At 44.5% G+C, this 144,179-nt stretch overlaps 1 protein-coding gene across 2 annotated transcripts; it reads left to right on the plus strand.

Annotated features, from left to right (window-relative positions):
- The first annotated feature begins 1,423 nt into the window (after positions 1-1,423).
- cops8 (COP9 signalosome subunit 8) lies at positions 1,424-70,004 on the plus strand. 2 transcript variants are annotated; one of them, XM_078228682.1, is made up of 7 exons: positions 1,424-1,546; positions 8,161-8,231; positions 42,610-42,658; positions 46,263-46,395; positions 60,159-60,266; positions 69,000-69,062; positions 69,732-70,004. In XM_078228682.1, the coding sequence occupies exons 1-7, from the start codon at positions 1,469-1,471 to the stop codon at positions 69,809-69,811; spliced, it is 582 nt and encodes a 193-aa protein (XP_078084808.1). In that variant the 5' UTR covers positions 1,424-1,468; the 3' UTR covers positions 69,812-70,004. The 2 variants fall into 2 exon arrangements, with proteins under 2 accessions (XP_078084808.1, XP_078084809.1); XM_078228683.1 differs by having other exon boundaries at positions 1,450-1,646.
- The last annotated feature ends 74,175 nt before the right edge of the window (positions 70,005-144,179 follow it).

Genomic DNA, 144,179 nt, shown 5'->3' on the forward strand with positions numbered 1-144,179 from the left:
TATGAACATCAATCCCATCCAGTCCAACAGCCTGCATCTCAGTACTCCCCTCGACAACACTGTCCCTCTCCAGTGTGAATACCGATGAAAAATATTCATTTAGTGCCTCTCCTATCTCTTCAGACTCCACGCACAACTTCCCACTACTGTCCTTGACTGGCCCTAACCTTACCCTAGTCATTCTTTTACTCCTGACATACCTATAGAAAGCTTTAAGGTTTTCCTTGATCCTACCTGCCAAAGACTTCTCATGTCCCCTCCTGGCTCTTCTTAACTCTTTCTTTAGGTCCTTCCTGGCTAACTTGTAACTCTCAAGTGCCCTAACTGAGCCTTCACGTCTCATCTTAACATAAGTCTCCTTCTTCCTCTTCACAAGAGATTCAACCTCTTGTATTGTTGAAGTTGTACAAGACATTGGTAAGGCCACACTTGGAATACTATGTACAGTTCTGGTCACCCTATTTTTGAAAGGATATTATTAAACTAGAAAGAGTGCATAAGAGGATGCTACTGGGATTTGATGGTTTGAGTGATAAGGCTGGATAGACTGGGACTTTTTGTGTGGAGTGTAGGAGTCTTAGGGATGATCTTATCGAGGTACATAAAATAATGAAGGGCATAGATCAGCCAGATAGTCAACATCTTTTCCCAAAGGTAAGGGAGTCTAAAATTAGAGGGCATAAGTTTATTCAGATATTGAACAATTAAAAACCGTTAGCCGACGAGGAAAATTATAAGTTTAAGGCAGAGGGGCAATTTTTTCCACATGGAGAGTGGTGTCTGGAACGTGGTGCCAGAGGTAGTAGTAGAGGCGGGTACAATTTTGTCTTTTACAAAGCATCTAGACAGTTACATGGGTAAGATGGGTATAGAGGGATATGGGCCAAACACGGGCAATTGGGACCAGCTTAGCGGTTAAAAAAAAGGCGGCCTGGACAAGTTGGACTGAAGGGTCTGTTTCCTCTCTGTAAACCTCTATGACTTTAGAAGATGCTGCATTACTGATAGGCTGCTGGTGCTCTCATGCATTTCAGCACCATTTCCACAGTGAAAAGGATTAGTTCTAAGTGTTTTGTAATGTCTTCTTCCACATGGAGATAAACATCGCCTTTGACTGGCATCACATCCATCAACTTAAACATTTACTCAACTGCTTAAACTGACAGCAGTGTGTAGTATTTGGAAGATGCACTCGGACTCCTTCAACATGTTTAATTGCCTGACAATGGCAAAAAATTAAGGCTGTTCAAGATATTTAAATACATTGTAATGATACCAACTGTCGCTCCTCAGATTGCTTCGTATCAAATTGCAGAGCCTGCGCTGAACCAGCAGCTGCAATGTTTCGGTGCACAAACTCCTCCGGCCACAGGGGCGCTGCCAACGAGCTGGAGCCCGGAGTCATGCTTTCTGACCTCTGGCCTATAGCCCGGAAGCGGAAGTGCGAGAGGGGCGTGAGGTTGGGAAGATGCCCACTGCGGTGATGGCGGAAAACTCGCTGGGATTCAGCAAACTGTTGGAGCAGTGTGAGATCCAGGAGCTGGAGGTAGGGCAAAGGGAGCGGGCTCTGCGAGATGGTGGGGGAACACGGCCCGAATATAGACTGACTGGTACAGCCAGAGCGGAGTCGACAGCCGGAGCCCTAGGTGCCTGTCCACATATTACACACACATACATATTATACACAGATATTTCACGAATAGATATATGCAAAATCCTATTGTATTTATCTGTCACTGACAGGCTGGGGCGGGGGGTGGTTGAGGAAAATGAAGCATGAAAAAATGAACCATGCTAGATAAGTGGAGGAACTTATGCAAACACATTGCAAGACATCTGCAGAGACCATGGAAATAAGACTCAGAAAGTTACCTCAGACATACAAGTGTGATACACGTAGGAAACTGAGGCATTAACCAATTTCACTGCCGAGAGACAGGATGGTTATTGAGAGATATGAAATAGCACAGATATGGGGAGGGGAAGTGATATGTAAACAGATTTAACACAGAAATTGGGGTGTAATTATTAATCAGTTTGACTGTGTTGAACATTATTAATTTCCTAGACAATTGCAGATGAATTCCTGAAGTAATTTTCCTCGTCGGCTAACGGTTTTTAATTGTTCAATATCTGAATAAACATTAGAGAATTATTTTCAAAAGCTTTATTTAGGTAAAGTTTATTTTGAGTTCATTTGAAACAAGCTGAGAGAGTGAGGAAAAATAAGATTACACTGATTATATGCTTACTGTAACTATTCTATAATTTTTAAGGTTTCAAAATTATTTAGATTCTAGAATGGTCTCAGCATATTGGAAGTTGGCAAATGTAACATTGCTGTTCAAGAAAGGGAGGGAGAAAACAATGACCCATAGCTTCGATGGCCTGACATCAATTACTGAGAAAATGCTTAAATTCTTAAAACCTTACTGCTCTTAGAAAAACATAGTGTGATCAAAGTCATAGTTTTATGAAAGAGAAATCATGTTTGACAAATTTATTACAGCATTATGAAGATGTATCTAGTAGGGTAGATAAAGCCTGAAGCTTTCAAGAAGATGCCAGGGAAACCATGGATATCACTGCCTATTGAAGTCCAGGTCTGAGGCGTTCAAGCCGGGTTATGCCGACCTATACAAGAAATCCAGATACGATCTACGGAGAGCCATGAGAGATGCCAAGAGACAATACTGTCCCAGGCTAGCCACACGAACAGCCATCGACTGTGGCAAGGTCTACATGACTATTTGCGACTCCTCAGATACTGAAGCAGTCCATGTTCAAATGCAACAAAATCTGGGTGATATCCAGATTTGGGCTGACAAGTGTCAGACAATGACCATCACCAATAAGAGACAATTCTTGACATCACTGAATCCCCCACTGTTTGACTGTATCACAGCTTGGTATGGCTCCTGCTCTGCCCAAGACCACAAGGAACTACAAAAGGTCGCGAATGTAGCCCGATCCATCACGCAAACCAGCCTCCCATCCATTGACTCTGTCTACACTTCCCGCTGCCTCGGCAAAGCAGCCAGCATAATTAAGGACTCCAGGCATCCCAGACGTACTCTCTTCCACCTCTCATGCACCCCAGACATTCTCTATTCCACCTTCTTCCGTCGGGGAAAAAGATACAAAAGTCTGAGGTCAGGTACCAGTCGACTCAAGAACAGCTTCTTCCCTGCTGCTGTCAGACTTTTGAATGGACTTACCTTGCATTAGTTGATCTTTCTCTACACCCTAGCTATGACTGTAACACTACATTCTGCACTCTCGTTTCCTTCTCTATGAACAGTATGTTTTGTCTGTATAGCGCGCAAGAAACAATACTTTTCACTATGTTAATACATGTGACAATAATAAATCAAATCAAATGTCAACATCCTTGGGTTACCATTAACCAGAAACTCAACTGGACTCGCCACAGAAACACATTGGCTACAAGAGCAAGTCCGAGGCTAGGAGTACTGTGGTGAGTAACTCACTTCCTGACTCACCAAAGCCAGTCCACCATTTGCAAGGCACAAGTCAGGAGGGTGATGGAATATTTCCCACTTGCCTGGATGGGTGCAGCTCTAACTATACTCAAGAAGCTTGACACCATCCAGGACAAAGCAGCCCACTTGATTGGCACCACATCCACTCCCTCCACCGTCAAAGATCCTTATACAGCACATTCCAAACCCACGACCACTTCCATCTAAAGGGACAAGGGCAGCAGATGACCATCACCAATAAGAGACAATCCTTGACACCTGCGAGTTCCCCACTCACCATTCTAACTTGGAAATATATCGCTGTTCCTTCACAGTCACTGGGTTGAAATCCTGGAATTCCCTCCTTAATGGCATTGTGGGTCAACCCACAGCACGTGGACTGCAGCGATTCAAGAAGGCAGCTCACCACTACCTTCTCATGAGCAACTAGGGAATGGGGAATAAATTCTGCCCAGCCAGCGACGCTCATGTTCCACAAATGAATAAAAAAATTATTCCAAATGTGGTCTAACTTAAGTTCTATACAGCTGCAGCATGACTTGTCAATTTTTATACTCTATGCCCCGACCAATGAAGGCAAGCATGCCAAACGCCTTCTTGACCACCTGATCCATTTGTGTTGGATTGTGACTTTGAGGCGTTCAGTCATAATCTCACAGATGGTAGCTTCTTACCATTGGCTCCTCAGCCAAGCACATACACCGAATGTCTGAACCTGTGGTTTCACTCGTACTGAGCATACAGGTTACTATGAACCTGTATGCCCAGATCCCCCTGTATATTAAAACTACTAAAGGTTCTGCCATTTACTGTATACTTCCCTCCTGCATTAGACCTTCCAAAATGCATCACCTCACATTTTTCCGGATTAAATTTCATCTGCCATTTCTCTGTCCAAGTTTCCACCCTATCGACGTCCTGCTGTATCCTCTGGCAATCATCCTCGCTATCTGTGGCTCCCCCAATCTTTGTGTTGTCCACAAATTTACTAATCAGACCATCTACACTCCAAGTCATTTACATGTATTACAATTTACATAAGTTCCAGCACTGATCCCTGTGGAACACCACTGGCCACAGACCTCCAGTCAGAAAAACACTCTTCCATTGCTAATCTGTCTTCTATGACCAATCCAGTTCTATATCCATTTTACCAGCTCACCGCGAATCCCATGCAACTTCACCACCTGTATCAACCTACTATAAGAGACCTTGTCAAAGGCCTTGCTGAAGACAATATTCACCGCCCTGACTTCATCAATCATCTTTGTCATTTCCTCAAAAAAACTCAATCAAGTTAGTGAGACACAACCTCCCCCTGCACAAAACCATTCTGCCGATTGCTAATAAGTCCATATTTTTCCAAATGTAAGTAAATCCTGTCTCTAAGAATCTTTTCCAATTTCCCTACCAATGAAGGTAATCAGTATTAATAGGGAAATGGTGTTGGTGAAATTGATGGGTTTGAAGGTCGCAATATCCCCAGGGCCTGATGATCTAAATCCCTGAGTGCTTAAGGAAGTGGCCCGACAAATAGTGGACTCATTGGTCACATTCCAAGATTCTGTAGACTCTGGAACAGTTCCTACCAGGGTAGCTAATGTAACCCCCACTATTTAAAAAGGGAGGCAGAGAGAAAACAGGAAATTATAGACCAGTCAGCCTGAGGTCAGTATTGCGGAAAATGCTAGAGTCCATTATCGAAGATTTAATAGCAGAGCATTTGGGAAACAGTGGCAGGATCGGACAGAGTCGGGATGGATTTACGAAAAAGAAAAGATGCTTGAGAAATCTATTGGAATTCTTTGAGGATGTAACCAGTAGAGTTGATGAGAGACAAACCAGTGGATTGTGGTTTGTTTGGACTTTCAGAAGGCTTTTGGCAATGTTCCACATAGATTAGCATGTACAATTAAGGCACATGGAATTAGGGGTAATGTATTGAGATGGATACAAATGGTAGGCAGACTGGAAACAGAGTATGAATAAAGGGATCTTTTTCCAAATGCCAGGCAGTGACTCATGGGGTACCGCAGGAATCAGTGCTAGGACCCCAACTATTCACAATATATATTAATTATTCAGCTGTAATATTCATGATCATGAATTTTGTATTTTCATGTAACTTGCCAATGGGAATTCTCCATCACCAATCAGAAACTTTGCTGGTGTCTGGTCCCTGTTTATTGGTCCATGATTTTGGTCTTTGGCCTATGTATTATTGTAAAAAGATTACAGTTGATTGCTAGGTCTACAAAATGTAGAGTCAATATATTTCTTTCTTTGCCACAGAACTAAGGTATGGGACAATCATCTTGTTAATGACACATGTCAGTGGAAAGCTTACAACAGGGCACAGCAGCATCTGATCACTTTTACTGATTTCACATGGCCTTTTCACCAATCTCTTCTGTTAGCCTCATACATTCTTCATCAAACACTTTCATCTTTGATTAGTAGGGTGAGCATATTTTCTATGTACCTGATGCCATTATTATTTGTCTAACAATGAGAAACATTTCGTTAACGTGTCCTGACCAGATAAATTGCAGACCCACTGACTGTCCAAAAATAATGACCTTATTATACTTCACGTTTAAGATTCATTTGTACCTTTTTCATAGTTTTTGTGAGATTACAAAGAAACTAGAAGCAGGAGTAGGTCCTTCGAGCTTGTTGCGCCATTCATTTTTGTCATGGCTGATCATCAAATTCACACTCCACTTTGGGCAGTTCAAAGAACAAAGAAAATTACAGCACAGGAACAGCCTCTTTGGCCGTCCAAGCCTGCACTGATCATGCTGCCCGACTGAACTAAAACCCCCAACTCTTCCAGGGGCCATATCCCTCTGTTCCCATCCTATTCATGTATTTGTCAAGACGCCCCTCAAAAGTCACTCATCGTATCTGTTTCCACTACCTCCCCCAGCAGCGAGTTCCAGGCACCCACCACTCTTGTTGTTAAAAAAAAACTTGCCTCATACATCTCCTTTAAACCTTGGCCCTCGCACCTTAAACCTATGCCCCCTGGTAATTGCCATTTCCACCCTGGGGAAAAGCTTCTGACTATCCACTCTGTCCATGTCTCTCATAATCTTGTAGACTTCGATCAGGTCACCCCTCAACCTCCGTCGCTCCAGTGAGAACAAACTAAGTTTCTCCAACCTCTCCTCGAGGTCATGTCCTCCATTCCAGGCAACATCTTGGTAAATCTTTTCTGTACCCTCTCCAAAGCCTCCACATCCTTCTGGTAGCGTGGCGACCAGAATTGAACACTATATTCCAAGTACGGCCGAACTAAGGTTCTATAAAACTGCAACGTGACTTGCCAATTTTTAAACTCAATGCCCCGGTCGATGAAGGCAAGCATGCCGTATGCCTTCTTGATCATCACCTCCACCTGTGTTGCCACTTTCAGTGACTTGTGTACCTATACACCCAGATCCTTCTGCCTATCAAGGTTCTGCCATTTACTGTATATTTACCATCTGTACAACCTTCCAAAATGCATTACCTCACATCTGTTCGGATTAAACTCCATCTGCCATCTCTCCACCCAGGTCTCCAACCAATCTATATCCTGTTGTATCCTCTGATGGTCCTCATCACTATCCACAATTCCACCAATCTTTGTGTCAGCCGCAAACTTACTAATCAAACCAGTTACGTTTTCCTCCAAATCATACAATTCATATAGTTTATTTAATGATACTTCAAAACATTTATTAGCTATTTTTTGAACTTCATAATTTCCTGCATTAAATTTAATCTGCCATGGTTTGCCCATTTCAACAGCTTGTGCCTATCTTCCTGATTGATGCCTGTCACTATTCTCCCTGCTTACTTTATTTCCAAGCTCCAGGATATAAGAACTGTTCCAATATTGAACCATGTGGACAGCATTGTATATTTTTCACTATTCTGGTAACCATTCAACACTCCCTCTCTCCCTGTCTTCGAGCCAGTTTCATATTCCCAACTGCTATGGGCCTCAATTTTACTTACAAATTTATAATGTGGCGTTTTAGCAAACATCCCCTAAAAGCTTTGTATCAACCCTTGTCATTATTTAATTGAAGAACTCAATCGAGCCTTCCAGACTAGTTTATTTGCATTCAGCACATAAATGGTTAAGCACAGACATTGAGAAAATATCACAAACCTTACTAAATGCACAAAAAAACAGTCAGACTTGGAGTGGTTTAGCGGGGGAGTTATTTTTATTCTTCCTCGTGGACCAGAATGCAGACTTGAAAATTGATACTCTGCAGCTTGCAGAACTGCTGGAACTGGCTCAGAATATTAGTGGAACGAATGAAGGGACAATTGTCCTGATAGCAGAGGACAAAATCCATTTTTTAAAAAAGTGTCTAGCTTAAAATGGGCATTAGCCATCAAATAAGGCAAGTGCAAATAGGATATAGAATAAGTAAAATCTTTTTGCTTTGAATAGTCAGTAAATTACTAGTTAATTACATTCTTGGGGAAACCAACTTGGAGGAATTTGAGAAGCTTGATGAATTTGCACAGTAGAAACGGTAGCACCTTGGAGCTGATGACTCTTTAATGAGATTCATGTTAACATTTGTGACTCCTTACTAGATTTGATTTTGTTTTATTTTGAGTGGTGCTAACACATTTTACGTTGAATTTGCAGGCACCTGGTGGAATAGCAACACCGCAAGTTTATGGTCAACTGCTTGCTTTATATCTCCTACACAATGACATGTGAGTAATAAGGTGAAGGGCTAATGCCACACGAAAATCTATTATTTCAACACATATATAATTTCTAATGTCCATCAGGACAAAACAAATGAGAAATTCAGTTTCATTAAGATTTCAGTAAAACATCATGATGGCTAGTGAAAATACTTTGCCTTGTATCTAATTGTATAATAGTCCAAACTTTGTCTTATAAATTTGGGCTCTATAATTTTAGGTTGTGTGTGCCTAATTTTTTGAGCCATATTGGTGGCAATAATTTGAAGTGCAACTAGTATATTGGTAAACATTTATTGACCTAATTGGAGTATTTTCTCCATACCATATTCATGCTGATAATTAAAATAAACCTTGTCAGTAGTATAAATTGTTTTTTAACTTTCACAGGATGTGAACGTCACTGGCTAGACCAGTTGTTGCCCATCCCTAATTGCCCTTGAGAAGGTGATGGCACTATTTAAGACTGCCCTTAACACCCATTATTTTAACTATCCCTCCTGTATCTCTGAACTGATGTCCATTTTTTCTTCATGTCTCCATTTTACCATATTAAAGGTACCCTATAAATGGAAGTAGATACCCTCCCGAAGTCTGCAAACATTTATTTTTTTGTAGTTGTTAATGCATCATTCATAATTGTGCAAATGCATAATTGGTGTCCAACCGCCAAAAGTCGGATTGGAATTTTCAGGTTTGTTGCATGTATGTCTGACCTCAGTCAGCTCCTTATTTTGATGTAGGCAGAACAACTACACCTTAAGTGTTTGAATATTGCAGTATTTCTATGACTCAATTTTTCTGCAGAAGCTTGTAACCTTATCAATTGCTGATGACTGCAACAGTCATTGGTGTCGGATATGAAGCGAGTCAAACATGTGATTTACATGTATATGTAGTTCGTTAAATATAGAAACTAGAAGCAGGAATAGGCCAATCGGACAAACAGAACAAAAAAAATTACAGCACAGGAACAGGCCCTTCGGCCCTCCAAGCCTGCACCAACCATGCTGCCCGACTTAACTAAAACCCCCTACTCTTCCGGGGACCATATCCCTCTATTCCCATCCTATTCATGTACTTGTCAAGACTTAAAAGTCACTACCGTATCCACTTCCACTACCTCCCCCGGCAACGAGTTCCAGGCACCCACTACTCCCTGTGTAAAAAATCTGCCTCGTACATCTCCTTTAAACCTTTCCCCATGCACCTTAAACCTATGCCCCCTAGTAATTGACTCTTGCACCCTGGGAAAAAGCTTCTGACTATCCACTCTGTCCATGCCTCTCATAATCTTGTAGACTTCTATCAGGTCTCCCTTCAACCTCCGTCGCTCCAGTGAGAACAAACCAAGTTTCTCCAACCCCTCCTCATAGCTAATGCCCTCCATACCAGGCAACATCCTGGTAAATCTTTTCTGTACCCTCTCCAAAGCCTCCACATCCTTCTGGTAGTGTGGCGACCAGAATTGAACATTATATTCCAAGTGCGGCCTAACTAAGGTTTTATAAAGCTGCAACATAACTTGCCAATTTTTAAATTCAGTGCCCTGGCCGATGAAGGCAAGCATGCCGTATGCCGCCTTGACTGTCTTCTCCACCTGCATTGCCACTTTCAGTGACCTGTGTACCTGTACATCCAGATCCCTTTGCCTATCAATACTCCTCAGGGTTCTGCCATTTACTGTATATTTCCTATCTGTATTAGACCTTCCAAAATGCACAACCTCACATTTGTCCGGATTAAACTCCATCTGCCATCTCTCTGCCCCAGTCTCCAACTGATCTATATCCTCTGATGGTCCTCATCGCTATCTGCAAATCCACCAACCTTTGTGTCGTCTGCAAACTTACTAATCAATCCAGTTACATTTTCCTCCAAATCATTTATATATATATTATATATCACAAACAGCAAAGGTCCCAGCACTGATCCCTGAGGAACACCACTTGTCACAGCCCTCCATTCAGAAACACACCTTTCCACTGCTACCGTCTGTCTTCTTTGACAAAGCTAGTTTTGTATCCACCTTGCTCGCTCACCTCTGATCCCATGCGACCTCACCTTCTGCACCAGTCTACCATGAGGCACCTTGTCAAAGGCCTTACTGAAGTCATGTCGACAACATCCACTCCCTACCCTCATCAATCATGTTCGTCACTCCCTCGAAAAACTTGATCAAGTTCGTAAGACACGTCCTCCCCTTCACAAAACCATGTTGCCTCTCACTAATACGTCCACTTATTTCCAAGTGGGAATAAATCCTATCTCGAAGAATCCTGTCCAATAATTTCCCTACCACTGATGTAAGGCTCACCGGCCTGTAATTACCTGGATTATTCTTGCTACCCTTCTTAAACAAAGGAACAACATTGGCTATTCTCCAATCCTCTGGGACCTCCCCTGTAGTCATGATGTGGAGATGTCGGCATTGGACTGGGGTAAACACAGTAAGAAGTTTAACAACACCAGGTTAAAGTCCAACAGGTTTATTTGGTAGCAAAAGCCACACAAGCTTTCGGAGCCTAAGCCCCTTCTTCAGGTGAGTGGGAATTCTGTTCACAAACAGGGCATATAAAGACACAAACTCAATTTACATGAATAATGGTTGGAATGCGAATACTTACAGCTAATCAAGTCTTTAAGATACAAAGAACGTGAGTGGAGAGAGCATCAAGACAGGCGAATCATCGACACAGATGCCATCATCTCATGTGAGAACACCATCCACCAGGTACACAATACATACTCTTGCAACTCGGCCAACGTTGTCTACCTGATACGCTGCAGGAAAGGATGTCCCGAGGCATGGTACATTGGGGAAACCATGCAGACGCTACGACAACAGATGAATGAACACCGCTCGACAATCACCAGGCAAGACTGTTCTCTTCCTGTTGGGGAGCACTTCAGCGGTGACGGGCATTCGGCCTCTGATCTTCGCGTAAGCGTTCTCCAAGGCGGCCTTCACGACACACGACAGCGCAGTCGCTGAGCAGAAGCTGATAGCCAAGTTCCGCACACATGAGGACGGCCTCAACCGGGATCTTGGGTTCATGTCACACTATCTGTAACCCCCACAGCTTGTCTGGACTTGCAGAATCTCACTGGCTGTTCTCTCTGGAGACAATACACATCTCTTTAACCTGTGCTTAATGCTCCCTCCATTCACATTGTTTGTACCTTTAAGACTTGATTATCTGTAAAGGCTGCATTCCAATCATTATTCTGTAAATTGAGTTTGTGTCTCTGTATGCCCTGTTTGTGAGCATTTCTCCACTTCACCTGACAAAGGGGCAGCGCTCCGAAAGCTCGTGGCATTTGCTACCAAATAAACCTGTTGGACTTTAACCTAGTGTTGTTAAACTTCTTACTATGTTTATCCCAGTCCAACGCTGGCATCTCCACATCATTAAGTGTTAACCCATGACTTCCCTTCACTGATGGGAAGGCAGAATTGATGCAGCTGTGTACCCTTCACGATAGCCTTCACTCCCCAAGGCTGCCTTACTATCTCCCACTGTGTAGCGTTTCCAATTTGACATGAGCCTATTGCGTTTCAAAATGCTAAATTAGAAATCTGGCTTTCCCTTGCTTTCTGGGTAATAGCCTCTGAGTCCTGTGTAATTGACCTGGACCCTGTCCATTGTAGCAGCACCAACAAGTGAGTATGTGTTGCAGGAAGGAGTCTCAGGGGCCAGTTTCACAGTCCTCCCACACTTCACCATAGCCCCCCCCAGACAGAACTTATCTTACTTCTGATTTTGGAAGATGACATTTTACCCGAGTGTTGAGATGGTGTTGCTGCATCTTTATTACAGGCTGGAGTTTGATCCTCCCTCCCTCAATGAGTCATTCTCCAGCCTGTCATTATGGTCATGGATATTGACACACTCCCCACCAAGCCCATGTCTCACATGGACCTGTACACACCTCATTTTGAGGTTGTGTGCACCATCACTTCCATGCCCCCCCCCCGCCCCAATCATGAGACCTTCATGTACACCACCCCCGCGATATCTGTAGGCTGCAGATACTCCTGTGATCATCATCATGGCCTCTGCAACCTAAGACAGAGCATGTCACATCCAAGGGACATCGATTGTAAGACAGCCTTGGACACCAAGCTATGCTTCTTTCCTGTGGATCCCACAGCCAGGGTACAGCATTCTCCCAATGATTACTCCTGCTCTTCTGCATTGTCTCTTATCTCAGACTTCAGATAGAGATCCATATAGCTCTGGACTGCCTGTTGCCTGTGACTCCTTTCCATTTTGCAACAGAAATGTCTGCACTTTGTAATTCCTGTCTGCCAATCCCTGAACTTAAACAGGAGCCTTGACATAGTTCCCAGTTCCAAAGACAACTACAAACAATAGTGACCTTCACAAAGCACTACAGTCCTGATCTGTTACGTTTTCATGTGAACTATCCCTAAGTTGCCACACTAACACCATCCACTTTATAATGTACAATCTGTGTGCACTTCCAATAATACATGTACTAGCGCTTAGATCCCCTTTGTTTGTGTGACATTCAGACTTGTCCGTCCCCAGCTTCCCTCCCCCTGGTCTTCCCTTTTTGGTCTACCATTCTTTATCCTGTTCGTATACCTCCCTGCCCTTCTGCCTGCCATTATCTCTTGCCCTCCCCCACGCCAATCCTTGCACAGCCCTCCTTCCACATTGCCCCCCTTGTCTTTGTCTGCCCGCCCCCACCCGCCGCCCTTGCCTTATAACCCAATCCTGGGTCAAACTTCAACCTTTGTTGCAGTGATGCATTTGCTATCCACATAGACATTGGTGTGTGGAACCGGGAGGGAAGGAGACCCCTGTATTCCCCAACTCCAGGCACTGTACTGATCGGAGTCAGTGACACAGGAGGGTCCATGGGTTCAGCAATACACTGCTGTCCATGAAGACCAGCTCAACATGGAGATGGGGGGCAGGAACCAGTAACTTTGGCAGAGTGGTGTACAGTTCATTAGGAGCACCACAATGGCAGGAAGACTTTGCAGGTTGTACTCACCTCGAAGTCGCTGAGGAACTGAGGGCCGTCCAATGCACACCAGCCATAATCAATCAGGTTTGATGCTGATGTGATTTTCAGCTGGTGTGACACAAGATTGGAAAGTTTGATGAGGTTCTTGGGGGGGTGGGGGGGGGAAGAGATCTGTTTTAACGAGATGTAAATGAATGCAATTAGCATTTGTACCACCTCCCTGCAGGAAGCACGACTCACATTAACCTGCTACTAAGAGAATTTCAAAGTTATTTCATGCTGGCGAGTTTCCAACTTTTTGGCTCCCACCAGATTCTCCACACCCACCCACCAAACCCACCATGGGAGAATTCTGCCCCCAAAAATGGTGGGAAACTTTAAAAGAGTAGCCAATAGAGTTCAAGAAAAATGTATCCAGTTGAAAGCTAATAACATGCAAACTAATTATGGGTCACCATGGATGATTAAAGAACTGGAAGGAAATTTTGATCAGAAATTACAGATCAGACATATTTGGTTAAATAGATAGAGGACAAAAAGAATTTAGGAGAACAATTTAAAAAAAACATGGAAACAAACGGAAATAATGAAATCAAAAGAATCTGAAAAGAAATTTTAAAAGTTCTACAAATACACAAATAACAAGAATAAAATTAAATAGAGATGTGGCAACTGAAGAATGAGCAAAAAGGATGCACAGGTAATGGAAGAAAACTGACAGAACTATGGAATAACTATTTATTGAAGAAGATAAAACAGATACAGCCAAGAGGATGAGCTGAAAAGAATATCAAATATTTAGGATGAAAAAAGGAGAAAATAATTCATGAACCAACAAAGCTAAAGAGATTAAATGCCAGGACCAGATGGTACAGGAAGGAGATACCAGAGACATTCATTCCTATCGATAAAAGTTCTACAGAAAAGGGGTAGTTTCAAAAGGACTGATGGACAATAAATAAGCAAAACAAAATGAATAAATCCTGGGATTTGTAGGCCAATCAATTCAATATCAATGATAGGAAAGACACATTAAAGATATATTAAATAAAGATTTGTTAAATAAAGCTATAGACAGGGACTTGGAGATTGAAAACATAATTAAAGATAGCATAGATTTCAAAAAGGCCAAATCATGCTAATTAGGTATTACACGGTAGCTTCATGACAAAAGTTGTGACATTTCAAGATAAGATACTAAATAGCTGCTTGGATAGAGAATTGGACAAAAATAGAACATTTAGTTAAAGTGCAGTTATTCAGAGGTGAGGAAGGTAGAAAGTGATGTTTTAGCAAGGGTCAGTCATTAATGATTTGGATTTAGGAATAACTTACTGAGTTACACCTAGCACTGGGGAAGAATGCAACAATACAAGAAGACATTACAAAACTTGCAGACTGGGCAGCCAAGCAGTGAATTAACTTTAACATAGCTTATGTGAATTAATGCACTTTGGTAGGAAAAACAGAAAAAACACCTACACCTTAGAATAGGTGTTACTTGTGTATTTGAAGACAGAGAGCAAGAGAAGTCCAGATTAAACTGCATTTATTTCAATGCAAGAGGCCTGACGGGCAAGGCAAATGAACTCAGGGCATGGATGGGTACCTGGGACTGGAATATTATAGCAATTACTGAAACATGGCTAAGGGAGGGACAGGACTGGCAGCTCAATGTTCCAGGGTACAGATGCTATAGGAAAGATAGAACAAGAGGTAAGAGAGGAGGGGGAGTTGCACTTTTGATTAGGGAAAGCATCTCGGCCGTACTGAGAGGGGGATATGTCCGAGGGTTCGGCCACTGAATCTATATGGGTAGAACTGAGAACTAAGAAGGGGGAAATCACTTTGATAGGGTTGTACTATAGGCTTCCAAATAGTCGACGGGAAATTGAGGAGCAAATATGTAAGGAGAATACAGATAGCTCCAAGAAAAATAGGGTGGTAATAGTCGGAGATTTTAACTTTCCCAACATTGACTGGGACAGCCATAGTATTAGAAGGTTGGATGGAGAGAAATTTGTTGAGTGTATTCAGGAGGAATTTCTCATTCAGTATGTGGATGGTCCAACTAGAGAGGGGGCAAAACTTGACCTGCTCTTGGGAAATAAAGAAGGGCAGGTGACAGAAGTGTTAGTGAGGGACCACTTTGAGACCAGTGACCATAATCCTATTGGTTTTAAGATAGCTATGGAGAAGAATAGGTCTGGCCCAAAAGTTAAAATTTTAAATTGGGGCAAGGCCAATTTTGATGGTATCAGGCAGGAACGTTCAAAGGTTAATTGGGGGAGTCTGTGGGAAGACAAAGGGACGTCTAGTAAGTGGCACGCTTTCAAAACTGTGTTAACCAGGGTTCAGGATAAACACATTCCTCTTAGAGTTAAGGGCAAGGCTGGCAGAAGTGGGGAACCTTGGATGACTCGGGATATTGAGGCCCTGGTCAAGAAGAAGAAAGAGGCACATGACATGCATAGGCAGCTGGGATCAAGTGAATCCCTTGAGCATAGGGAGTGTAGGAGTAGAGTTAAGAGCGAAATCAGGAGGGCAAAAAGGGGACATGAGATTGTTTTGGCAGATAAGGCAAAGGAGAATCCAAAGAGCTTCTACAAATACATAAAGGGCAAAAGAGTAAGAAGGGAGAGAGTAGGGCCTCTTAAGGATCAACAAGGTCATCTATGTGCGGATCCACAAGGAATGGGTGCGATCCTAAATGAATATTTCTCATCAGTATTTACTGTTGAGAAAAGCATGGATGTTAGGGAACTTGGGGAAATAAATAGCGATGTTTTGAGGAGTATACATATTACAGAGGAGGTGGTGCTGGAAGTCTTAAAGAGCATCAAGGTAGATAAATCCCTGGGACCTGATGGTGTATCCCAGGACATTGTGGGAGGCTAGGGAGGAAATTGCGGGTCCCCGAGCCGAGATATTTGAATCATCGATTGTCACGGGTGAGGTGCCTGAAGATTGGAGAGTGGCAAATGTTGTGCCTTTGTTTAAAAAGGGCTGCAGGGAAAAGCCTGGGAATTACAAGCCAGTGAGCCTCAATCTGTGGTGGGTAAATTGTTGGAAGGTATTTTGAGAGACAGGATCTACAGGCATTTAGAGTCGCAAGGACTGATTAGGGAAAGTCAGCATGGCTTTGTGAGTGGAAAATCATGTCTCACAAATTTTGATTAAGTTTTTTGAAGGGGTAACCAAGCAGGTAGATGAGGGCAGTGCAGTTGATGTTGTCTACATGGACTTTAGCAAGGCCTTTGACAAGGTACCGCATGGTAGGTTGTTGCATAAGGTTAAATCTCATGGGATCCAGGGTGAGGTATCTAAATGGATACAAAATTGTCTTCTTGACAGAAGCCAGAGGGTGGTTTTAGAGAATTGTTTTTCAAACTGGAGGCCTGTGACCAGCGGTGTGCCTCAGGGATCAGTGCTGGGTCCACTGTTATTTGTCATTTATATTAATGATTTGGATGAGAATATAGGAGGCATGGTTAGTAAGTTTGCAGATGACACTAAGATTGGTGGCATAGTGGACAGTGAAGAAAGTTATTTTCAATTGCAACGGGATCTTGATCAATTGGGCCAGTGGGCTGACGAATGGCAGATGGAGTTTAGAATCATAGAAACCCTACAGTGCAGAAAGAGGCCATTTGGCCCATCGAGTCTGCACCGACCACAATCCCATCCAGGCCTTACCCCCTTATCCCTACATATTTACCCACTAATCTCCTAACCTACGCATCTCAGGACACTAAGGGACAATTTTAGCATGGACAATTAACCTAACCGGCACATCTTTGGAGTGTGGGAGGAAACCGGAGCAGCCGGAGGAAACCCACGCAGACACGAGGAGAATGTGCAAACTCTACACAGACAGTGACCCAAGCCGGGAATCGAAACCAGGTCCTTGGAGCTATGAAGCAGCAGTGCTAACCACTGTGCTACCGTGCCGCCGTACCGTTTAATGTAGACAAATGAGAGGTGATGCATTTTCATAGATTGAAGCAGGGCAGGACTTATTCAGTTAATGGTAGGGCGTTGGGGAGAGTTACAGAACAAAGAGATCTAGGGGTACATGTTCATAGCTCCTTGAAAGTGGAGTCACAGGTGTACAGAGTGGCGAAGAAGGCCTTCAGCATGCTTGGTTTCATCAGTCAGAACATTGAATACAGGAGTTGGAATGTCTTGTTGAATTTGTACAAGACATTGGTAGGGCCACACTTGGAATACTGTGTGCAATTCTGGTCACCCCATTATAGAAAGGATATTATTGAACTAGAAAGAGTGCAGAAAAGATTTACTAGGATGCTACCAGGACTTGATGGATTGAGTTATAAGGAGAGGCTGGATAGACTGGGACGTTTTTCTCTGGAGCATAGGAGGCTGAGGGGTGATTTTATAGCGGTCTATAAAATAATGAGGGGCACAGATCAGCTAGATAGTCAATATCTTTTCCCAAAGTTCGGGGAGTCTAAAACTAGAGGGCATAGGTTTAAGGTGAGAGATACAAAAGTGTCCAGAGGGGCAATTTTTTCACACACAGGGTGGTGAATGTCTGGAACAAGCTGCCAGAGGCAGTAGTAGAGGCGGGTACAATTTTGACTTTTAAAAAGCGTTTAGATAGTTACATGGGTACGATGGGTATAGAGGGATATGGGCCAAATGCGGGCAATTGGGATTAGCTTAGGGGTTTTAAAACAAAAAATGTCGACATGGAGAAGTTGGGCCGAAGGGCCTGTTTCCATGCTGTAAACCTCTATGACTCTATAATAGTATAAACTGAATGGGATAGAAGAGCAATAGGATCGAGGGGCACGGGGGGAACAAATCAATAAAAACAACATTGCAAGCCAGCAAAGCAATGAGACTTACCTCTATAGGTATAGAATTCAAAAGTAGTGAAGTTATGCTAAAGATTCTTCCAACCTTGGTCAGACCACAATTGGAATATTGTGCACAATTCAGGGATGCAGACATCTAAAAAGAGATGGAAACATTGGAAAGGAGCAAAAAAAATTTGTAAGGACAATATCAGAACTAAAGGATTACAGCTTTGGGAAAGACGGAATAGATTTCCATGGAATCCCTACATTGCAGAAGGAGGCCATTTGGCCCATCGAGTCTGCACTGACCACAATCCCATATGGGCTGTATTCCCATAACCCCACATATTTACGCTGCTAATCCCCTGACACTGGGGTCAATTTAGCATGACCAATCAACCTAACCAGCACATCTTTGGACTGAGAGGAAACTGGAGCACTCAGGAAACCCGCGCAGACACAGGGAGATTGTGTAAGCTCCACACAGACAGTGACCCGAGGCTGGAATTGAACCCGGGTCCCTTGTGAGGCAGCAGTGCTAACCACTGTGCCACCATGCCACCCACTAATATCTATGGTGCTATATCATGTATGAATTTCAGTGCCGGTGTTGTAATGTGTAGAACATGGTGATTGGCTGATAAAATCAGAGTACAAACCCTACTCAGCTCATCCACAGTTGTGAAACCCAAAACAAAACTTCTGCTGCTGAATGTGTTTCTGCATTTGGACAGCACTTGCTGAGCAATCCTGAATGTACACTAACATCCAATTTAAGATAATCAATCTAGCTGAAAATGTGGTTCATTATTCTTGCCAGAAGCAACATACTTTCATACAGAGAACTGTTCTTTGCAGACAAAAGGAATATGTTCAAGCCTTATGCATTGTTTGAAGTACCTGGGAACTTGGGCATCCTATGGTTTCTTATTGGTTTCTTGTTGCTTTCTCTATGGCAATGCATTGGCCAACCAGAGTCGACTTGCCAACTATCAGTACCCTTTCCTCCTGCAGTTGAAATTAGTACGGTTGTTTGAAATTTTGCATTCTTGTTTGTCCTTTTTGCAAGGCAAAAGTTTTGGCACCATGTTTCTTTTTTTCAATGGTCTTTTAATGTTTGTGCTGCATGTACTTTTCCCCACCACCATGCAGTACGACCCCCATTTGATCCAAATTTGTGGTGAATTGCTATTTTTGCACATATGCAAGCTTAAATTCTCCTGAAGGACTGTAGGTTTCTCCCCAGTGTCCTGTTATCAATTGTGAAAAAGCTGTTCCTTCCCTGATCTTTCTGGACTGTTTATTTGAAAGGAAATCCAAATCCTAACGTTGTATCAGTTAGGAAATTTCCTAGGATTGACTTACTTTATTTTAGATGTCCACTAACAATTTTTGCTTAATTATTTTGAGTAGATGTTGAACCCCTTTCAGACTTCCATTATGCAACCTGGCCAACAGGCATGAGATTATGTTTTATCAGCAATAAAAGTAACACTGGTTCTCGCAATACTTTGGAAAAAATGTCCATGCCTGTAACTTTTAAAAAGATAGTACAATTATGAACTGGCATTAAAAAATGGGAATGTGAAACATGTAACCTCCAGTGCAAATAGTCAAGATTTAAGGTGGAATTCTCCCATTTTATGATCTAGTGGGTGGGACCGGGGCAGCTCTGGCAGCGCCAGTTCTGCTAACCAGTATTGTGGCAAGAGATTCAGTGCTTGGAAGCTCATTAATTAAGCACAGGTGAGCTGCTCTCTGATACTCCAGGCAGGTTGGCTGCTGATTCGTCCGTCCGCCCTCAGCTGACAGGTTCGAAGATCTCGGCACCATATTAAAATACCAGGCAACACACTCGTATCACACACTCCAGCCCAATTGTCTTCGCCAGACACTCCCAACATGTCCGGAACCCAGAGGGAAAAGGCTAGCTCAAGAAGGCAGCACCGAGCCCTTGAGGTCCTTATTTGGGGACACAAATATTTAGAAGAAACTGACATGTCCTCTACTCCAAGGATGGCTCAAAGAAGTACAGCAGCCTCACCGCTCTGGCTTGGGAGGTCCCAGGAGGCCAGCGTAGCTGTCACCTGCCCACAAAGCATTGGCCAGTGCAGGAAACAAATGAGTGATCTCATCCACACTACCTGGGTAAGTCCTCTCTCAGCTCCCTCCACTATCAAACTCTCAGCATGGCACCATGGCCTCAAACAACTACTCTCTTCATGACTCTCACACATCCATTAAGGGGGACATATATCAACTCTCACCTCTCTCAGCAAGACTTTCACAACACGACCATACCACCTGTCTTGTTAGAACTCTAATCTTTCTCCCTTCTGGGTAAGGCACGCCACACATGGGGGACATGCTTCTCACCCAACCTCTGCCCCATCCCCTCACCTCACATCTTTCATTTATCCCCATACAGGTCAAACTTGTGCACAACAAGCGAGAGCGAACCCAGACCAGGGGAAGGGATGACAGAGATAATCGGCCTCATCAGGTTCGAGGGGGCTGCTACAAAGCTCGCCTCTTGTTTTTTGCAGGTACAAGCAGATCGTGGACAACTAGCCAGACGAGCAGCTTTCCAAGCCCTGAAGCACATGTGAGGATGATGGAGGGGTCAGGAAGAACGGTCAGAGCACTCACCCAGATCTTCTGCAGTGCAGATAGACACAGCTCTGTGGGATGTAGTTCAAGGTTAGATTTAGGGTCACCTTTTGGAGAACATCTTACTGACACACCCCTGCAGCAGTCAGAGGCACGTATGACAGCCCAGGACTCCAGCACTCTGAGGACTGCTGGAGATGAGCCACCTGCTCTGGAAATGGCAGTCAGCTCACTGGTGAAGATGCAAATGGATGTAGTGGAGCATCAGGCACTGCTTCTTGAGTCACTTGTCAGAGTAGGGCACAGGATGGAGGAGTCCCTCCATGTTCTGTCTGATGATGTGACTCTGATATGTAAGCGCCTCAAGGCCACCATGGGAAGTTTGGCAACCAGACACTTTGACCTCCTTGAAGGTTGGTCCAGTGGATCCTGCTGGATTTGTGCTCGGTCATGCACTCCATGGCCACACACACTTACGGGCACCATCAAGGTGTAGGCCACATGGGGACAAGACATTTTGACCTCCCTCCAGGTGCCCCATCTCCTACAAGGTCATATCAGAGCCCTCTGTCACGCACAGGGAGGCTCAACGTCAGCTCGACACCCTGGGGGCTTCCACTCAGGTCATGCACAGTGCCCTTTGCCTGTGCCCAAATAAACACCATCAGTGCAAGTCACCTGAGCAGGAGAGCATTATGAGGCTAGGCCCCTCCTGGGCTCAGGCCTCCAGAAGACATTGCTAAGATCATCACAGGCATTCGGACATAACAGTCATCAGGCTGTCTCTGCCCCTGCTGCGGATGTTGGGGCTGCACCAAGGCATAGTAATAGGGTAAGGAAAGTTAAAAAGTTTTGACGTTACCTCAGGGTTACTGCTGCTCTATCACTGAATAAATTGTACTTTTTGAAAACGGTTCCATGGGTCTGGAATGGTCAGATGAAAGCACTTTGGTTTGGATCTTTGCTTTCCTCTTCCGAGGTTCAACCTTTCTCTAAGAGTAACATTCATGTGATGCCAGCCCCAGTGCCACTTCGTACCATACCCCTGTGTGTTGTCAGGGAGATGTGTGTAATTCTTTATTCAAAGTGTATGATGGGTGAGTTCCCAATTATTACTCCTCAAGGATAGCAGTGGCAAATGAGGGCTCATCAGATATGTGACTCTCTACATATCTGGGTTTCGTAACTGATGGTGTCCCAAATCATGACATGCACTTTAGGATGAGAGCTATACACTGCTCTGGATTTCCTTTACAGCACTGTTTACATCCTAACATGGTGTGGGAAATTTTCAGTCTCAACTCACATCGCTGTTCTTCCTTGTTGTACTTTATGTTCACAGAGTGAGCACATTACCAGGAAAACAATGACCACAGTTAAGATCTGACCCGAGAGCACCTAAGGCCCAAGTGCAGAACCCGCCCTCAGCAATGGTTCAGCTATTCCTCCAGAAGTCATGAAATGGCTTGGAGGGCTAGAGGAGATGTCTCCCTGTGTATGGACTTAACAATTCCCTCCTCTTGGAACCATTATCACAGGCATGCTTCCCAGGTGTCCCTTCCTCCATGACATCATGGCGCTCATGTTATCCGTCACTGTCTCCCTGGGCTTCCTGCACCTCTTCATTTTCATCTTAGGAGAAGAGCGCCTCCTCCAGTTCACCCTCTGACAGGGCCAGAGTGGCTGCAGGATATTCTAAAGGAGGAAGGCTGAACAGCCAGAGGTCATGGTACACATTGGTACCAATGACATGGGTAGAAAAAGGGATGAGGTCCTGCAACAGGAAGTTAGGGAGTATATTAAAGAGCATCACTTCTAAGGTTGTAACCTCTGGTGCCACGAGCTACTGAGTATAGGAATAGGAAGATAGGTCAGCTGACTGCGTGGCTAAAGGGATGTTGTACGAGGGAGGGCTTTAGATTTTTGGATCACTGGACAGTTTCTGGGGTAGGTGGGACTTGTACAAGCTGAACGGGTTGCATCTGAACCAGAACGGGTCTAATGTCTTTGCTGGAATGTTTGCTTGTGCTGTTGGGGAGGTTTTAAACTAATTTGATAGAGGGATAGGACACGGAGTAGATGCGCAGTTCAGTCAAATATAGAAGGAAAACTAGGTTAGTCCAGTAGGCAGAGAAGACATGGGCATGATAAGGCACATGGAAGCATTGGCAAACTAAATTGCATCTATTATAATGCAAGAAGCCTGTCTGGTAAGGCAGATGAACTTGGAGCATTGATCAGCACATGGAAATATGATATTATTACAATCACTGAGACATGGTTGAAAGAAGGGCAGAACTGGCAACTCAGCATTCCAGGGTATAGAAGTTTCAGGTGTGATGGGGGGAGGGGGATGTAAGAGAAGAGAGGGCTTTGGATTATTAATAAAAGAGACCATCACTGCATAATGACAGAGGATGTCTTTGAAGACTCTTCAAATAAAGTCATATGGGAGGAGTTTAGAAATAAAAAAGGGCCATCACTTTACTGAGCTTATACTATAGACCTCCCAATAGTCAGAGGGAGCTAGAGGAGCAGATATGTTGGCAAATCACACAGAGGGGATTTCAAATTTGTCAATGTTAACTGGAATTGTCTTAGTGTGAAAAGATTAGAGGGGGTAGAATTTTTAAAGTGCATCCAGGAGAGCTTTTTGTACCAGTCCTACTGGGTTGGGGCAGTGCTAATTCTAGGGAATGAAGCCGGGCAAGTTATGAAATGATACAAGTGTCAGTGCGTGAGCATTTTGGGGATGGTGACCATAACTCTTAAGTTTCAACATCATTATAGAAAGGGATAAGGATAGTCCACAAATCAAGTGTCTGAATTGGGGGAAAGGCCGATTTCAATATCATTAGACACGATCTGACAAATGTAGACGAGGAGCAGCTACTTGCAAGTAAATCTACATTTGGAAAGCGGGGAGTCTTTTAAAAGTGAAATAGTGAAAATTCAGGGCCAACATGTTCCTCTAAGACTGAAGGGCAAGGGTGGCAAGTCCATGGAACCCTGGGTGTCAAGGGATATCATAAGACCATAAGACATAGGAGCGGAAGTAAGGCCATTCGGCCCATCAAGTCCACTCCACCATTCAATCATGGTTGATTTCAACTCCATTTACCCGCTCTCTCCCCATAGCCCTTAATTCCTCGAGAAATCAAGAATTTATCAATTTCTGTCTTGAAGACGCTCAACGTCTCGGCCTCCACAGCCCTCTGTGGCAATGAATTCCACAGACCCACCACTCTCTGGCTGAAGAAATTTCTCCTCATCTCTGTTCTAAAGTGACTCCCTTTTATTCTAAGGCTGTGCCCCCGCGTCCTAGTCTCCCCTGTTAATGGAAACAACTTCCCTACGTCCATCCTATCTAAGCCGTTCATTATCTTGTAAGTTTCTATCAGATCTCCCCTCAACCTCCTAAACTCCAATGAATATAATCCCACGATCCTCAGACGTTCATCGTATGTCAGGCCTACCATTCCTGGGATCATCCGTGTGAATCTCCGCTGGACCCGCTCCAGTGCCAGTATGTCCTTCCTGAGGTGTGGGGCCCAAAATTGCTCACAGTACTCCAAATGGGGCCTAACCAGTGCTTTATAAAGCCTCAGAAGTACATCCCTGCTTTTGTATTCCAAGCCTCTTGAGATAAATGACAACATTACATTTGCTTTCTTAATTACGGACTCAACCTGCAAGTTTACCTTTAGAGAATCCTGGACTAGGACTCCCAAGTCCCTTTGCACTTTAGCATTATGAATTTTGTCACCGTTTAGAAAATAGTCCATGCCTCTATTCTTTTTTCCAAAGTGTACGACCTCGCACTTGCCCACGTTGAATTTCATCAGCCACTTCTTGGACCACTCTCCTAAACTGTCTAAATCTTTCTGCAGCCTCCCCACCTCCTCAATACTACCTGCCCCTCCACCTATCTTTGTATCATCGGCAAACTTGGCCAGAATGCTCCCAGTCCCGTCATCTAGATCGTTAATATATAAAGAGAACAGCTGTGGCCCCAACACTGAACCCTGCGGGACACCACTTGTCACCGGTTGCCATTCTGAGAAAGAACCTTTTATCCCAACTCTCTGCCTTCTGTCTGACAGCCAATCGTCAATCCATGTTAGTACCTTGCCTCGAATACCATGGGCCCTTATTTTACTCAGCAGTCTCCCGTGAGGCACCTTGTCAAAGGCCTTTTGGAAGTCAAGATAGATAACATCCATTGGCTCTCCTTGGTCTAACCTATTTGTTATCTCTTCAAAGAACTCTAACAGGTTTGTCAGGCACGACCTCCCCTTACTAAATCCATGCTGACTTGTCTTAATCCGACCCTGCACTTCCAAGAATTTAGAAATCTCATCCTTAACGATGGATTCTAGAATTTTGCCAACAACTGAGGTTAGGCTAATTGGCCTATAATTTTCCATCTTTTTTCTTGTTCCCTTCTTGAACAGTGGGGTTACAACAGCGATTTTCCAATCCTCTGGGACTTTCCCTGACTCCAGTGACTTTTGAAAGATCATAACTAACGCCTCCACTATTTCTTCAGCTATCTCCTTTAGAACTCTAGGATGTAGCCCATCTGGGCCCGGAGATTTATCAATTTTCAGACCTTTTAGTTTCTCTAGCACTTTCTCCTTTGTGATGGCAACCATATTCAACTCTGCCCCCTGACTTTCCTGAATTGTTGGGATATTACTCATGTCTTCTACTGTGAAGACTGACGCAAAGTACTTATTAAGTTCCTCAGCTATTTCCTTGTCTCCCATCACTAGATTACCAGCGTCATTTTGGAGCGGCCCAATGTCTACTTTTGCCTCCCGTTTGTTTTTAATGTATTTAAAGAAACTTTTACTATCATTCCTAATGTTACTGGCTAGCCTACCTTCATATTTGATCCTCTCCTTCCTTATTTCTCTCTTTGTTATCCTCTGTTTGTTTTTATAGCCTTCCCAATCTTCTGACTTCCCACTACTCTTTGCCACATTATAGGCTCTCTCTTTTGCCTTGATGCATTCCCTGACTTCCTTTGTCAGCCATGGCTGCCTAATCCCCCCTCTGATAACCTTTCTTTTGTTTGGGATGAACCTCTGCACTGTGTCCTCAATTACTCCCAGAAACTCCTGCCATTGCTGTTCTACTGTCTTTCCCATTAGGCTCTGCTTCCAGTCGATTTTTGTCAGTTCCTCCCTCATGCGCCTGTAATTACCTTTATTTAACTGTAGAACCTTCACATCTGATTCTGCCTTCCTTCTTTCAAATTGCAGACTGAATTCTACCATATTATGATCACTGCTTCCTAAGTGTTCCCTTACTTTAAGATCTTTTATCACGTCTGGCTCATTACATAACACTAAGTCCAGAATAGCCTGTTCCCTCGTGGGCTCCATCACAAGCTGTTCCAAAAAGCCATCCTGTAAACATTCAATGAATTCCCTTTCTTTGGGTCCACTGGCAACATTATTTACCCAGTCCACCTGCATATTGAAATCCCCCATGATCACTGTGACCTTGCCTTTCTGACATGCCCTTTCTATTTCGTGGTGCATTTTGTGCCCCTGGTCCTGACCACTGTCAGGAGGCCTGTACATAACTCCCATTATGGTTTTTTTGCCTTTGTGGTTCCTCAACTCTACCCACACAGACTCCACATCGTCTGACCCTATGTCGTTTAGTGCTATTGATTTAATTTCATTTCTAATTAACAAGGCAACCCCGCCCCCTCTACCCACCCCTCTGTCTTTTCGATAGGTTGTGAATCCCTGGATGTTTAACTGCCAGTCCTGAACCCCCTGCAACCACGTCTCTGTGATGCCTACCACATCATACCTGCCAGTCACAATCTGGGCCACAAGCTCATCTATCTTGTTCCGGACACTGCGGGCATTTAAATATATATCGAAGGTTTGATAAAGAAAGAAACAAAAGCATATGATAGGTATAGAGCGCTAAAAATGGGTGAGGCCCTTCAGAAGCATAGAGAGTGTAGGGGGATGCTTTAAAAAGAAATTAGGAGGACAGAGGGGTCACAAAATATCATTGGCAGATAAGATTAATGAGAATCCCAAGGCATTTTAAAAGTATATTAAGGGCAAGAGGGTGACCAGGGAAAGAGTGGGACCTATTAGAGACCAAAGGAGCAATCTGTGTATGGAGCCAGAGGATGTGGGTGAGGTCTTAAATGAGTATTTTTCATCTGTATTCACCATGGAGAAAAACACTGTAGCTGGAGACTTCAGTTGAGACAGTGAAATTCTAGAGCACGTTAAAATTAATAAGGAAGAGGTATAAGATATTTTAGTGGGTGTAAAGGTGCATAAATCTCCAGGGCCTAATGAGATGTATCCCAGGCTGCTATGGGAGGCAAGGGAGGAGATTGCAGGGGCCCTGACGGACATATTTAAGTCTTCGCTGGCCACAGGTGAAGTCATGATGTGGAGATACCGGTGTTGGACTGGGGTAAACACAGTAAGAGTTTTAACAACACCAGGTTAAAATCCAACAGGTTTATTTGGTAGCAAATGCGAATCTCTCTACTGCCAACCAGGTCTAAATTTGGTTTCATAAGAAGGAAACGGTGACCTGGTTGGCTGTAGAGATTCGCATTCTAATCAGTATTCTGTAACTTGATTTTGTGTCTCAGTGCCCTGTTTGAGAGCAGATATCCACTCCATCTGACGAAGGAGCAACGTTCCGAAAGCTAATGGCATTTGCTACCAAATAAACCTGTTGTTAAAACTCTCACACGTGAAGTGCCAGATGACTGGAGAATAGTTAATGTGCTACCTTTATTCTGGAAGGGCAGCAGGGGTAAACCAGGTTAATACAGGCCAGTTAGTCTAATGTCAGTGGCAGGGAAATTATTGCAAAAAATTCTGAGGGACAGGATTAATCAACACTTGGAAAGGCAGGGAATGATCAGAAGTAGTCAGAACAGATTCATTGGCGGGAGATTTTGTCTAACTAATTTAATTGAGTTTTTTGAAAAAGTAACTAAATATATTGGTGAGGGGTAGTGCAGATGATGTGGTTTGCATGGATTTCAGTAAAGTATTTGACATGGAAGGCTGGTTCAAAATGTTAGAGGCCTATAGGGTTCAAGGCAAATTGGATCCAAATTTGGTTTCATAAGAAGGAAACGGTGATGGTGGAGGGTTGCTTTTGTGATTGGAAACTTGTCAGTGGTGTATCACAGGGATTGGTGCTGGGACCCTTGCTGTTTGCTATATGCATCAACAACTTGGATATGAATGTAGGAGATAAGTTTGCAGATGCCACAAAAATTTGTGGCGGTGTTGATTGTGAGGATTGTTTTCGGCTACAGACTGATAGTGATCAGCTGGTGAGTTGGGCAGAGCAATGACAGATGGAATTTAATCCTGATAAATGTGAGGTGATGCATTTTGGGAGATCGAATAAGGGTAGGATACACACAATAAATAGTATGTCCCTATGAAGTATTGAAGAACCAAGAGACTTTGTTGTACAAGTCTGTAGGGCGGCACGGTAGCACAGTGGGGGCGGCACGGTAGCACAGTGGTTAGCACTGCTGCTTCACAGCTCCAGGGTCCCGGGTTCGATTCCCGGCTCGGGTCACTGTCTGTGTGGAGTTTGCACATTCTCCTCGTGTCTGCGTGGGTTTCCTCCGGGCGCTCCGGTTTCCTCCCACAGTCCAAAGATGTGCGGGTTAGGTTGATTGGCCAGGTTAAAAATTGTCCCTTAGAGTCCTGGGATGCGTAGGTTAGAGGGATTAGCGGGTAAAATATGTGGGGGTAGGGCCTGGGTGGGATTGTGGTCGGTGCAGACTCGATGGGCCGAATGGCCTCCTCCTGCACTGTAGGGTTTCTATGTTTCTATCCCTGAAAGTACCAGTGCAGGTAGATAGGGTGGTGAAGAAGGGATATGGAATGCTTATCTTCATGAGTCAGGGCATCGAATATAGAAGCAGAGCGGTCTTGTAGCAACTTTATAAAACATCGGTTGGGTCAAAGAGGGAATATTGTGTGCAGTTCTGGTTGCCACACCTTTGAAAGGACATAATTGCACTGGAGAGGGTGCAGAGGAGATTCACCAGGATGTTGCCTGGGATAGGAAGTTTCAGCTATGAGGAGAGACTGGGTTTGTTTTCCCTGGACCAGAGGAGGCTGAGGGGTGATCTGATAGAGGTATACAAAATTATGAGAGGCATAGATAGGGTAGATTGTAAGAATCCTTTCCCCATGGCAGAGATGTCCAAGCTTTGCACAACTCTCCTTCCACATTACCACCCTCCCCGCCCCTTGTCTTTGTCTGTCCATCCCCACCCACCACCCTTGCCTCACAACCCGTCCCTGGGTTGAAGTTCGACCTTTGTTGTAGTGGCTGCATGTGCTATCCACATGGACACTGGTGTGTGGAACTGGGGGCGAAGGAGATCCCTGTACTCCCCCAACTCCAGGCACTGAACTGATCTGAGTCAGTGACACAGGAGGGTCCAGAAGCACAGTGCTGTCCATGAAGACCAGCTCAGCATGGAGATAGAAGGCAGGAGCTATTAGCCTCGGCAGAGTGGCATCAGGAGCACCACTGTGACAGGTAGGCTTTGCATGTTGCACTCACCTCGAAGTCTCTGGTGACCTGAGGGACATCTTGTGCACGCCATGGCAATGTGATTTTTAACATTGGCGTGTTTCTGACTTTTTGGCTCTGACCAAATTCACTGATCTCGCCCCAAACCTGAAATGGGTGGATTGGGAGAATTCTACCTTTAGAATCTGATAGTTAATGGGCCTTGTGTTGTTGCAAAGTAATAAATCCTTGATTCGTTCGTATGGGACATGGGCTTCGTTGGCTGGCCAGCATTTATTGTGTGGAGATGCCGGCGTTGGACTGGGGTGAACACGATAAGAAGTCTCACAACACCAGGTTAAAGTCCAACAGGTTTATTTGGTAGCAAATACCATAAGCTTTCGGAGCACTGCTCCTTCGTCAGATGGAGTGGAAATGTGCTCTCAAACAGTTTGAGAGCACATTTCCACTCCATCTGACGAAGGAGCAGTGCTCCGAAAGCTTATGATAATTGCTACCAAATAAACCTGTTGGACTTTAACCTGGTGTTGTGAGACTTCTTACAGCATTTATTGCCCATACCTAGTTGCCCTAGAGAAGCTGGTGGTGAGCTGTCGTTTTGAATCGCTGCAGTCCATGTTCTGTGGGTTGACCCACAATGCCGTTAGGGAGGCGATTTTGACCCAGCGACTGAAGGAACAGCGATATATTTCCAAGTCAGGATAGTGAACGACGAGGAGGGGAACTTGCAGGTGGTGGTATTCCCATTATCAGCTGCCTTTGTCCTTTTTAGATGGAAGTGGTTGTGGGTTTGGAAGTTGCTGTCTAAGGATCTTTGGTGAATTGCTGCAGTGCATCTTGTTGATAGTACACACTGCTGCTACTGAGCGTCGGTGGTGGAGGGATTGAATGTTTGTGGTGCCAATCAAGTGGGCTGCTTTGCCCTGGATGGTGTCAAGCTTTCTCAGTGTTGTTGGAGCTGCACCCATCCAGGCAAGTGGGGAGTATTCCATCGCACTCCAGACTTGTGCCTTGTAGATGGTGGATAGACTCTAGGGAGTCAGGAGGTGAGTTACATGCCACAGTATTCCTAGCCTCTGACCTGCTCTTGAAGTCACTGTGTTTATGTGGTGAGTCCAGTTGAGTTTCTGATCAATGGTAACCCCAAGGAAGTTGACAGTGGGGGATTCAGTGATGGTTACACCATTGAATGTCAAGGGGCATTGGTGAAGGCCATTGCCTGGCATTTGTGTGGCGCAGATGTTACTTGCCACTTGTCAGCCCAAGCCTGGATATTGTCCAGTTCTTGTTGCATTTGAACATGGACTACTTCAGTATCTGAGGAGCCGCGAATGGTGCTGACCATTGTGCAATCATCAGCGTACATCCCCACTTCTGACCTTATGGTGGAGGGAAGGTCATTGATGAAGCAGCTGAAGATTGTTGGGCCTAGGACACTACCCTGAGGGACTCCTGCAGAGATGTCCTGGAGCTGAGATGAGTGACTCTCCACAACCACAACCATCTTCCTATGTGCCAGTTATGACTCCAACCAGCGAAGATTTTGCCCCCGATACCCATTGATTCCAGTTTTTGCCAAGGCTCCTTAATGCCACACACGGTCGAATGCGGCTTTGATGTCAAGGGCAGTCACTTCCACCTTGCCTCTGGAATTCAGCTCTTTTGTCCATGTTTGAACCAAGGCTGTAATGAGGTCAGGAGCTGAGTGACCCTGGTGAAACCCAAACTGGGAGTCACCGAGCAGGTGCTGCTTGATAGCACTATCGATGACCCCTTCCATCACTTTACTGATGATTGAGAGTAGACTGATTAGCCGGGTTGGATTTGTCCTGCTTTTTGTGTACAGGATATACCTGGGCAATTTTCCACATTGTTGGGTAGATGCCAGTGTTGTAACTGTACTGGAAGAGCTTGGCTAGGGGAGTGGCAAGTTCTGGAGCACAAGTCTTCAGTACTATTGTTGGAATGTTATCAGGATCCATTGCCTTTGCAGTATCCAGTACCTCCAACCGTTACTTGATATCACGTGGAGTGAATCAAATTGGCTGGAGACTGACATCTGAGATGCTGGGGACCAATGGAGGAGGCCGAGATGGATCATCTACTTGGCACTTCTGGCTGAAGATTGCTGCGAATACCTTATCTTTTGTACTGATGTGCTGGGTTCCTCCATCATTGAGATGGGGATATTTGTGGAGCCTCCTCCTCCAGTGAGTTGTTTAATTGTCCACCACCATTCCCGACTGGATATGGAAGAACTGGAGAGCTTAGATCTGATCCGTTGGTTGTGGGATCGCTTAGCTCTGTCTATCACTTGCTGTTTTTGCCATCTGGCATGCAAGTAGTCCTGTTTTGTAGCTTCACCAAGTTGACCCCTTATTTTTACGTATGCCTGTGCTGCTCCTGGCATGCCCTCCTGCACTCTCCATTGAACCAGGGTTGATCCCCTGGCTTGATGGTAATGGCTGAGTGCAGGATATGCCAGGCCATGACGTTGCAGATTGTGTTGGAGTACAATTCCGCTGCTGTTGATGGCCCACAGTGCTTCATGGATGCCCAGTCTTGAGTTGCCAGATCAGTTCGACGTCTGTCCCATTTAGCACGCTGATAGTGCCACACCACATGATGGAGGTTATTCTCAATGTGAAGGCGGGACTTCGTCTCCACAAGGACTGTGCAGTGGTCACTCTTACTGATACAGTCATGGACAGATGCATCTGCAGCCGGCAGATTGGTAAGGATGAGGTCAAGAATGTTATTTCCTCTTGTTGATTCCTTCACCACCTGCTGCTGACCCAGTCTAACAGTTATATCCTTTAGGACCCAACCAGCTCGATTAGTAGTGCTGTCTAATCTTTTTTTTCCCACTCTGTTTCATTGTGATTATACATCATTACATGGTTGCCAATTTAAACACTCATGGAGAAATATGTTTATATTCCTCTTGCATGTTAGAATATGGAGACACAAAGAATAATACAGCACAGGAACAGGCCCTTCGGCCCTCCAAGCCCGCGCCGCTCCCTGGTCCCAACTAGACCATTCTTTTGTATCCCTCCATTCCCACTCCGTTCATGTGGCTATCTAGATAAGTCTTAAACGTTCCCAGTGTGTCTGCCTCCACCACCTTGCCCGGCAGCGCATTCCAGGCCCCCACCACCCTCTGTGTAAAATACGTCCTTCTGATATCCGTGTTAAACCTCCCCCCCCCCCCCCCCTCCCCCCTTGAACCTATGACCCCTCGTGAACGTCACCACCGACCTGGGAAAAAGCTTCCCACCGTTCATCCTATCTATGCCTTTCATAATTTTATACACCTCTATTAGGTCACCCCTCATCCTCCGTCTTTCCAGTGAGAACAACCCTAGTTTACCCAATCTCTCCTCATAACTCAGCCCTTCCATACCAGGCAACATCCTGGTAAACCTCCTCTGCACTCTCTCTCTAAAGCCTCCACGTCCTTCTGGTAGTGTGGCGACCAGAACTGGGCGCAGTATTCCAAATGCGGCCGAACCAACGTTCTATACAACTGCAACATCAGACCCCAACTTTTATACTCTATGCCCCGTCCTATAAAGGCAAGCGTGCCATATGCCTTATTCACTACCTTCTCCACCTGTGACGTCACCTTCAAGGATCTGTGGACTTGCACACCCAGGTCCCTCTGCGTATCTACACCCTTTATGGTTCTGCCATTTATCGTATAGCTCCCCCCTACGTTAGTTCTACCAAAATGCATCACGTCGCATTTATCTGGATTGAACTCCATCTGCCATTTCTTTGCCCAAATTTCCAGCCTATCTATATCCTTCTGTAGCCTCTGACAATGTTCCTCATGTGCAGTAACATTTTCCCTGGACGCAATCCTAATGAGGGTCTCTGATGATTGAGAGTAGACTGATTAGCCGGGTTGGATTTGTCCTGCTTTTTGTGTACAGGATATACCTGGGCAATTTTCCACAGGGCTCCTTAATGCCACACCCGGTCGAATGAGGCTTTGATGTCAAGGGCAGTCACTCCCACCTCAATGTATATTTTGTGCCATATTCTGGAAAGTATGTCTTTCTTGGTGCAGAGAAATCTGTTAAAAGTAAATATTTACAGATGATGGTGATGTCATTGTTTGAAACGTTTGGGAATTTATGTTTCTACCCCCCATTGCATCTGACTAGCAGACACCACTTGTATTTTGGATTGAAACCAATTAACCAATTAAAATAATCAAATAAACTGGGGAACAAATTAAAAGGGCAGCCCCTTAAAGAGATACTGCCTTAAAAACAAATCCCAAATGAAACATCAAATTAAAATGTGATTAAGAAGGTGTCGATAAGGCACCCAAGTCTCTGCAGTGCCCACCCTGACATGGAAGACTGTGATGGTGCCAGTAGACACCATGTGTTCCCTCACCAAGAACACCCGCCCGTGAATATAACTGCGCTAGAGGGGCAGACAGTTAGGTCAGACAAGCCCCTTGGTCGCCCGCTGCCTGACCTGTTCGTGGTAAGTTTGGTCAGGCCCAGGAACAAGTTCACGAGGAAGTCTTCCTCCTTCCCTGCTGTAGTGCAAACAAAGCTACCAATAAGTTTTTAAAAATAACTGAAAAGGGAGTGCAGCCTAAATAGAAGTCCACAGATTCCACAAGGTTGCAAAATGGGCAGGTATCTTGAGAGTCTGTGAACCAAAGCAACCTAAGGTTGTATGGGACTGCTGCTTGCAACACCCCCCACCCTAGGTCCCAGATATTAAGAGGGAGCTCTCCTCCATAGAGGGACCTCCACGGGGACCTTCACTACTGGACGTCAACAAGACACCCAAGGCGTGTCCAGGCGAGGGCAAGGAAATGAAGTGTGTGCAGTAGCCACCCATACAGGAAACCCCTCTGTGCAGTGCACAAGGATACAGAGGGTATTTCCGTGAGGTAGCTCAGGCTTTGGGGCATCAGCTCCCAGAGAGTGGTTTGGGAGACAATGGGACATTAGTGTGCTCAGATGAGAGTTCACCACAAACCTGGGTCTCCTTGAGATCACAAGTACCATTGAATCCAAGTGCGATCACTTTGCAGTCATGGGTGGCATTTGCCGCGAGCTGGACATCCACGCCGTGTGATGCGCCAACTTGATGGGGCGTCTCACCCACTCCCCTGCCACACAGCACCTCCCAATGGACCCAATGGTACTTGTGTACTCAAGGAGGCGCAGGTTTGTGGTGAACTCCCATCTGAGCACACCAACTTCCCATTGTCCCCAAGCTCCCCTCTGAGAGCTGATGCCCCACAGCCCGAGCTACCCTTGTGCACTGCGCAGAGGGGTTTCCTGTATGGGTGGCTACTGCACACCCTTCACTTCGTTGTCCTCACCTGGACACGCCTTGGATGCCTTGTTGATGTCCAGCAGTGAAGATCCCCAGTGGAGGACCCTCTATGAAGGAGAGCTCCCTCTTAATATCTGGGACCTGGGGTGGAGGGTGTTGCACGCAGCAGTGCCATACAACCTTAGGTTCATAGAAATCATAGAAACCCTACAGTGCAGAAAGAGGCCATTTGGCCCATTGAGTTTGCACCGACCACAATCCCACCCAGGCCCTACTCCCATATCCCTACACATTTACCTGCTAATCCCTCTAACCTGCGCACCTCAGGACACTAAGGGGCAATTTTAGCATAGCCAATCAACCTAACCCGCACATCTTTGGACTGAGAGAGGCACCCGGAGGAAACCCACGCAGACACGAGGAGAATGTGCAAACTCCACACAGACAGTGACCCAAGCCGGGAATCAAACCCAGGTCCCTGGAGCTGTGAAGCAGCAGTGCTACCATGTCGCCCCAGCTTTCAGGGGTTCTGAACTCTGCCTGCTCAAGTACCATGTCAATTTTCTCAATGGGTTGTCTTCACTGCTTTCCTCTCTCCGCCTCTGCCCCAAGGTTGCTTCGGTTCGCAGACTCTCGAGATACCTGCCCATTTGCAGCCTTGTGGAGTCTGTGGACCATACTTATATAGGTTGTTTTAGGCTGCACTCCCTTTTCAGTTATTTTTAAAAACTTATTGGTAGCTTTGTTTGCACTACAGCAGGGAAGGAGGAGGACCTCCTCGTGAACTTGTTCCTGGGCCTGACCAAACTTACTACCAACAGGTCCAGGCAGCGTGCGACCAAGGGGCTTGTCTGACCCGACTGCCCCTCTAGCGCAGTTATATTCACAGGTGGGTGTTCTTGGTGAGGGAACACACAGCGTCTACTGGCACCATCAAGGTCTTCCATGTCAGGTGGGCACCGCGAGGACTTGGGTGCCTTATCAACCCCTCCTTAATCACATTATAGTTTGATGTTTCATTTGTGATTTGTTTTTAAGGCAGTATCCCTTAAGGGGCTGCCTTTTTAATTTGTTCCCCAGTTTATTTGATTATCTTAATTGGCTAATTGGTTTTAACCCAAAATACAAGTGGTGTCTGCTAGTCAGATGCTAAACACTAGTTGTGTTTACACCGTAATTAATTCCAAAGTACTCTTCAAAATATCCAAGTAGAGCCATTCTCTAAATTGGTCTACAATTAAAGTTGTATGTTATACAACATAAACCCATTTAGTGTGAAATTGTCTGGAACTTAACTTGCAAATATTAGATAATGATATAACTGAGGATAAACAATGTAGGGCTATGGAGGAAAGATGGGGGAGTGGGACTAGATAAGTTGCCTTTCAGAGACCTTCGAGATCCTGAGCTGTAATCATTAAATGATTCTGAGATTCTAGTATTGGTTCAGAATACTTCTTGAAACTTCTCTCCTCATTACTCTACCATATAAATGTGGGATTAAATGTCAATTGCATTGCAGGGTGGTGAAGTTGAATTCTGGAACTCAGTTGCAGCTTTCAGGGGTTCTGAACTCTGCCTGCTCAAGTACCATGTCAATTTTCTCAATGGGTTGTCTTCACTGCTTTCTTCTCTCCGCCTCTGCCCCAAGCAGCTCTTTGTCTCAGGTAATTTTAAACTCCATCTTGTTCCGCTCCTCTGAGTTCACTGTCCTGCTGTCTTTGTTTAACGTCACTCTTCATGTTAACCCCGCAACCTGTATTCACAGCCACCAGCTTGACCATGCCATCTCACATGGCCTCGCTGCTCCCAGAGTATCAGTCACAGAGAGGATCAGATATCTTTGATCATTTCCTTGAATCTCTCTTCAATGATAACCTGCATCTGTCTCAGAGCCCTGGAAAAAAGTTATCCCCAATTCGCTTAGAACTGCACTTTCAAATTTCCAATTGTCAAGCCATGGCCTGTTATTCACCATGATATTTCTGCATCAGCTAGTCTGCTCCACTGCATTCACACTGCCAGCATTGATACCCTGGTTCCCATTTAAACCATTACTCTCTCTCAGTCTGGCCATGTCCCCTGGTTGGTCCTTCCTTAGTCTAAACTGCATAGCCCAGGGAATGCAGACTTCAACAAATACAGGGGACAACTGGTCTGGCCATTCAGTGCCAGATCAGGCTGGACCATACAAAGCACCGTTGGGTACTACTTTTGTCTGCAAAACTCCTTTTCCAGGATCAGCCTGGAATAAAAAGGTAGCCCATCTGCTTTTCTGTATTCTAAGCCTTACTCCCTCCAACCTCAGCACCTATAATTGGATTACTTTATCACCTAGGTTGTGACCCATCTGATCAACTGTCTTTCTCACTTCCCTCCCTTCTGCTTTCCTAACATGCCACACTTACTCTAAGGCTTACCCTACCCATCTGCCTTCGCTCTGAGCTTATTTCCTTCCTGGATTTTTTTCCCATCTCCCCTCATGTCTTCTGAGTGCATGTTGATCATGAGATGCACCTCCTACTCAGCCCTGTCCCCAGTAAATTACAGATCACCTAACTTCCCTTCTTGATTCTTTCTCCTCAGGTTCTGTCCCTTCTCTTTCATTATTGCTACTACCCCCTCAAAAAACTACCCTTGACTTCTCCATCCATACAAGCTGCCATCCCTTTTTCACCCTCCCCTTTCAGCAAAGTTCCTGTATGTGTTGCTGCCTTTCAAATTCCTACATTCTCAAAGCTCCCATTCCTTGTAATCAAGTTTCTGACCACTCTTAACAAAGTCACAGAAGATATCCTACATGACTGACAACGGCAAAATATATCTCCTTGTCCTCCTTGCTCTGTTCACAGCCTTTAACACAATTGATAGCACTATCCTTCTCAAACACCTCCCCACTGTACTCACTCGATTCCATTGAAAGCCAGAGACTCACCATCAGTAACTCCTCTTCCCATTCCTGCAGTTATCTTTGGTGTCACCCAAGGATCTAACCTTGGAGCCCACCTATTTCTTAACACCTTGCTTTCCAGGTTGATGACACCCAACTTTGCCTCACCGCTACATTTCTCAAACCTTCGCTGTCTCAATTGTCAGATTTCCATATCTGACATTTAGTGAATGAGCAAAACTTTCCTCCAATTAAATATTGGGAAGGCCGATGCCCTTGTCTCCAGTCCCATCACAAACTCCATTTCCTCCACAGATTCCATCAGTCTCCCTGGCAACTGTCACTGACTGAACCAGGATTTTTGCATCCTTGCCATTATAAGAGCACCTATTTCTATCAATGTAACATTGCCTGCATCTGCCCCGCCTCACCACTTCTGCTGAGATCCTCATCCATTCCTTTATTACCTCAAGGTTTGACTATTTGTAACCCACTCCACTTGCCCACTATACTCCATAAACTTGAAGCAATCCAAAGCTCTGCTGTCCAAATCTTAACTCTCACCAAATGGCTTTCACTCATCTACCCCGTGTTCACTAACCTACAAGACTCGAGGTTAAACAAAGCCTCAATCTTAAAATTAATATTCCTTGTTTCCAAATTCCATTTCAAAATATCTGCACTCCTCTCATTCCAGTCTTTTGAGCATCCGCTTTTAATCCGCACACCAGTGGCGGTTGTGTCTTCAGCTGCCCAGGTTCAAAGTTTAAGCTGTGGAATTTTATTTGCCGACAAGAATAGCGGGATCCTGCATTAGATTCAGTGCTTGGAAGCTTGTTAATTATGCACAAGCGAGTTTCCCTCCAACTCTCATGGCAGGCTGATTTGTCAATCCATTCTCAGCTGATGGGTTTGAATGTCCTGGTGCCATATTTAAATACCAATTCAGCTCACTCATACAACTCTCCAACTAACCTGTCTTCACCAGACCATGCAGGATGTCAGCAACCCAGAGGGAAAAGGCTAACAGCCTAATGAGGAAGTCTAGTCCTCGGTTAAGCAGTGCTCCCCATACCCGAGCCCATCACCAACAAGAAGCCCATGCTCCACTCATGCCTCCATCCACTGCCTCTGGAGTCTTCATCTATGCTCTTGCAGTAAATGATGTGGTATCCTTTGACTGCCTTGTTTGTGAGCTTTTTGGTGTCCAGCTTCTCTTTCTTCTCACCCCCCACTCGGTCTTCCGTCTGCCTTCCATTGTTCATCATCTTCATTCACTTATCCACCTCCTTGTCCCTCTGCCCGTCATCGCGTAACCTCAAGCTCCTTGCACAGACCTCCTTCCACATTGCCCCATCCTCCCCTGTCCTCACTAGGCCACCTCTTCCCTCCCTGGCATGGTACTGATTCAAGACAGTGACACAGGAAGGTCCATGTGTCTGGCAGCATGGTGCTGTCCATGAAGTTCGGCATTGAAATTGAGGTAGGAACTAGTCTGCTCAGTAAGCATCACATCAGGAGAAGCACAGTACAATGGCAGAAAGTTGTTCCACTCACCCTGAAGTCTCTGGCGAACTGAGGACCACTTTGTGCTCGCCACTCATTAGCAATCGGGTTTGACTCTGACTTAAATTCCTGCTGGCATGACATAAGCACTGATGGGATGCCACTGGAGGCTGATTTAATGAGTATTCATGAGATGCAAATGAATGCGAATTGTGTTTGCAACACCTGTCAGTGGGAACTGTTGTTAACCTGCTATTGGGAGAATTTAAACTGGATTTTACACCATCGGGTTCACAACTTTTTGACTCCTGCCACTGTGTCCACCCGCTGCAGCCTGTTTGGGAGAATTCTGCCCAATACCTCCTTACATGTCTTGGTGTCATGTTTTGCTTTATAATTCCTTGTAAACACCTTCGAATGTTTTATCATGTTAAAGATGCTAACATGTGCGGGTTAGGTTGATTGGCCATGCTCAATTGCCCCTTAGTTTTAGGGGAATTAGAAGGGTAAATACGTGGGGTTACGGGGATAGGGCCTGTCTGGGGTTTTTGTCGGTGCAGGCTCGATGGACTGAATGGCCTCCTTCCACACTGTGGGAGTCTATGAATTACAAGCTGTTTGTACTGCAGAGTAGGCAGCTAATCAACCCATGATATTTTTACTAGAGCTCTGTGCTCTAATCCTTTTCCGTATCCTTTTACATTCTTCCTTTTTCAGTTTCTTGTGCAGTTTATTTTAAATTTGTCTGTGTAAATAGTCAATGGTAAGGCATCCATGCTCTGTTAGTGCCACCATCTACATCAACGATACCTTGCTTGCAAGCAAGCAATTTAAATAATAAAACAAGGGAGAGGGCTCTTTGCACAGTAGGATTTAGCTGAAGCAAATTAAATAAGAACTAGGAGCAGGAGTAGGCCATTTGGCCCCTCGAACCTGCTCCGCCATTCAATAAGATCATGGATGTTCTTTTTGTGGACTCAGCTCCACTTACTCACCTGCTCACCATAACCCTTAATTTCTTTACTGTTCAAAAATCTATCTATCCTTGTTTTAAAAACATTCAGTGAGGTAGCCTCAACTGCTTCACTGTGCAGGGAATTCCACAGATTCACAACGCTTTGTGTGAAGAACAACTCAGACCTCAATCTGCTCCCCCTTATTTTGAAGCTATGCCCCCTAATTCTGGTTTCACCTGACAGTGGAAACAATCTCCCTGCTTCTATTTTATCTATTCCTTTCATAATTTTATGTTTCTATAAGATCCCCCCCATTCTTCTCAAAACCAATGAGTATAATCCAAGTCTATTTAGTCTTTCCTCATAAGCCAACCCTCTCAAATCCGCAATCATCCTAGTGAATCTTCTCTGCACCCCCTCCAGTGCCAGTATATCCTTTCTCAAGTCAGGAGACTAGAACTGTACACAGTACTCCAGGTGTGACCTCACCAGCACTTTATATAGCTGCAACATAACCTCCCTGTTTTTAAACTCCATCCCCCTAACAATGAAGGACAAAATTCCATTTGCTTTCTTAATTACCTGCTGCACCCGCAAACCAACTTTTTGGGATTCATGCACAAGGACACCCAGGTCCCTCTGCACAGCAGCATGCTGCAATTTTTTACCATTTAAATATTGGTCCATTTTGCTGTTATTCCTACCAAAATGGATGACCTCACATTTACCAACATTGCACTCCATCAACCAGACCCTTGCCCACTCAGTTAAACTATCTATATCCCTTTGCAGTGTCCTCTGTACACTTTGCTCTACCACTCATCTTAATATCATCTGTGAATTTTGATACACTGCACTTGGTCCCCAACTCCAAATCATCTATGTAAATTGTAAATAATTACGGTCCCTGAGGCACACCACTAGTCACTGATCACCAATCAGAAAAACACCTATTTATCCCCACTCTTTGCTTTTTGTTAGTGAACCAATCCTCTGGCATTGACTTAAGCACTTAAGTCCAGGCAGTTCCTACATCTGGAACGGGTACGATGTATTGAAATGCTGCTGTAGAATCTTAGAATGCTTACAGCACGGAACGAGGCCATTCAGCCATGTGTGACCATGCTGGCTCTCTGCAAGAGCAATTAGCTAGTCCCACTCCCCTGACTTTTATATGTAGCCCTGTAATTTGTTTCCCTTCAGATAACCTAACCCAATTCTCTTTTGAAAGCCATGATTTAATCTGTCTCTACCACACTCTCAGGCAGGGTGTTCCAGACCCTAACCATTTGATATTTGAAAAGTTCTTCTCATGTTGCTTTTTGGTTCTTTTGCCATTTGCTTAAATCTGTATCCTCTGGTTCTCAACTCTGGCCATTGACGCAGTTCCTCCCTATATACTCTTCGCATTAAATCTCTTCTCAATCTTCTCCAAGCAGAACAATCTGAGCTTTGCCAATCTATTCACGTAACTGAAATGCCTCATCATTTTTAGAGTATATCGTTTTCAGTGAATTTGAAGTAATTTATTTTATGTTTTGCTCTTGGAAGTTCTCTAAAGATGAACGCTGCCAGGTCCATATGTTAGTCATTCACTTTTCGCCACGGGAGTTAGATTCAATCTAATTACTTGTATGTCAGGGTGAAATTTTACTGATTTAAAATTTAAGGTTTAAAATTTAAATTTAAAATGCCTTAAATAATCTATCTAAAATAGCTTTGAGCCCCAGCAAACCCACTTCTTAGTGGGCATGGGCCCACAGTACAGAACTGCACGTGATTTGGGCCACAAAATGGTCTTTATTCCATTTTTCCCTCGACTCGTCTCACTCTGCCTCTGTCTCAATTGGCTTTTGAATCAAAATGAAAATGGATATGACTTTAGCTGCCTGATTCAGATATACAATGAGTATTGTTGGAATTTGTGTTTCTTTGATATTTTGACAATCCTAATGCTATTGATAAGCAGAGGAATCTGGGTGTGCAGGTGCACAGGTCACTGAAAGTGGCAACGCAGGTGGAGAAGGGAGTCAAGAAGGCATACAGCATGCTTGCCTTCATCAGCCGGGGCATTGAGTTTAAAAATTGGTAAGTCATATTGCAGCTTTATAGAATCTTTAGTTAGGCTGCACTTGGAATATAGTGTTCAATTTTGGTTGCCACACTACCAGAAGGATGTGGAGGGTTTGGAAAGGGTACAGAAAAAATTTACCAGGATGTTACCTGGTATGGAGGGCAGAGGTTGATAGGAGGACAGGTTGGAGAAACTTAGTTTGTTCTCGCTGGAACGATGGAGGTTAAGGGGTGACCTGATAGAAGTCTAGATTATGAGGGCATGAACAGAGTGGATAGTCAGAAGCTTTTTCCCAGGTTGGAAGAGTCAATTACAAGGGGGCATAGGTTTAAGATGCGAGGGGCAATGTTTAAAGGAGATGTACGAGGCAAGTTTTTTCCACAGAGGGTGGTGGGTGCCTGGAACTCGCTGCCGGGGGAGGTAGTGGAAGCAGATACGATAGTGACTTTGACAAATACATGAATAGGATGGGAATGGAGGGATATGGTCCTTTGGAAGGATAGGGGTTTTAGTTCAGCCAGGCAGTATGGTCGGTGCAGGCTTGGAGGGCCGAAAGGCCTGTTTCTGTGCTGGAATTTTCTTTGTTCCATAATGAATAAAATTATTAAATCCAAAGAAATGGTGTTTCCATTTATTATTGCAGGAATACTGCACGGTACCTCTGGAAGAGAATACCTCAAGCCATCAAAACTGTGAGTATATGATTTTAAGAACATTGCTTTCTATGCTGCTGTTTGCTTCAGAATGAGATACCATTGACCGAATTGGGTGTTGCAGATGTTAGAGAGAACAATCGCAGATTCTTTTTTTCACTCATGGGATGTGGGTGTCTCCGGTAAGGGCATTTATAGCTCACATCTAATTGCCTTGAAATGGGTGATGAGCCACCACATTGAGTGCAGTTGTAGGTCTGGATCACAAATCAGCCAGATAAGGTAAGGACAGCAGATTTTCTCCCCAAAAACATGAGCAAATCAATTGGGTTTTTACAATCTGGACACCATAACTGATGCTAGCTTTTTGTTCCAGTGTCAAAAACCCCATTGATGTTCAATGTGAGGGCATCCGAAATCCCAGAAGGGAAAACGTGGAACACTGGTTCTCAACTATTTTTATGATTTAGGAAAATGTGAAAAAAGAGATGAAACCCGGTGAGGAAAGGGTTCAGTCTTGTTGTGAATTATTCAAATAACAAGAAAAGCAACAGAACGGAACAACATTTACAATTAACTACAAAAAATAGGTTACCAAGACTGTATGTTTAAATTGCCCACCGCCCCCCCCCCCAACAAAATCTATCTACTTCCTAAGCTCTGAACTACACCTCCCACGAAACAACATCCCATTGGTTTTAACACTTATGAGCAAAACACAACAACTAATTACGACACAGGATCTGTGGATTTTTTTGGGAACCCTGTCTTCTAGTTTAGTGTAGAACTCATGGGGTTTCACAGACATTTCTTAGAAACATAGAAAACTACAGCACAAAACAGGCCCTTCGGCCCCACAAGTTGTGCCGAACATATCCCTACCTTTTAGGCCTACCTATAACCCTCCATCCTATTAAGTCCATGTACTCATCCAGGAGTCTCTTAAAAGACCCTATTGAGTTTGCCTCCACCACCACTGACGGCAGCCGATTCCACTTGCCCACCACCCTCTGTGTGAAAAACTTCCCCCTAACATTTCCCCTGTACCTACCCCCCAGCACCTTAAACCTGTGTCCTCTCGTAGCAGCCATTTCCACCCTGGGAAAAAGCCTCTGAGAGTCCACCCGATCTATGCCTCTCAACATCTTATATACCTCTATTAGGTCTCCTCTCATCCTACGTCTCTCCAAGGAGAAAAGACCGAGCTCCCTCAGCCTACCCTCATAAGACATGCCACTCAATCCAGGCAACATCCTTGTAAATCTCCTCTGCACCCTTTCAATCTTTTCCACATCCTTCCTGTAATGAGGCGACCAGAACTGAGCACAGTACTCCAAGTGGGGTCTGACGAGGGTCTTATATAACTGCATCATTATCCCCGGACTCCTAAACTCAATCCCTCGATTGATAAAGGCCAGCACACCATACGCCTTCTTAACCACCTCCTCCACCTGCGGGGCCGATTTTAGAGTCGTATGGACCCGGACCCCAAGGTCCTTCTGATCCTCGACCGTACTAAGAGTCTTTCCCTTAATATTGTACTCCTTCATCCCATTTGACCTGCCAAAATGGACCACTACGCATTTATCTGGGTTGAAGTCCATCTGCCACTTCTCCGCCCAGTCTTGCATCCTATCTATGTCCCTCTGTTACTTCTGACATCCCTCCAGACTATCCACAACCCCACCAACCTTCGTGTCGTCGGCAAACTTACCAACCCATCCCTCCACTTCCTCATCCAGGTCATTTATGAAAATGACAAACAGCAAGGGTCCCAGAACAGATCCCTGGGGCACATCACTGGTGACCAACCTCCAATTAGAAAAAGACCGATCTATACACACTCTCTGCCTCCTTTGGGCAAGCCAGCTCTGGATCCACAGGGCAGCAGCCCCTTGGATCCCATGCCCTCTCACTTTTTCCAGAAGCCTTGCATGGGGGACCTTATCGAACGCCTTGCTAAAATCCATATAAACCGCATCTACCGCTTTCCCTTCGTCAATGTGTTTAGTCACATTTTCGAAGAACTCCACCAGGCTCGTAAGGCACGATCTGCCTTTGACAAAGCCATGCTGAGTATTCTTGAGCATACTAAACCTCTCTAAATGCTCATAAATCTTGTCCCTCAGGATCTTCTCCATCAGCTTACCAACCACTGAGGTTAGACTCACCGGTCGGTAATTTCCTGGGCTATCCCTATTCCCCTTCTTGAAAATAGGAACCACATCCGCAATCCTCTTCTGCTTTCTTTTCTGCAAGACTGCTTGCTTTTTTCCTGAAAGCTCTACTTGCAACCGTGTGTGGTTATAATCTAGATCCCTCAACTGCAAGTCTCCACTTTGCTCAACAAAGTATCTGTTTCACCCTGCTACTAGCCTAATCTGCATCTCAAATTCTCTTATCATTTTCTTTCTATTCAATTATTTACTTTTGATTTCATTTCAACTTCCTAACACCAGTTTAACTTAATTGCAACCTATTAAACTTTTGCCGTTGACTTAGAATCTCTCAGTTTGATTGTTCAATCTTGAACTCTATCTACCTATTCATAAATGCCCAGTCTCGCGTAAAGGTTTCGTGATTTTAAACTGAAAGTACATTTGTTTTCCTTGAAATATTATAAAAAAGATACAATATGGTCCACATTCTGTTTATCATATTTTCCATTTCAGACTGAGGATTTTTAAATTTTCTCCCAGCTTGACATCAAACATTTTCATTTACTCAAATTTCATAATCAATCATGAGTAATGCAAACCAAATCTACCAGCAAAACAACATATGAACCAATCAATCATTCCAATTATTTTAAAATCCTTTTGACCGCAGTCAATTGATATTCAGTATTAAGATGGCATGGAAGGCATGAGAAGCCATTGTGAGTTGGTTGGGAAACTTGAATTCGCATTGGGGAATAGATGGAGGGATGAGGGCGAGAGGACCTCTCCCCTCAAGTAGCCAACTGGGACAAAGTCCCAGAAAACCAAGTCAGCGCTTTTAAACATACTGTGTGGGCACTTGTAGCACTCATGGCTGCCTCCAATCTGTGCCCAGGGATTGATGGGCCCAGCTCCATTCACTTCCACCTCCACTTCCACCACCTCCAAACTAAATATCCTACCGTTCGGGGAGTTTCTCCTGTGACAGAAAATTTCCTGATATGTGGTATAGTTCTCAGGGACAAAACTCTAGGTGTATGAGTAGAACCTGAAGTCTGATTGTAAAAGTCAGTTATTTTTTGTAACAGCTGAGCCGCCATGGAATGCTTAGAAGAATTTGTTTTTGCAGTCATCCCATGATTAATAATTCAGAACATCCATTTGTGGCCCATTACTTCAAATGGACTGTCAGCTTAGAGGTTCCATACATTCCATGTATCTGTTCTGAATTGGTGGCAGGAATGCCAAGTTTATAAAGTGGTCAGTTAAATCCAGCTCAAATGTTGGTGAGCAGCAGTAGCTGCCATTTCATAAAATAGATTTGATATGGGCTTGTGGAGTGATTTCCTGCAAATTTCGATCTCAGAAAGCCTCCACAATTTGACACGGTAGTTCTATGTGAACTTATATTTTCCCAGACTTATAGCCAACTGAACCCTCATTGGTTTGTTATCTCTGATGTTTTCTTCTCTTCTATGTTACAGGCTAATCCTGAGCTAGGAGCAATTTGGTCTGTGGGACAGCGTATCTGGCAAAGGGACTTTCCTGGAATTTACACAGTGATTAGCTCTCATCAATGGTCTGATACCATCCAGCCTATCATGGAGGAACTGAGAGGTATGATCCTCATCAGTGTTTCAGAATTGAAGTATCTTCAGGGGAACTGTTTTGTGAAGTTTGAGGAAGCAGACAATATGCATTCCAATGAGGGAAGATAGACAATACAAATAGTCAAGCAAAGTGCTTTAATAGCTTTTCTAATTCCAAATCTGGATTTATGGAATTCCCAGCCAGGCTCTGAAGAGATTTTGAAGCCTTTGTAGAATAGACCCAGAGCTACTGGAATAGAATGGGCACTTTATAGAATCATTTCATTTTGTGTTACAGAGTGGATCTGGCACTGTTGTGAGTGCTTTCTGTACCGGATGTAGACTGGATTTGATGCCGCTCAAAGTTATTCCTTTTTGTGCAGTGAAGTAGATCCCACGTGAATTCATTGTGCTATGGAGTGGACCCATGGCACTTAGATTGAATTCGTTGTGATGTAGAGTGGATCCTTTGCTGCAGGAAGTGGGGTTGGTGGGCTGTAGAGAGGTCGGCATAGCCGAGAGCTTCTCTTTGAATCATCAAATGGAGTGTTATAGTTGTTAAAATAAGGAATACACAATGCCTCGTTTTGTGCTGTATATTTCTGTGATTCCAAGAAATGTCCCTTTGGCTCATCAATCTACCATTTCATATATGACACTTAGTATATCTTCCAAGGAAAAGGCCAGCTAAAGTTATTAATCCCCAGAGGATTTAAACGAGTTTTGCAGCGGGGGTGGGAACCAAAACAAAGATGAATTAGCTGAAGGGGAACCAAAGAGTAGGGCCAGTAAGACTCAGAGAAACAGCAGGCAGGGTGGGGTTGCTAATCAAAGAGGGTCCGGTGGACTGAAGTGCATTTGTTTCAATGCGAGAAGTGTTAACAGGTAAGGCAGATGAACTTAGAGCATGGATTAGTACTAGGGACTATGAGGGTGTTGCAGTTACAGAGATTTGGTTAAGGGAAGGACAGGATTGGCAGCTTAACATTCCAGGATACAGATGTTTCAGGCAGGATAGACGGGAATGTAAAAGGGGTGGGGGAGTTGCACTACTGATTAAGGAGAATATCACAGCTGTACTGCGGGAGGACACCTTGGAGGGCTCATACAGCGAGGCTATATGGGTAGAGCTCAGGAATAGGAAGGGTGTAGTCACAATGTTGGGGGTTTACTATAGGCCACTCAACTGCCAGCGGGAGATAGAGGAACAGATATGTCGGCAGATTTTGGCAAGGTGTAAAAGTAGCAGGGTTGTTGTGGTGGGAGATTTTCACTTCCCCCTGTATTGATTGGGACTCACTTAGTGCTAGGGGCGTGGATGGGGCAGAGTTTGTGAAGAGCATCCAGGAGTGCTTCTTGAAACAGTATGTAGATAGTCCAACTAGGGAAGGGGCCATACTGGATCTAATATTGGTTAATGAGTCCGGCCAGGTGGTCTATGTTTCAGTAGGGGAGCAGTTTGGGAACAGTGACCACAATTCAGTAAGCTTTAAGGTACTGATGGATAAAGATCCTCAAGTGAAGGTGCTAAATTGGGGGAAGACTAATTACAACAATATTAGGCAGGAACTGAAGAATGTCGATTGGGGCAGATGTTTGAGGGCAAATCAACATCTGGCATGTGGGAGGCTTTCAAATGTAAGTTGATAGGGATTCAGGACCGGCACATTCCTGTAAGGATGAAGGATAAGTATGGCAAGTTTTGGGAACCTTGGATAACGAGAGATATTGTGAGCCTAGTCGAGGAGAAAAAGGAAGCATTTGTCAAAACTAGGAGGCTAGGAACATTCGAAGCAAGTGTGGAATGCAAGGAAAGTAGAAAGAAACTTAAGCAAGGAGTAAGGAGGACTAAAAGGGATCATGAAAAAGCATTGGCCAGCAGGATTAAGGAAAATCCCAAGGCTTTTTATACATATATAAAGAGCAAGAGGGTAGCCAGGGAGAGGGTTGGCCCACTCGGGGACAAGGCAGGGAATCTGCATGGAGCCAGAGGAAATGGGTGAGGTATTAAATAAGTACTTTGGGTCAGTATTCACCAAAGAGAAGGACTTGGTGGATGAAAGGGTCTAGGAAAGGGTGTGTAGATAGTTTGTCATGTTGAGATCAAAAAGGGGGAGGTATTGGGATTCTTGAGAAACATTAAAGTAGACAAGTCTCCAGGGCCTGATGGGATATACCCCAGAATACTGAGAGAGACAAGGGAGTAAATTGCTGGAGCCTTGAGAGAAATCGTATCCTCATTGGCTACAGGGGAGGTCCCAGAGGATTGGAGAATAGCCAATGTTGTTCCTTTGTTTAAGAAGGGTAGCAAGAATAATCCAGGTAATTACAGGCCGGTGAGCCTTACATCAGTGGTAGGGAAATTATTGGAGAGGATTCTTCGAGACAGGATTTATTCCCACTTGGAAATAAGTGGACGTATTAGTGAGAGGCAATATGGTTTTGTGAAGGGGAGGTCGTGTCTCACGAACTTGATCGAGTTTTTCGAGGAAGTGACGAAGATGATTGATGAAGGTAGGGCAGTGAATGTTGTCTACATGGACTTCAGTAAAACTTTTGACAAGGTTCCTTATGGCAGACTGGTGCAGAAGGTGAAGTTGCATGGGATCAGAGGTGAGCTGGCAAGGTGCATATAAACTGGCTCCGTCAAAGAAGACAGAAGGTAGCAATGGAAGGGTGCGTTTCTGAATGGAGCGCTATGACAAGTGGTGTTCCTCAGGGATCAGTGCTGGGACGTTTGTTATTTGTAATATATATAAATGATTTGGAGGAAAATGCAACTGGTTTGATTAGTACATTTGCGGACGAAGGTTGGTTGCTTTGTGGATAGCGATGAGGACCGTCAGACCGTCAGTTGGAGATGTGGGCGGAGAGATGGCAGATGGAGTTTAATCTGGACAAATGTGAGGTAATGCATTTTGGAAGGTCTAATAGAGATGGGAAATGTACAGTAAATGGCAGAACCCTTAAGAATATTGATAGGCAAAGGGATCTGGGTGTACAGGTACACAGGTCACTGAAAGTGGCAATGCAGGTGGAGAAGGTAGTCAAGAAGGCATATGGTATGCTTGCCTTCATCGACCGGGCATTGAGTTGAAAAATTGGCAAGTCATGTTGCAGCTTTATAGAACCCTAGTTAGGCTGCACTTGGAATTTTGTGTTCAATTCTGCTCGCCACACTACCAGAAGGATGTGGAGGCTTTGGAGAGGGTACAGAAAAGTTTTACCAGGATGTTGCCTGGTATGGAGGGCATTAGCTATGAGGAGAGGTTGGAGAAACTTGGTTTGTTCTCACTGGAACGATGGAGGTTGAAGGGAGACCTGATAGAAGTCTACAAGATTATGAGAGGCATGGACAGAGTAGATAGTCAGAAGCTTTTTCCCAGGGTGGAAGAGTCAATTACTAGGGGGCACAGGTTTAAGGTGCGAGGGGCAAGATTTAAAGGAGATGTACGAGGCAGATTTTTTACACAGAGGGTGGTGGGTGCCTGGAACTTGTTGCCGGGGGAGGTAGTGGAAGCGGGTACGGAAGTGACTTTTAAGGGGTGTCCTGACAAATACATGAATAGGATGGGAATAAAGGGATATGGTCCCCGGAAGGGTAGGGGGTTTTATTTAAGTTGGGCAGCATGTTTGGTGTAGGCTTGGAGTGCCGAAGGTTCTGTTCCTGTGCTGTAATTTTCTTTGTTCTTTAATTAAACTAAATTTTTATTCATTCTGTACCACAACTGGAAAGTATATTTTCCTTCCGTTTTGGTTACTTTATCTGTTCTCTGTCTTTTCCACTCGACCTTTCTGGGGAATTGATAATGGAAAGCAGCGCTCTGGCGGATGAATTGAGCAGGTATTTTGCATTAGTCTTCATTTTAGAGGACACAAGTAACATCCTTGAAATAGATGTAAATCTAGAAATAGAAGAGAAAGTGTGTTGTCTGTTTTAAGAAAAAGGATGCAGCGGCTTTGAGTTGACCACATATTTTGATGGTGATATGTCATTAAGGTGTGTGCTTGGGTTGCTGTTTTCCTTTCAGTTTTATACTTGATGCAGAGCAGAGAGCAGCTTGTCAATAAACCTGTTGTGTGTTTGTTTGAATCCACATGTGCAACTCATTCTTTGTGTTAAAACCCACAGATATTAACATAGGGCATTACAGGGAGGAGCTCGGGAAAATTATAATCACCAGGGAAATTATATTTAGCAAATGGTTGAGTCTGTAGACTGACAAGTGCCCTACTCCAGATGGACTTTATGCTAAGGTCTTGAAAGAAATGGCTAATAAGATAGTTGATGCATTGATCTTAATTTTCCAAAATTCCTTTAGATTGGAAAGATAGCAAATGTAACTCCTTTATTTGAAAACGGAGAGAGACAGAAAGCAGGAGACTAAGACCAGTTAGCCTAACATCTGTCATAGGGAAAATATCAGAAGCTATTATAAATATGTTAAAACAGGGCTCTCTGAATTAAATCAAGGCAATCAGGCAGAGTCAACGTGGTTTTATGAAAGGGAAATCTTGTTTAACCAATTTATTGACATTCTTTGAAGGAGTCACGTGTGATGGATAAAGGGGAACCAGTGGATATACTGTACATACATTTCCAGAAGGCATTTGTTAAGATGCCATGTCAAAGGTTATTGCAGAAAATATAAACTCATGTGGTGGTAATATATTAGCTTAATTTGAAGATTGGCTAGCTAACAGAAAACAGAGTTAGCATAAATGGGTCAAATGGATCTTTTTCTGGTTGGCAGGATGTGATGAGTGGTGTGCAACAGGAATCAGTGCTGGGGCCTCAACTTGTTGTAATTTATATAAAGGACTTGAATGAAGGGACTGAAGGCATGGTTGCTAACTTTGCTGATGAGGCAAAATAGGTAGAAAAGTGAATTGTGAAGAGGATGTGATGTGGCTACAAGTGGACATACATAGGTTAAGTTAGAAGGCAAAGATCTGACAAATGGAGTATAAAGTAGGAAAATGTGAGATTGTTCATTTTGGCAGGGCAAATAAAAAAGGTTATTGTCTAAATGGTTGTCTAAATAGATAGAGTTCTGGGGTGCAGCCGAATCTGGGTGTCCTGGTACATGAATCGTAGAAGGCCGTTATACAGATACAACAAGTAATTAGGAAAGCCAATAGAATGCATCATTTATTGTAAGGAGAATTGATTACAAAGATAGGGAGGGTATGCTTCAATTGTACAGAGCATTCCAAAGATGTGCGGGTTCGGTTGATTGGCCAGGTTAAAAAAATTGCCCCTTAGAGTCCTGGGATGCGTAGGTTAGAGGGATTAGCGGGTAAATTATGTGGGGGTAGGGCCTGGGTGGGATTGTGGTCGGTGCAGACTCGATGGGCCGAATGGCCTCCTTCTGCACTGTAGGGTTTCTATGATTCTATGAGCATTGGTGAGACCACATCGGATATTGGTATAGTACTGGTCTCCTTTTTTAAGAAAAGATGTCTATGTCTTAAAAGAAATTCAGAGAAGATTTACTAGACTAATATCAGGAATGGGCAGGGTTGTCTTATGATGAAACGGTGTGGAGATTAGGTTTGTATCCAAGAGGGTTTAGGAAAGTAAGTGATGACTTGGTTGAAACTTTTAAGATCCTGAGGTATTGACAGGGTGGATTGTGGAGAGGATGTTTCCTCATGTTGGAGAATCTAGAACTAGGGTCCACTGTTTAAAAATAAGGAGTTGCTCATTTAAGACAGATGAGGAGAATTTTTTTCTCTGAGGGTTGAGAGTGTCTGGAACTCTTTCTCAAAAGGCAGTGGAAGCAGAATTTTTGAATATTTTTAAGGCATAGCTTGATATATTCTTGATTAATAAGCAGCTGAAAGGTTATCAGTAGGCAGGAATGTGGGGTTGAGGTTACAGTCAAATCATATTGAACGGCGGACTGAACAGGCACAAAAGTCTGAGTGGCCTACTTTCACTCCTAATTTATGTGTAACTGGAACAGGGTGGAGAAGAATCATTGGTAAAGATCTGCAGGAAATGCATCCAGATTGTCTGAGACCCTCGGTTTTAAGTACAAACTATTATCTGGATAGGTTTATATTTATACCAAAGGTGTTTTGCTCTTTGAGAAAAATATTATGTTTTCCTACATCATGCTGCAAGAATTTTGTTGACTTTGTTGTCTACAAGTTGTTGTGGGAAATTACTACCGGAGTCAGACTGGAGGTTCAATAACAGTTTTATTTTGGACACTAAGCTTCGGGGAGAAAGCACTGGTACTCCGCAGTACTTGGCAGCTACCTTCTCAATCATACAATAGCAGTTGATCATTTTTATACCTTTCAGACAATGGATAGTCTGGACATTAGCCATTTAACACATCGTTACAGTTGAGTAGACAGATCATGGTGATTGGTAGTTAACACATCGTTACAATCAGACGGGTACAGACATGGGCATTTAACATCGCATTGTTTCATAGAATGGATATATTTTCTCTATCAATGACTGGTTTCGGTCTATACATACAATGATTGGTTTTGCTGCATTTATGTATTTATGTTCCCGTCTATGGCTGATCTTGTTATCAGACCTTATTGTCCTGGGTCTGCCCTTATCTCTAAAGTGCCTCAAGCCCTTACTGGCTTCCTGCAGCATTTGGTGCCTGTATGTTTAACTTTAAGTGACTGTCTGTGCTGCATGTTTTAATCTTTAAGTAGCTGTCTGTGCTAAAAGTCAGTGCCTGCTTAATGTCTCTTCTCAGGTAACCATTTTGTGTGCCAGGCAACTATTTTATGATTTTCCCCACTTCAAAGTTAAGAAGGGTACTTGACTATTCTTTGGATCACTTTTTGGGAGCTGGAGAGAATTTCTGAGAGTTTTTCCACTCGATTAGCTTTGGGTTTGTTTGATTTAGGAGATTATGTGGTTGGTTGGTGAGAGTGATGATGAAGTAAATGTGTCAAAAATTGTACCATGGCAGTGTAATATTAGTTTGATGAATCAGTCAGCTTCATTCTGTTTTTCTGGATTTTGTGTGTGACACTGTGCTATTGGGGGTGGGGTGGGGCGGGGTGAGGAATTCTTAATTTTTAATAAGCAAGTCCAGTTGTCCAATAATTTAGGCATTTTGGCTGCTCAGATCGTAAGCCAGAAAATTTGAATTTCAGGTTACAAGCAGATTGAGTGACTGTGTGTGTGTGTGTGTGTGTGTGTGTGTTTAATTTAGAGCCCATCTAGCATTTCAATGCTAAAGAGTGACAAATTCTGTGGAGTGAATTGCACAGCTATGTATCAATCAACCAAAGGTGGTGACATATAGATTTTAGTGTAATCAAGATAGTGCAACAAGTCGAAGCCTAATTCAAGCCCATACTTTCAATCTTAATAGTATGTCGCACAGGCTCACCACCTTCTGAGGTCAGGGATACAAAGTAGAAAAGGATAATAAATGTGGCTTTGCTTATGTCACCCACATCAAGCAAACAAATGCAGAGAAAATAAGCTGCTTTTAAAATTATACTGTTACATGATTCACCTAAAAGACTCCTCCAGTAGATGGCTTTTCTATAAAACTGACTACAACTGCCACCTTTGGAACCTGAAAAGTTACACAATAGTGCTGTAAATCAACATACTTCTCAATATCCCAAATCAGACAACCTGCCTTAGAATATCTAGAAGTTGTTTTGATTATTATTTCATGGTCATATATTTAAACCAAACTGCAGACATTTGGCAATTTGTCAGTTGATTGTGCTTGGTTCACTAAATAACTGCTGTCTATCCCTGGACTTTCAAACCCCTCAGCTTCAATTTTGTGAAATGGAGCCTGACTCTTTCCTCCCCTACTTCACTTATCATTCGTTCTGAGCGGAGTAGCTTTTCCAATTCAGGGTTGTTTGTCTTTGGATCAGGCACTTGAGCTTTGTCATCCTTTTGCCCACCTCACAAACAAGACTCTCTCTCTGTGTCTCCCTTCCTACAATTTTGCAGCACCTTTGTATTAAAGATAGCTGAATAACTCTTCCCCTACCTTTGTAGAGGATTTTAATTCAAGGTGAATTTGAAATCCAGTAATGAGAGAATCATCCCTCAGTACTGAAGGAGTGCTGCACTATTGGAAATGTTGCATTTAAAGTCTGCCCTGCAGCCCTGCCTGCTCTCACAAGAACATAAAAGATCCAATAGCATTGTTTTGAAGAAGAGTAAGCATGTTATCCATGGTTCTTGACCAATATTTATCTCCCAATCAGTATCACTGAAAAACATTTATCTGGTTATTGTCATAATGCTGCGTGCAAACAGACTGTCATGTTTCCTACAAGTAGAGCAGTGACAGCACAGTAAAAAGTGCTTCATTGGCTGTAAATTTCATAGGTCCTGAGATGTAAAAGGCATTATACAAGTAAGTCTTTGTTTCATCGAACAATCTGACAACAATTGGAATATCAATTTTTAGGGGAGGCGATGGCCTAGTGATATTATCGCTCGACTATTAATCCAGAAACCCAGCTAATGTTCTGGGGACCTGGGTTCGAATCACGCCACGGCAGATGGTGGAATTTGAATTCAATAAAAAATATCTGGAATTAAGAATCTATTCATGATCATGAAACCATTGCCGATTGTCAGAAAAAAGCATCTGGTTCACGCATGTTCTTTAGGGAAGGAAATCTGTCGTCCTTAAGGGAAGGAATTCTGTTGTCCTTACTTGGTTTGACCTGCATGTGACTCCAGAGCTACAGCAATATGGTTGACCAGCGGTGTGCCTCAGGGATCAGTGCTGGGTCCACTGTTGTTTGTCATTTATATTCATGATTTGGATGAGAATATAGGAGGCATGGTTACTAAGTTTGCAGATGACACCAAGATTGGTGGCATAGTGGACAGTGAAGAAAGTTATCTCCAATTGCAACGGGATCTTGATCAATTGGGCCAGTGGGCTGACGAATGGCAGATGGAGTTTAATTTAGACAAATGCGAGGTGATGCATTTTGGTAGATTGAACCAGGGCAGGACTTACTCAGTTAATGGTAGGGCGTTGGGGAGAGTTACAGAACAAAGAGATCGAGGGGTACATGTTCATAGCTCCTTGAAAGTGGAGTCACGGGTGGACAGATTGGTGAAGAAGGCATTCTGCATGTTTGGTTTCATCGGTCAGAACATTGAATACAGGAGTTGGGACGTCTTGTTGAAGTTGTACAAGACATTGGTAAGGCCACACTTGGAATACTGTGTGCAATTCTGGTCACCCTATTATAGAAAGGATATTAGTAAACTAGAAAGAGTGCAGAAAAGATTCACTAGGATGCTACTGGGACTTGGTAGATTGAGTTATAAGGAGAGGCTAGATAGACTGGGACTTTTTTCTCTGGAGTGGAGGAGGCTGAGGGGTGACCTTATCGAGGTCTTTAAAATAATGAGGGGCATAGATCAGCTAGATAGTCAATATTTTTTCTCAAAGGTAGGGGAGTCTAAAACTAGAGGGCATAGGCTTAAGGTGAGAGGGGAGAGATACAATAGTGTCCAGAGGGGCAATTTTTTCAGAGGGTGGTGAGTGTCTGGAACAAGCTGCCAGAGGTGGTAGTAGAGGCGGGTACAATTTTGTCATTCAGATAGTTACATGGGTACGATGGGTATAGGGGGATGTGGGCCAAATGCAGGCAATTGGGATTAGTTTACAGGTTTTTTAAAAAAAGGGCGGCATGGACGAGTTGGGCCGAAGGGCCTGTTTCCATGCTGTAAACCCCTATGACTCTCAACTGCCCTCTGAAATGGCCTAGCAAGCCACTTGGTTGTAAGAATCGCTGCAAAGTCTCAACAAAGAAACGAAACCAGACAGACCACCTGGCACCGGAAAAGACAATGGCAAAACAAACAGCCCTGTCGACTCTGCAAAGTCCTCCTTACTAACATTTGGGGTTAGTGCCAAAATTGGGTGCGCTGTCTCAGAGATAGTCAAGCCTGACATAGTCATTCTCACGGAATCATACCTTACTGATAATACCCCAGACACCACCATTACCATCCCTGGATATGCCCTGTCTCACCGACAGACCCAGCAGAGGTGGCGGCACAGTGGTATACAGTTGGGAGGGAGTTGCCTTGGGAGTCCTTAACATTGACTCTGGACCCCATAAAGTCTCATGGCTTCAGGTTAAACATGGGCAAGAAAACCTCTTACTGGTTAGCACATACGTCCTCCTTCAGCTGATGAATCAGTATTCCATGTTGAATAACACTCGGACGAAGCACTGAGGGTGGCAAAAGTGCAAAATGTACTCTGGGTGGGGATTTCAATGCCCACCACCAAGAGTGGCTCGGTAGCAGCACTACGGATTGAGCTAGTCAGCTCCTAAAGGATATAACTGCTAGACTGGGTCTACAGCAGGTGATGAAGGAACCAACAAGAGGAAATAGCATACCTGAGCTCATCCTTACCAATCTGCCGGCTGCAGATGCATCTGTCCATGACAGTATCAGTAAAAGTGACCACCGCACAGTCATTGTGGAGGCGAAGTCCCGCCTTCACATTGAGAATATCCTCGATCGTGTTGTGTGGCACTATCAGCGTGCTAAATGGGACAGACTTTGAACCGATCTAGCAACTCAACATTGGGCATCTATGAGGCGTTGTGGGCCATCAACAGCAGCGGAATTGTACTCCAGTACAGTCTGCAACCTCATGGGACCGGCATACCCCCCACTTAACTGTTACCATCAAGCCAGGGGATCAACCCTAGTTCAATGGAGAGTGTAGGAGGACATGCCAGGAGCAGCATCAGGCACACCTAAAAGGTACCAAATAGGACTACTTGCACACCAGATGGCAAAAACAGCAAGTGATCCCACAACTAATGGATCAGATCTAAGCTCTCCACATCCAGATGAGAATGTTGGTGGACAATTAAACAACTCACTGGAGGAGGAGGCTCCACAAATATCCCCATCCTTAATGGAGGAGGAACCCAGCACATCAGTGCAAAAGATAAGGCTGAAGTAATCACAACAATCTTCAGCCAGAAGTGCCGAGTGGCTGATCCATCTTGCCCTCCTCCATTGGTCCCCAGCATCTCAGATGCCAGTCTCCAGCCAATTCAATTCACTCCATGTGATATCAAGAAACGGTTGGAGGCAATGGAGCCCGATAACACTCCAGCAATAGTATTGAAGACTTGTGCTCCAAAACTTGCCGCTCACCTAGCCAAGCTCTTCCAGTTACAACACTGGCATTCCCAAAAATGTGGAAAATTGCCCAGATATGTCCTCTACACAAAAAGCAGGACAAATCCAACCCAGCCAATTACTGCCCAATCAGTCTACTCTCGATCATCAGTAAAGTGATGGAAAGGGGCCATCAACAGTGCTATCAAGCAGCATCTGCTCAGCAATAACCTGCTCGGTGACGCAGAGTATGGGCTTCGCCAGGGTCACTCAGCTCCTGACCTCATTACAGCCTTGGTTCAAACATGGACAAAGAAGCTGAATTCCAGAGGTGAGGTGAGAGTGAAAGCCCTTGACATCAAGGCTGCATTCGACTGAGTGTGGCATCAAGGAGCCCTAGCGAACCTGGAATCAATGGGTAACGGGGGCAAACTCTGTTGGTTGGAGTCATACCTGGTACATAGGAAGATGGTTGTGATTGTGGAAGGTCAGCTTTCTCAGCTGCAGGACATCTCTGCAGGAGTCCCTCAGGTTAGTGTCCTGGGCCCAACAACCTTCAGCTGCTTCATCAATGACCTTCCCTCCGTCATAAGGTCAGAAATGGGGATGTTTGCCAATGATTGCACAATGTTCAGCACCATTCGCAACTCCTCAGATACTGAAGCAGTCCATATTCAAATGCAACAAGATCTGGACAATATCCAGGCTTGGTCCGACAAGTGGCAAGTAACATTTGCACCACGCAAATGCCAGGCAATGACCAGCACCAATAAGAGACACTCTAACCACCGACCCTTGACATTCAATGGTATAACTATCACCGAATACCCCGATGTCAACATCCTTGGGGTTACCATTGACCAGAAACTCAACTGGACTCACCACATAAACACAGTGGCTACAAGAGCAGGTCAGAGGCTAGGAATACTGCAGCAAGTAACTCATGACTCCCCATACTCTGTCCACCATCTACAAGGCACAAGTCAGGAGTGTGATGGCATGCTCCCCACTTCACTGGATGGGTGCAGCTCCAACAACACTCAAGAAGCTTGACACCATCCAGGACAAAGCAGTCTGCTTAATTGGCACCACATCTACAAACAGCCACTCCCTCCACCAACAACGCTCAGTAGTAACAGTGTGTACTCTCTACAAGATGCGCTGCAGCAATTCACCAAAGGTCCTTAGACAGCACCTTCCAAACCCATGACCACTTCCATCTAGAAGGACAAGGGCAGCAGATAAATGGGAGCACCACCACCTGCAAGTTCCCCTCCAAGCCACTCACCATCCTGACTTGGAAATATATCGTCATTCCTTCGCAAACACTGGGTCAAAATCCAGGAATTTCCTCCCTCATGGCATTGTGGGTCGACCCACAGAATATGGACTGCAGCGATTCAAGAAGGCAGCTCACCACCACCTTCTCAAGGGCAACTAAGGGATGGGCAATTAATGCTGGCCAGTCAGCGACATCCATGTCCCACTAATGAATAAAAATAAACAAAAAATTTTAAAAACAAAATGCTTTAGCATTTCTGAAAACAACGAAAAACCATACTTTTTAATGCCACACTTATTTCCTTCACCTCTCCTTGCCCCAACCCAATTTGACATTAAATTATATAATTTGATTTGCACTAGTTTTTGGTATTTGACGTTTACCCTTCAGCTCTCTCAGCTGCTATGGTGCCTCCAAACAAAAGCAGATTTGATCTTAAATATTTTTCCTAGCTCTTTAAAGTTAAAAATCATTCCTTCTTTAAAAGTCCAGCCCTTTTGAAAGAATTATTCAATTTATAATGTTAAAGAATTGTAGCTGGCGTTTCATTTTATTTCAGTCTATTCCAACGTTAAAGGCTTTGTCCACGAAAAAAGCTCAACTCCATAAAATTTCTACCAGTTAGCCATATTTAGCAAATCCATATTTTTGAAGACTTATATTCAGCATCAAGATTTGCAGTCAATATTTACTATCTTAAGAGCCTCATTATAATTATTTGTAGAGAGTAAATAACAAAGGTACCAGAGTTTTAGTTTGACACCTGAAAAGCATTTGTGTTGGATATTTGCACACATTCTTGAGTGACATTAAGTATACTCATCATGAAAGTATTGTTAAATGATATGCTCTCAGACAGGTTTGTTCCCCCTGCAGATCAGCTGTGGAAAAAGTACAGAATGCTCCCTGTGTAGATGATGTGTCTCTCCTGTCATTGAGTGGATGAGTTGTGTTATGACATTTGCGTAACATTAATTTGGAGTGCCACATTTTTAAGATTTAAAAACCTGACTTAAGTAAAAAGTTAAGTTTATTTATTAGTCACAAGTAATGCTTACATTAACACTGCAATGAAGTTACTGTGAAATTCCCCTAGTCACCACTGTCTGGCACCTATTGTACCTAACCAGCACGTCTTTCAGAATGTAGGAGGCAACCAGAGCACCCGGAGGAAAACCACGCAAACATGGGGAGAACGTGCAAACTCCACACAGACAGTGACCCAAGTCAGGAATCGAACCCGGGTCTCTGGCGCTGTGAAGCAGCAGTGCTAACCACTGTGCTACCGTGCCGCACTTTTGGTGGAAGGTAAGCATTGTAGCTTTGCATCCGATTACCCAAGTCTCATAGCTGTTTTATCAATTTTATTTTTAAGATGCTACAAGACGACGTGCCTTTGGTCTTGTTTCTCAAGCGTACACTTCAATTAGTGCTGATGATCTCGCAGCCTTTGTGGGACTTCCAGTCGAAGATGCTGTTAAAGGTAGCAATTTTATTGATAATTTAAGATAAATAACCAAATATATTTGTGCCCAAAACCAAGATTGCTATTGCTGTTCATCGTAAACTTTAGTTCCCCAAGAAGTGCTTCATACGCATAGGTTCTGATTCTGAATATTTGTATGGTCCATTCAATGTATCTATAAATGTAAAAATTCAATGTATTCCAGAGGTTTCCGACTAGATTTTTAAAATATAAATTATTTATCAAATGTTATATGTCGTTATCGATATCATTAGATCCCATTAAAATAATAAGAAATTGGGGCAGAAGCAGACCATTTGGCCGATTGAGTCTGCTCTGGCATTCACTAAGATCATGGTTGATCTGATTATGGCATTCTTTTCTGTGGTAACTTGACAAAGGTAGGTGAACACATTTTTATGCTTAATCTTTACTTACAAAAATGTAAAATAACCAGTATAGCATGGACACACAACTAGGCCTGATCCTGCCTTGTTTTACTAAAATCTGCTCTCCCCCAATCCTTGCCTATTTCTTTGTCAATAACTAGTTTAAATTGTACCATGCTGTGATCGCTATCACTAAAGTGCTCTCCCACAACCACCTCAACCACTTGTCTGGCTTCATTCCCCAGAATCAGGTCTAGCCCAGCTCCTTCTCTTGTTGGACCCTCTCATATTGAACTAAAAAGTTCTCTGAACACATTTCACGAAATCTACTCCATCCAAGCCCTTAACACTATGTATATCCCGATTAATGTTGGGAAAGTTGAAATCACTGAATATAATTATCCTATTATCTTGTTTTACACACCTGAGAATTGTACACATATTTGCTCCTCAATTTCCCACTGACTGATCTGGGGATCTATAATAAAGACCTAGCAATATGGCTGTTTTTTTTATTCCTAAGCCCCATATGCACAGTACCATCACATTTGGTATGATTAGAGCAGCCCAACATGAGAACTGAATGGGCTCAATGATTCGAAACCTCTGCTCCAATTCCTCCACTTTGCCGTTCATGGTGGAGAGCACTGTCCTGGGCTTGAAAAAGCAAGGAGTAGTCTGAAGATCTACTAACAACTTTACTGTGGTGCCATCTTTGAAAACCTCAGGATATTTCTGATGACATCCTCTGTCACATGCGTGTGCTTTATCTCACCCCAGTTCAACGGGATTTTACTGAGCCAGTCACACCCTAGTAAACTAGGCCCTATCCCTTTTACCCCTATCATAGAATCCCTCCAGTGCAAAAGGAGGCCTGCTCTTGCTTCTTGGCTGTTATATGCAATATCCACCTCTAAAGACCTAAGCAATAGTAAAGTCTCTCTAGTATACCTCCGTAGTTTGATCTCTACCAGAGTAAGGACGGGCACCTGCTCAGCTCATAGATCTGCTCACTGATTCCAGATGTAGAGACTCCTGTGTCTACCTCCATCTTAATTTCCTTTCCATCGACCTCCATTGTAGCAAAGATAGACTCAGTGTGCATCTCACTCACGTTGAACATGTTGTACAAACACTCCTCTTCCTGTTCTGTACTTTCCAGGTGGTGCGAGGCTATCTGAGGCATTTTTAAATTGGAATCTCCCTGCCCAGCCTTTGACTTGCTCTTAGTAGCCCTGCACCTTTTAGTCGAATGCCCTCTTTTGTTGCAAGGTGACAGACAGTGTCCATAAATTAGCAGTGATTTGCATAGTACCCCCCCTCCTTACATTGTTGGTAACCATTTCCATTACCTGAGAAATTTCTAGAGCTTCCTTGAAAGTCAGTGTATACTGTCCTCATTAATGCCACAGACTAATCTATCCTGGAGCATGTCTGCCAATGCTTCAGAGAGTTGTCTTAAATCAGCAACAAAGTTAGCTACTGATTGTCCCACCTTATGAAAATAACGATAGAACTTAGACCATGGGACAATCACTGAGGGCTTAGAATAGCGGTGATTCTGAATGAGTGCAACTAAATACACAAATGAAATGTCCCCGGTTTCTGTGGTGTTGTTAAATTCCTCACTAGCTTGCAAGTCTACCTCTCTCACACACAGGAGAATTGAGTGCTTTTTAGCCTCATCTGCAATTCCATTCACCAAAGAAAAATGTTCCAACCTTTCCACATATTCAGTCCAGTCCCGTTCTCTTCCACAAACTCACCGATTGTCCCAAACATAGTCATGGTGCTACTAACTTGTCTTTTGTCGGTGAACTCATGAACCCACTGTTGGGAGCCCTCAACGAGGCAAACTAGCTGCTTGCTATGCAAAACTTTGTGTCGCCATGCTGAAACTCAAATTTTTTTCTTTCAGTTTTCTTTTGTTTTTCCCCTCATCCCCAAAAAGATGTGGTAACTTGACAAACAAGTTTTGATGCTTATGTGGGAAATCTAGGGCACCAGCAACATTAGGCACTATTAGGTACTATAGTTGACTTTGGGTTAAACAGCGCTAGACACTAAGTACTCGATCTTACAGGCTTTAATTACTTGTGCACAAGGAGAAACAAACTTGCAGCCGTCTGCAGAGTGTTTCTGAAGTTACGTACAAACAACTTGGCAATTATAGTTAATTACAGCAAATGAGAAACACACAATTTTTCTAATCCTTCATTTGCATACATATTCACCAATCATACCCTAGCTTTTCACCTTTTCTTATTCGATGAAAAACTGTCTCCTTCTAACCCTTCATTTGCTTGGCAAGTCCCCATATCTTGCCTTTGGTATTCTGTTATGGAAAACTCTGATTTTTCCCATCCTCTGGTGAAGGTTGAAAACAGAATGTTTACTGGACTTATGCAGGTGAAGATCAGCCGTTTATGCTAAATACACAAGCACTGACCCCATTGAAAGCCTGTATGCTGATAAGCATTTTCTATTGCTTGACAGAGATTTATGGACCTTTAATTTTAACTATTTAACTTCCACACTTAATCTTCTTTAATTCCAAAAATATTATATAAACAGTACAGCATGGACACAGAACCTGTTGACAGCTATGCACACAGGTCCCACGTGGATACAATAATAACCCACATAAGCCGAAGATACCGATAACATTACTCATGCATACTCACACTTAAAGACATCAGTATACATATTCAAATAGGAAGATGCTTCATGTGCCCACTATAAGTAGTTTTTCTATGTTTCTATAACACTCCATAATATCATTTTCCTGTCTTTCCCCCATAACTCTGACTCACTTGTCAATCAAAAACATCACTAATTCAGCCTTGAATATATTCAGTGACCCAGCCTCCACCACTGTCTGTGGAAGAGAATTCCAAAGACTAACAGCTCTCCGAGAGAAGAAATTGCTCCTCATTTTTGTCTTCAATAGGAGACCTCCTTGGGCGGGATTTTCCAGCTGCGCTCACCTCAAAAGAGGAAAATCCTACTCCAGATCAACAGACCTTTACATGGTTCACCCTCCGCCGGATACGATTCCTATGGCAGGTGGGATGGGAAAATTCCCCCCTTATGTTCAATTTGTGTCCCCTAGTTCTAGATTCCACTGCAAGAGGAAACATCCTTTATGTATATATATCCTGTCAAGCCCCCTCAGAATCTTCTATATTTAAATAAAATCGCCTCATTCCTCTATATGTCAGTGAGTATCAGCCCAACCTACTCAACCTTTCTTCATAAGACAGCCCTTCCAATACCTTTGAATATTCAAATCCCAGTCATGGTATCTTTGCAACCGTATCTCTGCAATGACTATCATATACTCTTTTATTTTTATTTATGCTATCAATTAATCCATCTTGTTCCGAATACTGCATGCTTTAAAATAGAGCCTTGAAAATTCTCTTTTTACAATTTATCGTCACTCTGACAATTGTTTGTGCACTCTTATGTTTATATGCTCTGTCCCTTCCAAAGACACTCTGGTCATCATTACTCATAATGTGGAGATGCCGGCGTGGACTGGGGTGAACACAGTAAGAGTTTTAACAACACCAGGTTAAAGTCCAACAGGTTTATTTGGTAGCAAATACCATTAGCTTTCGGAGCGCTGCTCCTTCGTCAGATGGAGTGGAAATGTGCTCTCAAACAGGGCACAGAGACACAAAATCAAGTTACAGAATACTGATTAGAATGCGAATCCCTGCAGCCAACCAGATCTTAAAGATACAGACAATGTGGGTGGAGGGAGCATTAAGCACAGGTTAAAGAGATGTGTATTGTCTCCGTATTCTTACTCCCAATGCATCATAATTTTCAAAGCTCAGACTCCAGCTCACGAACTCTGAGCCACAGTTCAAGTTGCAGACACTTCAAATGTATTTCCATGGATCACACAAGAATCCACCAGCTCCCACATTCTGCAGCTGCAACAAATCACCCGGCCTGCCATTTTGTTTTTGTTTAAATTTAGCTAATTGGGTTACAACATTAGAATATCATTACATCATTACTCAGACAGCTGTATTATGACTTTATCTGTTCCCTTTAACATTCCAAATCTCTCCTTATGTGAACCCTCTAACTTCAACCCCCTCTTCACCCCTGCTATTTAGTCTAATGCCATCTCGACAGTTCTAGTTAGGTGATTTGCCAGTACGCTAGTCCCACTGCAATTCAGTTGAAGATAATACAACTCTCTGGTTTCCAAGTACTGGTGCCAGTTTCCCATGAATGAAAACCCAGACCAGATTTTGAGCCACGCCTTCAACTTATTTAGCCTATGCCAATTTGCTTTGTGGCTCAGGGAGCACAACCTTCAGGACTCGTGCTCTCGGCTGCAGGGAACAATGTCTATCCTCCTAACTATGCAGTCCTCTATTGCAATTTGATTTCATTTTTGCCCTCCCCACCTGAATGGCCCTCTGCATCACTCCCATAAACGGTTTGTTCATCCTCTTTGCAGATCTTGCTTTTGTCCACACAAGTCGCAAGATCTTCGACCCTGTTGGACAATTGCAAGGGTTGAGGCTCCTCCATTGCTACCCTTCAAACCCCATACCTACTCTCTTCCAGTCACACCCTTTTGTCCCTGACCATGAGCCAAATCTGAACTACCTAGCATAAGGGGTGTGTATGGTGACTGGAAAGAGATAAATTTCTTACTCCCGATGCATCATGATTTTCAAAGCTCAGACTCCAGCTCACGAACTCTGAGCCACAGTTCAAGTTGCAGACACTTCAAATGTATTTCCATGGATCACACAAGTATCCACCAGCTCCCACATTCTACAGCTGCAACAAATCACCCGGCCTGCCATTTTGTTTTTGTTCGAATTTAGCTAATTAGGTTTCAACATTAGAATATCATTCAACAATTAATCTGTAATTATATATGGAGTTTAACTAGTTATGTATAAAAATATAATTTCCCCAGTACCAGTTTACATTACTATCCCACTTTAGAGGGGGAATATCTTTTAAAACTCATCAATTATCTCCCTATTTGGTGTCTCCAGGTTTCAGCTCTCCGGGTCTCACTGTCACTGGCTCCCTCTCTTGGATCACTCCCTTTTTGTAATAAACCAGAAATCCTTCACTACATCAAATTCCCTAATTTAAGCACTTAGTATCACTGTGCTCAATCTCCATCTGCACTTTTTTGCGACTTAATTGAAGTAAATGAAACTCATGCTACTGTTCAGCTTTAAATCCACCAAGATCGTTTTGTAAAGATTGGAGCAGGTTTGCAACTCCAGTGTGTGAAATGTAACTGCTCTACAAGTTGTAGGGTTTCAACCATGCAAATTAGTTGTGCTGTCGGATACTGTGAGGTAGCTTGTGAGGCAGTAAAAGCCAGCTGTGTTAGATAAATGGTCTCTGGGTTTATAGAGTTTGAGGCTTTTATAAAAGCACAGTACCTCATGCCAAATGTGATGTTAGATCAAATATTGTTGCGAACAGCGTGTCATATCCACGCAGGGAGACGGGAGAGCCTGCAAATTACCAGATTGCACAATGTACAAATATTCAATACCTGTGAATTTGGTTCTTTAATCTGGATAAGGTGTGAGAAAGAATGAACCAACCTTTGTTTAAAAAATTGGCTTCAAACGCATGTTAATTGTTCATGCAATAATTACACAGTATCATTTCCAGGCTTGGGTATTTATATTTCTTGCTGCAATCCTTCAGATAGAACAGTACAACACAGAACAGGCCCTTCGGCCCACGATGTTGTGTCGAGCACGAGATGTCCTTAAAAGTTTGAAATCATGCCCTCAGCAGCTTCGTTTGCCCTTGTTAGCAAACTATCTAATTGGATGTTTACAGGTTTTATTCTATGTTTGCTTTTATAAGTCTTAACGTCTCAATCAGATGGCCAGCTCACTCTTCCTGCTTGAGCCCTATTGGCTTCCCCTGCCCCATTGTCTTTGCTTCTCCTCTTCCCCCAGGGTCATCAACAAAAAGAAAGCACCTGTACAGCAGTCAGGAGGAACAGTACTTGAGAGAAATCATGACCAAGCAGTCTTTTTCCCCTTGCTTCACCTAATCCTCCTCCCTGAGATTAACTGAAGAACACTGCTGGTCAGGAAAGTTGTTTGGAAGTGGTCTTTTGCTTATGAAAGCATAATCAGCACATTATACAGATGAGGCCTAAGATTTGATTTTCATCAGACATTATGGATAAAAACAGCCCCAGACCAATATTTGGGAGAAGATTATGTGTAATTCTTAGTTCCCAGTGAACAAATAGAAACATGTAAGTATCTAGTCAGCAGGAGAGGGATAACAACTAGTGTGGTTGATGATGTGACTTTGTATGACCAAGGCCAGAATTTAGCCCCTCAACCTCTCCCCAGGTGTGTTCTGACATGGGGGGGGAGGGGGGGGTGGTTTGTTGAGGAGTGCAACTTTGCATGGGTGGGACTCCCTCTGGGATTCCGCCTGCTCTGACCCGACACAATTTACAGGATATAAAATGTATGGATGTCATATCTCAATTGAGCAAGTAGGTGCCCAGATGCAGTGACGATGCTATCACTTAACCACATGTAATTGACTTGTACAGAATGCCATCATGGTGTTAATCAGAGCTTGGATATTATGTTTCACAGAAACATATTGCATTTCAATCATTAGTGAAATTATTTAAGAATCTTTGGTATTTAGTCAGTTCATTATGTTAGAAGATGTCTTGCATTGATCCGATTGCTTTATGCTAGATACCATACGATTAAACAATAATTGTGTTTAGTTAACTTGAGTGAGTTTCTTGATGAATGAACAGACAATGGTCTGTTCATTTGGCTCATCGAGCCTGGGGTGGCACAGTGGTTAGCACTGCTGCCTCACAGCTCCAGGGAGCCGGGTTTAATTACGGCCGTCTCTGTCTGTGTGAAGTTTGCACATTTTCCCCATGTCTGCATGGGTTTCCTCCGGGTGCTCCGGTTTCTTCCAACAGTCCAAAGATGTGTGGGTTAGGTTGATTGGCCATGCTAAATTCACCCTAGTGTCGGGGGATTAGCAGGACAAATATGAGGGGTTACAGGCATATACCCTGGGTGGGATTGTGGTTGGTGCAGACTCGATGGGCTGAATGGCCTCCTCCTGCACTGTAGGGATTCAATGATTCTACGAGCCTGCACCAACAGCAATCCCACCCAGGCCCTATCCCCGTACCCCATGTATTTATCCTGATAATCCCCCTCACACTACGAGGCAATTTAGCATGGCCAATTAACCTAACCAGCACATCTTTGGACTATGGGAGGAAATCGGAGCACCTGTAGGACACGGGGAGAATGCGCAAACTCCACAGTCATCCGAGGCCGGAATTGAACCCTCGGAATTCAATTCCCTCAAAATTTAGCTCTCTGTTACAAAGGGATATGGGTAGCTTGGCTGAAACTTAGTTGAGTTCATAACTAACATTTTTACAAACTGCTTTGAAACAGATTTTCATATTTATATGATAGAATCATAGAATCACTACAGTGCAGGAAGAGGCCATTCAGCCCATCGAGTCTGCACCAACCACAATCCCACCCAGGGTATATGACTGTAACCCCTCATATTTGTCCTGCTAATCCCCCGACAGTAGGGTGAATTTAGCATGGCCAATCAACCTAACCCACACATCTTTGGACTGTCGGAAAAAACCAGAGCACCCGGAGATAGCAGTGCTAACCACTGTGATACTAGTGTATTATTGATTATAAACTAATCTGGAACATGAACTTTAATAATTATATACTGAATATTACTATGCTACTTTATTGCAGTTTGGTTTGCTAATATCTGGGAACATGTTAAGTTTCAGATATTAAAATGGGCTCACACTCAAATAGTTTGGAAAGCACTGGCCTAGACAGAGTAGAACGGGAGAAACTGGAGGTGTCATGAGTCTGAGGACACAGATTTCCTGTGGTTGGCAAACAATCAAAGGTCACATGAGAAAAGGTTTTATGCAGCAAGTGGTTAGGATCTGAAATGTCCTGCCTGAGTGGATGGTGAAGGCTGGTTCAACAGTGGTTTTTAAAAGGGAATTGACCTGGAGATAAATTTATGACATTACAGGAAAAGGGCAGGGAAGTGGACTAGCTGGTTTGCCCTTTTAGAGAGCCGGCATACTCTCAACAAGACAAATGGCCTCCTCCTGTGCTGTAACCATTCTGTGTAAAATGTGGAAACAACTGGAATTAAAATTACATAATTGAATGTCTTAAACACTACATTGTCGCTCGTAAAACCATAATTTTGGTCTTGTTTACATCTGTTTGATTTTTTTCATGGTATTTTTCCGTCTGTCCGATGCTCAATCCAGTTTCCCTTCTAATTGCAGCTGTATTAGAACAAGGGTGGCAAGCAGATCCATCTACACGAATGGTTGTACCCAAAAAGACTGGTAGGTGGTGCTGTTGCTCTACATTTTTAAACAGAAGAATGGTTGCAATGTAAAAACACGCCTTCCAGCAAATGGAAAGATTTCTTTATATTTTGCATGTAAATCATTTCCCCTAAAGCAAGCTGACAGAAATCGTCTGGTTTAGCTTAAAAAACCTTTTAAGTTACATCTGCATCTGATTGCATCTCCAAGTTGCTTTTTTTTGTGCCTTGCTTCCTGGTGTCGCATTTCATGGGTTGGCTGTAAAGTAATTCAATGAGAAAGCCATCTTCTCAAGTTTACTTAGTGACTTCAATGTGGCTTTTGAAAGCAGCCTTCCATTAGACAGTTTTAAATATATTGATGGATTTTCTTTCTGCATCCGTGTGATTGCAATTCAACAGATGTTTTCCACGTAATTTAATTAATCATTGCATGGAGATTTTATTTTCCTGGATAAAGAAAAACAAATGATATCGTATTTGGAAATAAAAGAAACTTGCTGTTTGAACTTGATTTGGCTTTTTCCGTTTATCCTGAGCATCTGCTATTCCCTCAATTTAGGCTATTTAAGCTGTGCACCTAAAGAAAACTGTCCATTATATTCATCTGAATCCCCACATTATACATGGTAATATTAGCATCAATGTACAAAGTGGTAAATTTGCTTCTTTTTTGTAATTTTAACAGAACCTCCCCCAGTACCACAAATTCCTAATGAACAACAGTTGGCCAGACTAACTGACTACGTGGCCTTCCTTGAGAATTGACAAACTCCAACCATCAAGCGAGAGAGAGAGACAAAACCCAGCCGTGTCAGCTGCTTGTCTTGGGAATGACAGATCAGCAGAATTTCTGTGTATACTAACTTTGACTACAAGGAGACTGTTAAAGTTGCTCTTAAATGTTCTTGTAAATATCAATGTCGCTAAATTAAAAGCCCTCTCCAGGGGATATCTAGTATTTTCCACAAAGTACTTTTTTTCAATCCCACTGACTGACCTTCAGAAATGCCAACTCAATTCCACCCACATCATGGATTCTGAAACTTCCTGCTTTGCTTCGAGTTTATTCAGTGATTTGGACTGTTTATTCATAAGCAAACACAAGTCTGCATAATGCAGCTGTGCACAAGGTCTTCTGTAAGCTTATTTTGTTCACGAGTTTGTGTTTTTAGCAAACTAGAAGAATAATTAGTTAGCCTTTTTTCCCCTAGTTATTCATATTGGTTCAGGGGTAATACAATTCCCTGATTACTTATTAGTAGGCCCAAATTTTGAAAACATTGGAAGTTGGATTCTGATTTATACTTGACGTTTGATTTTTTTTTTGTGAAGACATTAGCGTGTGTGCAAAACATATTCATGAGAATGGTCCCAGGGATGAGAAATTTCACTTGTGCAGGTAGATTGGAAAAGTTGAGACAGTTCTCCTTAGAGAAGAGAAGGTTGAGAGGAGATTTGATAGCGATATTCAAAATCATGAAAATTTGGACAGAGTGGATAGGGAGAAATTGTTCCCATTGGTGGAAGGATCAAAAACAAGCAGGCATAAGTTTAAGGTACAAAAACAGAAAATGCTGGAAAATCTCAGCAGGTCTCTCAGCATCTGTAGAGAGAGAATAGAGCTAATGTTTCGAGTCTAGATAACTCTTTGTCAGAGCTTCGTTTGAGCTCCGACAAAGGGTCATCTAGACTCAAATCGTTGGCTCTATTCTCTCCCCACAGATTCTGTCAGACCTGCTGAGATTTTCCAGCATTTTCTGTTTTTGTTTCAGATTTCAGCATCTGCAATATTTTGCAGCTACATTGGCAAAAGAAGCAATGGTAAAGCTTTTCACATAATTAGTAGATAGGATCTGAAATGCATTGCTTGAGCATGAGGTGGCGGCAGGATCAACCAAGGCATTCACAAGGGAATTGAAATGTTTTCTGAGAAGGAAGAATACGCAGGACTACAGGGAGAGGATGGAGGAGCGGCACCAGGTAAATTGCTCCTACAGAGAGCTGGTACAAACGTGGCTGGTTGACTGCTGTAACAATTCTATAATTAGCAAAGTGTTGATTGTGCTCAAGCGAATTACAGAATTGTTACAGTGCAGAAGTAAGCTTTTTGGCCCAACTTGTCTGCACCAGCTTTCCAAATGAGCAATTCCTCATACTATTTCCCTGCCTTCTTCCCATGAACCGACATGTTCTTCCTTTTCAGATACAGTCCAATTCCCTTTTGAATGCCTTGATTGGACCTGCCTGCACCACTTACTTAGGTAGTCCATTCCAGACCCAAAGCACTTGCTGTGTAAAAAGGTTTCTCTCATGTCGCTTTTGTTTCTTTAATTAATTACTTTACATCTGTACTCTCGTTCTTGATCCTTTCACAAGTGGGAATAATTTCTCCCTCTCCAGTAAATCTAGACTCCTCATGATTTTGAATACCTCTATCAAATCTCCTTTCCAACTTTTCTCTAAGGAAAACAGCCCTAACTCCTCCAATCTATGTTCGTAACTGAAGTTTTTCATCCCTGGAATTATTCTCATGAATCTTCTCTGCAACTTAATGCCTTCATATTGTTAGATCTGAAGAAAGTAGTAGTGTCACAACAACTTTATAGGTTCCAGATAGCTGAGTGCCTGCTTTAGATTGATTGGGCTAAAATAAAAAAAGGTTCTGTTGTCAAGACTACCACTTGACTTTTTGATACAAATGTTTCAGCTTGGACTCTGTATATACTTTGAATTTTAAACCTCCAAGCACAACAAAACACCAGCTTTTAAAGGGACCATGCAATGTTTTTTTTTCCTCTAGCATTTTTTTTACAATTTTTTACATCTTTACCAACATTAAATTACAACTCCACTAACTCAACTTTGCAACAGTTCTCAGCAGTGAGGCGTAAAATCTCAGGCTACCTTAGTGCATATTCCAGCATCAGTCTACTTGATACAAGAATAGAATGGCAGTTAATAGAAAAGGTAACCTGGAAATCTTCCACTGGCACATAAGGAATAAGAGGTGCGATGGGACCTATTGGGGACTAAGATATATGCTTGAAGGTGTTGGTCAAGGTTAGAACACTTAATGAGTACTTTTCATTGTTTACTCAAGAAGAGGATGCTGACAATAGAAACATAAATAAAAGTAAAGGATATAAAGTAGAGGCTGTCTATGCTCAGAGTGCATGAGTTAACTGATCCATATAGGTTTCATCTCAGGTTATGAAGGAAAGTGCGAATGGAGAGGGTTAGCAGACCAACGTGGGCTATTGGGATGAGGGCGGAGTTGACTAAGGTAGACTGGGAGCAAAAACTTTATGGTGGGACAATTGAGGAATGGTGGAGGACTTTCAAAATGATTTTTCACAGTGCTCAGCAAAAGTGTGTACCAGTGAAAAGGAAGAACTGTCGGAAAAGAGATAATCAGCCGTGGATATCTCAGGAAATAAAGGACGGTATTAAACTGAAAGAAAATGCACACAAAGTGACAAAGATTAGTGGGAAACTAGAGGATTGGGAAATCTTTAAAGGTCAACAGAAAGCCACAAAAAAAGCTATAAGAAAAGCAAGATAGACTGAAAGTAAACTAGCTCAACATAAAAACAGATAGCAAATGTTTCTACAAATATATAAAACGAAAGAGTGGCTAAACATTAGTCCTTTAGAGGATGAGAGGGGATTTAATAAGTGAAAATGAGGAAATGGCCGAGGCATTGAACAGGTATTTTGTGCTGGTCTTCACAGTGGAAGACAAATAACATGCCAAAAATTGATGACAAGAAGACTATAGAAGGTGAGGACCTAGAAACTATCATCACTTTGGGCGAGCTAATGGGGCTAAAGGTAGACAAGTCTCCTGGCCCTGATGGAATGCATCCCAGGGTACTAAAAAAGATGGCGGGGAAATAGCAAATGCATTAGTGGTAATTTACCAAAATTCACTGGACGCTGGGGTGGTTCCTGCAAATTGGAAAACAGCAAATGTAACACCACTGTTTAAAATAGCTGGTAGATAAAATCATCTACGTAAATTACAAACAATTGCGGTCCCAACATTGATCCCTGAGGCACACCACTAGTCACTTATCGCTAACCAGAAAAACACCCATCTACCCTCACTCTTTGCTTTCTGTTTGTTAACCAATCCTCTAAGCATGCTAATACATTACCCGTAACACCATGCACCTTTATCTTATGCAACAGTCTTTGGTGAGAGACCTTGTCAAATGCCTTCTGGAAATCCAGATACACCACATAGGCATTTAGCTTAACTTCTATAGTAGGGAAAATGCTTAAATCTATCATCAAAGAAGAACTAGAGAGACATCTGGATAGAAATTGCCCCATTGGGAAGACGCAGCATGAAATCATCGAATCCCTACAGTCCAGAAGGAGGCCATTCAGTCCATTGAGTTTGCACTGACCACAATCCCACCCAGGCCCTAGTCCCATAACCCCACATATTTACCCTGCTAATCACCCTGACACTAGGGTCAATTTAGCATAGCCAATCAACCTAACCCACGCATCTTTGGAGTGTGGGAGGAAACCAGAGCACCTGGAGGAAACCCATGCAGACACGGGCGAAACGTGCAAGCTACACACAGACAGTGACCTGAGACCGGAATTGAACCTGGATCCCTGGTGCTGTGAGGCAGCAGTGCTAACGACTGTGCCACCGTGCCGCCCATTCATGAAGGGCAAGTCATGTTTGACTAATTTGGTGGAATTCTTTGAGGACATTACATGTGTGATGGACAATGGGAACTTGTAGGTATTTTGAGAGACAGGATCTACAGGCATGTAGAGACTCAAGGACTGATTAGGGACAGCATGGCTTTGAGAGTGGAAAATCGTGTCTCTCAAATTTGATTGAGTTTTTTGAAGGGGTAACCAAGAAGGTAGATGAAGGCAATGCAGTTGATGTTTTCTACATGGACTTTAGCAAGGCCTTTGACAAGGTACCGCATGGTAGGTTGTTGCATAAGGTTGAATCTCACGGGATCCAGGGTGAGGTAGCCAAATGGATACAAAATTGGCTTGATGAAAGAAGCCAGAGGGTGGTTGTAGAGGGTTGTTTTTCAAATTAGAGGCCTGTGACCAGCGGTGTGCCTCAGGGATCAGTGCTGGGTCCACTGTTATTTGTCATTTATATTAATGATTTGGATGAGAATATAGGAGGTAAGTTTGCAGATGACACCAAGATTGGTGGCATAGTGGACAGTGAAGAATGTTATCTCGGATTGCAACGGGATCTTGATCAATTGGGCCAGTGGGCTGACGAATGGCAGATGGAGTTTAATTTAGATAAATGCAAGGTGATGCATTTTGGTAGATTGAACCAGGGCAGGACTTACTCCATTAATGGTAGGGCGTTGGGGAGAGTTATAGAGCAAAGAGGTCTAGGGGTACAGGTTCATAGCTCCTTGAAAGTGGAGTCACAGCTGGACAGAGTGGTGAAGAAGGCATTCAGCATGTTTGGTTTCATTGGTCAGAGTGTAAAACTAGAGGGCATAGGTTTAAGGTGAGAGGGGAGAGATACAAAAGTGTCCAGAGGGGCAATTTTTTCACACACGGTGGTGAGTGTCTGGAACAAGCTGCCAGAGGTAGTAGTAGAGGTGTGTACAATTTTGTCTTTTAAAAAGCATTTAGGCAGTTACATGGGTAAGATGGGTATAGAGGCATATGGGTCAAATGCGGGCAATTGGTACTAGCTTAAGGGTTTAAAGAAAAAGAGTGGCATGGACAAGTTGGGCCGAAGGGCCTGTTGCCATGCTGTAAACCTCTATGACTCTGAGGTGTACCAACATCAGATGGATGTTGCAGTTAAAGAAAATGGCTCATCAACACATTCTCAAGGAACTTTCGAGATGTGCAACAAATACTATGTTGCCAGCGACATTCACATCTTATGAAAGACTACATTTTTAACAAGTACAACATTAGCAGTCTTCCTGCACCATGTCTGTAGCCAGATCAGATGGAAAACGAGGATCAGAGCTGCTGCTATTTCTTTGGTTGCCTGGAAAACATTTAATCTGGGATTTGTAAATTGGCCACTTCCAAGGACATCCAGGGGCACTTCCTGCTCAGCAATAACCTGCTCAGTGAAGCCCAGTTTGGGTTTCGCCAGGGTCACTCAGCTCCTGACCTCATTACAGCCTTGGTTCAAACATGGATAAAAAAGCTGAATTCCAGAGGTGAGGTGAGAGTGACAGTCCTTGACATCAAGGCCGTGTTCGACTGAGTGTGGCATCAAAGAGCCCTAGCCAAACTGGAATCAATGGGTATCGGGGGCAAACTCTCCGCTGGTTGGAGTCATACCTGGTACATAGGAAGATGGTTGTGGTTGTGGAGGGTCAGTCATCTCAGCTCCACGACATCTCTGCAGGAGTCCCTCAGGATAGTGTCCTAGGCTCAACAATCTTTAGCTGCTTCATCAATTACTTTCCCTCCAAAAGGTCAGAAGTGGGGATAAAAGCAAATTACTGCAGATGCTGGAATCTGAAACCAAAAGGGAAAACGCTGGAAAATCTCAGCAGGTCTGGCAACATCTGTAAGGAAAGATCTGACGTTTCGAGCCCAGATGACCCTTTGTTAAAGCTTGACATATCGCATGCTTTTAGATAAAGCTCGGCACAACATCGTGGGCTGAAGGGCCTGTTCTGTGCTGTACTGTTCTATGTTCTATGCTGCCGACGGCTTTGGCTCCGAATCATGACGATTTTTTTTTCTTGGTAAAATGGGAATGGACACAAAAACGGGCGCCATTCCCGCTAGTCGCATCACACCCGATTTTATGACATTTCCCCGCCACAAAACGGGTGCAAGGAGGTTCCAAAATTCCATCCCATTAGTCACGGACCTCCAGCCAGAAAAACACACTTCCACCGCTACTCTCTGACTTCTCTGGGCAAGCCAATTCTAAATCCAAGTGGCCAAGTCACCATGGATCCCAGGCATCTTAATCTTTTGGATGAGGTTACCATGAGGGCGACACAGAGGTTAGCGCTGCTGCCTCACAGCGCCAGGGATCCGGGTTCAATTCTGGCCTCGGGTCACTGTGTGGAGTTTGCACATTCTCCCCATGTCTGCGTGGGTTTCCTCCGGGTTCTCTGGTTTCCTCCCACTGTCCAAAGATGTGCGGGTTAGGTTGATTGGCCATGCTAAATTGACCCTAGTTTCAGGGGGAGTAGCAGGGTAAATATATGGGGTTATGGGAATGGGCCCTGGGTGGGATTGTGGTTGGCGCAGACTCGATGGGTCGAATGGTCTCCTTCTGCACTGTAGGGATTCTATGATTTTATGAGGGACCTTGTCGAAAGCCTTACTAAAATCCATGTGGACACCATCCACTGCTCTATCCTCATTGCCTTCGTCACCTCCTCAAAAAAATCAATCAAGTTAAGACATGGCCTTCCTGCACAAAGCTATGCTGACTTTCCCTAATTTTTAATTTGGCCAATGCGAATAAATCCTATCCCTAAGAATGCTCTCCATAGCTTCCCAACCATCAATGTGAGGCTCGCCTATCTATAATTTCCTGGATTATCTCTATTTCCTTTCTTGAATAGAGGAACAACATTAGCTACTCGCCAGTTCTCCATGACCTCTCCAGGAGCTAGCGAGGATACAAAGACCTTTGTCAGGGCCCCAGCAATCTCCTTTATTGCCTCTTCAATAACCTGGGGTAGATCCCATTGGGCCCTGGGGACTTATTCATTATTCATTATCCATTGGGCCCTGGGACCCTACCTATTCACCTTAATGCTCTTCAAGAGACCCAATACCACTTTTCTCTTGATCTCAGAAAGCCGTAGCATATTGGCATGCTCCACATTAATCTCACTGTCCTCCATTCCCTTCCCTTGGTGAATACTGACAAAAAGTACTCATTTAGGATCTCACCCGTATCCTCTGCCTCAAAGCACAAATTCCCTCCTTTATCCTTGAGTGGTCCTACCCATTCCCTAGTTATCCTCTTGTTTTTAATGTATGTATAAAATGCTTTGGGATTCTCTTTAACCCTACTTGCCAAGGTCATTTCATGGCCCCTCCTTGCTCTTCTAATTTTCTGCTCGAGTTCTTTCCTGCTTTCTTTATATTCCTCACCCTGTCCAATTTTAGCTTCCTAAACTTTACATATGCTTTTTCCTTTTGACTAAATTCACAACCTCCCTCGTTATCCAAGGGTTCCTTACCTTACCCTACTTGTCCTTTCTCCTTGCTGTGGTGTACATGAACTTTCAGAAGGCATTTGATACAATGCCACACAACAGTGTGAGAGAAACGTTATAGCTCATGGAATAAAAGGAACAGTAGCGACGTGGATACAAAATTGGCTGTATAATAGGAGGCAGAGAGTAATGGTCAATGGATATTTTTCAGGCTGGAGGAAGGTTTAAAGTTCATTTATTCGTGTCACAAACAGGCTTACATTAACACTGCAATGAAGTTAGTGTGAAAATCCCCTAGTTGCCACACTCCAGCACCTGTTCGGGTGCACTGAGGGAGAATTTAGCATGGCCAAGCACCTAACTAGCACATCTTTCGGACTGTGGGAGGACACTGGAGGGAACCATGCAGACACGGGGAGAATGTGCAAACTCCGCACAGTCACTCAAGCCAGGAATTGAACCCGGGACTCTGGCGCTGTGAGGCAGCAGTGCTAATCACTGTGCCACCCTAGCTTGTAATGGTATAGCTTGCTTTTCCTGATGTAAATGATCAAATCTTGCTGTGCAGGGACAATTTCAACATTTGTGGATGATATAAAATTTGGATGTATTTGAAATTGTGAAAAGGACAGTGTAGAACTGCAAAAGAACATAGACAAGATGGTAGAATGGGCAGATAGATGGCAGATGAAGTTCAATGCAGAGAATTGTGAGGTGATGTATTTTGATAGAAAAAACATGGAGACGCAATATAAAATAAGGGTAAAATTCTTAAAGGGGTGCAGGAGCAGAGAGACCTGGGTGTATAGTGAATAGCTATAGATTGAAAGAGCAGAATATGCAATGAGAGCTGGGTGTCCTTGTACACCAGTCGCTAAAAGTAAGTATGCAGGTGCAGCAGGAAGTGAAGAAGGCTTGTTGGCCTTCATAGCGAGAGGATTTGAGTACAGGGTCAGAGATGCCTTGATGCAGTTGCACCACACTTGGAATATTGTGTGCAGTTTTGGTCTCCTTACCTGAGGAAGGAAGTCCTTGCTATGAACAGAGGTCAGCAAAGATTTGCCAGAGTGATTTCTGATATGGCGGGACTAACATATGAGAAGAGATTGAATTGGTTAGGATTATATTCGCTGGAGTTTAGAAGAATGAGGGGGATCACATAGAAACCTATAAAATTCTAACAGGACTAGATGGGGTAGATGCAGGAAGGATGTTCCTGATTGGTGGGAGAATCCAGAACCAGAGATCAGAGTCTGAGGATACAGGATAAATCATTTAGGACTGAGATGAGGAGAAATTTCTTCACCCAGAAAATTGTAAACCTGTGGAATTTTCTACCACAGAAAATTGAGGCCAAAACATTGTACGTTTTCAAGAAGGAGTTAAATATTGTTCTTGGGCTGAAGCAGATCAAAGAATATGGGGGGAAATGGGAACAGGTTACTGAGTTGCTTGATCAGCCATGATCGTAATGAATGACAGAGCAGGTTCGAAGGGCGAAATGGCCGACTGCTCCTATTTTCAATGTGTCTTGATGTAAATAAATCATTGAAGGTGGCAGGACTGATGGAGAGAGCTGTTAATAAAGCATAAAGTATCCTGGGTTGTACATGACACTAGTTACTCCTCAACTGGAGTATTGTGTACAGTTCTGGGTGAAGGAGATGGGAGAAGGATGTGAACACATTGGAGAGAGTGCAGTAGAAATTTACAAGAATGGTTCCAGAGATGAGAAACTTCAGTTATGAGGATAGATTAGGGAGGTTGGGGCTGTTCTCCTTGGGAGAAGAAGGCTAAGAGGAGATTTGATAGAGATATTCAAAATCATGAGGGGGTTGGGCAGTGTTCCCACCTATAAAAGGATCAAGAACAAGAGGGCAGAAATTTAAGGTCATTTGCCAATGAAGCAAATGCAATGTGAGAAAAAACTTTTTCGCACAGTGAGTGATTCGTGCCTGCAGTGCACTGCCTGGAAGTGTGGTGGAGGCAGGTTTAATCGAGGCATTCAAGAGGGCATTAGATGATTATTTGACAACAAACAATGTGCAGGGGTACAGGGAAAAGACAAGGGAATGGCACTAAGTAATGATGCCCAATTGTAGAGCCAGTGCAGACATGATGGGCCAAATGGCCTCCTTCTGCACTGTAACAATTTTGTGATTGTGTGTGATTCGGTGAGATAACACCCAGACAGAAGATAACGCTGAATATCTATATGGCTACCATTCAATTCAATTCATTTCCAGCATTCTATAGACTCTGGAAGAGTTGCAATAGACTGGAGGGTAGCTAATATAACCCCACTTTTTAAAAAAGGAGAGAGAGAAAAACGGGGAATTATAGACTGGCTAGCCTGACATCAGTGGTGGGGAAAATACTGGAGTCAATTATTAAGGATGTAATAACTGGGTATTTGGAAAACAGTGACAGGATCGGTCAAAGTCAGCATGGATTCACTAAAGGGAAATCATGCTTGACAAATCTTTGGGGATGTTTTGAGAATGTGACCAGTAGCATGGACAAGGATGAACCAGTGGATGTTGTGTATCTGAACTTTCAAAAGGCTTTTGACAAGCTCCCACACAAAAGATTAATGAGCAAGATTAAAGCTCATGGTATTGGGGGTAACATATTAACGTGGATAGAGAACTGGTTGGCAGACAGGAAGCAAAGAGTGGGAATAAACAGGTCCTTTCCAGAGTGGCAGGCAGTGACTAGTGGGGTACCACAGGGTTCAGTGCTGGGATCCCAGCTATTCACAATATATATTAATGATTTGCACAAAGGAATTGAATGCAATGTGTCCAAATTTGCAGATGACACTAAGCTGGTGGCAGTGTCTGCTGTGTGGAGGATGCCAAGAGGCTGCAGGGTGACTTGGACAGGCTGGCTGAGTGGGCAAATACTTGGCAAGTACCATATAATGTGGATAAATGTGAGGTTATCCACTTTGGTAGCAAAAACAGGAAGGAAGATTATTATATGAATGGCGGTAGTTTAGGAAAAGGGGAAGTGCAATGTGACCTGGGTGTGATGGTGGAACAGTCGCTGAAGGTTGGCATGCAGGTACAGCAGACGGTGAGGCATGCTGGCCTTCATAGCAAGAGGATTTGGGCATAGGAGTAAGTTTATCTTGCTGCAGTTATACAGGGCCTTGGTGAAGCCACACCTTGAGCATTTTGTGCAGTTTTGGTATCCTAATCTGAGGAAGGGCATTCTTGCTATTGTGGGAGTCCAGCGAAGGTTCACCAAACTGATTCCTGGAGTGGCAGAACTGACATATGAAGAGAGATTGGATAGACTGGGCTTGTACTCATTGGAATTTAGAAGAATGAGAGAGTATCTCATAGAAACATATAAAATCTTGATGGGACTGGACAGGCTAGGTGCAGTAAGAATGTTCCCGATGTTGGGGAAGTGCAGAACTAGGGGTCACAGTCTTAAGAATAAGGGGTAAGCCATTCAAGTCTGAGATGAGGAAGAATTTCTTCATTCAGAGAGTTGTGAACCTGTGGAATTCTCTACCACAGAAAGCTGTTGGGGCCAGTTCGGTAGATACGTTCAAGGGGGAGCTGGGCTTGCCCCTTGTGGCTAAAGGAATCAAAGGGTATGGAGAGAAAGCAGGAGTGGGATACTGAAAGTGCATGATCAACCATGAACATATTTAATAATGGTGCAGGCTCGAAGGGCCGAATGGTCTACTCCTGTACCTATTTTCTATGCTTCTAAATCAAGAGAAAGGTAACAAGAAGTGCTATTTTGCTCTGAGTGCTTGGGAGTTAAGGTAAGTGGAAGTTCAGGTAGGTAGGAGGGAGGGTATTGCTTTGTCTTGTTTTTCTTTACTGTGCACACAGGGTCAGTGGGGGCAGTTGCAGGTCAAGGCAGGAGGAATGAACACACCTGTGATATCACAGGCAAGTGACTGGGAGGCCAGTCTTTCTCTCTTCTACTTTTCTGACTTTGGAAGTGAAAGTTTGGTGGAGAAACAGAAATTGCAGAAAGTAAAGATTACTGGTTTAAGTAAAAACAGATTTAAGCAAGGGTAGGGAATTATTTGATTGATTTCTTTTTAAAACAGTCTACTGAAGTTTTTATACTTAATACTGTTTAGTCATGGCAGGAGACTTGCCATGGTTTGCTCCTCTTGCTCCATATGGGAGGCTGGGCATATTCCCAGTGCCTGGGGCCAGCATGTGTGCAAGAATTGTATCCAGTTGCAACTCCTGGAAGCTCATGTTTCAAAGTTGGAGCAATGGCTGGGGATACTGTGGAGCATCCATGAGTCTGAGAGCATTGTGAATAGCATGTTTAGAGAGATGGTCACACTGCAGTTGAAGAGCGATGAGGAAGCAAGGGAATGGGTGACCACCAGGCAGTCCAAGAGATTCAGGCAGGTAGTTCAGTAGTCCCTTGGGGTCTTACTCACAATTTGGTATTGCATTTTGGAGGCTGATTAGGGGGTCGCTTCCAAGAGCCAAGCTTCTGGCACCATAAGCCAAGCTTCTGGCACCATAAGCAGCCTGTCTGTACAGGAGGGGAGGAAGAGAGGCAAGGTGATAGTAATAGGGGATTCTGTAATCAGGGGAACAGATATGCACTACTGTGGCCATCAATGTGACTCCAAGATGGTGTGTTGCCTCCCTGGTGTTGGGGGCCAGGATGTCACTGAAAGGCTGCAGGGCATCCTGAAGGGGGAGGTAGTTAAGGCAGAGGCCATGGTATGTGTTAATACCAATGACATGGGTAGAGCGGGAGATGAGATAATGCATCAAGAATTCAAGGAATTAGGCTAAAAATGACTAAAAAGCAGGACCTCTTGGGTTATAATCTCTGGATTATTCCCAGTGCCACGTGCTAACGAGCACAGAAATAGGAGAAAAGTGCAGATGGATGCGTGTCTTAAGCGTTGGTGCATCAGGGAGGGTTTAGATTCTTGGATCACTGGGACCATTTCTGGGTAAGTTGGAACCTGTACAAGGGGGACAGTTTACATCTGAAACAGAGTGGGACTAATATCCTTGCGGGACATTTTGCTAGTGCTGTTGGGAGGAGCTTAAACTAATTCAGCAGGGGGAGGGGACACAAATTTAGCAGAATAAGGACACAGCATCATACAATAAAACAATCAAGTCAGAAGCAGTATTAAGTTTCAAGGGAGTACGGTAAGGCTGGGAGGCCTCTATAATGCCAAGAATTTTGCAGGTAAAATGGGTGATTTAAGGGTGATGATTAACACGTGGAATTGTGATATAGTAGCCATCACAGAGACATGGTTGAGGGAATGGCAGGATTGGCAACTCAATATCCCAGGATATGGAATCTTCAGGCAAGACAGAGTAGAGGTAAAAGAGGAGGGGGCATTGCGTAATTAGTTATGGAGTCAGTTGCTGCAGTAAGGAGGGATGATGTTATGGAGGGGGCATCAAATGAAGCTTTGTGGGTAGAGTTTAGGAATAACAAAGGGCAGCCACATTATTAGGTATTTATTATAGACCGGAAATTGAGGAGCAAAAATGTGCCCAATTCGCGAAGGTATGTAAAAATAATAATAGGGTAATTTTCGTAGTTGATTTCAATTTCCCTAACATTAACTGGGATATACATAGTGTTAAGGGTTTGATTGGTGTGGATTTCTTGGAATGTGTACAGGAGAACTTTTTCGGCCAATATGTAGAGGGTCCAACAAGGGAAGGAACTGTGCTGGACCTAATTCTGGAGAATGAAGCCAGACAGATGGTTGAGGTGGTGAGGGGAGAGCATTTTAGTGATAGTGATCACAACATGGCACAACTTAAGCTTGTTATGGACAAAGAGTCAGCTGTATAAAAGCTTTTTGGCGTGGATTATTGTGTATACTATAGGTTCTTGTGTAAACATTGTAACTCAGTTGATATTGTTCATTTTCTACTGTGGAATTTGTGAAATATTAAATGGATAAAAAGCCTTTATGGACAAAGAAATAGACATGTTGCGAAAGAGTTTTGGATTGGCAGAGAGTTTAGTCAACTAAGACAGGATCTGGCCAAGGTAGACGGGGAACAGCTACTAATGGGGAAATCTACAAAAGAGCAGTAGGGGCATTCAAAAACAAAATAGGGAGGGTATAAACTCTGCATGTTCTCTCCAGGGTGATAGAAAGGAATAAGAAGCCCAGAGGACCATGGATGACCAGAGATATTCAAGATACGATGAGAAGGAAAAGAAAAGCTTTCAAAAAGTACAAGGGAAGCAAATCAGTGGAGACATTAGTGAGGTATAGAAAGTGAGGGGTGGAGCTTAAGAAAGCAATTCAAAAAGCAAAGAAGGGATATGAGAAAGCTCTGGCTGGTAAAAGCAGGGACAATCCCAAGATACCCTATCGGTATATCAATGAGAAGAGGATAACCAGGGAAAGAGTAGGCCTCATTATGGATCAAGGGACAATCTGTGGATAGAGCCAGAGGACATCGGTAGAGTGTTGAACAAATACTTCTCGTCCGTCTTCACCCAAGAGAATGAGGATGAAGGTATGGAATTCAGGGAGAGAGAGTGAGGTTCTTGAGCAAATTGGCATGGGGAAAGACAAGTGCAGGCGCTGGCAGGCTTAAAAATGGGTGGCACAGTGGTAGGGACCCAGGTTCAATTCCGGCCTTGGGTGACTGTCTGTGTGGAGTTTGCACATTCTCCCCTTGTCTGTCTGGGTTTCCTCCCACAGTTCAAAGATATGCGGGTTACATTGATTGGCCATGCTAATTGACCCTTAGGGCCCAATTTCACCATTGCCTCGCGCCCGAAAACGGGCACGAAAACTTGGTAAAGTCAGGCGTGAAGCGATTAGCGGGATCTGCTCCCGCGTCCGCGCAGATGCCCACTTTACCAAGGCCTGAAAATGGCCGTGATCCAAACCACACCCGAAACGGGCGTGATGATGCATTTAAATTGACTTAATGAGATGGACGCCCAACTTTACCAGCATTTCCCCTTTACCATCACGTTCGCCCATCCAGATTTGGTGCGAAACAGACATGCCCGGCAAAGGTCTGTTTCGGACGCTCCGGCTTCTGTAGAGGTAAGTTCAGAGCTTCCAACGGCTCTGTAACTGTGATCAGTGGTGCGTGGGGAGGGAAGTGAGCCAGATCATTCCAGGGAGAGGGGGGCGGGGGGGGTGTGAGGCCAGATGGTTCTCTGGTGGGGGGGAAAAGGGGGGGAGGAGGAGGGAAGCGGGCCAGATGGATCTCTGGTGGGGGGGGGGAGGGGAGGCGCAGGGGGGCAGGGGAAGGGGGGGAAGTGAGCCAGGGGGTTGCGATCCGAGCAGATCCTGTGTATTCGGAGGGCTTGTCCGTAGGGGATGGCTTCTTTAACGTGTTTAGGGTGGAAGCTGGAGAAGTGGAGCATCATGAGGTTATCCGTGGGCTTGCGGTACAGTTGCTCGGATGAGGAGGATCGCAACAGACACCTCCAGACGCTGAAAGATGCCCTCATAGGAACAGGATATGGCGCTCGACTCATCGATCAACAGTTCCGACGCGCCACAGTGAAAATCCGCACCGACCTCCTCAGAAGACAAACACGGGACACAGTGGACAGAGTACCCTTCGTCGTCCAATACTTCCCCGGAGCGGAGAAGCTACGGCATCTCCTCTGGAGCCTTCAACATGTCATTGATGAAGATGAACATCTTGCCAAGGCCATCCCCATACCCCCACTTCTTGCCTTCAAACAACCACGCAACCTCAAACAGACCATTGTCCGCAGCAAACTACCCAGCCTTCAGGAGAACGGTGACCACGACACCACACAACCCTGCCACAGCAACCTCTGCAAGACGTGCCGGATCATCGACATGGATGCCATCATCTCACGTGAGAACACCATCTACCAGGTACACGGTACCTACTCTTGCAACTCGGCCAACGTTGTCTACCTGATACGTTGCAGGAAAGGATGTCCCGAGGCATGGTACATTGGGGAAACCATGCAGACGCTACGACAACGGATGAATGAACACCGCTCGACAATCACCAGGCAAGACTGTTCTCTTCCTGTGGGGGAGCACTTCAGCAGTCACGGGCATTCAGCCTTGGATCTTCAGGTAAGCGTTCTCCAAGGCGGCCTTCACGACACACGACAGCGCAGAGTCGCTGAGCAGAAACTGATAGCCAAGTTCCGCACACATGAGGACGGCCTAAACCGGGATGTTGGATTTATGTCACATTATCAGTAACCCCCACAACTTTCCCCCTGATCTTGCAGAATTTCACTAGCTGTTCTGTCTGGAGACAATACACATCTCTTTAACCTGTGTTGAATGCTCCCTCCACCCACATTGTCTGTACCTTTAAGACCTGGCTGGCTATAGAGATTCGCATTCTAATTAGTATTCTGTAACTTGATTTCTGTGTCTGTGCACTGTTTGAGAGTAGATATCCACTCCATCTGACGAAGGAGCAGTGCTCCGAAAGCTTATGGTATTTGCTACCAAATAAACCTGTTGGACTTTAACCTGGTGTTGTGAGACTTCTTACTGTGCTTACCCCAGTCCAACGCCGGCATCTCCACATCAGGAGGGAGGTGTCAGAGGACTGGAGAACAGCTAATGTGGTTCTGCTATTTAAGAAGGGTTGTAGAGATAAACCACAGAACTACAGACCAGTGAGTCTCACATCAGTGGTAGAGAAACTATTGGAGGAAATTCTGAAAGAGAGCATCTATCTCCACTTGGAGAGGCAAAGCTTGATCAGGGATAGTCAGCATGCTTCATCAGAGGGAGGTCATGCCTAACAAATAGGATTGAATTTTTGAGGAGGTGACCAGTGTGTAGATGAGGATAGTGTAGTTGTTGTAGTTTATATGGATTTCAGCAAAGCCTTTGACAAGGTCCCACATGGGAGACTTGTAAAGAAGGCAAATGCACATGGGATGCAGGGTAACTTGATAAATTGGTTCAGTTGTAGGAGACAGAGGGTGATAACAGAAGGCTGCTTTAATGACTGGAAACCAGTGTCCAGTGGCGTACCACAGGGGTTTGTGTTGAGTCTCCTATTATTCATCTGTTATATAAATGACATAGATGATCATGTGGGGGGTAGGATTAGTAAGTTTGCGGATGACACTTGGCCCATAGTCTTGAATGTTACTAAAAGGCCTAAATTTGTTTCACATCCACGTAAATGCAGGAATCAGTTACCCCAATCCTATGGGTTGGTACCTGGGACTTGGGTTGGCACCTGGGACTTCGATGTTGTGGCCATTTCGGAGACATGGATAGAGCAAGGACAGGAATGGTTGTTGCGGGTTCCGGGGTTTAGATGTTTCAGTAAGATCAGGGAAGGTGGTAAAAGAGGGGGAGGTGTGGCATTGTTAGTCAAGGACAGTATTACGGTGACAGAAAGGACGTTTGATGAGGACTCGTCTACTGAAGTAGTATGGGCTGAGGTTAGAAACAGGAAAGGAGAGGTCACCCTGTTGGGAGTTTTCTATAGGCCTCCGAAAAGTTCCAGAGATGTAGAGGAAAGGATTGCAAAGATGATTCTGGATAGGAGCGAAAGTAACAGGGTAGTTGTTATGGGGTACCTGGAGGCGGAGAGGAGAAATCTTAGTTTTTGTATTTCAGTGTGTTTGTGTGGTCTGGTTGCTTGTCGAATGTAGATGGTTGTTGTTGCATTAGATTGAGAGCAGGAGCTATTGAAGCCTGTTTGTTCTTGTGGAGTGTTTGTTGCAGGCAGTGGATGTGGTGCTTTGCACCTTAGTTTAACTTCGGGGAGCTGGGGAAGTGTTAAAATTGTTAAAGATTAAAGTGATAAGATTTCTTGAATTTACTTCTGTTTTGAGTTTAATTACAGTTTGGAAGAAAGAAGAATAAAAGCGACTGTCTTAATCAACTTTCTGTATTCTCTTTAAGTGTTTTATTTTCATCCCAGTTTAAGATGTTAAGTTTGAATGAAAGAGGAAGTGCTGTGGAATGAATGTTGGAAGCTTCCACGTGTGTCTGTGTGTGTTTAACAAAGTGGTTGTGTGGATGTTTTTGTTGTCGTTTGCTTTAATGTTTTAATGTTCTTCCCCTAATTGTGATTTTACAACAGTGGGTTTGATACAGAGTTTAAATAAAAATTGGAAAGTAAATTGAAATTTAAGACAAGATTTAAACCTTGGAGGGAACCATGTGCTCTTTCCTTTGTCTTGAAGTAGAAATTATGAGCGAGTTAGTTGAGAAGTTAGGAGAAGAGGATAAGTAGTTTTGTGGAAAAGTAGAAAAGCAGGAACAAAAGAATGAGGTAAATATACTGTCTATGAGTCAGTTTAAAGTATATCAAGTCAGTGAAATGCAGTATTAAGGACCACAGAATATCGTGATTTACGAACGCCTGATAGTTTAGTGTCCTGTAACTGGTTAAAATTATGTACTGCCGTCGGAATTTCATGTGCCATCTATTGTTAAAAATAGAAACAACTTAAATTAAAAGGGTTTGGATATCACAGTTATGATGTGTAAAGTGGTATGATAAAACTGCCGCTTGATTATTTTTATTATACAGTATAGCACTGCCATATAGACCCGAGAATAAAATAAAATCCTGAAAAGCCTTAACCAACTCTATATAATATATTGTGTATTGATAAAAACATAATTCTGTAGGAGCTTCCTGTTTTCCTCCATGAAAAGGCTATTTATTCCAAGCATTTAACCATTCTTTGCCATGGTTTGTAATAACTTGCACAACGCTGCTAAATGATGCATTTGAATGCACTTCTTTGTAGGTAGGGTAGTGGCATTTTGTGAAGTACTGTAATGCGGCGCTTGCACGCAAACAAATAATCAAATTAGATATAATGTAAGAGTACATCATATAAAGATCGGAGCTGTATGGCATGTGATTTTAATGGGGAAAGCGATGTCTTTTGATGGGATTACATACAAATGAATGGATGTCCAGCTGCAGCCAAAAAGCCAGTGCAAAGTGTTATTTGATTCACACTAGAACATAGAACATAGAACATAGAACATAGAACATTACAGCGCAGAACAGGCCCTTCGGCCCACGATGTTGCACCGACCAGTTAAAAAAAAAAACTGTGACCCTCCAACCTAAACCAATTTCTTTTCGTCCATGAACCTATCTATGGATCTCTTAAACGCCCCCAAACTAGGCGCATTTACAACTGATGCTGGCAGGGCATTCCAATCCCTCACCACCCTCTGGGTAAAGAACCTACCCCTGACATCGGTTCTATAACTACCCCCCCTCAATTTAAAGCCATGCCCCCTCGTGCTGGATTTCTCCATCAGAGGAAAAAGGCTATTACTATCCACCCTATCTAAACCTCTAATCATCTTATATGTTTCAATAAGATCCCCTCTTAGCCGCCGCCTTTCCAGCGAAAACAATCCCAAATCCCTCAGCCTCTCCTCATAGGATCTCCCCTCCATACCAGGCAACATCCTGGTAAACCTCCTCTGCACCCTCTCCAAAGCCTCCACATCCTTCCTGTAATGTGGGGACCAGAACTGCACACAGTACTCCAAGTGCGGCCGCACCAGAGTTGTGTACAGTTGCAACATAACGCTACGACTCCTAAATTCAATCCCCCTACCAATAAACGCCAAGACACCATATGCCTTCTTAACAACCTTATCTACTTGATTCCCAACTTTCAGGGATCTATGCACACATACACCTAGATCCCTCTGCTCCTCCACACTATTCAAAGTCCTCCCGTTAGCCCTATACTCAACACATCTGTTATTCCTACCAAAGTGAATTACCTCACACTTCTCCACATTAAACTCCATCCGCCACCTCTCGGCCCAACTTTGCAACCTGTCTAAGTCTTCCTGCAAACTACGACACCCTTCCTCACTGTCTACCACACCACCGACTTTGGTGTCATCAGCAAATTTGCTAATCCACCCAACTATACCCTCATCCAGATCATTAATAAATATTACAAACAGCAGTGGCCCCAAAACAGATCCCTGAGGTACACCACTTGTAACCGCACTCCATGATGAATATTTACTATCAACCACCACCCTCTGTTTCCTATCCGCTAGCCAATTCCTGATCCAATTTCCTAGATCACCCCCAATCCCATACATCTGCATTTTCTGCAGAAGCCTACCATGGTGAACCTTATCAAACGCCTTACTAAAATCCATATATACCACGTCCACTGCCTTGCCCCCATCCACCTCCTTGGTCACTTTCTCAAAAAACTCAATAAGGTTAGTAAGGCACGACCTACCTGCCACAAAACCATGCTGACTAACACCTATCAATTCATTACTCTCCAAATAACTATAAATCCTATCCCTTATAATTTTTTCCAACATCTTGCCGACAACAGAAGTGAGACTCACCGGTCTATAATTCCCGGGGAAGTCTCTGTTCCCCTTCTTAAACAATGGGACAACATTCGCTAACCTCCAATCTTCTGGTACTATACCAGAGGCCAACGACGACCTGAAGATCAGAGCCAGAGGCTCTGCAATCACTTCTCTTGCCTCCCAGAGAATCCTTGGATAAATCCCATCCGGACCAGGGGATTCTAAGCTTTCTATGGAGGGGGGATATGCAATTAAATATTTTACACTACTGACATATAAGTGAATTGACTTCAGTGTTCGGTATTCTAAAGGTTAATATGACTTGCCGCTTCCTACGTCTGAATACTGACCTGGCTTTGTACTTTGATAAGAGGAGGAATGGGCAGAGAGAAGAGGCTTCATATTCTGGTCCAATCAGAGCTACCACAAACCGGACAACCGGATTAACCCCTTAAGAAACATTAGACCCAGCTGAAATTACACAAGGAAATGAATGAATGAATGAATGAATGAATTGACCCGATTGCTTTACTCAACACAGGCAAAGACTGCAAGCAAGAGCAACTGACGCGTTCAGGTTGACAGTATAACTTTTGAAATTTGTATAATTTACAGTATTAGGACTGATACTTGCTCGTTGTGGATATGTATGTAATCGCGTATGTAACGGTATTACTTTGCGTTGTCGCGACTGTAAATTTGACTGGATTGGAGGATAACCTATTTTACAATGATCATATACACTTACACGGGAATCGAACTGTATGTTACCCGTTAGCACAATCGGTAGAAGCCCTATTTGTAGCCACCCCTGGGTGGATCCCTCATGGCTTATATACAGTAGATACATCGGATGCACCCTGTAAGGGACAAATTGGCAAATATAAAAGAGGTATACAGGGGAGATGTGTGGAACTTGTAAATCCCACAGATCCTGTGTGCAGGAGGCTCCAACAGGTGTGTGGAAGAGCTTGTTCAGATACTGCAAGCTATCTGCTTTGTTTTACCGGGCAGGGATGGAGATGTGCCTATGGCTTGGTCCCCAGGAATGAGTCCTGCGTGCAGACGCAGTGTGTCAGTGTGTCAACATTGTCGGGTTAATAAGGGTCAGTTTACTTGCACTTGTGATGAACAGAACTGCCTGAATATAACCGCGGGAAGACAGCTCATGTGTGGACAATGTAACGGGACTCATGTAAGCTCAGCCAAATGGACATACCCATTTGATACTTACCACGTGGTGGGATCAAATGGGGAGTCAAATAAACCGAGCAATTGGCAATATAAACAAACTAATAATCGCGACACTAAATGCTACCGGGCTAAGAAGGGATATGTGTTCCTCTTCAATTGTACTTACACAACAGAAACACCAAACCTCCCAAACCTTTTTGCAGTACGAACAATAGGATCACTCACTGTTCCATGCCCTCAGAAGGGACATATTCAGAGGAAAATAGTAACCCGGGCTATCAGCAAAGAATTCTGCGCTGATTGGGAAGCCCCGGGCACAATGGGATCATCACTGGGTTCCTTGGAGCCCTATCTCTGGGAGGGGCAGCAGGAGTAATTAGTGCAAAGAATAGGAATCATATTGTTTGTGGACTAACAGTCGTGGGAAACAGCACTTCAAAAGCACTGGAGGCTGTTAACCAAGAAATGGCTGAACTGAGATTATATGCACAGCAGACACGATATGCAGTGGACTACCAGTTAGCACAAGGGGGAGTATGTACAATCATAGGCAACAAATGCATAACCCATGTTACAGACGAATCCTATAACATTACTCAATTCATTAATAGCATCAGAACAATTTGATAACTTCAGACAGAGACTCAAGAAAGGAAGTAGCTGGCTGGAATGGCCAGTGGGTGGATCCTGGGGATCTTATTTGTTGCATGGATTGGTCATATTCATTTCAATTGTAATTGTCTGTTGTCTAATTGTTGGATGCCTTAATGTCTGTTGTAAAGTAATGGTAACACGAATTGTGCCAGGAGCCAGTGTAACCATCGAGGAAGAATACATGATGGAAATCCCTGAACATGCCAGAAGAAGCAAAGAAGGAAAGAAGAATATCGACCTCTACATGTGAAGACGCAGCTGTTGGTCTGGGGATTATTAAAATCATGATCCTGATCAAAAGAGAGGAATGAAGTGGGGAAAATAAAGAAAGGGTTACCTGGCACACAAAATGGTTACCTGGGAAGAAACATTAAACAGGCACTGGCTTTTAGCACAGACAGTCACTTAAAGTTAAAACATGCAGTAACCGAAATGCTGCAGGAAGCTAGTCAGAGCTTGAGGCACTTTAAAGATAAGGGCAGACCCAGAACAATAAAGACTCATAATAAGATCAGCCCTAGATGGGAACATAAATACATAAATGCAACAAAACCAATCACTGGAATGTATAGATCGAAACCAGTCATTGATAGAGGAAATGTATCCATTCTATGAACAATGCTATGTTAACTGCCCATGTCTGTACCTGTCTGATTGTAACGATGTGTTAACTACCGATCACCATGATCTGTCTACTCAACTTATAACGATGTGTTAAACGGCTGATGTCCGGACTACCTATTGTCTAAAAGGTATAAAAATGATCAACTGCTATTGTATGATTGAGAAGGTAGCTGCCAAGTACTGCAGAGTACCAGTGCTTTCTCCTGAAGCTTCGTATCCGAAATAAAAGTGTGTTATTGAACCTCCAGTCTGACTCCACTGGTAAATTTCCCACAACATTACTAAAGCATAACATCATTAATTTTATGTTCAATTCCTCTTGTAATAGAGAATAGTATTCCATGAATTGCTAGCCTTTTGTGATTCATGTACTAGGACACCGAGATCCTCCTACATCTCTTACTATTTAGATAATATGCTTCCATTTTAATTATCCTGCCAAAATGAACAATTTCACATTTTCTCACATTATACCCCATCTTTGCCCAGTCAATTAACCTAGCTATATTTTCTGTAGTCTCTTGTATCCTTTACACAACTTTTTGATTTGATTTATTATTGTCACATGTATTAGTATACAATAAAAAGTATTGTTTCGTGCATGCTATACAGACAAAGCATACCGTTCATAGAGAAGGAAAGGAGAGAGTGTAGAATGTCGTGTTACAGACATAGCTAGGGTGTAAAGAAAGATCAACTTAATGCGAGGTAGTTCCATTCAAAAGTCTGATGGCAGCAGGGAAGAAACTGTTCTTGAGTCGGTTGGTACGCGTCCTCAAACTTTTGTATCTTTTTCCCAGCGGAAGAAGGTGGAAGAGAGTCCGGAGTGCATGAGGGTCCTTAGTATCATAGAATCTTTACAGTGCAGAAGGAAGCCATTCAGCCCATCGAGCCTGCACCAACCACAATCCCACCCAAGCCCTGTCCCCGTAACCCCATGTATTTACCCCACTTATCCCTCTAACCTATGTAACCCGGGACACTAATGGGCAATTTAGCATGGCCAATCCACCTAACCTGCACATCTTTGGAGTGTGGGAGGAAACTGGAGCACCTGGAGGAAACCCACGCAGACACGGGGAGAATGTGGAAACTCCACACAGACGGATGTTAAGCTAACTGACCTGTAGTTTCTTACTTTCTGTCTCCCTCCTTTTTGAATAATGGCATTACATTTATTATCTTCCAATCTAATGCAAGGTGATGCATATGAGACAAATGCGAGGTGATGCATTTTGGTAGATTGAACCAGGGCAGGACTTACTCAGTTAATGGTAGGGTGTTGGGGAGAGTTACAGAACAAAGAGATCTAAGGGTACAGGTTCATAGCTCCTTGAAAGTGGAGTCACATGTGGACAGAGTGCCGAAGAAGGCATTCGGCATGCTTGGTTTTATCAGTCAGAACATTGATTACAGGAGTTGGGACGTCTTGTTGAAGTTGTACAAGACATTGGTAAGGCCATACTTGGAATACTGTGTGCAATTCTGGTCACCCTATTATAGAAAGGATCTTATTAAACTAGAAAGAGTGCAGAAAAGATTTACTAGGATGCTACCGGGACTTGATGGATTGAGTTATAAGGAGAGGCTGAAGGGACTGTGACTTTTTTCTCTGGAGCGTAGGAGGTTGAGGGGTGACCTTATAGAGGTCTATAAAAAAATGAGGGGCATAGACAAGGTAGATAGTCAATATCTTTTCCCAAAGGTATGGGAGTCTAAAACTAGAGGGCATAGGTTTAAGGTGAGAGGGGAGAGATACAAAAGGGTCCACAGGGGCAATTTTTTCACACAGAGGGTGGTGAGTGTCTGGAACAAGCTGCCAGAGGTAGTAGTAGAGGCGGGTACAATTTTATCTTTTAAAAAGCATTTAGATATTTACATGGTACGATGGGTATAGAGGGATATGGGCCAAATGCAGGCAGTTGGGATTAGTTTAGGGGTTTTAAACAAAAAAGGGCGGCATGGACAAGTTGGGCCCAAGGGCCTGTCTCCATGCTGTAAACCTCTATGACTCTAATGGAAACTTTCCCCGAACCGAGGGAGTTTTGGAAAATTAAAACCAATGCTTCAATGCTCTGTCTAGCCACTTCTTTTAAGACTCTAGGATGAAGTCCATCAGGGCCCAGGCTCTTTCAGCCTGTGGTTCCAACAATTTACTGAGTACCACTTGTCTGGTGATAGCAATTTTCCTGGGTTCCTCCCTCCTCCCCATTACCTGGTTTAAAGCTGCTTCTGGGACGTTACTTGTATGCTCAATAGAAGACTGCTGCCAAATACTTGTTTAATTCAACTGCCATCTCCTTGTTTTCCGTTATTAATTCTCCAGACTCACTCTCTATAAGACCAACGCTCATTTTGTTAACCCTTTTCAAATATTTATAAAAACTCTTACTATCAGCTTTTATATTTCGAGCCAATTTTCCCATCGTTATTATTTTTTTAGTCACCCTTTGACATCCTTCTAACCTGTCACCTGTCTTTTGCACAGTTATATGTTTTTTTTTCTTTCATGCTATCTTTAACCTTTCTAGCTCGCCATGGATGATGTGACCATCCCTTGGACTTTTTCTTAATCATTGGAATATATTTATTCTGCATTTTGAAATATCCCCTTCAATATTTGCTATTACATCTCTTTTGACCTATCCCTTAATATAATTTTGCTAATTCACTTTAGTCAGCTCAGCTTTCGTGCCCTCGTATTTACCCTTATTTAAGTTTAAAATCACAGGGCAATTTTTCGCACGCCCCTGCAGCATGTTTTGCAGCAATGGAGGAGGCTCTCCATTGGCCAGGAGCAGGATCTTCTCGTCATTCTGCCGTCGGCAGGGTTTCCTGTTGTTTGCAACCTCCGCCAACATTGACCCTCACTGAATTCGAGGAGGCTGCCTGGAGAGGACAGGGATTGGTCTTATGGGGATAGGAAGATTGGCCTTTCTCAGCAATCCAGTCCGAATCACAGCTCCATCACTTCATAATCACAATCAGTTAGTTACATGCAGTCTTATAGATCTCGCATTCATCAACTGAAACTCTATGTTCTAGGCCCTAGCAGATTGATGCATACAAGGGAGCCAAGCACCAGTCCGACCCCCCAGATCTCATCTGAAGAGGAAGCTCTGGAAGAAAGCAGACACAGTTCTCTCCTGCATCCATCACCAACGCAGAGACACAAAACGCGGTGGGGCATAACTCTAGATTAGGCTCACTCTGACTTTCTGAAGAACACCTCACTGAGTCGGAGGCAGGGACAGTCCGGGTCTCCGGCACTTGGAGGGCTGCTGGAGATCAGCCACCTCTCAGTCCAAGGCAGATGATCAGCTTCTGGAAGCGGTTGCTGGCTCACTAGTGGAGATGCAATGGCAGGGAGTGGAACATCAGGCAGAGTCTTGACGTGTCATTCAGCATACTAAAGTGTATGATGGAGGAGTCTGTCTGTTGTCTGATATGTGGCTCTGACCAAGGTCACCATGGGAATATTAGCAACCACCAAGGAGACCTTGGTGTGCCAGATTTGCACTTGGCTCTACAATCCATGACCACACACTCTGGTAGGCGACATGGAGATGAGGTACTTTGATCTCCCTCCAGGTGCCATATTTCATGTGGGAGTCAGGCCTGAGCACTTGTGCACCCACAGGGAACATGAGAGTCAGCCTGACATCCTGGGCACCTCCTCTGAGGACACTCAAAGTGTCTACAGGGGCTCACGGTTCCTCTGCCTGTGAATGAATCCACTCCAGCTCCTCCGTTATCGAGGACTCATTTTGCCTCTGACCTACCCACTTGCCTCCGCACATTGAAAAAGCCCCAGGTTCAGAAGAACTCCATCAGCACAGGCATCCTCGCAGACAGCTGCAAAGAAGATCAGTACAGAAGCCCTGTCTCCTTTTTATGGCATGAGCTGGTAAGTGTTTAAAGGTCCCAAGCTTCTCAGTGTGTTAATGAGTGAGTATATCAGTGAATGAATATGTAAGTGAATGCATAGGTGAATGAGTGAGTGCGTAGTTACGTTTATATATTAGTGTCACAAGTAGACTTACATTAACACGTGGTATGGGTGACACGGTAGCACAGTGGTTAGCACTGCTGCTTCACAGCTCCAGGGACCTGGGTTCGATTCCCGGCTTGGGTCACTGTCTGTGTGGAGTTTGCACATTCTCCTCGTGTCTGTATGGGTTTCCTCCGGGTGCTCCGGTTTCCTCCCACAGTCCAAAGATGTGTGGGTTAGGTTGATTGGCCATGCTAAAAATTGCCCCTTAGAATCCTGAAATGCGTGGATTAGCAGGTAAATATGTAGGGATATAGGGGTAGGGCCTGGGTGGGATTGTGGTCGGTGCAGACTCAATGGGCCGAATGGCCTCTTTCTGCACTGTAGGGTTTCTATGATTCTAACAATGCAATGAAGTTACTGTGAAAATCCCCTAGTTGCCACACTCTGGCACCTGTTTGGGTATACTGAGGGAAAATTTAGCATGGCCAATGCACCTAACCAGCTCATAGAAACATAGAACATAGAAACATAGAAAAACTACAGCACAAACAGGCCCTTCGGCCCACAAGTTGTGCCGAACACATCCCTACCTTCTAGACCTACCTATAACCCTCCACCCTATTACGCTCCATGTACTCATCCAGGAGTCTCTTAAAAGACCCTATTGAGTTTGCCTTCACCACCACTGACGGCAGCCGATTCCACTCACCCACCACCCTCTGTGTGAAAAACTTACCCCTAACATCTCCCCTGTACCTACCCCCCAGCACCCTAAACCTGTGTCCTCTCGTAGCAGACATTTCCACCCTGGGAAAAAGCCTCTGAGAGTCCACCCGATCTATGCCTCTCAACATCTTATACACCTCTATTAGGTCTCCTCTCATCCTTCGTCTCTCCAAGGAGAAAAGACCGAGCTCCCTCAGCCTATCCTCATAAGGCATGCCACTCAATCCAGGCAACATCCTTGTAAATCTCCTCTGCACCCTTTCAATCTTTTCCACATCCTTCCTATAGTGAGGCGACCAGAACTGAGCACAGTACTCCAAGTGGGGTCTGACGAGGGTCTTATATAGCTGCATCATTATCCCCGGACTCCGAAACTCATCTTTCAGACTGTGGGAGGAAATCAGACGACCCAGAGATAACCCATGCAGACACAAGGAGAACTGCAGAGGTGGGTGAGGTAAATGGATTTTGTGGCAGCTTGGGTAATAGATGGGTAGGGGAGTGCTTGGGAGGGTGGCAGCTGGGTTGGGTGGCAGCTAGGTAGGTGATAGATGGGTCTAGGAGGAAGTCAAGGGTTAGAGGTTAGCTGTGCACCCAGGAGTTAGGCTAAGATTTTTCTCTCTAACATTTTGTGGTAACTATCGGTTTGTAAGTCTGAACTATTTGACGCAAACCAGCCTCTCATCCATTGACTCACACCAGTTGCGGGGGGCTGACCCTAAGCTCACCAGGGAAACAGGCTTCAGAACACTCAGCCGCCATTGCGCAGGGTGTCCCTATTCCTCCTCCCACCCCCCATCCACCGCGGACATCGTACCCTATGCCATTCTCCTCCCCACACCAACACTGGTCGCCAGTATTACGGCATCAGGACCCTCTCGATGAGTCCCCTGCCCCCCCTCTCCTCCCCCGGTCATGGTCCCACGCCACTCAAGCCACACCTTCTAGCACACCTGTGGTGACCAATCAGGCAGTGCCAGTGTGCCAGATGGGCACTGTCTAGCCATGCCTCCGTCCATCTGCGGACTTCGATATCGTCCGATCCCACGGCATGGCCATCATGGCAGCTCCCCGTTGGTGGGGACCATGAGTGATTCTCACCGGTGTGAGGTCCAACCAGCGAGGTGGTAAGTGAGGTCATAAACAGCCATGCCGAATGCGCTAATGTCATGTTAATCATGACATTATTCTGCAAATCAGTGCCAGTTACATTGTGTGTGGTGCGAAACTGGGCGTTAACTCGATTTCTGGCTTCACCTGCAATCTTACCAGCTTACTATGCTAGTTGATCAGCGCGCCAAGCCAGTAAGATCCTACCCTAAGTCTTGCTGTCTGGAAATCCTACCCCAGCTCATTTCCTGGTATGTAAATAAGTGCTTTTCTGGTTCTTTGCCCCACTCGTTTAAGTTGAAATAATAGAATTTTATTTTTAGATCTCAGAAACTAGTTATAATAGGATTAAGCTGCAGCCAGAGATGTAGCTAAATAGGACAGATATTTTGAAATCTAAAGGTTGAGAACACAGCTCTCTTCCCCTCATCCAATTCGTACTTACTCTGATTTTCCTACATTGACATCTGTGAACATCATAGAAACCCTACAGTGCAGAAGGAGGCCATTCGGCCCATCGAGTCTGCACCGACCACAATCCCACCCCACATATTTTACCCGCTAATCCCTCTAACCTACGCATCCCAGGACAATTTTTAACTTGGCCAATCAACCTAACCCGCACATCTTTGGACTGTGGGAGGAAACCGGAGCACCCCGAGGAAACCCACGCAGACATGAGGAGAATGTGCAAACTCCACACAGACAGTGACCCGAGCCGGGAATCGAACCCGGGACCCTGGAGCTGTGAAGCAGCAGTGCTAACCACTGTGCTACCGTGCCGCCCTTAACATAACTTAGGAGTAGAAAAGTTTGCAATTTAAAATGTTTGCTGGTTACAAAGATTCTGTATGAAATGCATTGAACCAGTTTGGATTGCTGTTTGTGTTGCTGACTGATGCACTATCAATTACGACGCGAAGACTTCTGAGAGTGAGGGAAAACTAATAGGCTTTTATTCACAGAGAACAGGAGCACACCCTTGAAGCTGACCTGGTCTGAACTGAGGCAAGGAGGAGGGACCATCACCTTTATACCCCACTCTGGGTGGAAAGGGAGGGGTCTCAGGTGGAAAGGGAGGAGTCTCGGGCCAGGTGCAGCATGGGTGTGTCCAGGCACATACATGTAGGAACAGTGGTTCACCACATTCACCCCTCCTTTAAAAAAAAGAGTCCGGTGGGGTGGGTGGAACCATATGTACAGGAGTATATATACATAGAAAAGTCACAAGCTGAGGTGAGGCGTCGTCCCATCACAGGTTCAGCCTGTCGGGCAGCTTGACTAGTCATTGTGACCGCCACAGTACCAGTTGGGGGGTTGCTGCCGGTGGCAGGGTGGAGCCGCTCGAATCCGCCGTCGTCCCTTCTGGTCGGGTCCTCTGGGGGCTCAGGCGAGCTGCGTACAATAAGCAAAGATATAAGCGGACCTGGTGCTACCTGAACAGAGGGGTTTAGGGGCGTGGGGTGGGGGGTCATAGTGGGCTCCGGGGCACCCGGAGGCGCCAGGTCCCGGATAGAGACCGTGTCCTCCCGCCCATCGTGGTATGCCACATAGGCATATTGGGGGTTGGCGTGGAGGAGCTGGACTTTTTCAACTAGGGGATCCGACTTATGGGGTCATACATGCCTCCAGAGCAGAACTGGGCCTGGGTATGCCAGCCATGACGGTAGTGCGATTCCCGAGGAGGACTTCCTCGGGAAAGCAAACATCCGCTCGTGGGGGGTGGCGTTGGTGGCTGTACACAGGAGGGACCGGATTGAGTGTAGTGCATCGGGGAGTACTTCTTGCCAGCGGGAGAATGGAAGGCCTTTGGACCGTAGCGCTAGTAGAACGGCCTTCCAGACTGTCGCGTTCTCCCTCTCCACCTGTCCGTTACCCCTGGGGTTGTAGCTGGTAGTCCTACACGAGGCTATGCCCTTGGAGAGCAGGTACTGACGCAGCTCATCGCTCATGAATGAGGATCCCCGGTCGCTGTGGATATAGTTGGGGTACCCGAACAGGTTGAAGAGGCTGTGCAGGGCCTTGACGACCGTGGTCGAGGTCATGTCCGAGCAGGGGATGGCAAAGGGGAATCGGGGGTACTCATCTGTCACGTTGAGGAAATAGATGTTGCGGTCAGAAGAAGGAAGGGGCCCTTTGAAATTGACGCTGAGGCATTCAAAAGGGCGGGTGGCTTTTATGAGGTGTGCCCGGTCCGGTCGATAGAAGTGCGGCTTACATTCTGCGCAGACTGGACAGTGTCTGGTTATAGACCGGACGTCCTCAACAGAATTGGGCAGATTACGGGCTTTAATAAAATGGTAGAGCCTGGTGACCCCCGGGTGACAGAGGTCATTGTGGAGAGTCTGTAGTTGGTTCACCTGCGTGCTAGCACATGTTCCGTGAGACAGGGCGTCTGGAGGCTCATTGAGCTTCCCGGGTCGGTATAAGATATCGTAATTGTAGGTGGAGAGCTCAATCCTCCACCTCAGTATCTTATCATTCTTAATCTTGCCCCTCTGCGCGTTGTTGAACATGAAAGCCACTGAACGTTGGTCCGTGAGCAAGGTGAACCGTCGGCCAGCTAGGTAGTGGCGCCAGTGTCGCACTGCTTCGACGATGGCCCGAGCCTCCTTCCTGACTGAGGAGTGTCGGATTTCCGAGCCCTGAAGGGTTGAGGGTGGTGGCCAGGGCGAAGTCAGATGCATCACTCTCCACCTGAAAGGGGATTGACTCGTCCACAGCGTGCATCGTGGCCTTTGCGATGTCCGCCTTGATGCAGTTGAAGGCCGAGCGGGCCTCACCCGACAGGGGAAAAAGGGTGGATTTGATAAGCGGACGGGCCTTATCCGCGTAATTAGGGACCCACTGGGCGTAGTGTGAGAAGAAGCCCAGGCATCTCCTCAGTGCTTTAAGCGTGGTCGGGAGGGGAAGTTCCATAAGGGGGCGCAAGCGGTCGGGATCGGGGCCGATGACCCCGTTTTCCACCACATATCCCAGGATGGCAAGGCAGTGAGTGCGGAAGACTCACTTCTCCTTATAGGTCAGATTTAGGAGAGCGGCCGTACGGAGGAATTTGTTAAGGTTGGCGTCATGGTCCTGCTGATCATGGCCGCAGATGGTGACGTTATCCAGGTACGGAAAGGTAGCCCGCAGCCTGTTCTGGTCCACCATTCGGTCCATTTTGCGCTGGAAGACCGAGACACCGTTGGTGACGCCGAAGGGAACCCGAAGAAAATGGTAGAGGCGGCCATCCGCCTCGAAAGCCGTATATTTGCAGTCCTCCGGGCGGATGGGGAGCTGGTGGTAGGCTGATTTGAGGTCGATCATGGAGAACACCCGGTATTGCGCAATCCGATTGACCATGTCGGATATGCGCGGGAGGGGATACGCAGGATCTGCAGTGCCCAGTGGGCATGGAAGGCATTAACGGCATCGCATGCTCCCTCTCCAGGGACATCCGGCCGCGAATATAGCCGCGGTAGAGGGGCAGACAGTCAGGTCTTGGTCGCCCTCTGCCTGGACCTGTTTATGGCAAGTTCTTGAGGAGGTTCTCCTTCTTTGCCACCTCCCTTCCGCACTGGGTGTCCATAGATCAGGAGCATGGGACTGAAGTGCAAACAAAACATCAACAAAAGATTTTTGAAGTAACTAAAAAGGGAGTGTAGTCTGAAACATTCAACATAGACATGGCTCATGGACTCCACAAGGTTGCAAAAAGGGCAGGTCGCTTGGGAGTCCGTGAAAGAGTTTAACCTTTTATTGTATGGAACTGCTGTAATCACCACCCTCCACCCCAGGTCCAAAAGCAATTATTACCTCAACCAGGGAGCTCATACTCCAAGAGGCTAATCTTATAGGCCTGGTTGAGGTCATTACAGGGAAGGAAACTAACAGGTACATAAGGTGGTTAAGAAGGCATATGGGATATTTGCTGTTATCAGCCAAGGTATAGGATATATAAGCTGGGAAGTTATGATGGAGCTGTATAAAATGCTTGTATGGCCACAGCTGGAGTACTGTGTGCAGTTCTGGTCACCACACTATAGAAAGGATGCGATCGGACAAGAAAGGGTGCAGAAGAGATTCACCAGGATGTTGCCTGGGCTGGAATATTTTAGCAATGAATAGAGGCTGGATAGGCTAAGGTTGTTTTCCCTAGAGCAGAGAAGGCTGAGGGGGGACCTGATTGACACCCACGTCCCACGAATGAATAAAAAGGAAAGCCAATTTTGTATCCATTTGGCTACCTCACCCTGGATCGCGTGAAATTTAACCTGACGCAACAAACTACCATGCGGTACCTTGTCAAAGACCTTGCTAAAGTCCATGTAGACAACATCAAATGCACTGCCCTCATCTACCTTCTTGGATAACCCTTCAAAAAACACAATCAAATTCGTGAGACTTGATTTTCCATTCACAAAGTTATGCTAACTGTCCCTAATCTCTTAACTCTATTCCTACACAGTGCATCCATCTGCCGCTCCAACCGAACAATGTGGTCTGTGAGGAGCTGCAGCTGGACACACTTCTTGCAGACAAAGTTGTTAGGGAGATTAGATTGCTCCCTAATTTCCCACATCTGGCAGGAAGAGCATACCACCTCCCCAACTGCCATCAAGTACCCTTATACAGGTACTTGATGGAGTTTTTGATGTAGCAACTGAGAGTGTTGATGAGGCTGGTGTGGTTAAATACACTTTTAAAAGGGGTGATTACTTTTTAAAATGCCACAAAATATTCGTGTTAACAAAATTATACCCAAGGAATTAAAGGGACAATGACTGTGTGAATGGAAGAAGAATGAGAAGACGCAGGGCATTAGATAGGGTGCCAAAGAAATTTATAAAATGATACCAGGGAGGAAGACTTCAGTTATGTGGACAGGGTGGCACAGTGGCTCAGTGATTATCACTGCTGCCTCACAGCGCCAGGGACCCAAGTTCAAGTCTGGCCTTGGGTCACTGTCTGTGTGGAGTTTGCACTCTCTCCCCATGTCTGCGTGGGTTTTAACCAGTGGCTCTGGTTTCCTCCCACATTCCAAAGATGTGTGCTTTGGGTTGATTGGCTTTACTAAATTGCCCCTTGGTGTCATGGTTCTACTAGAGTTTTTACCTTAGAGCAGAGAAGGTCAAGAGGAGATTTGATAGGTGTGTTAAATATCATGAATGGTTTTGATAAGCATTAATAAATGAAATTGTTTCCAGAGGCAGAAGAGTTGGTAAGCTGAGGACACAGATTCAGTTATTTGACAAAAGAGTTGGAGGAAACATGAGGAATTTTTCTTTACTCCATGAGTTATGACTTGAAGTGCATTGCTTGAAAGAGTCGTGGGAGCAGATTCGGTAGTAACTTTCTTACAGAGTCAGGCAATTTGGAAGTTAAATGGGGAAACATTTATTCAAAACAAGGGGAGAGCTCAGACCAAAGGTTTGAGATGTGTCTATTTTAACGCCAGCAGTGTAGTGAATGAAGTGGATGAGCTTAGAGTGTGGATCAATGCTTGGAAGTGTGATGTGGTGGCCATTACGGAGACTTGGGGACAGGGACAGGATTGGATACTTCAGGTGCTGGGTTTCAGATGTTTCAGAAAGGACAGAGAGGGAGGCAAAAGAGTGGGGGGAGTGGCACTGCTGATCAGTGATAGTGTCACAGCTGTAGAGAAGGTGGAAGCCGTGGAAGGATTGTCTACAGAGTCTCTGTGGGTGGAAGTTCGGAGCGGGAAGGGGTCGATAACTTTGCTGGGTGTTTTCTACAGGTCGCCCAATAGTAACAGGGATGTTGAGAAGCAGATAGAGAAACAGATCCTGGAGAGATGGAGTAATAACAGGGTTGTCGTGATGGGAGACTTTAATTTCCCAAACATCGATTGGAATATCCCTAGAGTAAGGGGTTTGGATGGGGAGGAGTATGTTAGGTGTGTTCAGGAGGGTTTCCTGACACAGCATGTGGATAAGCCTACAGGAGGAGAGGCTGTACTCGATCTGGTACTGGCTAATGAGCCTGGACAGGTGTCGGATCTCTCAGTGGGGGAGCATCTTGGGGATAGTGATCATAACTCTATCTCCTTTACGTTAGCATTGGAAAGAGATAGGATCAGGCAAGCTAGGAAAGTGTTTGTCTGGAGTAAGGGGAAATATGAAGCCATCAGGCAGGGGATTAGAGGCATAAATTGGAAGGAAGTATTCTCGAGGAAAAGTACCGAAGTAAGGTGGCAGATTTTCAAGGAATGTTTGTCTGGAGTTCTGCATGACAACGTTCTGATGAGACAGGGAGGTTTTGGTAGGTTACGGGAACCGTGGTGCACGAAAGCTGTGCTGAACCTAGTCAAAAAGAAAAGGAAAGCGTACAAAAGGTTCAGAGAGCTAGGCAATGATAGGGATCTAGATGAGTATACGGCTTGTAGGAAGGGACTTAAGAAAGAAATTAGGAGAGCCAGAAGGGGTCACGAGAAGGCCTTGGCAGGTAAGATTAAGGAGAACCCTAAGGCGTTCTATAAATATGTGAAAAGTAAAAGGATGAGATGTAAAGGAATAGGACCTATAAAATGAGAAGGTGAGAAAGTCTGTACAGAACCGGAAGAAATAGCAGAGGTGCTTAATGAATATTTTACCTCGGTATTCACGATGGAAAAAGACCTGGGTGGTTGTACTACAGGATTGAGGTGGACTGAAAAGATTGAGTATGTGGACATCAAGAAAGAGGATGTGTTGGAAATTTTGAATAGCATCAAGATAGATAAGTCGCGGGGACCGGATGGGATGTACCCCAGGTTACTGTGGGAGGCGAGGGAAGAGATTGCAGAGCCTCTGGTGATGATCTTTGCATCGTCGATGGAGACGGGAGAGGTTCCGGAGGATTGGAGGATTGCGGATGTGGTTCCTATATTCATAGAACATAGAACATAGAACATTACAGCGCAGAACAGGCCCTTCGGCCCACGATGTTGCACCGACCAGTTAAAAAAAAAAAATGTGACCCTCCAACCTAAACCAATTTCTTTTCGTCCATGAACCTATCTACGGATCTCTTAAACGCCCCCAAACTAGGCGCATTTACTACTGATGCTGGCAGGGCATTCCAATCCCTCACCACCCTCTGGGTAAAGAACCTACCCCTGACATCGGTTCTATAACTACCCCCCCTCAATTTAAAGCCATGCCCCCTCGTGCTGGATTTCTCCATCAGAGGAAAAAGGCTATCACTATCCACCCTATCTAAACCTCTAATCATCTTATATGTTTCAATAAGATCCCCTCTTAGCCGCCGCCTTTCCAGCGAAAACAATCCCAAATCCCTCAGCCTCTCCTCATAGGATCTCCCCTCCATACCAGGCAACATCCTGGTAAACCTCCTCTGCACCCTCTCCAAAGCCTCCACATCCTTCCTGTAATGTGGGGACCAGAACTGCACACAGTACTCCAAGTGCGGCCGCACCAGAGTTGTGTACAGTTGCAACATAACGCTACGACTCCTAAATTCAATCCCCCTACCAATAAACGCCAAGACACCATATGCCTTCTTAACAACCTTATCTACTTGATTCCCAACTTTCAGGGATCTATGCACACATACACCTAGATCCCTCTGCTCCTCCACACTATTCAAAGTCCTCCCGTTAGCCCTATACTCAACACATCTGTTATTCCTACCAAAGTGAATTACCTCAAGAAAGTTATTCCTACCAAAGTGAATTATTCAAGAAAGGGAATAGGGATAGCCCAGGAAATTACCGACCGGTGAGTCTAACCTCAGTGGTTGGTAAGTTGATGGAAAAGATCCTGAGGGACAGGATTTATGAACATTTAGAGAAGTTTAGTATGCTCAAAAGTAGTCAGCACGACTTTGTCAAAGGTAAATCGTGCCTTACGAGCCTGGTGGAGTTCTTTGAAAATGTGACTAAACACATTGACAAAGGAAAAGCGATAGATGCGGTTTACATGGACTTCAGCAAGGCATTCGATAAGGTCCCCCATGCAAGACTTCTCGAGAAAGTGAGAGGGCATGGGATCCAAGGGGCTGTTGCCTTGTGGATCCAGAACTGGCTTGCCTGCAGAAGGCAGAGAGTGGATGTAGATGGGTCTTTTTCTGAATGGAGGTCGGTCACCAGTGGAGTGCCCCAGCGATCTGTTCTGGGACCCTTGCTGCTTGTCATTTTCATAAATGACCTGGATGAGGAAGTGGAGGGATGGGTTGGCAAGTTTGCCGATGACACGAAGGTTGGTGGTGTTGTGGATAGTTTGGAGGGATGTCAGAAGCTGCAGCGTGACATAGATAGGATGCAAGACTGGGCGGAGAAGTGGCAGATGGACTTCAACCCGGATAAATGTGTAGTGGTCCATTTTGGCAGGTCAAATGGGATGAAGGAGTATAATATCAAGGGTAAGACTCTTAGCAGTGTAGAGGATCAGAAGGACCTTGGGGTCCGGGTCCATAGGACTCTTAAATCGGCCTCGATAGGTAGAGGAGGTGGTTAAGAAGGCGTATGGTGTGCTGGCCTTCATCAATCGAGGGATTGAGTTTAGGAGTGGGGAGATAATGATGCAGCTTTATAACACCCTCGTCAGACCCCACTTGGAGTACTGTGCTCAGTTCTGGTCGCCTCATTACAGGAGGGATGTGGAATTTATTGAAAGGGTGCAGAGAAGATTTACAAGGATGTTGCCTGGATTGGTTGGCATGCCTTATGAGGATAGGTTGAGGGAGCTCGGTCTTTTCTCCTTGGAGAGACGAAGGATGAGAGGTGACCTGATAGAGGTGTACAAGATGTTGAGAGGTATAGATCGGGTGGATTCTCGGAGGCTTTTTCCCAGGGCTGAAATGACTGCTACGAGAGGACACAGGTTTAAGGTGCTGGGGAGTAGGTACAGAGGAGATGTCAGGGGTAAGTTTTTCACTCAGAGGGTGGTGGGTGAGTGGAATCAGCTGCCGTCAGTGGTGGTGGAGGCATACTCGATAGGGTCTTTTAAGAGACTTCTGGATGAGTACATGGAACTTAATAGGATTGAGGGTTTAGGTAAGCCTATATATAAGCCTAGGTAGGTAGGGACATGACCAGCGCAACTTGTGGGTCGAAGGGCCTGTTTGTGCTGTATTTTTTCTATGTTCTATATTCTATGATAAAATAAAATTTGATTTGATTTGATTCATTATTGTCACATGTATTAACATACAGTGAAAAGTATTGTTTCTTGTGTACTATATAGACAAAACATACCATTCATAGAGAAGGTGCAGAATGTAGTGTTACAGTCATAGCTAGGGTGTAGAGAAAGACCAACTTAATGCAAGGTAAGTCCATTCAAAGTTCTGACAGCAGCAGGGAAGAAGCTGTTCTTGAGTCGGTTGGTACGTAACCTCAGACTTCTGTATCTTTTTCCTGAAGGAAGGTAGAAGAGAGAATGTCCGGGGTGCGTGGGGTCCTTAATTATGCTGGCTGCTTTGCTGAGGCAGCAGGAAGTGTATACAGAGTCAATGGATGGGAGGCCGGTTTGCGTGATGGTTTGGGTTACATTCACGATCTTTTGTAGTTCCTTGTGGTCTTGGGCAGAGCAGGAACTAAACCAAGCTGTGATACAACCAGAAACAATGTTTTCTGTGGTGCATCTGTAAAGGTTGGTGAGAGTCGTAGCTGACATGCCAAATTTCCTTAGTCTTCTGAGAAAGTAGAGGCATTGGTGGGCTTTCTTAACTATCGTGTCGGCATGGGGGGACCAGGACAGGTTGTTGGTGATCTGGACATCTAAAAACTTGAAGCTCTCGACCTTTTCTACTACGTCCCCATTGATGTAGACAGGGGCATGTTCTCCTTTACGCTTCTTGAAGTCAATGACAATCTCCTTCGTTTTGTTGACATTGAGGGAGAGATTATTGTTGCTGCACCAGTTCACCAGATTCTCTACCTCATTCCTGTACTCTGAATAGTCATTGTTTGAGATCCGACCCACTATGGTGGTGTCGTCAGCAAACTTGAAAATCGAATTGGAGAGGAATATGACCGCACAATCATAGGTGTATAAGGAGTATAGTAGGGGGCTAAGAACACAGCCTTGTGGGGCACTGGTGTTGAGGATGATCGTGGAGGAGGTGTTGTTGCCTATCCTTACTGATTGTGGTCTGTGAGTTAGGAAGTTAAGGATTTAGTCGCAGAGGGAGGTGCTGAGGCCCAGGCCACGGAGTTTGGAGATGAGTTTCATGGGAATAATAGTGTTGAAGGCTGAGCTGTAGTCAATAAATAGGAGTCTGACATATGTGTCCTTGTTATCTAGGTGTTCCAGGGTTAGTGCAGGGTCAGGAAAATGGCGTCTGTTGTGGGCCTGTTGCGGCGGTAGGCAAACTGTAGTGGATCCAGGTAGTCCGGGAGGCTGGAATTGATTTGTGCCATGACTAACCTTTCGAAGCACTTCATAATGATGGATGTCAGAGCCACCGGCCGATAGTCATTAAGGCATCTGCTTGGTTTTTCTTAAGAACCGGGATAATGGTCGTCTTCTTGAAGCAGATAGGGACCTCAGATTGTCTGTGAATACCTCCGCCAGCTGATCCACGCAGAATCTGAATGCACGACTGGGTATCCCATCCGGGCCCATTGCTTTCCGTGGGTTGACCTTCAAGAAAGCTGCTCTGACATCTGCAATGGTGACCCCAGATACAAGTTCAGCCAGAGCTTCCAGGGTGGAGGGCATGCTCTTGCTGACTTCTTGCTCAAAATGGGTGTAGAATGCATTGAGCTCATCAGGGAGGGGTGCGTTGGAGCCGGCGATTTTTCATGCCTTCATCTTGTAGCCTGTTATGTCTTGCAGATCTGGAAATCTGGAAGCCTCTCCCACAAAAGGCTGTAGATGTTGGGTAAATTGAGTTTGAGAAATTTATATAAAGTAAGGATATCATAGGATGTGAAACAAAGGTAATAAATGATTATTTGAATGGGCAAACAAAGTTGAGGTGCAGATTAACCAGGATCCAAGTGAATAGCAGAACAGGTCTAGGGTTGAATGACCTATTGTTTCTTTGTCTAGCTTCTCTTGAATGTGGCCAACCAGTCCCACAAACCTAATGCAAGCAGTCAAGATAATTGGATTTGTACCATTTGTGAGAATTAGCATCTGTTCTTGCCCAATATTTTCCACTGTCTTTCCCGCCAAAAAAAAACACCTGAGGGAGAAAATATGGATGTCATTAAGATTATTTGTTCAAAGCTATTCCAGCTATATTGTGTAAATACTTCAGAATTTCCTAGATTGGTTCTCTCCTCAGCCTTCTTTCTTGTGGTCCTGCCATGAAGGAAAAGTAACCTGGGAAGTACTATCCAGAATTATACTTGGAATAAATCCAGGAACCACATCCACCACACCAGTAGATTACAGAATAGCTTTTAAGAGACCATTTATAATTTACTTCACCAGAGGTAGATTAAAAAGAAAAAACTCTCAAAGAAAATAATTCTCCCAAATGGTTCAAGCCTCAATTATACTTCAACAAAGCATTTTTGCACAACAGGACTTGAATTTAAATATTTTTGTGTGGTTATATCTAGCACTCCCAGAGGGCAAAAAAAAACTCCATTATGGAGCCATTTCATAAATGATAGGGAACTGTACATAGTGTTCTGAATTGCATCAATTTGCTAAACTAACATTTTTACTTTAACCATTTCTATCCCACAGGCTGCAAAATATAGATTTTCCTCTCTCGTGGAATTAAACATAGAACATAGAACATAGAAAGCCACAGCACAAACAGGCCCTTCGGCCCACAAGTTGCGCCGATCACATCCCCACCTCTAGGCCTATCTATAGCCCTCAATCCCATTAAATCCCATGTACTCATCCAGAAGTCTCTTAAAAGACCCCAACGAGTTTGCCTCCACCACCACCGACGTCAGCCGATTCCACTCACCCACCACCCTCTGAGTGAAAAACTTACCCCTGACATCTCCTCTGTACCTACCCCCCAGCACCTTAAACCTGTGTCCTCTCGTAGCAACCATTTCAGCCCTTGGAAATAGCCTCTGAGAGTCTACCCTATCCAGACCTCTCAACAACTTGTAAACCTCTATCAGGTCACCTCTCATCCTTCGTCTCTCCAGGGAGAAGAGACCAAGCTCCCTCAACCTATCCTCATAAGGCATGCCCCCCAATCCAGGCAACATCCTTGTAAATCTCCTCTGCACCCTTTCAATGGCTTCAACATCTTTCCTGTAATGAGGTGACCAGAACTGCGCGCAGTACTCCAAGTGGGGTCTAACCAGGGTCCTATAAAGCTGCAGCATTATCTCCCGACTCCTAAACTCAATCCCTCGATTAATGAAGGCCAGTACGCCGTACGCCTTCTTGACCGCATCCTCCACCTGCGAGGCCGATTTAAGAGTCCTATGGACCCGGACCCCAAGGTCCTTCTGATCCTCTACACTGCTAAGAATGGTACCCTTCATATTATACTGCTGCTTCATCCCATTGGATCTGCCAAAATGGATCACCACACACTTATCCGGGTTGAAGTCCATCTGCCACTTCTCCGCCCAGTCTTGCATTCTATCTATGTCTCGCTGCAACTTCTGACATCCCTCCAAACTATCCACAACACCACCTACCTTGGTGTCGTCAGCAAACTTACCAACCCATCCCTCCACTTCCTCATCCAGGTCATTTATGAAAATGACAAACAGCAAGGGTCCCAGAACAGATCCCTGGGGCACTCCACTGGTCACTGACCTCCATGCAGAGAAAGACCCCTCCACAGCCACTCTCTGCCTTCTGCAGGCAAGCCAGTTCTGGATCCACAAGGCAACAGCCCCTTGGATCCCATGCCCTCTCACTTTCTCAAGAAGTCTTGCATGGGGGACCTTATCGAACGCCTTGCTGAAGTCCATATAGACCACATCCACCGCTCTTCCTTCGTCAATGTGTTTGGTCACATTTTCAAAGAACTCAACCAGGCTCGTAAGGCACGACCTGCCCTTGACAAAGCCGTGCTGACTACTTTTGATCATACTAAACTTCTCTAGATGATCATAAATCCTGTCTCTCAGGATCCTCTCCATCAACTTACCAACCACTGAGGTTAGACTCACCGGTCGGTAATTTCCCGGGCTGTCCCTGTTCCCTTTCTTGAATATAGGGACCACATCTGCAAACCTCCAATCCTCCGGAACCTCTCCCGTCTCCATCGACGATGCAAAGATCATCGCCAAAGGCTCCGCAATCTCCTCCCTCGCCTCCCACAGTAACCTGGGGTACATCCCATCCGGTCCTGGCGACTTACCAACCTTGATGCCATTCAATAGTTCCAACACATCCTCTTTCTTTATGTCCACATGCTCGATCCTTTCTGTCCACCGCAAACCAGCAGTACAACCACCCGGATCCCTTTCCACCGTGAATACCGAGGTAAAGTATTCATTAAGCAGCTCCGCCATTTCTAACGGTTCCGCACAAACTTTTCCTCCTTCACCTTTTAAGGGTCCTATGCCTTCACATCTCATCCTTTTACTCTTGACATAAGTTGGGAAACAATTGAGAAAGTGTAGTTGAAGCTGAAAATCAGCCATGATTGAGTGGCAGAGCAGGCACGAGGGGTCATATATCCCTGTTCTTATTTCTTATATTCTGAACTAAACTTTGGATCACCTAATTTCCCTCTCTGGCCATCATTTTGTCTGATATTGGTAACAACTTTCTCTCTCTTCAGGTCCCTCTCATCTTTAAATCTGGCATCATCATTTCTCTCCTCAAAAACCCATGACCCCATTGTCCTTACAAGCTATCATCCCATCTCCAACCTCTCTTTCTTCCCTGAAGTCCTTGAACATGGAGGGGGGGTCACTTCACAAATGAATTTCTTTTTTTCCCAGGAAGTCCATATTTGAATCCCCCCAACTTACTCCTGCCCTCCACAGGACGAAGACATCTCTTATAAAAATTGCAAATGATAAATTGAGACAAACATAAACCTTCCCTCCATGTTCTTCTCAATCTAATTGCAGCCTTTGATATGCTTCACCACACAGACCTCCAATGAAACGTGGCTGAAAGGTGACCAGGACTGGGAGATGAATATCCAGGGGTATCAGGCGTTTAGGAAGAATAGACAGGAAGGAAAAGGTGGTGGGGTCGCCCTATTAATAAGAGATAATATCAGGTAGTACTGAGGGATGACATAGGCTCTGAGGAACAAAACGTGGAATCATTATGGGTAGAGATGAGGAATAGTAGAGGGAGAAAGACACTAGTAGGTGTGGTATATAGGCCCCCAAATAATAATGTTGAGGTAGGGAGGGCTATAAACAAGCAGACAAGGGATGCGTGTAAAAACGGAACGGCAATAATCATGGGGGACTTCAACATGCACATTGACTGGCAGACTCAAGTCGGTAAGGGTGGAATGGAGGAAGAGTTCTTAGAATGCTGTCGGGATAGTTTCCTTGAACAGCATGTTACGGAACCGACGAGGGAACGAGCTATTTTGGATCTGGTATTGTGTAACGAGGTAGGTAGAATTAAGGATCTTATTGTGAAGGACCCTCTTGGGTCTAGTGACCACAATATGGTCGAATTTCTGATTCAGATGGAAGAGGAGAAAGTTTGGTCCCAAACCAGTGTCCTCTGTTTGAACAGAGGGAAATATAATAGGATGAGGGATGAATTGGCTAAGGTAGACTGGGAGAGCAGGCTGGCAGGTAGGATAGCTGAGGAACAGTGGAGGATTTTTAAGGAGATCCTTTTCAGTTCTCAGCAAAAATATATTCCAGCAAAAAACAAGGATTGTAAGAAAAGGGAGAACCAGCCGTGGATAACGAAGGAAATAAAGGAGAGTATTAAAATAAAAACAGCTGCGTACAGAGTGGCCAAAAATAGTGGAGAAACAAGTGATTGGGAAAAATTTAAGAAACAACAAAGAGAGACTAAGAAAGCGATAAAGAAAGGAAGGATAGACTATGAAGCTAGGCTAGCAATTAATATAAAAAATGATAGTAAGAGTTTTTATAAATATATAAAAAGGAATAGAGTGGCTAGAGTGAATGTTGGACCCTTGGAGGACGAGAGGGGGGAGTTAATAGTGGGAAATGAGGATATGGCTGAGTCTTTAAATAAGTTTTTTGTGTCGCTCTTCACGGTGGAGGACACAAATAGTTTGCCAAATATTAACGATAGAGGGTTGGCAGCAGGAGAAATACTTAATACAATTAATGTTACCAGAGAGGCAGTGCTGGGTAGACTAATGGGACTGAAGGTGGACAAGTCCCCGGGTCCGGATGGAATGCATCCCAGGGTATTGAAAGAAATGTCAGAGGTAATAGTGGATGCGTTAGTGATTATTTATCAAAACTCGTTGCATTCTGGGGTAGTGCTGGTTAATTGGAAAACGGCTAATGTTACGCCGCTGTTTAAAAAAGGAAGGAGACAAAAGGCGGGTAACTATAGGCCGGTCAGCTTAACGTCTGTAGTAGGGAAAATGCTGGAATCCATTATTAAAGAGGAGATAGCAGGGCATCTGGATAGAAATGGTTCGATCAATCAGACGCAGCATGGATTCATGAGGGGAAAGTCGTGCTTGACGAACATGTTGGATTTTTATGAAGATGTGACTAGGGCGGTTGATGGAGGAGAACCGGTGGATGCGGTGTTTTTGGATTTCCAAAAGGCGTTTGATAAGGTGGCCCATAAAAGGCTGCTGAAGAAGATTAGGGCACATGGAGTTGGGGGTAGTGTGTTAAAATGGATTGGGGACTGGCTATCCGACAGGAAGCAAAGAGTCGGAATAAATGGGTGTTTTTCCGGTTGGAGGAAGGTAACTAGTGGCGTGCCGCAGGGATCGGTACTCGGGCCGCAACTATTTACCATTTATATAGATGATCTGGAGGAGGGGACGGAGTGTAGGGTAACGAAGTTTGCAGACGACACAAAGATAAGTGGAAAAGTGAATCGTGTGGAGGACGGAGAAGATCTGCAGAGAGATTTGGACAGGCTGAGTGAGTGGGCGAGGATATGGCAAATGGAGTATAACGTTGATAAATGCGAGGTTATACACTTTGGAGGAAATAATAACAAATGGGGTTACTATCTCAATGGAAACAAATTAAAACATGCTACCGTGCAAAGGGACCTGGGGGTCCTTGTGCATGAGACGCAAAAGCCCAGTCTGCAGGTACAACAGATGATCAAGAAGGCAAATGGGATGTTGGCCTATATCGCGAGGGGGATAGAATATAAAAGCAGGGATGTCTTGATGCACCTGTACAGGGCATTGGTGAGGCCGCAGCTGGAATACTGTGTGCAGTATTGGTCCCCTTATATGAGGAAGGATATATTGGCATTGGAGGGAGTGCAGAGAAGGTTCACCAGGTTGATACCGGAGATGAGGGGTTTGGATTATGAGGAGAGGCTGAGGAGATTGGGTTTGTACTCGTTGGAGTTTAGAAGGATGAGGGGGGATCTTATGGAGACTTATAAGATAATGCGGGGGCTGGATAGGGTGGAGGCGGAGAGATTCTTTCCACTTAGTAAGGAAGTTAAAACTAGAGGACACAGCCTCAAAATAAAGGGGGGTCGGTTTAAGACAGAGTTGAGGAGGAACTTCTTCTCCCAGAGGGTGGTGAATCTCTGGAATTCTCTGCCCACTGAGGTGGTGGAGGCTACCTCGCTGAAGATGTTTAAAGCGCGGATGGATGGATTCCTGATCGGTAAGGGAATTAAGGGTTATGGGGATCAGGCGGGTAAGTGGTACTGATCCACGTCAGATCAGCCATGATCTTATTGAATGGCGGGGCAGGCTCGAGGGGCTAGATGGCCTACTCCTGCTCCTATTTCTTATGTTCTTATGTTCTTATGTAATGCCTCTCCACTGTTGACCAAGTTGGCTGGGACTGCTCTCCCCTGGTCCCATTCTGGTTCTATTTAATCATAGCCAGAGAATCCCTTACGCTGGCTTCACTTCTTGCTCCCATACCCTCACATCGGGTCCCTCCTATTTCTCATCCACATGTTGTCCCTCAGCGACACCATCCAAAGGCAGTGTCAGTTTTCACATGTATACTAATGTAAGGGACTGAGAAAAATGGGGATTTGTGGGGCAGACATTTACAAGTGTTCTTTGTCCCTTGTGGGTTTCAGTGTCCTGTTTGCTGAACAGGATGCTGTTTGTTGAGTGATGTGGGCTGGGCCAATCCGATTGTTCTGGGGGCGGGGGAAAAAGGCACCAGGAAGTGAAGCAGCTGTGGGGTAAGGCAGGGAGTGTGCAGAGAGAGATAGCCACGTTTTGAAGAGGAGCTTTTCCCACTCGGTTTGGAGTGAGAGGCAGCCAGACGTTCCCCTGCCTGTCATTTTCATTACTGCCGAGGAGGACAGCCTTCAGCTCACTGGACCTGCGTTGCTGCACGGATAGCTCGCGGCACCTCTGCCTCCTACAGCATCATCTTTCACACGTGTGTCTCTTCTGGACTGTGTGTGTGTGTGTTGTGAGTAACTGGTGGGGATTATACAATCCAACTGGAACAGTATCTACAAGTGTGTTACTGAGGACGAGTTTCCCCATGTGTGCACAAACGGATGGGCCTCAACGGTTATAGATCAGAGCTCACTGTTTTATGTCTGTTAATTATATTTGTTGTTACATTTATTTTTGATATTCCGATTACAGTACTGACATTTATGGGTAAACAGGGAATTAGCCAAATCAACATCAACCGCTAGGAATTCGGGATCCTGTTGATTGAATATTTAAATAGTAGCCCCATGTAGTGGTCAGCAGGGGGTTACATTTTTGGAGACACCGCTGAGATCATTCCTGTTTACCAGACAGGTCAAATAAATTTTTTTCTTTCCTCTTGTAACCCCCTGCTGATCACTATATGGGGCTACTATTTAACTGTTCGATTTACAGGATCCTGAATTCCTAGCAGTTGATGTTGAGCTGGCTAAATTTCCTGTTTACCCATAAATGCCAGTACAGGCTTGCTTGCAAAGGATTTGAGTATGTTTAGTGCGGTGCCTCCAAAAATGTTATTGAGATAAACCTTATAATGAGAAAAGGTTTGGAACAACAAGGTAAACGGAATAACAAAAAAATTTAATCACAAATATAATTAGCAGATATAAACAAGTAAAGAATCCCAACTGAAGATTTTCCAATTAACAGTTTCAACCTGAGAAATGTCAGAATATCACCAAGCACTTTGAATTTTAAACGTTGGGGCCCATCCGTTGGTGCACATCTGAAGAAAACCACATTCTGTTACCGTTCCTGTCTGATAGTACTCACTTAACCCCGACACACACACAGTCCAGACGGGTCTATGAGAGGGAAGATGATGGAGCAAGCACACGAGGCAGAGGTGCCGCGAGCTATCTGTGTAGTAACGCAGGTCCAGTGCGCTGAAGGCTGTCCTCCTCGGCAGTCATGAAAAACCAAGCAGTTCTAGTGAAAGATTCACTTGGAACTGACTTTTTACTGCCTCCAAAAAGCTTCTCTCCAAAAACGTGGCTGTCCCTGTTCTGCACAACTCCCTCCCCAGCTCTGCAGCTGTTTCACTTCCTGGTGCCTTTTTTTTCTTCCCGCCCCCAGAGCAATCCCATTGGCCCAGCCCACATCACTCAACCAACAGCATCCTGTTCACAGCACCCGCCCGGCAAACAGGACGCTGAAACCCACAAGGGACAAAGAGCACTGGTAAACATCTTCCCCACAAATTTTCCTCAGTCCCTTACACTCTTTTCGTCAGTCAGTAACAGTTAACCCAGTAATTACAACAGGAAAAGTTTTTTTTACAGTGTGAGTAGCTCACTTAAGACAATGGATTTTTCCCAGGCTGCTGACTGGAGCTGCCAAAAGAATATCAGTCTTTCTCATGGCATATTACTGAGCAATGTGCCAATAGATACTAGGGAGGAGACCATTGCTAGGGTCTTAAACACACTGGAAGTCTTTGGTCGCACCAAGATTTGTGGTCGCCGTGGGGATTCTACCGGCACACAGTTGTTTATACTAGTGGAGACTAGCATTGATTTAACCCCTGACACTGTACTTCCAGATGTAGGTATTGAAGGAGAAGCTGGGCCATGGGCTGTGCATACGCTCGAAAGCTTGGACACAGGATGCTGTTCCTGAAGAGGACGCTTTCCATACAAAGCTGTTGTTACTACTACAACAGGAAGGCAAGTCGATGGAGGATTTTCAGGCCATAGTATCAGAAAATCAAGCTCCCAAAGTGGATGTGAACATGGAGTTCGTGACTGCTATTGGCAAACTGGTGGACAAGTGCAACCAAGTGTCTACCGGTGGGCCTAGCTACAGAAAGCTGAGACTGTTTTCAGGACTGAAACATGTACCCCCAGGTGAGGAAGAATACGATGCCTGGATGGAGCAGGCTACCCAGATGATCAATGAGTGGCAATGCACTGACGCCGCCAAGAGACAGCGTATAGTGGAGAGTTTAAAAGGGCCTGCTGCTGACATTGTCCGATTTTTGAAAGTTAGCACTCCCACTGCTACGGCCACCGATTATTTATCCGCTCTGGACACAGCTTATGGCACCACAGAGAGTGGAGCCGACATCTTGGCCAAGTTCAGACACACATACCAGGATGAAGGAGAAAACCTCTCTGCTTTTCTATATCGCCTTGCCAAACTTCTCCATCGTGCTCTTCTTAAGGGAAGAATTACGGCTGCAGACATGAATCGAGCTCGGATGGAACTGCTAGTCAAGGGTGCACTCACTCGAGACATGGTTGCTCTGCGTGTAAGGATGAGCCACACCCTGGACAAACCCCCTTCCTTCTTCCAGCTGATGTGGGAGGTAAGAGAGGAAGAAAATTGGATTAGCGCCAGAGAAGGGGTGAAAGCCACTGTACCGCAGTCCTCAGTTACGTCTGAGTTGAACAGCCTACGAAATGAGGTAAGGGAACTGACTTCTCAGGTGGCCAGACTGTTGAGCCGCCCCAGTTACCCCCACATCTGAAAGTACGACAGCAAGGACTGGGTCCGTACAGCAAGCACCAGAAGCTGCTGTTCGGGACGTGTTGCCCCGAGTGAAAACGTCCAAACCACTGCCGGCAGGAATCTTTTGCTACAAGTGTGGGCAAGATGGGCATACAAGGAGAGAGTGCAACGAACTTGAGGATCTGAGGAAAGTGAATCAGAAGCTGATCAAAGCAAGCAGACAACAGGGAAACTTATCAGGAGCCAGGTGAAGGAACGGTGCTTGGTTCCGTGTGAAATACGTTCCACCCACTGTCCACCCCCAGCGAAGCAAGGCTCAAAACAGTTACCTGCAGGATTAGTGGGGCCCATCTCTGGTGTACCTGTGCAAATAGAAGGAGTTTATGCAAGAGCTTTGCTTGACAGTGGCTCCCAAGTAACCATTTTGTATCGCAACTTCTACGACACCTACCGACAACACTTACCTCTCCAGCCACTTGAAGACCTGGAAATATGGGGTTTAAGCTCTCACCAATACCCATATGATGGCTACCTGTCCATACAGCTCGGGTTCACTGCCGCTGTAACCGGAATGCCACAGACAGTTGACACTTTGGCCTTAGTATGTCCTGACCATGTGAAAGATGACAACATTGCCGTGCTGGTGGGGACAAATACCCGGCTGGTGAGAGAGTTGGTTGAGTCCTGTAAAGAACAGGAGGGAGAACGCTTCTTGGGTACTTTGACCATACATCCCGTCCTCCGAGAAGCTTATGAGACACTCACCCAGTCTGAAACAACAGAAGGGGTAGACAAGCATGGTACTGTGTGGTTTACCCAGCACAAGCCAATCACCTTGCAACCAGGACAAGTGTTTAAAGTCACTGGCCTCCCAAAGTTTCCTGGTGATTTCACAGACCAACGAGCACTGATAGATCAGCCTTTGACATTTTTTCTCCTGAAGAGTTGTGGGTGAGGCCTGAGGTTCATCCTGCATCAGTTGTTTCCAGCAAAGGCATTACTGTGACTGTGAAGAACCTGTCATCCAGAGAAATCTCCTTGAAACGTGGGACTCCACTAGCCCATATTTTTCCAGTAGCCCCTGTTTCTCTGCCGAGGGCACAGTGTGCGGATGAAGCTGCAATCAAACTGACCCCTTCATCTTTTGATTTCGGAGCCTCTCCTATGCCAGAGGAGGCAAGGAGGCGTCTCTGTGAGAAAATGATGGAGAGGAAAGAGGTCTTCTCTCAGCACGAGTGGGATGTAGGTCATTCTAAAAGCACCAGACATGAAATAAGACTGAAGGATGCAAGGCCCTTCCGAGAGAGATCACGTCGCTTGCCGCCTGCTGACTTTGAGGATGTGCGCCAGCACCTACAGGGACTACAGAGCCATGGCATCATCTCTGAATCGCGTTGTCCTTACGCATCGCCAATAGTAGTCATACACAAGAAGTCAGGGAAGGTACGAATGTGCGTGGACTACCGAACCCTTAACCTTCGAACAATACCGGACCAGTACACTGTCCCAAGGATAGAAGACGCTCTTCACTGCTTGTCTGGGAGTAAATGGTTCACAGTCCTCAACCTGAGGAGCGGTTATTATCAAATACTCATGAGTGAGGCTGACAAGGAGAAGACCGCTTTTATCTGCCCGTTGGGTTTTTATCAGTTTGAACGCATGCCTCAGGGAATTTCAGGAGCACCGGCCACTTTCCAGAGAGTCATGCAACGTACTGTTGGCGACATGAACTTTCTGGAGGTGTTGGTGTACCTGGATGACCTCATTGTGTTTGGACAAACCCTCGAAGAACACGAGGAGTGGTTGCTCAAAGTGCTCAACCGGCTCCAAGAAGAGGGTCTGAAGCTGTTGATTGACAAGTGCCAGTTTGGCAGGACTTCTATCATCTACGTTGGACATGTAGTGTCGCAGGACGGAATAGCGACGGACCCATCCAAGGTAGAGGCTGTTGTCTCCTGGCCAAGACCCCAAACTGTGACAGAGCTCAGATCATTTCTTGGATTTTGTGGCTACTATCGCCGCTTTGTCAAGGACTTCTCCAAACTCTGCCGTCCCCTCAACGGACTCCTTCAAGGATATCCTCCCTGCTCCTGCTCCAAGGGGAGTCAGACTGCAAACTCACCTGACAAGACTTACTTCAAGCCTTCTGAATCCTTTGGCTCTCGGTGGAGTGAGCAATGCGAACATACTTTCCAAGGACTCAAGACCCGGCTCACCAAAGCACCTGTCTTGGTGTTTGCAGATCCACAGAAGCCTTATGTTCTGCACATGGATGCTAGCCTGGACGGACTAGGTGGTGTCTTATACCAAGAGCATGATGATGGTCTACGCCCAGTTGCATTCATCAGCAGAAGTCTCTCGCCATCTGAGAAAAACTATCCAGCGCACAAACTGGAGTTTTTAGCTCTCAAGTGGGCTATTGTGGATAAGCTACATGACTATCTTTATGGAGCTCCAGGATGAACATTTCCCATCAACCACCACCCTGTCTTCTTACAACTAGCCAATTTCTGATCCAAACCGCTAAATCACCCTCAATCACATGCGCCCGTATTTTCTGCAATAGCTTACCGTGGGGAACCTTATCAAACGCTTTACTGAAATCCATATACACCACATCAAATGCTTTACCCTCATCCACCTCTTTGGTCACCTTCTCAAAGAACTCAATAAGGTTTGTGAGGCACGACCTACCCTTCACAAAACCATGTTGACTATCCCTAATCAACTTATTCCTTTCTAGATTATTATAAATCCTATCTTTTATAAACCTTTCCAAAACTTTGCCCACAACAGAAGTAAGGCTCACTGGTCTATAATTACCAGGGTTGTCTCTACTCCCCTTCTTGAACAAGGGGACAACATTTGCTACACTCCAGTCTTCTGGCACTATTCCTGTAGACAACGACGACAAAGATCAAAGCCAAAGGCTCTGAAATCTCCTCCCTAGCCTCCCAGAGAATCCTAGGATAAATCCCATCCAGCCCAGGGGACTTATCTATTTTCACACTTTCCAGAATTGCTAACACCTCCTCCTTATGAACCTCAATCCCCTCTAGTCCAATAGCCTGTATCTCAGTATTCTCCTCAACAACAGTCTTTTTCCTGTGTGAATACTGACGAAAAATATTCATTTAGCGCCTCTCCTATCTCTTCGGACTCCATGCAGAACTTCCCACTACTGTCCTTGACTGGCCCTAATCTTACCCTAGTCATTCTTTTATTCCTGACATACCTTTGGAAAGCTTTAGGGTTTTCCTTGATCCTACCTGCCAAAGACTTCTCATGTCCTCTCCTGGCCCCTCTTGGCTCTCTCTTTAGATCCCTCCTGGCTAACTTGTAATTCTCAAACGCCCTAACTGAGCCTTCACATCTCATCTTTACATAAGTCTCCTTCTTCCTCTTCACGAGAGATTCAACTTCTTTAGTAAATCACGGGTTCCCTCGCTCAACCACTTCCTCCCTGCCTAACAGGTACATACTTATCAAGGACATGCAATAGCTGTTCCTTGAACAAGCTCCACATTTCAATTGTGCCCATCCCCTGCAGTTTCCTTCCCTAACCTATGCATCCTAAATCTCGCCTAATCGCATCATAATTTCCTTTCCCCCAGCTATAACACTTGCTCTGCGGTATATACCTATCCCTTTCCATCGCTAAAGTAAACGTAACTGAATTGTGGTCACTATCACCAAAGTGCTCACCTACCTCCAAATCTAACACCTGGCCTGGTTCATTACCCAGTACCAAATCCAATGTGGCCTCACCTCTTGTTGGCCCATCTACATATTGTGTCAGGAAACCCTCCTGCACACATTGGACAAAAACTGACCCCTCTAAAGTACTCGAACTATAGCGTTTCCAGTCAATATTTGTAAAGTTAAAGTTAAATGCCAGTAGCCCATTCTACCAATTCATTGTAATCTTGGGACATAATCACTCACATTTTTAGGATGGTTTGGTGAGCACTAGAGTCCATCCTTGAAAGCCTGGATGAACGCTCAATCTCCACGATCTGGGTTCCCTTGTCCTGAGCATTCTTGATATACTTGGAATGGGAACCGTTCCCCGTATTCAGAAGCTCCTTACCCTTTTAGCTGTTTGGTTGTGGTAATTCTGCTCCAGTTAGTAGGAGCATTCCCTAATACTCTCTGAATTTCTGTCTTAAACTGGGTGAAGAGTGCCTGTTGAGCATCTATTTCTGATGTTAGGGCGACTGCATGTGTCCACCGTCCCCCACTATAATCCTGTGCTGGAGGAGTGGCGGGTCCACCTGCTACCTGCCTCTACTTATCCGCTGGACAGGCTGCCCTGAGCAGTTGGTGTACGTCTCTTAGGTGTAATTGGTGTCCTACCCAAATTGTATCTAATTCTTCCCAGAATTTAGTGTTTGCGCTTCGAGGTTGTAATTTACCCAGGGAAGCCATTATCTGCTATCTCTCACCTGGGGTGAAGGGTTTATAATTCGCTTTTGGCTGCGCATCTGTTCCCCCTCGGGTTACTGGCGCTAAGTTGTGTTCTAGCGCTTCCCACTCCTCTGGAGGAGCGGTTGGTCCCTGTCGTGTGGATTCATAAGGAGATAGAGGAACAGTTTCCCCTCTCCATTGATTCTCTCCTAACACTTGGTTTCGATTCTCCAGATCCCTTACTCTGGATTCTAACTCTCTAATCTTTTCTTTATCTTCACTCCACTTATTAGTAGAGGTGACTACTTGCTCAATTAGTCCAGCTAACTGATGTACTAATAATACCCCTATCTTCTTTGTCTTGTTTCTCTTTTCTCCATCTATCCACTTTCTCTGCTGTTCTAAGGTCTGAGAAGTATCCCAGCCATCCCTTTGCATCCTCTTTATTAACGCTTGCCTGTCTGTCATGTACACTTCAATGAGAGAACCTGCAGATCCCCTCTTAACTTCTTTATCTGCCATTTCGCAGACTTCACTACCCCCGGTCACTATTGCCGCCTTGGCAACGTGTTTTAGGCACCGTACGGCCACGATTACTCCCTGGTAAAGTGTGCTCTCTACTGTAGGGACTTCACTACCCCCGGCCACTATTACTACTCTAGCACCGTGTTTCACTACCATCTCAGGGTTTCAATTTATACTCATGGCTTCCACTATTACTACCTTGGCAATGTGCTTCTCCACCCGAGTCCGGCTCTAGGTCAGAGTTGATCAGCTCCTTTTCCACACCGCTTTTACAACATTGACAGTCCAGTACCCAACTACACAAACTTTCATGCAATCAGATGGCAACTCTGCGTTTGTTCGCCACAGTAAGAGTTTTAACAACACCAGGTTAAAGTCCAACAGGTTTATTTGGTAGCAAATGCCATTAGCTTTCGGAGCGCCGCTCCTTCGTCAGATGGAGTGGATATCTGCTCTCAAACAGGGCATACAGAGACACAAAATCAAGTTACAGAATACTGATTAGAATGCGAATCTCTACAGACAACCAGGTCTTAAAGATACAGACAATGTGAGTGGAGGGAGCATTAAGCACAGGTTAAAGAGATGTGCATTGTCTCCAGACAGGACAGCCAGTGAGATTCTGCAAGTCCAGGAGGCAAGCCGTGGGGGTTACTGATAGTGTGACATAAACCCAAGATCCCAGTTTAGGCCGTCCTCATGTGTGCGGAACTTGGCTATCAGTTTCTGCTCAGTGACTCTGCGCTGTCGTGTGTCGTGAAGGCCGCCTTGGAGAACGCTTACCCGAAGATCAGAGACTGAATGCCCATGACCGCTGAAGTGCTCCCCCACAGGAAGAGAACAGTCTTGCCTGGTGATTATTGAGCGGTGTTCATTCATCCGTTGAGTAGACAGATCATGGTGATCGATAGTTAACACATTGTTACAATCAGACAGGTACAGACATGGGCAGTTAACATCGCATTGTTTCATAGAATGGATTCATTTCCTCTATCAATGACTGGTTTCGATCTATACATTCCAGTGATTGGTTTTGTTGCATTTATGTATTAATGTTCCCATCTAGGGCTGATCTTATTATCAGTCTTTATTGTTCTGGGTCTGCCCTTATCTTTAAAGTGCCTCAAGCTCTGACTAGCCTTCCGGCAGCATTTTGGTTACTGCATGTTTTAACTTTAAGTGACTGTGCTAAAAGCCAGTGCCTGTTTAATGTCTCTTCCCAGGTAACCATTTTGTGTGTCAGGCAACCATTTTGTGTGTCAGGTAACCATTTTGTGTGCCAGGTAACCCTTTCTTTATTTTCCCCACTTCAGTAATTAGGAAAGTTAGTAGAATGTTATTATTTAGAACAAAGAAAAGTACAGCACAGGAACAGGCCCTTCAGCCCTCCTAGCCTGTACCGATCATGATGCCCTAACTAAACTACAAAAAACCTTCTGCCCTTACTTGGTCCGTATCCCACTATTCCCACCCTATTCATGTACCCATCCAAATGCCTCTTAAATGTTGCTAATGTGTCTGCTTTCATCATCTCCTCTGGCACTGTGTTCCAGGCACCCACCACTTTATTGTGAGAAGAATTGAATACAAAAGTAGGGAGGTAATGCTTCAACTATACAGGGCACTGATGAGACCACATCTGGAGTATCATGTACAATATTTGTCACATTATTTAAGGAAGGATTTAAGAATGCATTGGAAGCAGCTCAAGAGAAGGTTTACCAGACTGTGATGACTTCAGCCAGGCTAATGAGGTTGGCTTGCTAGAATATAAAACATAGAACATAGAACCTGACAGCGCAGTACAGGTCCTTCGGCCCTCAATGTTGCGCCGACCTGTGAAACCAATCTAAAGCCCATCTAACCTACACTATTCCAATATCATCCATATGTTTATCCAATGACCCTTTAAATGCCCTTAATGTTGACGAGTCCACTACTGTTGCAGGCAGGGCATTCCACGCCCTTACTACTCTCTGAGTAAAGAACCTATCTCTGACATCTGCCCTATATCTATCACCCCTCAATTTAAAGCTATGTCCCCTCGTGCTAGCCATCACCATCCGAGGAAAAAGGCTCTCACTGTCCACCCTATCTAATCCTCAGGTCATCTATTAAGTCACCTCTTAACCTTCTTCTCTCTAACGAAAACAGCCTCAAGTCCCTCAGCCTTTCCTCATAAGACCTTCCCACCATTCGAGGCAGCATCCTGGTAAATCTCCTCTGCACCCTTTCCAATGCTTCCACATCCTTCCTATAATGCGGCGACCAGAACTGTATGCAATACTCCAAGTGTGGCCGCACCAGAGTTTTGTACAGCTGCAACATGACATTATGGCTCTGAAACTCAATCCCTCTACCAATAAAAGCTAACACACCGTACGCCTTCTTAACAACCCTATCAACCTGGGTGCCAACTTTCAGGGATCTATGCACACGGACACCAAGATCTCTCTGCTCATCCACACTACCAAGTATCTTACCATTAGCCCAGTACTCTGTATTCCTGTTACTCCTTCCAAAGTGAATCACCTCACACTTTTCCGCATTAAACTCCATTTGCCACCTCTCAGCCCAGCTCTGCAGCTTATCTATGTCCCTCTGTAACCTGCAACATCCTTCCACACTGTCCACAACTCCACCGACTTTAGTGTCATCCGCAAATTTACTAACCCATCCTTCTACGCCCTCATCCAGGTCATTTATAAAAATGACAAACAGCAGTGGCCCCAAAACAGATCCTTGCGGTACACCACAAGTAACTGAACTCCAGGATGAACATTTCCCATCAACCACCACCCTCTATGAACTACCTGATGAGTCCTGAGCAGCTGCGATGGCCGGGTGGTTAATGCATTGGACTCGCAACCCAATGTGGCTTCCTTCCGCACGTTCCAACCCTACTCGCAGCGGTTATAATTCGACAAGTTTAATTTTCCAGAAAAGAAGTACCTGATGAGTCCTAATTGATGGTTAAATCAGGGAGCCTCATGCTCCCTATGAAAAGCAGGTGTGTCAGACTTCCAGCCTGCATTCAGCAGGGAGGAACTGGAGAGCTGGCTGTGTACAGATGTATGGTGTAAATAAAGTAACTTGGTGACGGGACTTTCGCCTCCATGGAGTTATTACACAGACTAATATCTTGAATGGGCAAGTTGTCCTATGATTTGGAGAGGTTAAGTATGTATCCGTTGGAGTTCAATTGAGTAAGAGACAACTTGATCCTTTAAGATCCTGAGGAGTCTGGACAGGGTGAATGTGGAGAGGATGTTTCCTCTTGTGGGAAAATCTACAACTAGGGGTCACTGTTTCAAAATAAGAAGTCGCTCATTTAAAATGGAGATTAGGCTATTTTTTTTTCTGAGTGGGTCATGACTGGGATTGTTCTCCCTGGAAAGACGGAGGCTGAGGGGGCGACCTGATAGAAGTTTATAAAATTATGAGAGGTATAGATGGGGTAGGTGGATGTAGATTTGAGATTGCGATAAGATCAGCCAGGATCTTATTAGATGGCAGAGTGGCCTTGAGGGGCCAGATCATATAATCCCTACACTGCAGAAGAAGACCATTCAGTCCATTGAGTCTGCATTGACTCTCTGATGGAGCATCTTACCGAGGTCCCCCAACCCTATTGCCATAATCCCGCACATTTACCCCACTAATCCCCCAACCTATACATCTTGGGACACTAAGGGGTAATTTAGCATGGCCAATCCACCTATCTTGCACATCTTTGAAGTGTGGGAAGAAACCAGAGCACCTGGAGGAAACCCACACGGACAATGGTAGAACTTGATTTGATGTGACTGATTATTGTCACATGTATTAGTATACGGTGAAAAGTATTGTTTCTTGTACGCTAAACTGACAAAACATACCGTACATAAAGGAGAGTGCAGAATATAGTGTTACAGTCATAGCTATGGTGTAGAGAAAGATCAACTTAACGCGAGGTAGGTCCATTCAAAAGTCTGATGGCAGCAGGGAAGAAGCTGTTTTTGAATCAGTTGGTACGTGTCCTCAGATTTTTGTATCTTTTTCCTGACTGAAGAAGTGGAAGAGAAAACGTGCAATTTCCACACAGTCAGTTACCCAAGGCCAGAATTGAACCCAGATCCCTGGCACTGTGAGGCAGCAGTGCTAATCACTGTGTCGCTGTGCCTACTCCTGCCTCTTGTTTGTAGGTTTGTAAGACTTCACATATCCAACCTTATATTTTTTTCAATGTTCAGTAACTTTTCGCTGAGGTATGTTCTGATGTGACCTAATGGTGATATACACTGTACTCTATTACAAAACATTGCAACTGTATATGTCTCTTGAGTTCCTTCTATTTCCTCTATCAAACTCACATTATAGTAATTGTTAACCACTTATATTATATTGGGGAAATAAGAGAGTCAGCATGATATTTGCAGAGGGCGGCACGGTAGCACAGTGGTTAGCACTGCTGCTTCACAGCTCCAAGGACCTGGGTTCGATTCCTGGCTTGGGTCACTGTCTGTGTGGAGTTTGCACATTCTCCTCGTGTCTGCGTGGGTTTCCTCCGGGTGCTCCGGTTTCCTCCCACATTCCAAAGATGTGTGGGTTAGGTTGATTGGCCATGCTAAAATTGCCCTTAGTGTCCTGGGATGTATAGGTTAGAGGGATTAGTGAGTAAATATGTAGGGATATGGGGATAGGGCCTGGGTGGGATTGTGGTCAGTGCAGACTCGATGGGCCGAATGGCCTCTTTCTGTGCTGTAAAGATTCTAAGATCCCTTCAAATATTTATACATTCTTAATTCATAAATATAAAATAATTATTAACAATTCCAATAAGGGATTCAGGTCACTTGGAGAATGGTTAGAATGGGGAACTTACTATCATACAGAGTGTTGAGATGAATAGAATGGATAGATTGAAGGACAGAAGGAAGAAAGGAATATGTTAATAAGGTTAAATGAAGAACGTTGGGAGGAGGCTCATGCGCAGCACTTATCCCAGCATAGACTAGTTGAAATTAATTTCCTGCTTCTTTGGGTTAAATTTGAAGTAATTATATGTTAAATCCTCAGCAGTTCTCCACAGTTTCACCTCTTTTTAAAGTCCTTTGTACTTTCAGAGAGTATCCTAATTTCTGGACACTGTCACCCTACCATCCCGCCATCACTTTCCCCTTCCCCCACTTGTGTTAACACACTTGTGTTAACGGCATGCAACCATTTAAAAGAAAAAAGATAAGTCTGCAAGTGAGGTGTAAAAGATTATCAGTGCATACATGTACAACAAATTAAAAAATATTCAAAAAACGATAACCTGTGTTGCTGATTGTCTTTAATGTACTCGAATGTTCAATCTTATGAAATGTTTAACTCTTCATTAAGTTATTATACTTTGGAATGTTACTTCCCTTATATTCTTCATGTTTCCTCTATATTTAAGCCAGGTTGTCCAAAATTTTGATTTTAGAAGCTGCAGAGTTAATGGAGGCCTGTTCTGACATGTTCCTAGTTTTTGAATACATGCATGACCGGACAAGGGTCCGACAACGGAAATCTCCGTTGACTTTGGGCGGGAATTTCTGGGAATTTCTGGTTCCTCCCGAATGAGATCGTAAAATCCCGCCCGATGTCCAATGATATCTGATTACGTGTAGTTTATAAATGTTTTACATTTAGTCTATAAATGTTGGATGTCCTATAATTAAGAGCCTTTCTTCTTCGCGACCCCAGGATCTGACTTTCCAAAGTGCTTTAAAGCCATATAAGTGGTTTTGGAATGCAGTCACTGTTTTAATGTGGGAAATGCTGTCCCAGTTCTCACCAAGCATCATCCCACAAACAGCATTAAGGTAATAATGGTCACTGTTTTAGTGGGTCGTGGTTTCTTTCTTCTTAAAGTTGTACATAAGTTGGTGTCTTGGTGGCTTTCAGAAACACTGTACACTACTACAACCTCATCCTTTTTCCTGGGGCAGAGCCATTTCTCATGCTAGATGGACTCCATCTGGAATTTCAGAAGCAAGTTTGCATTAAATGATAATATGAACTACTGCAAGACATGCAAGACACGATAAAATGAATGTAAATATTTTAGAAGTCGGGAAGTCTTCGATACATAATGGCAGACAAGCAGGCATTTGGCTCATTGAGTCCTGGCCAGATTACATTCTGTGCAGTAATCCAGTCAGTCCCACTCCTAGCTCTATCGCCTTAGCCCTGCACATTCATTTCCTTCAAATGCCCATTGAATTTCCTTTTGAAATTACTGATCGTCTCTATTTTCACCACCCTCATGGACAGGCATTACCACTCATAGCACAAAAGAGTTCTTCGCTGCCCATCCCCCTCTTTCAAAAAAATTTAAATCTGTGTCCCCTCATTCTTGTACCATCAGCACATAGAAACATCTTTCCTTTGTCTTATCTCCACCCGTTATAATCTTGTTCACCTCTATCGAATCTTCCCTCAATCTCCTTTGCTCCAAAGAAAACAACACCAGCTTCTCCAACAGAACCTAGCTGCTAAAATCCCTCATCTCTGAAACCTTTCTTGTAAATCTCTTCTGCCCACTCTCAAAGATCTTCACATCCTTCAAAAAGTGTGGTGACCACAACTAGACAAAATACTCTAGATCGTAGAATCATAGCATTCCTACAGTGCAGAAGGAAGCCATTTGGCCCATTGAGTCTGCACCGACTCTCCGACAAAGCATCTCATCTAGGCCCTATCCGCGTAACCACCTGTAATTACCCTGCTAATCCCCATATCCCACATCTTGGGACTCTCAGGGGCAATTTAGCATGGTCAATCCACCTAAGATACATATCTTTGGACTGTGGGAGGAAATCGGAGCACCCAGAGGAAACCCAAGCAGACACATGCAAACTCCACATAGTCAGTCACCCAAGGCTGGAATTAAACCAGGGTCCCTGGCGCTGTGAGACAACAATGCTAACCACTGTGCCACCATTCATTGCACTGCCTCTATGGCAAGTATATCCTTCCTTAGATAAGGAGACCAAAACTGTCCACGTTACTCCAGGTGCAGTCTCATAAAGACTGTGCAATAGCTGCAAAATGTCTTTATTCCGATACTCAAACACTCTTGAGATGAAGGTCAAAATGCCATTTGCCTTCCTAATTGCTTGCTTTTAATGACTCATGAACAAAGACACCTAGGTCTCCTTGGACATCAACACTTCCCAATTTTTCGCCTTTTATTAAATATTCTGCCTTTCTGTTCTTTCTACCAAAGTGGATAACTTCACATGTATTCACATTATACTCCATGTCACACTCCTACGTTCATACTCCGAGTCACCCAATGTTCCAGATTCAAATTTTGATTATTTCTGATTAAATCCCTCCATTTCTTCATCCCTCTGTACCCTCCTCCAGCCCCTCAAAGTGATTCAGTATCTAATGCATACGGATCTGAGTGAAACATCTGACTGATATCCTCAAACACAATCACTTTATACACAGATTGCCATCATAATCTTACACTGTGACTATTGTCTAGTTTCAGGAACTGTTGAAGTCCATGCTGCTCCTCACTGAAGCTCGGGTAAACCACATGGATCATTCTGTTACCCTACCTCCTCTGACCTTAAACATGCTGAGCTATGACCTTCTGTTGTTGCTCCTCCACCATTTAACATTGAGGAACTTAGTACATAGAAGAATACAGCACAGGAACAGGCCCTTCAGCTCACAATGTTGTGCCTAACCAGAGATTTTTAAGGTTCAACATAATTCCATTCTTTTGTACTGGTTATATATCTATATATGAAGCTATGCACATGCATCTCGAGGTCCCTCTTTTCTTGTACACTGTTTAGGACTGTGCCATTTAGTCTATATTGCCTTTTACTATCCCTTCTGCTAAAATGCATTGCCTCACACTGTCTGCATATTCTGTTGTTCTATCTTTGTCCTCTTGCAGTTAATTGGTATCATCCTCACAAGCTTGGTATCATTGGCAAATGTAGGCCGCACTTGGAATCTAGTGTTCAATTCTGGTCACCACACTACCAGATGTGGAGGCTTTGGAGTGGGTACAGAAAAGATTTTCCACGGTGTTGCCTGGCATGGAGGGCATTAGCTATGAAGAGAGGTTGGAGAAACTTGGTTTGTTCTCACTGGAACGACAGAGGTTAAGGGGTGACCTGATAGAAATCTACAAGATTATGAGGGGCATGGACAGAGTGGATAGTCAGAAGCTTTTTCCCAGAGTGAAAGAATCAATTACTAGGGGGCATAGGTTTGGGAACCTGTCTCGGGGGCAGGGAATTCATATGGTGTTCATGGAAGTGGAAATGATTAGGGTTGGGAAGCATTTTCCGATCAGGGCCATTGTGATCTCCTGGACTCGTTTCGATCGCCTCAGGGGGTCGGAGAGGAATTTCCCAGATTTTTTTTTTCCCCATATTGGCCCTGGGGTTTTTCACTCTGGGTTTTCGCCTCTCCCTGGGGATCACATGGTCTGGAATAGGGGGGTGGGGGTGAGTTAATAGGTTGTAATGAACAAAGCATCGTAGCTGTGAGGGACAGCTCGGTGGATAGGATATTGGTATGTAGATAGGCTGGAAAATTGGGCGGGGATCCTGGATTCAGGATTCAATCCTGGACCGGGGAGCGGCGCGGGCTTGGAGGGCCGAAGGGCCTGTTCCTGTGCTGTATTGTTCTTTGTTCTTTGTTCTTTGTTTAAGGTGCGAGGGGCAAGGTTTAAAGGAGATGTACGAGGCAAGATTTTTACACAGAGAGTGATGAGTGTCTGGAACTCACTGCCAGTGGAGGTAGTGGAAGCAGATACGATAGTGACTTTTAAGGAGCTTCTGGACAAATACATGAATAGGATGAGAATAGTCTTAGGAGAAGGGGTAACAAATTTAAAACAGAATTGAGGAGAAACTACTTTTCCCAAAGGGTTGCGATTCTGTGGAATTCGCTATCCCAAAGTGCAGTGGATGCTGCATCAATGAGTACAGTTAAGGAGGAGTTAGACAGATTTTTAATTGGTAATGGATTGAAGGGTTATGGGAAGAAGGCAGGACAATGGAGATGAGGAGCATATCAACCATGATCGAATGGCAGAGCGGACTTGATGCGCCGAATGGCCTATCTTTGCTCCAAGATATTCTGAACTTATGAATAGAGGGATATGGCCCTGGAATGGTAGGGAGTCTTAGTTCAGACAGGCAGCATGGTCAGTGCAGGCTTGGAGGGCCAAAGGGCCTGTTCCTGTGCTGTAATTTTCTTTATTCTTTTTAACTTTGTGTTCCAATATCCAAATCGTTTACATACATAAATATATATTAAAAAAGGTCTGAGCACAGGTCCTTGGGAAACACCATTCTCAGCCATCTTTCAGACTGAAACACAACTTTTACCATGTCTTACTGTTTTTTATGTCTGAAGCCAATGTTTTATTTATCCAATTTGACATTGAACCTCCTATCTATGAGTTTCAGTGTAATTTTGTTAACCAGCCTTTGTCAAACATCTTAAATTCCATATAGATACAATTTACTGCATTTCCTGCATCAACCTTCTCTGCTACTTCATCCAAAATTCTACTCGGTTAATCAAACACAATAGAGTCATAGAGTTTGATTTTGTGGCCTCACTCATCCTGAAACCATAGAATCTTCTCATGGTCCTCCCCTCACCCACTCTAATTCCCGTGGCGGGTGGGTGGGGCGGTAAAATTCCAGCTACAGAGTCAGAGAGGTCCACAGTACAGATAAAGGCCATTCGGCCTATCGTGAATGCATCGGTCAAACCTGAAGAAGGGGCTTGGGGCTCTGAAAGCTTGTGTGGCTTTTGCTACCAAATAAACCTGTTGGACTTTAACCTGGTGTTGTTAAACTTCTTATGGTCAAAAACAACCATCTAATTATTCTAATCCCATTTTCCAGCACTTAGTCCATAGCCTTATATGCTTTGGCTTCGCACGTGCACTTCTAAATACATTGTGAGGGTCTCTGCCTCCACCACTCTTTCAGGCAGTGAGTTCCAGACTCCCACCACAAATTTTCACAATATACATTAACGATTTGGAGGAGGGTACCGAAGGCACTGTTGCTAAGTTTGCAGGTGATACAAAGATATATAGAAGGACAGGTAGTATTGAGGATGCAGAGGGGCTGCAGAAGGACTTGGACAGGTTAGGAGAGCGGGCAAAGTGGCAGATGGAATACAATGTGGAAAGTGTGAGGTTATGCACTTTGGAAGGAAGAATGGAGGAACAGACTATTTTCTAAATGGGGAAATGCTTAGGAAATCAGAAACACAAAGGGACTTGGGAGTCATTGTTCAAGATTCTCTTAAGGTTAATGTGCAGGTTCAGTCGGCAGTTAGGAAGGTAAATGCAATGTTAGCATTCATGTCGAGAGGGCTAGAATACAAACGCAGGGATGTACTTCTGGTCAGAGCCCATTTGGAGTATTGTGAGCAGTTTTAGACCCCATACCTAAGGAAGGATGTGCTGGTCTTGGAAAGGGTCCAGAGGAGGTTCACAAGAATGATCCCTGGAATGATGAGCTTGTCGTATGAGGAACAGTTGAGGACTCTGGGTCTGTACTCATTGGAGTTTAGAAGGATGAGGGGGGGATCTTATTGAAACTTACAGGATACTGCGAGGCCTGGATAGAGTGGACGTGGAGAGGATGTTTCCACTAATAGAAAAAACTAGAACCAGATGGCACAACCTCAGGCTATAGGGACGATCCTTTAGAATAGAGATGAGGAGGAATTTCTTCAGCCAGAGAGTGGGGAATCTGTGGAACTCTTTTCCGCAGAAGGCTGTGGAGGCCAGGTCATTGAGTGTCTTTAAGACAGCGATAGATAGGTTCTTGATTAATAAGGGGATCAGGGGTTATGGGGAAAAGGCAGTAGAATGGGGATGAGAAAAATATCAGCCATGATTAAATGGCAGAGCAGACTCGATGGGCCAAGTGGCCTGATTCTGCTCCTATGTCTTAAGGTCTTATGGTCTAAACACAGTAGATGTCCAAAGAGACTTGGGGTTCAGGGCATAGACCTTTAAAATGCCACGTACAAGTGAAGAAAATAATCAAGAAGGCTAATAGAATACTGGCCTTTATATCAAGAGGACTGGCGTATAAGGATGCAGAAGTTATGCTGCAGCGAAATAAAACCCTGGTTAGACCCCACTAGGAGTACTGTGGGCAGATCTGGGTATCACACTTTAGGAAGGACATTGGAGGGAGTGCAGCCTATGTTTACAAGAATGATACCTGGGCTTCAGGGCTTTCATTATGCGGAGTGATTATTCAAGCCAGATCTGTTTCTTGAGAATTTAGAAGGTTCAGGGGTGATCTGATTGAAGTCTTCAAGGTATTAACAGGAAAAGACAAGGTAGATAAAGATAACTAGTTCTATTGATTGGAGATTCTAGAACCAGGGACATAGTCTAAAAATTAGGGCCAGACTGTTCAGGCGAGATGTTAGGAAGCACTTCACACAAAGGGTGGTAGAGGTTTGGAACTCTCTTCCACAAACAGCAGTTGATGCTGGATCAGTTGCTATCTTTAAATTGGAGATAGATAAATTTTTGTTAAGCAAAGTTATTAAGGGACATGGGCCAAAGGCAAGTATATGGAGTTAGGGCATAGATCAGCCATGATTTCACTGAATGGGCCGGAACAGGCTCAATGGGCTGAATGACCTACTCTTGTTCCTATGTTCCGATTAGATGGTGGCAAAAGTGTCAAGCCTTCTCTGGCATTGCTCTTGTTCCTCAATAGGCTCTCAGTTCCCAGAGTGAGTGTATTCACAGGACTTTATGGACCAAAGCTGAGATTATGAGCATTTTCTGTTTTTGTTTCAGATTCCAGCATCCACAGTATTTTGCTTTCATCCTTTATGCTGTGATGTGTTGCAGATTGAGAGATGATGCACCTGTTGATCCCTAGAAAAACTCAGAGGCAAAGTAATTGGCCTTCAAATGCACTGACTGCAGGAAGCCTCCAAGCCTACGAGGCATCAGGTCTTCGTGAAGAATGTGGCATATGTGATGTACCAGATCTTGGGACAAGACCAGACATGTCCGGCACTGCTTCTCACTTATTTGTAAATAGGGGGTGCTAGGTTTGACAAGTCTGGGTCTCCTCCTCAGCCTCCTGCTGCTGCTGTGTTTGCTATTGCCTCCTGCTCTATTGCATTAGGACTTTGAACAAGGCAGCATTAATCCCTGGATCAATTTGTCCTTTTGCCTTCTCTCTAAAATGAAAGATTGATGACAAAAATGTCCCAGTCTATCCAGCCTCTTCTTATAACTCAAACCATCAAGTCCCGATAGCATCCTAGTAAATCTTTTCTGCACTCTTTCTAGTTTAATAATATCCTTTCTATAATAGGGTGACCAGAACTGTACACAGTATTCCAAGTGTGGCCTCACCAATGTCCTGTACAACTTCAACAAGATGTCCCAACTCCTGAATTCAATGTTCTGACCGATGAAACCAAGCATGCTGAATGCCTTCTTCACCACTCTGTACACTTGTGACTCCACTTTCGAGGAGCTTTAAAAATGTACCCCTCGATCACTTTGTTCTGTAACTCTCCCCAATGCCCTACCATTAACTGAGTTAGTCCTGCCCGAGTTCAATCTACCAAAATGTATCACCTCGCATTTATCAAAATTAAATTCCATCTGCCATTCGTCAGCCCACTGGTCCAATTGATCAAGATCCTGTTGCAATCGGAGATAACTTTCTTCACTGTCCACTATGTCACCAACCTTGGTATCATCTGCAAACTTACTAACCATGCCTCCTATATTCTCATCCAAATCATTAATATAAATGACAAATAATAGTGGACCCAGCACTGATCCCTGAGGCACACTGCTGGTCACAAGCCTCCAGTTTGAAAAACAACTCTCTACAACCACCCTCTGGCTTCTGTCAAGAAGCTGATTTTGTATCCATTTAGATACCTCACCGTGGATCCCGTGAGATTTAACCTTATACAACAACGTACCATGTGGTACCTTGTCAAAAGCCTTGCTAAAGTCCATGTAAACAACATTTAGACAAAGTCCATGTTGACAACATGTAGACAAAAGTCCATTTACACCATTAGGCAACAGGATATCTGACCCAAAGAGAACAAAGAACAAAGAACAATACAGCACAGGAACAGGCCCTTCGGTCCTCCAAGCCCGCGCCGCTCCTTGGTCCAAACTAGACCATTCTTTTGTATCCCTCCATTCCCACTCCGTTCATGTGGCTATCTAGATAAGTCGTAAACGTTCCCAGTGTGTCCGCCTCCACCACCTTGCCCGGCAGCGCATTCCAGGCCCCCACCACCCTCTGTGTAAAATACGTCCTTCTGATATCTGTGTTAAACCTCCCCCCCTTCACCTTGAACCTATAACCCCTCGTGAACGTCACCACCGACCTGGGAAAAAGCTTCCCACCGTTCACCCTATCTATGCCTTTCATAACTTTATACACCTCTATTAGGTCACCCCTCATCCTCCGTCTTTCCAGCGAGAACAACCCCAGTTTACCCAATCTCTCCTCATAACTAAGCCCTTCCATACCAGGCAACATCTTGGTAAACCTCCTCTGCACTCCCTCTAAAGCCTCCACGTCCTTCTGGTAGTGTGGCGACCAGAACTGGGCGCAGTATTCCAAATGCGGCCGAACCAACGTTCTAAACAACTGCAACATCAGACCCCAACTTTTATACTCTATGCCCCGTACTATAAAGGCAAGCATGCCATATGCCTTATTCACTACCTTCTCCACCTGTGACGTCACCTTCAAGGATCTGTGGACTTGCACACCCAGGTCCCTCTGCGTATCTACACCCTTTATGGTTCTGCCATTTATCGTATAGCTCCCCCCTACGTTAGTTCTACCAAAATGCATCACTTCGCATTAATCAGGATTGAACTCCATCTGCCATTTCTTTGCCCAAATTTCCAGCCTATCTATATCCTGCTGTAGCCTCTGACAATGTTCCTCACTATCTGCAAGTCCAGCCATTTTCGTGTCGTCCGCAAACTTACTGATCACCCCAGTTACACCTTCTTCCAGATTGTGTATATAAATCACAAACAGCAGAGGTCCCAATACAGAGCCCTGCTTAACACCACTAGTCACAGGCATCCAGCCGGAAAAAGACCCTTCCACTACCACCCTCTGTCTTCTGTGACCAAGCCAGTTCTCCACCCATCTAGCCACCTCCCCCTTTATCCCATGAGATCCATCATTGATCTGCCTTCGGGTTTCTGACTTTTCGCTGCTGCCCGCCATGAATCCCGCTGTGGGCAGGATGGGAAATTTCTGCCCAATGTGGGCATGAGAAAACAATTTGGTGACAGCTAAAACCAAAATAATCACATCTTACACCTATTGTTTGTATCAGAGCTCTATTCAGGTATCAAAGCTCTATTCAGGTGGAAGATTCACGTTACTTAAAAATGTTCACAGTTCTCCTGGTTAAAGTTCTACTCATTTACTGTCTGTTAAAATTTCATCGTAGTCCTGAATGTGCACAATAACAACTAATGTTAGCTGTGAAGTGCTGGATGGCTGAAAGAGAGGGAAAGGTGTTGCATATGTAAATATGTATACATAATGTGTACATATAATATATGTACATTGCATATGTATTTGTGCATGTTTATATTATATTGATATATATATTGTTTTTTCTTTACGATTTTAAACTTAATTTTCTCTTCTTTTTGTGTGCGCCTGTGTGTGTGTCAGTGTGTGTGAGAGTGAATCTGTGTGTCAGCGCTTGTCTGTGTGTCTGTAAGCAGAAGATGTTTTGAATTATTTTTAAAGTGTGCAGTGGCATGATTTCCCATTCTCTCCATTTCACTGATAATCGTAACTCAAAGTTAATTTATTTCACATTCAAAACTTGGGAGAGGAGAGTTCACAACTTCCCACTCTACTACACACACACACACACAGTCTTTTGTAGACATGCAGACATATATACACATATTCTCACACAAAGACACATACACACACACAAACAGACACAACACACCAAGAGGCAGACTTCACTTTTGGGGGCCCCGCACTCTGCCCGCGGCCCCCCCATGACATCATGCCCTGTCCACTCACTCCCCACGCGTGATATGGTGCTCCACCCCCTCAGTGATGTCAAGCCCGTCCCACCAGTGATGTCAAGCCTCACCCCAAATGACTTCAAGTCTTGCACCCAAATTGCCCTTCTGGTCATGCCCTCTCAGCTCACACATTGCAATCCACAAAAATACAGAAAAGTACACAAATCATTATTTCAGTGCTTTTTAAAGTTATGAAAACAAGCCTGTGATTGATGAATTCAAATCCATAATGCAAGCCACAGGAATCCCAAAGGGTACAAGTACACAAATCACTGCTCACTGCTTTGTAACCTGTGAAAACCAGTCTGTATTTGATTAATTCAAAACCACAATGCAAGCCACAAAAATACAAAAAGAATACACAAATGACACATCACTGCTTAACAACTTATGAAAACAAGCCTGTAATTGATCAGCTGAAATCCAAGCCTACCTGTTGTCAGTATGATGGTAAAGATGGTCAATATTGCGATCTATGTGTCTTGAGGCGAGCAAACATGGAATGGACTGATGAGCCACAAGATGGAGAAATCAGCCGACGATATGATTACAGCACAGCACAGGCCAGTGCAGGACAGAATGAGCCAGAAAAAGTCCATGCAAGAGCAAATACTCCAGTCAAGTGGGGTCCAGTAAGTCCAAGTCCAATATCAGTGGCTTTGCTGGCAACTGTCGGGCAGGATTCCGTTCTTTGTCCAAACAAGACTTTCTGAAGGCCAATATTGAGAGCAACGAGGGATGGTGGTTACACACAGGTTAGAACTCTCTGCATGAGGCAGCAATGATATCAGATCAGCAAATAGTGGTCCCGTTTGAAAAACAGAAATTAAACAAGAGAATATGGGAGAGGGACATATTTATGAGGTCATAGAGTCATAGATGTTTACAGCATGGAAACAGGCCCTTTGGCCCAACTTGTCCATGCCGCCCTTGTTTTTTGAACCCCTAAGCTAGTCCCAATTGCCCACATTTGGCCCATATCCCTCGATAACCATCTTACCCATGTAATTGTTTAAATGCTTTTTAAAAATCAAAATTGTACCTGCCTCTACTACTACATTTGGCAGCTTATTCTAGACACTCACCTGACACAACACCAGGTTAAAGTCCAACAGGTTTATTTGGTAGCAAAAGCCACTCGCTTTTGGAGCGCTGCTCCTTCGTCAGGTGAGTGGGAGTTCTATTCACAAATAGGGCATATAAAGACACAAATTTTGTAAATTGAGTTTGTATCTTTATGTGCCCTATTTGTGAATAGAACTCCCACTCACCTGACGAAGGGGCAGCGCTCCGAAAGCGAGTGGCTTTTGCTACCAAATAAACCTGTTGGACTTTAACCTGGTGTTGTGAGACTTCTTACTGTGTTTACCCCAGTCCAACGCCGGCATCGCCACATTCTGTCATCAAGCCAATTTTGTATCCATTTAGCTACCTCACCCTGGATCCCGTGAGATTTAATCTTATGCAACAGCCTACCATGCGGTACCTTGTCAAAGGCCTTGCTAAAGTCCATGTAGACAACATCAACTGCACTGCACTGCCCTCATCGACCTTCTTGGTTACCCCTCCAAAAAACTGAATCAAATTTGTGAAACACGATTTTCCACTCACAAAGCCATGCTGACTGTTCCTAATCAGTCCTTGCGTCTCTAAATGCCTGTAGATCCTGTCTCTCAAAATACCTTCCAACAACTTACCCACCACAGATGTGAGGCTCACTGGCCTATAGTTCTCAGGCTTTTCCCTGCACCCTTTTTAAACAAAGGCACAACATTTGCCACCCTCCAATCTTCAGGCACATCACCTGTGACAATCGATGATACAAATATCTCTGCTAGGGGAAGTGCAATTTCCTCCCTAGTTTCTCACAATGTCCTGGGATACACTTCATCAGGTCCCAGGGATTTATCTACCTTGATGCACTTTAAGACTTCCAGCACCTCCTTCTCTGTTATATGTACACTCCTCAAGACATCACTATGTATTTCCCCAAGTTCCCTAACATCCATGCTTTTCTCAACAGTGAATACTGATGAGAAATATTCACTTAGGATCTCACCATCTCTTGTGGATCTGCACATAGATGACCTTGTTGAGCCTTAAGATGCCCTACTCTCTCCCTAGTTACTCTTTTGATCTTTATGTATTTGTAGAAGCTCTTTGGATTCTCCTTCACCTTATCTGCCAAAACAATCTCGTGTCCCCTTTTTGCCCCCCTGATTTCTCTCTTAACTCTATTCCTACGCCCCCTATATTCTTGCTTCATCAGGTTTTCTTGCTTCATCAGTTGTTTGCAATCCATGGCAATCTTGATAGTTTTTTTCTGCACTGGTTCTGCACAAAATCATCAATAATGTCATGATAGGTAAAATTTTGTAAGGATATAGTTTCAATCATCAGTATTGTGGAACTTGTCAAATGTTCCTGACTCATTATACTTCACAATGAATTTTTAACTCTTTTCAATACAGAGAGAGAAAGAACGTTTACTGGAAGCATTTGTGACAGGTATTATTAAAAATATTTTCATAATGGTTTCCACATTTGGAAAAGTTGCCTGAAAACCATCATATGCACATCTGTACGAATCTTGAAGCACAAAGCTCATCATTATAGATGAAATGCATGAATTGTTTCACTTCATGTTCAAAATAATTTGTGTTGGTAGAAAAATTGGTAGAATTCAGTTAAGTTGTTACTGCAGCAGCTCTTAGCATTCTCATCCAATCTTCTGTCGAAAACTACAGAAATTAATTTAATAGTTTTCTTCAGAGATTCACTTCTACTCTGCAATTGCACCATTACTGTATCACAAATAACACTGACAGTCTCAATGATGATCTTCTCTTTCCCTTTAAAATGATTTCATTGTCTCTAGTTTCAAAAAATAGCTTGCATGCTGCTCATCACCAGAGAGACCTGTATTCTTTGTTAATGATCTGCTTCCACTGAAATGTAGTCAGATGACAAAATTTCTAACGGAGGCTAACAATTGTGAAGCATTCAATAAAGTTGGATCAATATTTTGCAGCGATTTGCTGATGGCATTGATTCTTTGAAGTAAATGGTTCCACAAAACAGTAAAAACTACAAAATTGTACCTCAAACTTCTCTGTTAAGGATTTTGCTTCAGCTTTCACACATGGTTTCTCTGAATTTGATGTGGTTACGTCTGATAAGCATTCCTTTATTTCAACAAAGTTCAGTTTCAAAGCCAAAACAGCATCTGCATGAGTGGACCACCTGGTGTCACAAAATCTTTTTAATAGTCAAATATTTTCCATGTGGCTGCACCAAGCATGATTGCAAATTATTCCACTGATTCATGGAAACCAAAATAAAAGACATCTACGTTTTGAGCAAATGCAAAAAAATGTACAGCTGCCTCACACCATTCAGCTGCTGTGTTGCAAATTAAATTCAAGGAGTGACAGGAACATGGGATGAATAATGCAAAGGGGCTTGCATTGTTCGGTCTTGCTTGTAGACCTGAGTATTGTCCATGATAGTTTTTGATGTCCAAACATAAATTTGCAATGAATTCCAATATGTTTGACTCCGGGTACTCAGAAATGTGAGGTTGTAGCCGGACAAAATGGAGAAATCGCTCTACAACTTCACCATTGCTGGTCACACATCTTAAAATTAATTTTAATTGGTCTACATGGCTCATATCTGGTGTTGAATCAACTATTATGGAATAGTATTTGGCATCTTTTACTTTTAGCGAATTGGTTTCTGAGCCGCCTCTGCCATTATAGTGATGAAGTCCTCTTATGATTAGGTAGTACCTTATTTACTCAATCCAAACCCCATCATTTAGAACATCTCTATCAAATTTCTCAACTTTCTCTTCTTGAGGGAGTACTGGCCCTAGCTTCATAATCTATTCATAGAATCAATCATAAAATCCCTGCATTACAGAAGAAGACTCTATGACGAGCATCTTACCCAGGCACACCTCACCCCCTTAACTAATCCCCTTAACCTACACATCTTTCCTACCATCAAGTTGTTGTTTGTCCATCGTCGTCGATGAGGACCTCGACACCATTAGTCACTATGAGGCTGGATGCGGTGTGTCCGAAGATGACTGATCAGGCCAATTCGAGCACGGAATGCCCTTGCACATATTGGGCAAACTTGTGTAGGCGCTGTAGTTGTTGCGCTGGTGGCTCTGGACTTGCGCAGCTCGCGCTGAAGTTGTGCTTCAGCATTGCGCCTTGCTTCATAAGCTTGACAGCCCTTGTGGATGAGGCAGCGCCAGGTAGGGCGGTTTTGTGCCAGCGTTTCCCAGGTGGTCGTGTCTACGTCAAGCGACTTCAGGGAGGCCTTGTGTGTGTCTTTCTAACGTTTCTTCTGCCCTCCATGCGAGCGTCTTCCAGCAGAGAGTTCCCCAAAAAGGAGCTGCTTGGGTATGCGCTCGTCCGGCATACTGATGACATGACCTGCCCACCGGGTCTGTGCTCTCATCAGCAGTGTGTGAACTGATGGTAGACTTGCTCTAGAGAGAACTTCAGTGTCTGGTACTTTGTCTTGCCATCTGATGCGTAATATTCTGCGAAGACAAGTCATGAGGAAATGATTGAGCTGTCTTGCATACCTTCGATACACAGTCCACGTTTCACAGGCATACAGGAGGGTAGTGAGTACCACGGTGCTGTAGACCTTCAGTTTTGTTGCTGGGCTGATTCCTCGACGTTCCCACACAGTGGAATGCAGTCTACCGAAAGCAGAACTTGCCTTTGCTATTCTGCAGTTAACTTCTGTATCAATAGTCACTGCTCAGGAGAGAGTGCTGCCAAGATAAGTGAACTGGTCCACTGCCTGTAGTTTCTGCCCTTTGATTGTGATTATGGGTTCTGTGTACGGTGCATGAGGAGCAGGCTGGTGCATGACTTCGGTCTTTTTAATGTTGATGGCGAGACCAAAGTTGTCACAAGCTGTGGAAAATTTGTCCATACCGACTTGCATCTCTGGCTCTGAGCCAGTATACAGGGCGCAGTCATCGGCAAAGAGGAAGTTTCTCAGAACAGTCTCCTTCACTTTGGTAATAGCTTGAAGTCTCCTCAGGTTGAAGAGCTTCCCATCCACTCTGTACTTAAGGCTGATTCCAGCAACACTGTCCTGGAAGGTATCATTCAACATGGCAGTAAACATCATGCTGAACAGTGTGGGTGCGAGCACACAGCCCTGTTTGACACCATTGGTGACTGGGAATGCCTCAGAGGATTCTCCGCCACCCAGTACTCTGGCCATCATGCCATCATGGAACTGGCGTACCATCTGAATGAATTTGTGGGAGCAGCCGAGCTTTGACATGATCCTCCACAGGCCTTGTCGGCTGACAGTGTCGAAGGCTTTTGCGAGGTCAACAAAGATTGTGTATAGCTCACGATTCTGCTCCTGACACTTCTCCTGAAGTTGGCGCGTGGCAAAAATCATGTCAATAGTCTCACGACCTTTGCGGAAGCCACACTGTGACTCTGGAAGCAGGCCCAGCTCCAGATGAGTGACCAGACGATTTAGCAGGACTCTTGCGAGGGTTTTTCCTGCGATGGAGAGCAGTGAGATTCCGCGATGGTTGTCGCATACTTGCCGATTGCCCTTCCTCTTGCAGAGGTGTACGAAGGAAGCATCTTTAAGTTCCTGAGGAATGGATCCTTGCTTCCTGGATGCGGTTTTTTTTTTTTTTAACTGGTCGGTGCAACATCGTGGGCCGAAGGGCCTGTTCTGCGCTGTAATGTTCTATGTTCTATGTTCCAAAAGGACTGGAACAACTCGGTGAGCTTCTCGATAAGTTCAGGACCAGCAGCTTTGTAAATCTCTGCGGGTATGGCATCTTCCCCTGGGGCTTTGCCACTAGATAGCTGGCTAACAGCTTTCGTGACTTCGGCTACTGCCAGTGGGTCATCCATGGCGCTGTTGATATCGACCTGGGAAATCCTGTCTATTGCCTCATCGTTAATAGATGACGGTCGGTTGAGGACGGCTTCAAAGTGTTCAGCCCATCTCTGCAGGATCTGAGCCCTCTCTGTAATGAGAGTTGTACCATCTGTACTCAGGAGGGGGGAACTCCCGAGAGATTGAGGTCCGTAGAGAGTGTTGAGGGCTTCATAGAACCGTTTCAAGTCGTTTCTGTCAGCGTTTCCCTGTATTTCATCTGCCTTGGCGCTCAGCCAGGCATCCTGCATTTTACGCAGTTTATTCTGGACTGTCCTGCGAGCACTGGTAAAGGCGTTTTTCTTGTCAGCTGATGATGGGTCGTTCTGACAGGCACGATGAAGACGGTGCTTTTCAACAAGTAGAGCCTGTATCTCCTCATCGTTCTCATCGAACCAGTCCTGCTGCTTGCGGGTAGAGGGCCCGAGCATCTTCATCGCAGATGAATGGACAGCATCCCTTAA

The sequence above is a fragment of the Mustelus asterias genome, chromosome 14 (genome assembly GCF_964213995.1).
Source record: "Mustelus asterias chromosome 14, sMusAst1.hap1.1, whole genome shotgun sequence".
In the NCBI taxonomy this organism is placed as follows: domain Eukaryota; kingdom Metazoa; phylum Chordata; class Chondrichthyes; order Carcharhiniformes; family Triakidae; genus Mustelus; species Mustelus asterias.

What these genes read in the sequence shown, in the direction of transcription:
- cops8 (XM_078228682.1), top strand. Translation starts at nt 1,469, where the DNA reads ATGCCCACTGCGGTGATGGCGGAAAACTCGCTGGGATTCAGCAAACTG. An exon ending in TATCTCCTACACAATGACAT is followed by an intron (nt 8,232 to 42,609) that starts GTGAGTAATAAG and finishes TTATTATTGCAG; the next exon opens with GAATACTGCACGGTACCTCT. An exon ending in AGTCGAAGATGCTGTTAAAG is followed by an intron (nt 60,267 to 68,999) that starts GTAGCAATTTTA and finishes TTCTAATTGCAG; the next exon opens with CTGTATTAGAACAAGGGTGG.